General features: G+C 47.0%; 4 protein-coding genes across 6 annotated transcripts; 1 reads left to right on the plus strand and 3 right to left on the minus strand.

Moving 5' to 3' along the window:
* Positions 1-1,223: 1,223 nt before the first annotated feature.
* On the minus strand, positions 1,224-55,812 carry OMA1 (OMA1 zinc metallopeptidase). The gene is made up of 9 exons (XM_069738107.1): positions 55,560-55,812; positions 50,491-50,889; positions 49,317-49,545; positions 41,387-41,563; positions 39,361-39,468; positions 37,030-37,158; positions 35,938-36,012; positions 22,183-22,332; positions 1,224-4,160 (listed from the first exon to the last, which is right to left on the minus strand). The coding sequence occupies exons 2-9, from the start codon at positions 50,883-50,885 to the stop codon at positions 3,975-3,977; spliced, it is 1,449 nt and encodes a 482-aa protein (XP_069594208.1). The 5' UTR covers positions 50,886-50,889; positions 55,560-55,812; the 3' UTR covers positions 1,224-3,974.
* A 173-nt stretch (positions 55,813-55,985) lies between these two features.
* Positions 55,986-83,949, plus strand: MYSM1 (Myb like, SWIRM and MPN domains 1). 2 transcript variants are annotated; one of them, XM_069738109.1, is made up of 20 exons: positions 55,986-56,067; positions 61,235-61,313; positions 62,714-62,784; positions 63,027-63,104; positions 63,851-63,880; positions 64,184-64,262; positions 64,550-64,648; positions 64,755-65,362; positions 65,471-65,601; positions 65,680-65,783; positions 75,044-75,121; positions 75,969-76,051; positions 76,233-76,287; positions 76,621-76,671; positions 76,756-76,830; positions 77,958-78,146; positions 78,335-78,467; positions 80,071-80,176; positions 81,390-81,447; positions 81,785-83,949. In XM_069738109.1, the coding sequence occupies exons 1-20, from the start codon at positions 56,012-56,014 to the stop codon at positions 81,947-81,949; spliced, it is 2,328 nt and encodes a 775-aa protein (XP_069594210.1). In that variant the 5' UTR covers positions 55,986-56,011; the 3' UTR covers positions 81,950-83,949. The 2 variants fall into 2 exon arrangements, with proteins under 2 accessions (XP_069594210.1, XP_069594211.1); XM_069738110.1 differs by having other exon boundaries at positions 81,393-81,447; positions 81,785-82,081.
* Positions 83,950-88,615: 4,666 nt separating this feature from the next.
* Positions 88,616-95,648, minus strand: LOC138648401 (uncharacterized). 2 transcript variants are annotated; one of them, XM_069738112.1, is made up of 5 exons: positions 95,515-95,648; positions 95,394-95,434; positions 90,458-90,532; positions 90,006-90,204; positions 88,616-89,380 (listed from the first exon to the last, which is right to left on the minus strand). In XM_069738112.1, the coding sequence occupies exons 1-5, from the start codon at positions 95,579-95,581 to the stop codon at positions 88,977-88,979; spliced, it is 786 nt and encodes a 261-aa protein (XP_069594213.1). In that variant the 5' UTR covers positions 95,582-95,648; the 3' UTR covers positions 88,616-88,976. The 2 variants fall into 2 exon arrangements, with proteins under 2 accessions (XP_069594213.1, XP_069594212.1); XM_069738111.1 differs by having other exon boundaries at positions 90,000-90,204.
* Positions 95,649-105,637: 9,989 nt separating this feature from the next.
* Positions 105,638-108,676, minus strand: LOC138648402 (CARD- and ANK-domain containing inflammasome adapter protein-like). Its single transcript, XM_069738114.1, has one exon. The coding sequence runs from the start codon at positions 108,538-108,540 to the stop codon at positions 106,225-106,227; it is 2,316 nt and encodes a 771-aa protein (XP_069594215.1). The 5' UTR covers positions 108,541-108,676; the 3' UTR covers positions 105,638-106,224.
* Positions 108,677-144,179: the final 35,503 nt, after the last annotated feature.

Raw genomic sequence — 144,179 nt, forward strand, 5'->3', positions numbered from 1 at the left:
GATCAAATAGAAATCTCTTTTGTAACAGGTGTTTTAAGCTTAAGAGCGGCACAATCATTATTAATGGCTCTCGCGGATGGGCGATACGCAGCGAGGTTTTGCGACGATCAGTCATGTTGTCGGATCAGATGCTCGGCGTTAACGAGTCGCAGTGGGATTACACACAGGGTCTGATTATTCTCAGCGACGGCAGCCGCGTTTCCGGTTTCCCTTTGAACCTCAAAGATGTATAGTGGGGGTTCTCTGTTTTCTTGCACATCTGAAGGATAAATGGCAAGCTGCTGTGCAAATTAGGCTGCATAGTAGATTTGTTTTTTTGGGGGAGGGGTTACTTAATTTTTATTTGACTATTTATTAGGTTGGATCATTACTAAATAATCTGAGGAAATCCTGCATCAGGATCCCAACTATTCAGTGGCATGATCATTTGAATACCATGACTGTGCCTGGAAATAGCTGAAAGACGATGAACACCTTTGGCATGGACAAAAATGATTTTCACATACAGAATCTTAGTGGTTGCCTTTAGTTAGTAAAATTTCTCTAAGTTTTGGTTTGTAATCTTCATTCCATTACTTTTTTTCAGACCCCCTGACATGCAGTCTACAGCCTGATTGAAGTTTCAGATTTTTCAATTGAGAGTGTCCCTGCCAGTAATACAGGTTGGATTCAACCAGCACAGCTTCTATCCTGTGCTTATTTCCTTTTTATGCGATTACCTCCTCTCTGCAGATATTTTCCCCTATATCTACCGGGCCACTGTCTGTAAGGCTAAGGCCACATAACCGATTTCTCTCCATTTGACAAAAACGATCTGATTATGCTAATCAGAGTTTGATCCAATTTTCTCGGAGGTAGAGAAAAAAAAAAAGTTTCCCCACCTCCACTTTCTCCATTATGTCAGTCAGTAAAAATCAGACCCCACTTAGATGTTATCAAAGTGCAGTCCGAATTTTTTTCCTGGACCCATAGACTTGAGTGGGCGAGTGGCATCCGATTCAAGGAGGAAAACTGCGCATGGTGCGATTTTTTTTTTTTTTCTTGAACCATTTGGGATAGGCTGAGTTTTATGTGCAGATTTTCTCCGTACAATTGCATTAGATGCAGAAAATTTGCAGATAAAAAATTAAGTGTGTTTTTTTTTGTTTTTTTCAAACGCATGTAGTTCGCACATTACTGTATCAATAAAGTTTTATCAAAGTTAAATACCAGGAAGCAACAAAAAAACAAAAGCAGCTTTATTTAAAGTGCAGCATCAAAAACACAGTAAAAACATGTAAAAAAAATTAAATTTTCCTAATTTATTTACCGTATTAGGTGCAGAAATTCTGCAACATCAAAAACTCACCAAATAGTCATGGTATGAATGTGTCCTTACACATTTATGGCATATTGTGTACCTCCACTGCAATTCTGCATCAAATCTGACTTGCATTGCAAAGGGCAAACTTTTGCAGTGAAAATCCGCAGCATCAATTACCGTAGCATGCCGCAGATTTTACATTCACATCCCATGGGTTCATTTCTGTTGGGGATGTTTCTGCAGCACGTGGTTAGGATTATCTGTAATCTTATTCACTTTGCTGTTACTTCCATACACTGCGGATTTTCTGCATGCAAATCTAGATAAAAATCCATCATGTGTGAAAGCATCCTACAAGAGAAACAACTTTCTAATTAAAAAAAAATAAAATCAATCTTTTTTTTTTTACATTGTATCTGTTCGTGAAAATCTGGGTGACACATATATAAAGAAAATAAAATAAAGTTAGTGACATCTCCATCACGCTGGAGAACAGGGCACTGAGCATGTGCGGCCTCTGCTCCGCTTCCTGTCTGTAGGAGTGATGGATGCACATGCTCAGTACAGCTGCGCTCACACAAGGGATTTGGGGACTTGTGCGGGTCTCAGGAGACAAGCCATCAGCAAACACACACATTATCCTGAGCACAGGTGATACAACTTATTTATGGGACGGCTTCTTTAGGAAGAAATTCTCTCTGGGTATTTCAGGATGGAATAAATCTCGCATATTTAACACAGCGCGAATAGGAAAAACTGATTTATTTAACTCCTTATACAAATTCTGTTGAATGGCTCAGGTGGGGCCCATGACTGCTACTTTTGGGGGCCACTTACTGAGCCCCTCTCAATCTCTAGTTTAGACATGAAATTACCAGTGTAACAAGTTAATAAAAATGATACAAAAAAAATAGAAAAAGTGCTACAATCATCACTGGGAATCAAAAAAGACATACTCCTCATATATCAGCTATTCTGGGGCTACAAAGCAAAGGCAGGTCAGGAGGCCAAAGATCGCTCTGCTTTTGTTACATCGCAGTGAAAGTGAATGGGAACACATTGCGCCTCTTAGGCTATGTTCACACCTTCTGTTTTTGCAGTGGTTTTTTTTTTGCAGGCAAAAGTTGCTCTCTTGGCAGTAAAGAAGCTGCTTGCAAAAAGCAGATTTTGCTGGGGTTTTTTTGCATCATTTTTATCAGGTGCACATTGATATAGAGCTCTGGCAAAAATTAAGAGACCACCACATCCAATCCCTGTCATGGGCAGCCCAATCTCCAGACCTGAACCCCATTGAAAACCTCTGGAGTGTAATCAGGAGGATGATGGATAGTCACAAGCCATCAAACAAAGAAGAACTGCTTACGTTTTTGCACCAGGAACAGTGTAACAGACTGGTGGAAAGCTGCCAAGACGCATGAAAGCTGTGATTAACAATCATGGTTATTCCACAAAATATTGATTTCTGAACTCTCCCTGAGTTAAAACATTAGTATTGTTCTTTCTAAATGATTATGAACTTGTTTTCTTTGCATTATTGGAGGTCTGAAAGCACTGGGTTATTTTTTTCAATTTTGATCATTTCTCCTTTTTGGAAAAAATACAAAAAATGTATTGCTTGGAACTTCGGAGACATGTTGTCAAAAGTTTTATAGAATAAAAGAACAATTTACATTTTACTCAAAAATATACCTATAAAGAGAAAAATCAGACAAACTGAACATTTTGCAGTGGTCTCTTCATTTTTGCCAGCTGTAAGTTTGGGGCATAAATAGAAAAACATGATGCAACTTCCTGAGGTTTTTGCACCAAAAGACGCAGCAAAACCTGATTCTTCTGTTTTTTGCACTTATTGCTTTCTACGGGTGAAAAAAATACTGAAAGAAGTGACATGCTGCAGTTTTCAAATTCAATCAGAAAAAAAAACAATGTGTGTGTGAGATTTCTGAAATCTTGCAGCTTTTGCTGTAAAACACAGCTTTTAATTTGCATTAAAAAATGCAACAAAAATGCAACGTGCGAACATAGCCTTAGGGTACCACAGCAGAGACAAACAGGTCGCAGATATTCAGCTGTTTCCATCTTGCTGGTCACAAGGTCACCGATTATGCTGCGATGTACCAGCCGCATAGAGCGGTCTTTGGCCGAGTTGCAGTCAAAGTTGCCTGAAGCATTTACTGCGAGATCCGTGCAATAATAAATCTTGTGGAAGTCCTGCAGAGAACAAGGGACGATAAGATGATCGGTTCCATTGTCGGCAGGCGGCCATGTAAAGCCCGTCATTTTAAGCAAGAGGTGGGAATTTCTAGTCTTACTGCAGACATGGCAGAGGGGAGAGGCTCCCGCTGCAGGCAGTTGTCTTACACACTGGAAAGTGAGGAGGAGGAATCAAGGACCTGACTGAGCGCCAGTTCATATTTTTATCAGATTTAATCGCAACATGAGACAAAATGGGATAAAAAAAAAGAGGAAATTATGAGAGGAGGAGATGAGATTTTTTTTTATATATTTTGTACTTTTTGCATTTAGTTCCCTTTAACTCAATGGCTGCACTAGAAAGTGGAGCTTGGCTCCGAACTGAGCTTATGAATGAATCTACCTGCTGTTTTGAACCCTTTTATACACAAATGAGGTAGATTTGCACCTATCCCCTCATCATAGAGCGAGTGCTCCGCTACGCTCCTCTGACCGCAGCGGTGAGCGTCACTCCGCCCTCCACCTGGAGAGGTTGGATGGCGCCGGTTATCACTCGGTTTTCTCCGTATTTCTGGAGTAGTTGCTTCATTGACAGTTCAAAAACTGATCTGGGGTCAACGGAAGGGAGAGCCGGGCAGTTACAGGACTCCCGCTGCTTAATGGCCTGGAAGAGAAAAAAAGAAAATATCGCTTTAAATCAGGAACAATTTAAAAACAAAATTAATCTCTAAAATGCACGGTTTTATTCTCCAGTCACCACCAGAGCTGCAATCACATGTCTAGTGTCACCTAAGAGTGACCCGTAGTCTCAAGGTGGAATGTCTAATGGTGTAAAGAAAAAAAAAATACAGAATCAGGGTCTTCTTTCAAAAACATAGAATTTTCAACACATACAGTGCCTTGCGAAGGTATTTGGCCCCCTGGAACTTTTCAACCTTTTCCCACATATCATGCTTCAGACATAAAGATACCAAATGTAAATTTTTGGTGAAGAATCAACAACAAGTGGAACACAATTGTGAAGTTGAACGAAATTTATTGGTTATTTTACATTTTTGTGGAAATTCAAAAACTGAAAAGTGGGGCGTGCAATATTAATCGGCCCCTTTACTTTCACTGCAGCAGACTCCCTCCAGAAGTTTATTGTGGATCTCTGAATGATCCAATGTTGTCCTAAATGCCTAATGATAATAAATATAATCCACCTGTGTGTAATCAAGTCTCCGTATAAATGCACCTGCTCTGTGATAGTCTCAGGGTTCTGTGTGAAGCACAGAGAGCATCATGACGACCAAGGAACACAACAGGCAGGTCCGTGATACTGTTGTGGAGAAGTTTAAAGCCGGATTTGGATACAAAATGATTTCCAAAACTTTAAACATCCCAAGGAGCACTGTGCAAGCGATCATATTGAAATGGAAGGAGTATCATACCACTGCAAATCTACCAAGACCCGGCCGTCCCTCTGAACTTGCATCTCAAACAAGGAGAAGACTGGTCAGAGATGCAGCCAAGAGGCCCATGATCACTCTGGATGAACTGCAGAGTTCTACAGCTGAGGTGGGACAGTCTGTCCATTGGACAACAATCAGTCGTACACTGCACAAATCTGGCCTTTATGGAAGAGTGGCAAGAAAAAAGCCATTTCTCAAAGATATCCATAAAAAGTGTCATTTAAAGTTTGCAACAAGCCACCTGGGAGACACCAAACATGTGGAAGAAGGTGCTCTGGTCAGATGAAACCAAAATTGAACTTTTTGGCAGCAATGCCAAACAATATGTTTGCTGTAAAGGCAACACAGCTCATCACCCTGAACACACCATCCCCACTGTCAAACATGGTGGTGGCAGCATCATGGTTTGGGCCTGCTTTTCTTCAGCAGGGACAGGGAAGATGGTTAAAATTGATGGGAAGATGGATGGAGCCAAATACAGGACCATTCTTGAAGAAAACCTGTTGGAGTCTGCAAAAGACCTAAGACTGGGACGAAGATTTGTCTTCCAACAAGACAATGATCCCAAACATAAAGCAAAATCTACATTGGAATGGTTCACAAATAAACGTATCCAGGTGTTAGAATGGCCAAGTCAGAGTCCAGACCCCAATCCAATCGAGTATCTGTGGAAAGAGCTGAAAACTGCTGTTCACAAATGATCTCCATCAAACCTCACTGAGCTCGAGCTGTTTGCCAAGGAAGAACGGGCAAGAATTTCAGTCTCTCCATGTACAAAACTGATAGAGACAGAACCCGACCGACTTGTAGTTGCAGCAAAAGTATTAAGTTAAAGGGGCCGAACAATATTGCACGCCCCACTTTTCAGTTTTTGAATTTCCACAAAAATTTAAAATAACCAATAAATTTGGTTCAAATTCATAATTGTGTTCCACTTGTTGATTCTTCACCAAAAATTTACATTTTGTATCTTTTATGTTTGAAGCATGATATGTGGGAAAAGGTTGAAAACTTCCAGGGGGCCGAATACTTTCGCAAGGCACTGTATATGTCTTTAGAAGACGACCCCGACGCTGGATTTTTATTTTTCACAATTTTTAAGAATTTGGCGCAAAAAACATCAATGAATACAACAAGAAAAAAAGTGACTTAACCCCTTCACGATCTCCGCCGTACTATTACTGCGGAGGTCGGATCCCCTGCTTTGATGCGGGCTCCGGCAGTGATCCTGCATCAAAGCCGGGACACGTCAGCTGTTTTGAACAGCTGACATATGCCCGCAATAGCAGAGGGTGAAATCGTGATTCACCCGCCGCTATTAACTAGTTAAATGCCGTTGTCAAATGCTGACAGCGGCATTTAACTACCGCTTCCGGCCATCGGGCCGGAAATGAGCGCATCGCCACCCCATGACATGATCGGGGGTCAGCGATGCGTCGGCATGACAACCTGAGGTCTCCTTGAGACCTCTATGGTTGTTGATGCCGGATTGCAGTGAGCGCCACCCTGTGGACGGCGCTCATGGCAATGCAGTAAATCTACTTCATAGGACCGATCTGACAATCGCTCCTATGTAGCAGAGCCGATCGCGTTGTGCCAGCTTCTAGCCTCCCATGGAAGCTATTGAAGCATGGCAAAAGTAAAAAGAAAAAAAGAGGTTTTGAAGAATATGAAAAAAAAAATAAAAAAAATATAAACATTTAAAATCACCCTCCTTTCGCCCCATTCAAAAAAAAAAAAAACCTCAAACCTACACATATTTGGTATTGCCGTTTTCAGAATCGTCTGATCTATCAATATAAAAAAGGATTAACCTGATCGCTAAATGGCGTAGCGAGAAAAAATTTGAAACGCCAGAATTATGTTTTTTGGTCACCATGACATATCATTAAAATGTAATAACGGGCGATTAAAAGAAAGTATTTGCACCAAAATGGTATCATTAAAAACGACAGCTCGGCACACAAAAAATAAGCCCTCACCTGACCCCAGATCATGGAAAATTGCACATTTCTTGTTTTGTTCTTTTTAGCAAAGTTTGGAATTTTTTTTACCACTTAGATAAAACATAACCTAGACATGTTTGGTGTCTATGAACTCGTACTGAACTGGAGAATCATAATGTCAGGTCAGTTTTAGCATTTAGTGAACCTAGCAAAAAAGCCAAACAAAAAACAAGTTTGGGATTGCACTTTTTTTGCAATTTCATCGCACTTGGAATTTTTTTCCCGGTTTCTAGTACACGACATGGCAAAACCTATGATGTCGTTCAAAAGTACGACTTGTCCCGCAAAAAATAAGCCCTCACATGGCCATATTGATGGAGAAATAAAAAAAGTTATGGCTCTGGGAAGGAGGGGAGCGAAAAAATGAAAAAGGGCAAGGTCTTGAAGGGGTTAAAAGAAAGAAAGCAAAATGATGAATTGGGCCATGAAGGTAAAACATAAAGGTGAAAAACATAAATGCCCTTAATGAATTAGCTAAAAATAATAATAATAATTTGAATACATAGATAGATAGAAAAGAACTACAACTAATAATTAAAACATTTGTTGTTTTCTTCCACAAATTCTGTATTAAATCCAAGGTAAGGTCCTGGACACCACGTTATCTCCTGCGTTACGCCATACCACAGATAGTGCAGAATTCTGAATGCAGCTTTGGATGTGACTGGAGCATAGAACATAATGTAACAAAATCAGAAAATATTTACTTGCATGCTATAGATATAAAAGTGATACATCCTCCGCTCTCCCACTCAAGGTTCCTCTTGGATTAATGGAAGGGTGGAGTCGTTCCAGAAGCCGCGGTCGGAGAGGTTGATTACTTACTATTTTAATAGTTAAAGCTGCTGAATCTAAAATGTAATTTTTTTTCCTCTTTTTTTTTTTAGCGTTGCACTGACAGATGCATCAGCGATGGGAGACTTTCAAGAAGAAATGAACTGTGAAATGATCCCGGTCGTACAAAAAAAAACAAAAAAAAAAAAAAAACACCCAAAATGTCCTTCAACGTTCTGCTGAAGCGAGCGGGATTATTCAGCCGCCTGTTCTAGGATATTAATGCTGCTTAATAAACGTTAATCAGGGAAACATAGAATACGAGTGGTAGAAAATGTCACCAGACGTCCCCGGGATGAGATACAAATGTAATATTCCCAATGTATAATGTATTTACCGCTAAATGCCGGCCAGACGGCGGGGGAGGGGAGGGATGGTTACGGTAATATTGTAACAAAATACGACGCGCTGCATTACACAATATAAACCCGTCACATGGCGCCGGGAATCTGCTCATTCACCCGTCCGGTAAATGTCCTGCTGCATGCTCGGTGGCCAGATACTCTGTCCCTATGACAACTCTGCTGGACTCTGTGTGCAGCCCATACTATATATCTATACACAGCAATTCATGATCCATTACCTTTCCTATTTGCATAAAGTATAAGGATCAGCAAACTTTGACGCTCCATATAGTGTGGAACTACAGCTCCCAGCATTCCCTGAGAGCCACAGGGTGCTAGATGGAGGGATCCCTGTCCTCTGCAGCTATAGATCAATGGTTCTGTTCCCCTATAGATAAGATAAAGAAGAAAGAACTTTCCAAACCAAAACGTGACGGCAAACACCCTGGAGTTCTATGAAAAGCCTAAAATGATTGTCCAGGATGTAAAACATGGCTGTCTGTTTTCAGAAACAGCGCCACACCTGTGCACAGGTAGTACGTGGTATTGCAGCTCAGACCCGTGCCTTTCAAAAGAGAACCTGTGCACAGGGGTGGCACATCTTTTGAAAGAAATCCTTGACTATCCCTTTACTAAAGGGAATTATGTAACAGAAATACAAATGCGCAATTCTGCAACTCTCTGAGACTTTGGCACCCAAGTCACCAAGCAGTTTGCCCCAGAATTGTGGAGTAAAACCGTTTGAACTTTTGCGCAGTTTGTAGCTTTTTTGCTTTGTGACTTTCGGCGTTTTTACACCAACTAAGCTGCCAACTTTTGGAGAAGTTTAGACAAGTTTAGCGGAAGGGGACATGGCCGAACACGGAGGACAATTTTATTATAATTTTATAGCAGTAAAATGGTTACGATGGAAATGTTCTTCAGCTCCTGCTACTTGGCAGAAGAGGCGCCTCTTACTCCAGCGCACCCTTCCATAAAACCGCACTGTTTACAATTCCCACGATATTCAGGATCTCATAGAGAGAAATTATTCCCGGGCTTCTCACCACTGAGTCCAGTTACATTTACCCTTCACCGACTACTTGTGATCAGCACCAATAGGATCTCACACACGGGATCAATTGTAGGAAACCCTCAGCGTAAGAATAGCAGACCCGACTGGGTGAGGGCTCATACTGTACACAGGGGAAATAAGGGGGGGGGGGGGTCATACTGTACACAGGGGAAATAAGGGGGGGGGGTCATACTGTACACAGGGGAAATGTGGGGGGTCATACTATATATAGGGGGCTGTGTGGGGGGTCATACTGTATACAGGGGAAATGTGGGGGGGTCATACTGTATACAGGGGAAATGTGGGGGGGGTCATACTGTATACAGGGGAAATGTGGGGGGTCATACTATATATAGGGGGCTGTGTGGGGGGTCATACTGTATACAGGGGAAATGTGGGGGGGGTCACACTGTATACAGGGGAAATGTGGGGGGGTCACACTGTATACAGGGGAAATGTGGGGGGTCACACTGTATACAGGGGAAATGTGGGGGGGTCATACTGTATACAGGGGAAATGTGGGGGGTCATACTATATATAGGGGGCTGTGTGGGGGGTCATACTGTATACAGGGGAAATGTGGGGGGGTCATACTGTATACAGGGGAAATGTGGGGGGGGGTCATACTGTATACAGGGGAAATGTGGGGGTCATACTGTATACAGGGGAGATGTGGGGGGTCATACTGTATACAGGGGAAATGTGGGGGGTCATACTGTATACAGGGGAAATGTGGGGGGGTCATACTGTATACAGGGGAAATGTGGGGGGGTCATACTGTATACAGGGGAAATGTGGGGGGGTCATACTGTATACAGGGGAAATGTGGGGGGTCATACTGTATACAGGGGAAATGTGGGGGGGTCATACTGTATACAGGGGAAATGTTGGGGGTCATACTGTATACAGGGGAAATGTTGGGGGGTCATACTGTATACAAGGGAAATGTGGGGGGGTCATACTGTATACAGGGGAAATGTGGGGGGGTCATACTGTATACAGGGGAAATGTGGGGGGTGATACTGTATACAGGGGAAATGTGGAGGGTCATACTGTATACAGGGGAAATGTGGGGGGGTCATACTGTATACAGGGGAAATGTTGGGGGTCATACTGTATACAGGGGAAATGTTGGGGGGTCACACTGTATACAAGGGAAATGTGGGGGGGTCACACTGTATACAGGGGAAATGTGGGGGGGGTCATACTGTATACAGGGGAAATGTGGGGGGTCACACTGTATACAGGGGAAATGTGGGGGGGTCACACTGTATACAGGGGAAATGTGGGGGGTCACACTATACAGGGGAAATGTGGGGGGGGTCATACTTTATACAGGGGAAATGTGGGGGGGTCATACTTTATACAGGGGAAATGTGGGGGGGTCATACTGTATACAGGGGAAATGTGGGGGGTCATACTGTATACAGGGGAAATGTGGGGGGTCATACTGTATACAGGGGAAATGTGGGGGGGGTCATACTGTATACAGGGGAAATGTGGGGGGGTCATAATGTATACAGGGGAAATGTGTGTGGGGGGGTCATACTGTATACAGGGGAAATGTGGGGGGTCATACTGTATACAGGGGAAATGTGGGGGGTCATACTGTATACAGGGGAAATGTGGGGGGTCATACTGTATACACGGGAAATGTGGGGGGTCACACTGTATACAGGGGAAATGTGGGGGGGTCACACTGTATACAGGGGAAATGTGGGGGGTCATACTGTATACAGGGGAAATGTGGGGGGGTCATACTGTATACAGGGGAAATGTGGGGGGTGATACTGTATACAGGGGAAATGTAGGGGGTCATACTGTATACAGGGGAAATGTGGGGGTCATACTGTATACAGGGGAAATGTGGGGGGTCATACTGTATACAGGGGAAATGTGGGGGGTCATACTGTATACAGGGGAAATGTGGGGGGTCATACTGTATACAGGGGAAATGTGGGGGGTCATACTGTATACAGGGGAAATGTTGGGGGGGTCATACTGTATACAGGGGAAATGTGGGGGGTCATATGTATACAGGGGAAATGTGGGGGGGTCATACTATATATAGGGGGCTGTGTGGGGTCTCATACTGTATATAGGGGAAGTGTATTTAGGGGCTGTGGGGGGCTCATTGCATATAGGGAAAATGTATTTAGGGGCTCATATTGTATTTAGGGGAACTGTGTATAGAGGGCTGTGGGGGCTCATATTGTATCTAGAAGACTTGGGGGCTCATACTGTATTTAGGGGTGCTGAGTGGGGGCTCACTGTAAATAGGGGGCCGTTAGTGGCCTCATACTGTACATAGGGTGGCTGTGTGGGGGCTCATACTGCATATAGGAGGCATTGTAGGGACTAATACTGTATATAGGGGGCTAAGTGTGGACTTTTACTGTATATATGGGCTGTATGGGAGATGATAGTGTATACAGGAACTGTGCATAGACTCATACCTTATATAGGGAGTGGTGTGTGGACTCATACTGTATATAAGAAGCTGTGTGGGGGCTCATGCTGTATATAAAGGACTAAGTGTGGTCTTATACTGTATATATGGGCTGTGTAGGGGCTGATACTGTATATAGGGGCTGTGTGTGGACTCATACTGTATATAAGAAGCTATGAAAACACACCTACAGAAATAACATGGGTCCCACACACTCTGTGTGCAGTTGTAAAGAGATGTTTAACTATACCCATGTATATACAAGGACAGTAACGTATACTCCGGATAATCATTGATCAAAAGAAAAAAAGGAGTTCTATACGAGATATTTTAAAATCAATGTTTTATTACAAAAAAATATTTTAAAAATGTCAATGTGGTACAAAACGTATATATGTAGGAAAGGGGAGACCCTAGTACAAGAACATCCAAATCACAGGCACATAAATGTGTGACGCGCGTTGACTCTGGATACCCCCTGACGCGCGTTTCGCGTTGCTTCATCAAAGATGAAGCAACGCGAAACGCGCGTCAGGGGGTATCCAGAGTCACAGGCACTGGTCACTTCACTATGGGTAAGAAATTTCTCATTTGATATGCACCACAATTGGTTTCTTTGCTTATTTTTGCATGGAGGACACTTGTCCATATGGAAATTGGTATTATATCCTACCATTGTGTGCTAACATGGATGTTTATTTATACATATATACCATGGTGACTTACACATTTATGTGCCTGTGATTTGGATGTTCTTGTACTAGGGTCTCCCCTTTCCTACATATATACGTTTTGTACCACATTGACATTTTTAAAATATTTTTTTGTAATAAAACATTGATTTTAAAATATCTCGTATAGAACTCCTTTTTTTTCTTTTGATCAATGTATATAAGAAGCTGTGTGGGGGCTCATGCTGTATATAAAGGACTAAGTGTGGTCTTATACTGTATACTAGATGTTGGCCCAATTCAAACGCATCCGGTATTCTAGAATATGTATGTATATATGTTGCGTGTTTAAATCCCGCACTAATATCGTGATTCTAACGCATCGGGTATTCTAGAATATGCATGTCCCCGTAGTATATGGACAATGATGATTCCAGAATTCGCGGCAGACTGTGCCCGTCGCTGATTGGTCGAGGCGAATTCGCGGCAGACTGTGCCCGTCGCTGATTGGTCGAGGCAACCTTTATGACATCATCGTCGCCATGCTGTGCCCGTCACTGGCGGCCTCGACCAATCAGAGACGCGGGATTTCCAGGACAGACAGACAGAAAAACCCTTAGACAATCTATATATATATAATTGTATCTAATTATATAGATATGCACTGTGTAGAGGCTGATATTGTATATAGGGGCTGTGTATGGACTTATACGGCATATAGAGAGGTGTCAGCATGCTTAGTTCTACTCAATATTAAGTGATATAATTATTTTATATTAATTCTATTTAGGTAATATGTGAAGGTTAATATTGAGCAGAAGTAATTTCAGCCTACTGGTTCGGCCTCCACAAGTGTCGTGGTCTCTCATTTGGCGCCTCCGGTAAATGCCCCCCCAGACTGATACATTGTAACACGCAATGGGGAAATAGTAACTCTGCTTGAGGTTGCAACCTTTAGATACAAAGAATGTTTCATTCCATGACAGCAAGCAGAGATTTGGAGAAGTAACTGCGACTTGTTACACTTTAGTCCATCTGATAAGCGCACAGCAGAAAACTTTCCATTTAGATAGGAACAAAATGTGCGCAGGAATACCGCTGTGCGCCGACATTCGGAGAACAGGCTCTGCGCAGCAAAGACGCGGCCTCTAATGTCTTCTCCGAAAACTATTTTAGGAGCTCAGTAGTTGCCAAGAGACGGATCCATGTTTAAATAATGCCGAGAAGAACATAAAAGATGCAGAACGCAGACATGGCATGAAGAAAGGCTTCTTATAATATCAATACATGACCGCAGATTCTGCCGCCAGACGTGATGGATGTGACAGGCGCGGCGGAGGCCGGCGGGGAGCGCTCCCTGCACCGAGGTTACACCAGGTGGAAGGAGGACGGGATGGATGGATGCGGAGAAACAACAGGACTCGGCTAAGAAAGGGCAGCTTTTTAAAGGGAACCTGTAATTTCAGGAGAATTTTTAAGAACATTCTATTGTGTGTACAGGAGGAATGATTCCATTTCTGGCCATTGCATGACTTGAATCCTGCATTAATCACTAGTTTCACCCTCCACAGGCTCTAATTTGCAGTTTTCTCTGAGCCCCTGCCTCTAGTCTTAGTAGCAGATGATCAGAAGATGTGGCACAGAAGATATTGTACCGCAGTACTGAGCAGTGTAACTGTGAATCCAGCACTGAAGTGAGATAAAACACTTATTAGGAAGCAGCACTGCCCTCCAGTTTTACCCCCTCCATAAAGACTGTCACCTGATCCATCAGTGAGTTGTCAGTCCATTTTGTTTTGAGCAGGGCAGATTTTATTTCAGGGTGAATAACTTTAGAAGGCAAAGAGGGGAGAACAGGCGACCAATAAGTGGTAAACGAAGATTCCACTGAACCTTCCACTGATACATTTTCTTTTTTCCTTTTTACTTATCTGTTTTTTATTTTGATTGAAGAAGTTTTATTTTATTTTCTGAACATGATTAAGGGAGCAGTCATACAGCGGAGGAGGTGAGCTGTGACATCACCTATTGTGAATTATGGATCCTGTGTTATCTACTGTATATAGAGGTGTTATCAGTCATTGTACAGGAGGAGGAGGAGGTGAGCTGTGATATCACCTATTGTGAATGGTGGAACCTCTTACCTACTGTATATAGAGGTGATATCAGTCATTGTACAGGAGGAGGAGGTGAGCTGTGATATCACCTAATGTGAATGAAGGATCCTGTGTTATCTGTTATGTTTGCTAATGACAGGTGTTATGAAGGCAATCCAGAAACACAGTGTGCTTAGCGATCCAAGTAAACAATCAGGAATTTATCCAGATACTCACGGAAGATGTCATGCCTAAAAGACTGAAACACAGATGGAGCATTGGCAAGTCCGAACGGCATCACTAGATACTCAAAATGACCCTCGGGCGTATTAAATGCAGTTTTCCATTCATCTCCTTGCCTGATTCTCACCAGATTATACGCACCACGAAGATCTATCTTAGTGAACCAACTAGCCCCCTTAATCCGAGCAAACAAGTCAGATAACAATGGCAAGGGATACTGAAATTTAACAGTGATCTTATTAAGAAGGCGGTAATCAATACACGGTCTCAGCGAACCATCCTTCTTGGCTACAAAGAAGAACCCTGCTCCCAGTGGTGACGACGATGGCCGAATATGTCCCTTCTCCAGGGATTCCTTCACATAACTGCGCATAGCGGTGTGTTCAGGCACGGATAAATTAAATAATCGACCTTTAGGGAATTTACTACCAGGAATCAAATTGATAGCACAATCACAATCCCTATGCGGAGGTAGGGCATCAGACTTGGACTCTTCAAATACATCCTGATAATCAGACAAGAACTCTGGGACCTCAGAAGGGGTGGATGACGAAATCGACAAAAATGGAACATCACCATGTACCCCCTGACAACCCCAGCTGGATACCGACATGGAATTCCAATCCAATACTGGATTATGGGTTTGTAGCCATGGCAACCCCAACACGACCACATCATGCAGATTATGCAACACCAGAAAGCGAATAACCTCCTGATGTGCAGGAGCCATGCACATGGTCAGCTGGGTCCAGTACTGAGGTTTATTCTTGGCCAAAGGTGTAGCATCAATTCCTCTCAATGGAATAGGACACTGCAAGGGCTCCAATAAAAACCCACAACGTTTAGCATAATCCAAATCCATCAGATTCAGGGCAGCGCCCGAATCCACAAACGCCATGACAGAAAACGACGACAAAGAGCATATCAAGGTAATGGACAGAAGGAATTTGGACTGTACAGTACCAATGACGGCAGACCTAGCGGACCGCTTAGTGCGCTTAGGACAATCAGAAATAGCATGAGTGGAATCACCACAGTAGAAACACAGACCATTCAGACGTCTGTATTCCTGCCGTTCAACTCTAGTCATAGTCCTATCGCACTGCATAGGCTCAGGTTTAACCTCAGGCAGTACCGCCAAATGGTGCACAGATTTACGCTCGCGCAAGCGTCGACCGATCTGAATGGCCAAAGACAAAGACTCATTCAAACCAGCGGGCATAGGAAATCCCACCATGACATCCTTAAGAGCCTCAGAGAGACCCTTTCTGAACAAAGCTGCCAGCGCAGATTCATTCCACTGAGAGAGTACTGACCATTTCCTAAATTTCTGACAATATACTTCTATATCATCCTGACCCTGGCACAAAGCCAGCAAATTTTTCTCAGCCTGATCCACTGAATTAGGCTCATCGTACAGCAATCCGAGCGCCAGGAAAAACGCATCGACACTACTCAATGCAGGGTCTCCTGGCGCAAGAGAAAATGCCCAGTCTTGAGGGTCGCCGCGCAAAAAAGAAATAATAATCAAAACCTGTTGAATAGGATTACCAGAAGAATGAGGTTTCAAGGCCAGAAATAGCTTACAATTATTTTTGAAACTTAGAAACTTAGTTCTATCTCCAAAAAACAAATCAGGAATAGGAATTCTTGGTTCTAACATAGATTTCTGATCAATAGTATCTTGAATTTTTTGTACATTTATAACAAGATTATCCATTGAAGAGCACAGACCCTGAATATCCATGTCCACACCTGTGTCCAGAATCACCCAAATGTCTAGGGGAAAAAAAAAAGTGAACACAGAGCAGAAAAAAAAAAAAAAAAAAATGATGTCAGAACTTTTTCTTTCCCTCTATTGAGAATCATTAGTTTGGCTCCTTGTACTGTTATGTTTGCTAATGACAGGTGTTATGAAGGCAATCCAGAAACACAGTGTGCTTAGCGATCAGAGCGCACACAGTGATCTGACAAATACCCAAAAATACAAGAACGAGCTCTGAGACGTGGAAACTCTGTAGACTGCACACCTGATCCTATCCTAAACACAACTAAAAGCGGCTGTGGATTGCGCCTAACAACTACCTAGGCAACTCGGCACAGCCTAAGAAACTAGCTAGCCTGAAGATAGAAAAATAGGCCTGACTTGCCCCAGAGAAATTCCCCAAAGGAAAAGGCAGCCCCCCACATATAATGACTGTGAGTAAGATGAAAAGACAAAACGTAGGGATGAAATAGATTCAGCAAAGTGGGGCCCGATATTCTAGGACAGAGCGAGGACAGTAAAGCGAACTTTGCAGTCTACAAAAAACCCTAAAGCAAAACCACGCAAAGGGGGCAAAAAAAAACCACCGTGCCGAACTAACGGCACGGCGGTACACCCTTTGCGTCTCAGAGCTTCCAGCAAAACAAAAGACAAGCTGGACAGAAAAAAAGCAACAAAAAAGCAAAAAGCACTTAGCTACACAGAGCAGCAGGTCACAGGAACAATCAGGAGAAGCTCAGATCCAACACTGAAACATTGACAAGGAGCAAGGATAGCAGCATCAGGCGGAGTTAAGTAATGAAGCAGTTAACGAGCTCACCAGAACACCTGAGGAAGGAAGCTCAGAAGCTGCAGTACCACTTGTGACCACAGGAGTGAATTCAGCCACAGAATTCACAACAGTTATCTACTGTATAGAGGAGTTATCAGTTTTCGAACAAGGGGAGGAGGTGAGCTGTGATCAACTATTGTGAATGGTGGATCCTATGTTATCTACTGTATATAGAGGTGTTATCAGTCACTGTACAGGAGGAGGTGAGCTGTGACATCACCTATTGTGAATGGTGGATCCTATGTTATCTACTGTATATAGAGGTGTTATCAGTCATTGTGCAGGAGGAGGAGGTGAGCTGTGACATCACCTATTGTGAATGGTGGATTCTGTGTTATATACTGTACATAGAGATGTTATCAGTCATTGTACAGGAGGAGGAGGTGAGCTGTGACATTAACTATTGTGAATGGTGGATCCTGTTATCTACTGTATATAGATGTGTCATCAGTCATTGTACAGGGGGAGGAGGTGAGCTGTGACATCATCTATTGTGAATAGTGGATCCTGTGTTATCTACTGTATATAGAGGTGCTATCAGTCATTGTACAGGAGGAGGTGAGCTGTGACATCACCTAATGTGAATGGAGGATCCTGTGTTATCTACTGTATAGAGGAGTTATCAGTTATCGTACAGGGGAGGAGGTGAGCTGTGACATCATCTATTGCGAATGGTGGATTCTGTGTTATATACTGTATAGAGGAGTTATCAGTTATCGTACAGGGGGAGGAGGTGAGCTGTGAAATCAACTATTGTGAATGGTGGAACCTCTGTTATCTGCTGTATATAGAGGTGTTATCAGTCATTATAATTGTTCCTGTGTCTATAATGATACGACTGCTGAGATGTGATCTATACAGGACAGGACGTATCAGTTATTATGAGACTCACTGGTCAAAGCAAAAGCTGCAATATTTCATTATTAATATAGCGCAGTGACATGGATTTTATAACAAAATCTAAAAACATATCTTTGAATTCAGTTTCTAGGTTATTAAGTAAGTCATCTTGTGCTTACACATTCCCTTTATAGGGGTTGTCCCTACAACAATCTGGGGGTGGTCTTCTTACTGGGGGCACCCATATTAAAGGGAATCTATCACCAAGTTTTTGCTACCCCATCTGAGAGTAGCATGATGTAGGGGCAGAGACCCCGATTCCAGCAATGTGTCACTTACTGGAGGAGAGACGATTACACTACAGAAAGGGATAAAATGATTATAAACTTCAGGTAGACTAGGGGCAAAGTTTGCGTTGAGGGGCCGCGGCCCGGGGGTCAGCCAAGTGGTACTGTGCATTTGACCGACGGCGTTATCGGGCAGCAATAAGTTCCCTCCTTTAAGGATGAATCTTATAATAACCCGTATTAAACATTTCGACTCTGAACCTTTGACTGTAAGTGAAGCATGAAAGTTTCTGTATATTTAGTGTAGCAGAGTGGAAGGAGTGTGACAGTGTGCAGCCGTACAGATTAGCGGCATCTGCGAGGGAAGCGATTACCGCGTGCCCACATCACAAGTGTATGGACGGAGTCAGATCAACTGAAGCGGATCCACATGTACATCCAATTATATCTGTATTCACAGACATTACCCGGCTCAGCCACAAGGAAAACCACTCGGAGCAGCGTTACGCTCCTGGATTTTATTATCAGGCCTGTTTTGCCTGCCGCGCCGAAAGAAAGAACAACTGATTGAGGCCGCGCAAAATGTCTGTTATTACGCACGCTGCCGGCGCGCTGCAGGTTCTCTTATCTGCGACTGAAGCTAGAATATGACAACTCCCGATCCTGCAGGATAAAAACTGCAAAAATAACACGCAAACAGCTGCAATCTCCTGTAGTCAGATGACGGCAAAGTATAAAGAATCGTTCACGGAGTTGATGCACTGTACAATGGCTTCAACAACTTTCTCCCCAAGCTATCTTATTGCAACTTGATTGCTAAAAAAAAAATAAAATCAAGTGTATTTACCCTACAAACATCTCTAACATGACAGGACCCCATTATACTGGCCCCCCTGAATCAGCTTCCTGGACCCTGGCAAATTGTGGGTTATTAGAGGTCACCCTTGTATTTTTAGAGTTGAGGCTTCCAAAGCAAATCTACAAATATTTTCTAAATAAAAAATGTTTTTTTAAAAAATATATAAAAAATTAACAACTAAGCACCGACCCTTTAAAGAAAAAAAAATAAAATGCAAAACTCCATTGTGTTCCCGTACAGCAGAAGAAGAGGGGTGCGTCCTTCTAATATTCGGGAAGGTGGAAAACACTGACACTTGGCCACTGTGCGGAGATGGCCCGGAGCCTCCCGGATGCCGCGTAGATCGGGACCGGCGCTTATTACGTGCTGCCGAGAGTTGCGGGAAGCTCCAGGAACACAGCGTGGCGGCGTCACAATGTGCGAGAGAACAGGAGACGTGTTGTTATGCCGCACGACTGGAAAAAGGGAAGAAAATGTTCGAGCCGCAGCTGGAGGCAGAGATATAAAAGCCCCGTCCATGTGTAATCACCACTATATTAACGCCGCCGCAATATTTAACTCCTTCAGGGTACAATACAATTCTGGGAATTAAAAGGGAAGAGTCACCAGAAAAGGATTTATTGTTTAAATCAGGTTTTTATGTTAAATGTTTTTTTAAACAATAATAACGATGGGTTGTTATGGTATAATTCTGAATTCCATTTCACTATGTCAATATTAAAAAATAAAATCATAAATATTCTGATTTTTACACTGGGTACTAGGCATAACAATAGACTAATGCTACCTTTTCTGCACAGAAGACTTTTCAGAAGTCTCATTATCACCACAGAGATGATTACAATGAAAAATAACACAGGAGTCATTCACAATAGGTGATGTCACAGCTCACCTCCTCCTCCTGTACAATGACGGATAACACCTCTATATACAGTAGATAATACAGGATCCACCATTCACAATAGGTGATGTCACAGCTCACCTCCTCCTGTACAATGACTGATAATACCTCTATATACAGTAGATATCACAGGATCCATCATTCACAATAGGTGATGTCACAGCTCACCTCCTCCTCCTGTACAATGACTGATAACACCTCTATATACAGTAGATAATACAGGATCCACCATTCACAATAGGTGATGTCACAGCTCACCTCCTCCTCCTGTACAATGACTGATAACACCTCTATATACTGTAGATAACACAGGATCCACCATTCACAATAGGTGATGTCACAGCTCACCTCCTCCTCCTGTACCTTGACTGATAACACCTCTATATACAGTAGATAACACAGGATCCACCATTCACAATAGGTGATATCACAGCTCACCTCCTCCTGTACAATGACTGATAACACCTCTATATACTGTAGATAACACAGGATCCACCATTCACAATAGGTGATGTCACAGCTCACCTCCTCCTCCTGTACCTTGACTGATAATACCTCTATATACAGTAGATAACACAGGATCCACCATTCACAATAGGTGATGTCACAGCTCACCTCCTCCTCCTGTACAATGACTGATAACACCTCTATATACAGTAGATAATACAGGATCCACCATTCACAATAGGTGATGTCACAGCTCACCTCCTCCTCCTGTACAATGACTGATAACACCTCTATATACTGTAGATAACACAGGATCCACCATTCACAATAGGTGATGTCACAGCTCACCTCCTCCTGTACAATGACTGATAACACTGGATCCACCATTCTCAATAGGTGACCAGCACTTCTGTCTATACAGAATCTACAGACTGATGAATGCACAGAAGTTTGTGTATTTTTCTGAGCTCCTCTCCGCTGATTTATGGACATAGACCACATCAAAGTTTATTGTGCATGAAAAGAAAGGACCTGTAAAAGCCAAACGGTGCAACATGTGCAATGACACCAAATTGCAAAAATTATTTTTAGCCCAAAATACATGAATTTAAGAAAAAATAAAGAAAAATTACACCCATAGGAGGCCAACCCTTTAGCAAACAAAATCTGAATTAAACAATAAGCCATTTCCTGATGACACATTTACTTCAATAATGTTCAAATGTTTCAAAAAAGTATTATTATTTTCAATAATAATAAACAAAAATAAATATTTGTGTTATTCCTCCGGTCCGTATTTATATTTAGGGGCATTTTCAATCGCTGTTGAATAAATATATGTTTAGCGTTCCTAAATTTTTTTGTACCATTTTTGCGTCTGTGCGAATGGACAAGGCCACGTTTAATTGTAGGATTCGGTTGTGTTCTCTAAAACAGCAAAATCGGAAACCTTTCCGTACCAGAATAATCTGAGTGGAAGCGACCTCATCATAGATGTTTCCCCTAAAGCCCCTTTCACACATCAGTTTTTTGCCGTCAGTCACAATCCGTTGGCTCGATGGATGGGTCGGAGATTGTGAAAAACTGATGCGACGGATCCGTTTTTTGGACGGATCCGACTAGCGGATCTGGCTAATTTGATCTGAACATGCTCAGCTAAAAAAAACGGAATCCGTCGCTGGATTCCGTCATTTGACCGATCCGGCGCCCATAGGCTTCCACTCCGTCGCCGTCCGTTTTTTCGACGTACACAAAAAACGTTACTTTGTCCCTTGTCTCAGGCCGCTGGACGGACAAACAATTTTTGACGGATCCGGCAAACGACGGATAAAACGTGAGGCCATCCGTCGCTAATACAAGTCTATGAGAAAGAAAAAACGGATCCGGCGGCATCAGTCGCCGGATCCGTTTTTTTTTCAAAATTCGACGGATTGCGACCGATAGCAAAAAAACTGATGTGTAAAAGGGGCCTAAAAGAGGGTAAAAAAGGATATGGGATAACGGATAAGGGGGGCGCTGGATTGGACGCTGATCAGAAGTTCTCATTAGCGCCCCCTATCCTGTGCTGATCAGACAGAATCCCTATTCTTTTCCATTGCACAAACCTTGGGGATCAGTCTGTCCAGACGCTGCGCTCGGTTCTCGTGTGACGGGTGGGTGGACAGCCACTCGGGGATGCGGGGCTGCCCCACCAGGGACTCCACGAGTTCCATCTGCTTCCAGAAGACCGAGCTGGCTCTCACGTCAGCGCACGCCTGGGGAGGGGAATACAATCACAGCATTATCACAATGTATCCAGCCACACAGGAAGACAAAAGAAGAGTTCTGCAGATGGTTATTTTTTTTTAATAACTTTGTATTTGTGTTAATAACTTAACTTTTTTTTTAACTTTTTTTTTTATCTTTTGTATCCATATTTGCTCTCAGTGAATTTAAACATTTTTATTTATATGCAGAACCTGAAATCTTGCTCAGACCTAATACTTCTCGCAGCTGGGGGTTTGTTACAATTCTTTGTACCCCAAGAGATATAGCCTCATGTTATCAGGCGCTGGCCTATCACAAGGCTGCGGTAACACTTTGTAATCAATGTAGGATCTCTAAAAAATCTGAAGAATTAATGAGGTTGACAAATTTTTTTTTGCTTAGATGCATGTAGTTTTGGATAAAAATATTTATATTTTTTAAATTGGGTTATATGAAAAATGTTGCACCATTTATCGTCTATAGCCTTTGCGTTGCACTGTAGAAATATTTAAAGGGGTATTCTGATCTCCAAGATTATATCCCAATATGTAGGTGTAATAAGAATAATATTAGCAAATACCTGCAATTAGAAATGTAGGATAGTTCTTCTGATTCGCTATGACACTTACCCTATTATGCAGGGCACTGCAGTAGCTTAAGTATCCATGGTTACGACCACTCATATAGTGACAGTTAGGTATCCATGATTGCGACCCCTAGCAACTAAGCTACTGCAATGCCCTGCACATGGGGTAAACGACATAGCTAATCAGAAGAACTACACTACATTTCTAATTAGAGGTATTAGTCATAATAACAATGTTATTAGCAACTACATACTGGGAGAGGATCTTGGAGATAGGAATACCCCTTGAACTAAGAATCAATAAGTAAGCACATACTGACGGTCTAATGACAGGGTTTTCTAATGCTTTTATCTGTGTTTTTTTTTTTTTTTTTTAAAGGTACTCTTATTTATAACCACATTGAAGGGAAATTGACAGGGAAACAAATATCCTGAAAAAGCAAAAAAGTTGCACCTTTTTGATGAAACTGAATGGCAATAATGAATACTAGAATGATGACATCCCTTTAAATATGACCTCGGGTCGTGACTCTATTAAAACCTTTAAAGCAAAGTATCAAAGGAAAGTATTGTAAGGAGGACGAGGCGGCTGAGGTGCGGAGTGACAGCCGTCACAAGCCGACCTTTCAGAGTCCTTGTGAAATGTGACGAGCGACAAGAAAAATGGTGACGTTTTCAGGAAGCGCGAGCGGACGGCAGCCATGATTTACTGCGACAACCTCGCACATTACACTGATACATGGTCACGAAGTGCCGCACTTACCGCCATTAAAATACAGAACCACATCATACTCCGGAGCCACGGATAAAGCCGCGCACATCAGGAAGACAGAACGGCCGTCAGTCCATTATCAGAGAACGGAGAGATTTAAAGGGACAGTTCCAGAGACGCCGGTGACGATGAGCGCGCGTCTCGTTACACAGGAGCCGGCGACACTGCGGGATAAAACTCTTCTCGTTCTTTCGCTACAACCATCTAGAGAAACTCTGCTGCCCGCATACAGTCATGGCCAAAAGTGTTGGCACCCTTGAAATTGTTCCGGAAAATGAAGTATTTCTACCAGAACATTACTACAATTACGCATGATTTGCTATACACAGGTTTATTTCCTTTGTGTGTATTGGAAAGAGGAAAAAAGGCAATTTTGACATAATTTCACACAAAAACCCCAAAATGGGAAGAACAAAATTGTTGGCACCTTTCCAAAATTGTGGGTTAACAACTTTGTTTCCGCAACTTTATCTGGAAATAGTCCCGCATTCTATGACAATGCGCCCAAAATGGTGTGATGGGCACCTACGGGCCACTCTTGGGGTGGTGGGCACCTACGGGCCACTCTTGGGGTGGTGGGCACCTACGGGCCACTCTTGGGGTGGTGGGCACCTACGGGCCACTCTTGGGGTGGTGGGCACCTACGGGCCACTCTTGGGGTGGTGGGCACCTACGGGCCACTCTTGGGGTGGTGGGCACCTACGGGCCACTCTTGGGGTGGTGGGCACCCACGGGCCACTCTTGGGGTGGTGGGCACCCACGGGCCACTCTTGGGGTGGTGGGCACCCACGGGCCACTCTTGGGGTGGTGGGCACCCACGGGCCACTCTTGGGGTGGTGGGCACCCACGGGCCACTCTTGGGGTGGTGGGCACCCACGGGCCACTCTTGGGGTGGTGGGCACCCACGGGCCACTCTTGGGGTGGTAGGCACCCACGGGCCACTCTTGGGGTGGTAGGCACCCACGGGCCACTCTTGGGGTGGTAGGCACCCACGGGCCACTCTTGGGGTGGTGGGCACCCACGGGCCACTCTTGGGGTGGTGGGCACCCACGGGCCACTCTTGGGGTGGTGGGCACCCACGGGCCACTCTTGGGGTGGTGGGCACCCACGGGCCACTCTTGGGGTGGTAGGCACCCACGGGCCACTCTTGGGGTGGTAGGCACCCACGGGCCACTCTTGGGGTGGTAGGCACCCACGGGCCACTCTTGGGGTGGTAGGCACCCACGGGCCACTCTTGGGGTGGTGGGCACCCACGGGCCACTCTTGGGGTGGTGGGCACCCACGGGCCACTCTTGGGGTCATGGGCACCCACGGGCCACTCTTGGGGTGAGGCATCCTCCCTTTTCTTCTGGAGGATGCCTTCTACATCAGGCACAACGGGCACCTGCCCTGTTCAGACATTGGAAAGTGAACCTCTGCACTGGCAAAATATATTACTGACTCGATGGTGTCTCCTACATCATCTACACATTTGGTGGCAGAAAGGGCTGAGGGGCACGGAGCATGGCCTGGAAAGGCCCACCGGACGCTCAATATCATACAGCGCCAGACGATTTCAAAGGAGAAAGGAAAAAAAAAAATATCTACATTGCTGTTCTTCCTGGGCTTCCTGGTTCATGAACAGAATACCAGGATGACAGTAATGACAAAAAGAAAATAGCAATATTAACATTTCTTTTAGAAAAAGCATTTATCCGGAACCTACTGGTTCATAAAATAAATCCTAAAAGGAAAGTAGCAAAGTTATTCATTAGAACCTTCAAGTAACAAACAAGAAATCAATTATCTAAAATTCTGCAGACGAGCGCCTGGCTCCCCAGAGATTGCTAGAGAGCAGACGAGCACCTCGCTCCCCAGAGATTGCTAGAGAGCAGACGAGCGCCTCACTCCCCAGAGATTGCTAGAGAGCAGACGAGCGCCACGCTCCCCAGAGATTGCTAGAGAGCAGACGAGCGCCTCGCTCCCCAGAGATTGCTAGAAAGCAGACGAGCGCCTCACTCCCCAGAGATTGCTAGAGAGCAGACGAGCGCCTCACTCCCCAGAGATTGCTAGAGAGCAGACGAGCACCTCGCTCCCCAGAGATTGCTAGAAAGCAGACGAGCGCCTGGCTCCCCAGAGATTGCTAGAAAGCAGACGAGCGCCTCGCTCCCCAGAGCTTGCTAGAAAGCAGACGAGCACCTGGCTCCCCAGAGATTGCTAGAGAGCAGACGAGCACCTGGCTCCCCAGAGATTGCTAGAAAGCAGACGAGCGCCTGGCTCCCCAGAGATTGCTAGAAAGCAGACGAGCGCCTCGCTCCCCAGAGATTGCTAGAAAGCAGACGAGCGCCTGGCTCCCCAGAGATTGCTAGAGAGCAGACGAGCGCCTCGCTCCCCAGAGATTGCTAGAAAGCAGACGAGCGCCTCGCTCCCCAGAGCTTGCTAGAAAGCAGACGAGCGCCTCGCTCCCCAGAGCTTGCTAGAAAGCAGACGAGCGCCTCGCTCCCCAGAGCTTGCTAGAAAGCAGACGAGCGCCTGGCTCCCCAGAGATTGCTAGAAAGCAGACGAGCGCCTCGCTCCCCAGAGCTTGCTAGAAAGCAGACGAGCGCCTGGCTCCCCAGAGATTGCTAGAGAGCAGACGAGCACCTGGCTCCCCAGAGATTGCTAGAGAGCAGACGAGCGCCTCGCTCCCCAGAGATTGCTAGAAAGCAGACGAGCACCTGGCTCCCCAGAGATTGCTAGAAAGCAGACGAGCACCTCGCTCCCCAGAGATTGCTAGAAAGCAGACGAGCGCCTCGCTCCCCAGAGATTGCTAGAGAGCAGACGAGCACCTGGCTCCCCAGAGATTGCTAGAGAGCAGACGAGCGCCTCGCTCCCCAGAGATTGCTAGAAAGCAGACGAGCACCTGGCTCCCCAGAGATTGCTAGAAAGCAGACGAGCACCTGGCTCCCCAGAGATTGCTAGAAAGCAGACGAGCGCCTCGTTCCCCAGAGATTGCTAGAAAGCAGACGAGCGCCTCGTTCCCCAGAGATTGCTAGAAAGCAGACGAGCGCCTCGCTCCCCAGAGATTGCTAGAAAGCAGACGAGCGCCTCGCTCCCCAGAGCTTGCTAGAGAGCAGACGAGCGCCTCACTCTCCAGAGATTGCTAGAGAGCAGACGAGCGCCTGGCTCCCCAGAGATTGCTAGAAAGCAGACGAGCGCCTGGCTCCCCAGAGATTGCTAGAAAGCAGACGAGCACCTGGCTCCCCAGAGATTGCTAGAGAGCAGACGAGCGCCTCGCTCCCCAGAGATTGCTAGAGAGCAGACGAGCGCCTCACTCCCCAGAGATTGCTAGAGAGCAGACGAGCGCCTGGCTCCCCAGAGATTGCTAGAAAGCAGACGAGCACCTGGCTCCCCAGAGATTGCTAGAGAGCAGACGAGCGCCTCGCTCCCCAGAGATTGCTAGAGAGCAGACGAGCGCCTCGCTCCTCAGAGATTGCTAGAGAGCAGACGAGCGCCTCGCTCCCCAGAGATTGCTAGAGAGCAGACGAGCGCCTCGCTCCCCAGAGATTGCTAGAGAGCAGACGAGCGCCTCGCTCCCCAGAGACTGCTAGAAAGCAGACGAGCGCCTCGCTCCCCAGAGACTGCTAGAGAGCAGACGAGCGCCTCGCTCCCCAGAGATTGCTAGAGAGCAGACGAGCGCCTCGCTCCACAGAGACTGCTAGAGAGCAGACGAGCGCCTCGCTCCACAGAGACTGCTAGAGAGCAGACGAGCGCCTCACTCTCCAGAGATTGCTAGAGAGCAGACGAGCGCCTCGCTCCTAAGAGATTGCTAGAGAGCAGACGAGCGCCTCACTCTCCAGAGATTGCTAGAGAGCAGACGAGCGCCTCGCTCCCCAGAGATTGCTAGAGAGCAGACGAGCGCCTCACTCTCCAGAGATTGCTAGAGAGCAGACGAGCGCCTGGCTCCTCAGAGATTGCTAGAGAGCAGACGAGCGCCTCGTTCCCCAGAGATTGCTAGAGCAGACGAGCGCCTCGATCCCCAGAGATTGCTAGAGAGCAGACGAGCGCCTCGCTCCCCAGAGATTGCGAGAGCAGACGAGCGCCTCACTCTCCAGAGATTGCTAGAGAGCAGACGAGCGCCTCGCTCCCCAGAGATTGCTAGAGAGCAGACGAGCGCCTCGCTCCCCAAAGATTGCTAAAGTACCTGAGTCCATATTTTGCAATCTGTGTGTATTCTAATGTCACACAAAAGTCAACAGAATATGTATACTGAGAAACCCCTATAAAACAAGCCGTATATTATATATTACCATGTACCAAGAACACCCTAAAAAAAACGCCGTATACTGGGAAACCCCTACAAGACCCGCCATTTACCGGAAACATCCCACAAGACCTGCAGTATACCAGAAATACCCTACAAGACCCGCCATATACCGGGAACCCCCTACAAGACAAGTCGTATATTGGGAATACCATACAAGACCCGCCATATACCAAGAACACCCTAAAAAAACAACCGTATACCAGGAACATCCCACAAGACCTGCTGTATACCGGAAATACCCTACAAGAACTAACGTATAACGGAAACCCTTTACAAGACCAAACATATACCAGTAACAACCCACAAGACTCGCCGTATACCGGTAATACCCTACAAGACCCGCCATATACCGGAAATACCCTACAAGACCCGCCATATACCGGAAATACCCTACAAGACCCGCTGTATACCGGAAATACCCTACAAGACCCGCCATATACCGGTAATACCCTACAAGACCCGCCATATACCGGAAATACCCTACAAGACCCGCCATATACCGGAAATACCCTACAAGACCCGCCATATACCGGAAATACCCTACAAGACCCGCCATATACTGGAAATACCCTACAAGACCGCCATATACCAAGAACACCCTAAAACACCCGCCATATACTGGGACCCTCATACAAAACCTGCTGTACACTGGGAACCCCCTACAAAACCCGCCATATACTGGGAACATCCCACAAGGCCAGCTGTATACCGTAAATACCCTACAAGACCCGGCGTATATCAGGAACAACCCACAAGATCCGTAATATATTTGGAACGCTCTGCAATACCCACCGCATACAGGGAACACTTCCAAACACCTGCTGTATACTGGAAACACCCTACAAAATCTGTTGTATGCTGGATACACCCCACAAGACCCGCCGTATACCGGGAACAGCCTACATAACCACCATATACCAGGAACAACCTATAAGACCCACCATATACCAAAAACACCCCACAAAACCTTACGTACACTGTAAACACTAGGGGAAGCTCACTACATAGATTTATACAGCCAACACTAGAGGGAGCACACTACCTACAGATTTATATAGTGACCACTAGAGGGAGCACACTACCTACAGATTTATATAGTGACCACTAGAGGGAGCACACTACCTACAGATTTATACAGACACCACTAGAGGGAGCTCACTACATACATATTTATACAGTCACCACTAGAGGGAGCTCTCTACATATAGAGTTATACAGTCACCACTAGAGGGAGCTCACTACATACAGATTTATACAGACACCACTAGAGGGAGCTCACTACATACATATTTATACAGTCACCACTAGGGGGAGCTCACTACATACAGATTTATACAGCCACCACTAGAGGGAGCTCACTACATACAGATTTATACAGACACCACTAGAGGGAGCTCACTACATACATATTTATACAGTCACCACTAGGGGGAGCTCACTACATACAGATTTATACAGTCACCACTAGGGGGCTCACTACATACAGATTTATACAGACACCACTAGAGGGAGCTCACTACATACAGATTTATACAGCCACCACTAGAGGGAGCTCACTACATACAGATTTATACAGCCACCACTAGAGGGAGCTCACTACATACAGATTTATACAGACACCACTAGAGGGAGCTCACTACATACAGATTTATACAGCCACCACTAGAGGGAGCACACTACATACAGATTTATACTGTCACCACTAGGGGGCTCACTACATACAGATTTATACAGACACCACTAGAGGGAGCTCACTACATACAGATTTATACAGCCACCACTAGGGGAGCTCACTACATACAGATTTATACAGCCACCACTAGAGGGAGCTCACTACATACAGATTTATACAGACACCACCACTAGAGGGAGCTCACAACAGACAGATATGTACAGTCACCACTAGGGGGAACTCTAGTCAGTGAGCTCCCCTATTTACATGAACTGACACATTGTAGAAAACCATTAGAGCAGTGGAGACATTTTTGATGATGATGAATTTATTAAGTTATAAATTCTTTCACATATATCATTTAATTACAGCCCACTAGATGGCGCCGACTGAAAAGAAATGCAGCAATATTCAGCTGCTAATAATTCTGCGAGGCTCGTATGACGCTCATTGCTTCTCTTTGAGCGAATTGTATCTCGTGGCAGCGATTACATCAAAGCGCCGGCATAAATGTGAATCCTGTACACAGCCACCTCGCGACTTGACATTTCTGAGGCCGACTTCCAAGCATGCAGTGCATGAGATGATAACACGGGGAGGAAGCTCATGGGAATGAAATCTGTTATTCAAAGCGGAGGAGATATTTGCATGTGTACAAGCTTCCAGACAAAGGAGGTTACTCCGCAGCAGTTTGTACATCACCATCCCAGTCAGATGAGCTGTCGAGCGAACAAATTATCATGCAGGCTCTGCCCGTCATGGTGTACAGGCGGCTAATTCACCGCACTGAGACGAGTGCTGACACCCCAATGTCAGGTGTTCCAACTACCGGCACTGCTGGGTGCAGGGCACTGGGGAGTACGTACTGCTATAATACTGCCTCTATGTACAAGAATATAACTACTATAATACTGCCCCCTATGTACAAGAATATAACTACTATAATACTGCCCCTATGTACAAGAATATAACTACTATAATACTGCCTCTATGTACAAGAATATAACTACTATAATACTGTATCCTATGTACAAGAATATAACTACTATAATACTACCCCTATGTACAAGAATATAACTACTATAATACTGCCTCTATGTACAAGAATATAACTACTATAATACTGCCTCTATGTACAAGAATATAACTACTATAATACTGCCCCTATGTACAAGAATATAACTACTATAATACTGCCTCTATGTACAAGAATATAACTACTATAATACTGCCCCTATGTACAAGAATATAACTACTATAATACTGCTCCTATGTACAAGAATATAACTACTATAATACTGCCCCTATGTACAAGAATATAACTACTATAATACTGCTCCTATGTCCAAGAATATACCTACTATAATACTGCCTTCTATGTACAAGAATATAACTACTATAATACTGCTCCTATGTACAAGAATATAACTACTATAATACTGCTCCTATGTACAAGAATATAACTACTATAATACTGCCTCTATGTACAAGAATATAACTACTATAATACTGCCTCTATGTACAAGAATATAACTACTATAATACTGCCTCTATGTACAAGAATATAACTACTATAATACTGCTCCTATGTACAAGAATATAACTACTATAATACTGCCCCTATGTTCTAGAATATAACTACTATAATACTGCCCCCTATGTACAAGAATATAACTACTATAATACTGCCCCTATGTACAAGAATATAACTACTATAATACTGCTCCTATGTACAAGAATATAACTACTATAATACTGCCCCTATGTTCTAGAATATAACTACTATAATACTGCCCCCTATGTACAAGAATATAACTACTATAATACTGCCCCTATGTACAAGAATATAACTACTATAATACTGCTCCTATGTACAAGAATATAACTACTATAATACTGCCCCCTATGTACAAGAATATAACTACTATAATACTGCCCCTATGTACAAGAATATAACTACTATAATACTGCCCCCTATGTACAAGAATATAACTACTATAATACTGCTCCTATGTACAAGAATATAACTATTATAATACTGCTCCTATGTACAAGAATATAACTAATATAATACTGCCCCTATGTACAAGAATAAAACTACTATAATACTGCTCCTATGTACAAGAATACAACTACTATAATACTGCTCCTATGTACAAGAATACAACTACTATAATACTGCTCCTATGTACAAGAATATAACTACTATAATACTGCTCCTATGTACAAGAATATAACTATTATAATACTGCTCCTATGTACAAGAATATAACTAATATAATACTGCCCCTATGTACAAGAATATAACTACTATAATACTGCCCCTATGTACAAGAATATAACTACTATAATACTGCCCCCTATGTACAAGAATATAACTACTATAATACTGCCCCTATGTACAAAAATATAACTACTATAATACTGCCCCTATGTACAAGAATATAACTAATATAATACTGCCCCCTATGTACAAGAATATAACTACTATAATACTGCCCCTATGTACAAGAATAAAACTACTATAATACTGCTCCTATGTACAAGAATACAACTACTATAATACTGCTCCTATGTACAAGAATACAACTACTATAATACTGCTCCTATGTACAAGAATATAACTACTATAATACTGCTCCTATGTACAAGAATATAACTATTATAATACTGCTCCTATGTACAAGAATATAACTAATATAATACTGCCCCTATGTACAAGAATATAACTACTATAATACTGCCCCTATGTACAAGAATATAACTACTATAATACTGCCCCCTATGTACAAGAATATAACTACTATAATACTGCTCCTATGTACAAAAATATAACTACTATAATACTGCCCCTATGTACAAGAATATAACTAATATAATACTGCCCCCTATGTACAAGAATATAACTACTATAATACTGCCCCTATGTACAAGAATATAACTACTATAATACTGCTCTATGTACAGGAATATAACTACTATAATACTGCTCCCTATGTACAAGAATATAACTACTATAATACTGCCCCTATGTACAAGAATATAACTACTATAATACTGCTCTATGTACAGGAATATAACTACGATAATACTGCTCCCTATGTACAAGAATATAACTACTATAATACTGCCCCTATGTACAAGAATATAACTACTATAATACTGCCCCCTATATACAAGAATATAACTACTATAATACTGCCCCCTATGTACAAGAATATAACTACTATAATACTGCCCCTATGTACAAGAATATAACTACTATAATACTGCCCCCTATGTACAAGAATATAACTACTATAATACTGCTCCTATGTACAAGAATATAACTATTATAATACTGCTCCTATGTACAAGAATATAACTAATATAATACTGCCCCTATGTACAAGAATAAAACTACTATAATACTGCTCCTATGTACAAGAATACAACTACTATAATACTGCTCCTATGTACAAGAATACAACTACTATAATACTGCTCCTATGTACAAGAATATAACTACTATAATACTGCTCCTATGTACAAGAATATAACTATTATAATACTGCTCCTATGTACAAGAATATAACTAATATAATACTGCCCCTATGTACAAGAATATAACTACTATAATACTGCCCCTATGTACAAGAATATAACTACTATAATACTGCCCCCTATGTACAAGAATATAACTACTATAATACTGCTCCTATGTACAAAAATATAACTACTATAATACTGCCCCTATGTACAAGAATATAACTAATATAATACTGCCCCCTATGTACAAGAATATAACTACTATAATACTGCCCCTATGTACAAGAATAAAACTACTATAATACTGCTCCTATGTACAAGAATACAACTACTATAATACTGCTCCTATGTACAAGAATACAACTACTATAATACTGCTCCTATGTACAAGAATATAACTACTATAATACTGCTCCTATGTACAAGAATATAACTATTATAATACTGCTCCTATGTACAAGAATATAACTAATATAATACTGCCCCTATGTACAAGAATATAACTACTATAATACTGCCCCTATGTACAAGAATATAACTACTATAATACTGCCCCCTATGTACAAGAATATAACTACTATAATACTGCTCCTATGTACAAAAATATAACTACTATAATACTGCCCCTATGTACAAGAATATAACTAATATAATACTGCCCCCTATGTACAAGAATATAACTACTATAATACTGCCCCTATGTACAAGAATATAACTACTATAATACTGCTCTATGTACAGGAATATAACTACTATAATACTGCTCCCTATGTACAAGAATATAACTACTATAATACTGCCCCTATGTACAAGAATATAACTACTATAATACTGCTCTATGTACAGGAATATAACTACGATAATACTGCTCCCTATGTACAAGAATATAACTACTATAATACTGCCCCTATGTACAAGAATATAACTACTATAATACTGCCCCCTATATACAAGAATATAACTACTATAATACTGCCCCTATGTACAAGAATATAACTACTATAATACTGCCCCCTATGTACAAGAATATAACTACTATAATACTGCCCCCTATGTACAAGAATATAACTACTATAATACTGCCCCCTATGTACAAGAATATAACTACTATAATACTGCCCCCTATGTACAAGAATATAAATACTATAATACTGCTCCTATGTACAAGAATATAACTACTATAATACTGCCCCCTATGTACAAGAATATAACTACTATAATACTGCCCCCTATGTACAAGAATATAACTACTATAATACTGCCCCCTATGTACAAGAATATAAATACTATAATACTGCTCCTATGTACAAGAATATAACTACTATAATACTGCCCACTATGTACAAGAATATACCGTAACCGGATGGATTACCGTATATACTCGAGTATAAGCCGAGATTTTCAGCCCAAATTTTTGGGCTGAAAGTGCCCCTCTCGGCTTATACTCGAGTCACGGTGGGTGGCAGGGTCGGCGGGTGAGGGGAAGAGGGCGCTGAGGCATACTCACCTAGTCCCAGCGCTCCTGACGCTCCCCGCCTGTCCCACGGTCTTCTGTGCTGCAGCTTCTTCCCCTCTTCAGCGGTCACGTGGGACCGCTCATTAGAGAAATGAATATGGACTCCACTCCCATAGGGGTGGAGCCGCATATTCATTCCTCTGAGCGGTGCCAGTGACCGCTGACAGGAAGAGCAGCGGCACCCGAAGACAGTGTGACAGGCAGAGTGAGCGTCAGGAGCGCTGGGACTAGGTGAGTATTTTATATTCACCTGTCCCCGTTCCACCCGCCGGGCGCCGCTCCATCTTCCCGGCGTCTCTCCGCACTGACTGTTCAGGTCAGAGGGCGCGATGACGCATATAGTGTGCGCCGCCCTCTGCCTGAACAGTCAGTGCGGAGAGACACCGGGACGGGACGCTGAGGAGCTGCAACCAAGAGAGGTGAGTATGGCATTTTTTTTTTTATTATTGCAGCAGCAGCAATGGCACAGCTTTATACGGAGCATCTATGGGACAATAATGAACGGTGCAGAGCACTATATGGCAGAGCTATGGGGCAATAATGAACGGTGCAGAGCACTATATGGCACAGCTATGGGGCAAGAATGAACGGTGCAGAGCACTATATGGCACAGCTATGGGGCAAGAATGAACGGTGCAGAGCACTATATGGCAGAGCTCTGGGGCAAGAATGAACGGTGCAGAGCACAATATGGCAGAGCTCTGGGGCAATAATGAACGGTGCAGAGCACTATATGGCACAGCTATGGGACAATAATGAACGGTGCAGAGCACTATATGGCACAGCTATGGGGCAATAATGAGCGGTGCAGAGCACTATATGGCAGAGCTATGGGGCAATAATGAACGGTGCAGAGCACTATATGGCACAGCTATGGGACAATAATGAACGGTGCAGAGCACTATATGGCACAGCTATGGGGCAATAATGAGCGGTGCAGAGCACTATATGGCAGAGCTATGGGGCAATAATGAACGGTGCAGAGCACTATATGGCACAGTTATGGGACAATAATGAACGGTGCAGAGCACTATATGGCACAGCTATGGGGCAATAATGAACGGTGCAGAGCACTATATGGCACAGCTATGGGGCCATAATGAACGGTATGGAGCATCTATTTTTATTTTTGAAATTCACCGGTAGCTGGTGCATTTTCCACCTTAGGCTTATACTCCAGTCAATAAGTTTTCCCAGTTTTTTGTGGCAAAATTAGGGGGGTCGGCTTATACTCGAGTATATATGGTACTTTACCTTTGCAACAAGTTCAAGCCCAACTTTATCCGCTTCTGCCTCCAGTGTTCGGCTATACGGCCGCAGGAACAAATACTGCAATAGAGGAGTTGTAGAATTTGTGTTTTTTGGTTTTTATATCATGAACTTCTGTAACTTTGTAGGACTTTAGAGAAGATTTATAAAAAAAAATTTAAGTTTTTTTCATTTTTCAAATAGTCACTGACTTTGAAATCCCCTCCAGGTAGCACACTTCCCACCACAGCTGAGAGTTTACTACAATCGTCTATGAGCTAAAAACATCGGAAGCACGAATCTCTCTCCTTGGCTGACAGTTTGTTACAATGTATCAGTGCAGGCTGTAAATCCCATAGACAAACTACAATGGCAGAATAGAGATTTGTGTTGACTATTTGCTTTACAACCTGCACTGATACATTGTAGCATCACAAATCTGTGTTCTGGCTTTATACTTTGTAACAATGTATCAGTGCAGGTTATGAAGCTCACGAGCAATTTTTTTACACTGAAGTTGTGAGAATTTGGTGAGGATGGATTTTAAGCTTCTATGACAATAAGCAAAGATCTTGAAGATGAGAGGGGCCATGTAAGGGCCGAAACACTGCTGCAATGTTTGCAGCCAATGGCACTTAATTCTATGTGCTGAATGAAAGGGCAAAAGGATTATATAATTCATGTAACTTAAAACTTATCTAATTCTTTACAATTAAGCGGAAAAAAAAATAATGATCCCAAGAACCCATTAAACGATCCTTTATAGTAAGCAGCAGCCAATCCCTCCATTAGCGGCTGATGTGCAGGATGCGCTGACCACTCACAGACAAGCTGCTCCCTCTAGTGGCCATGAGGCATCACTACTACTGCACCTTAGAGCATCTTCCCACACAAATTTAGGCTTGTTATATTTTTCAGATTAAAAGCTAAAAGAATTAAAACATATTAAAAAAAGATGAGAACATTTCTGATTTGAGGAGATCTGCCTCCTCCTAAAGTAATCGCAACACCAAAGCGAGACGTAAGTCAATGGCTGCACGTGACTCATATTTCCAAGGCACCCACATATAGTGCGAGCTCCTAACGTTTTACCCTCACCTCTCGTAGCCTGGACTGAACCCACTGACCCACAATGGCAATGCTGTCCATGGGGCAGATAGCCCAAATCATGACTAAGGACAGGAGGAAGAGGAAGTCCAGGAAATGGCTGATGCTGGCCTTCTCCGCCTGCAAGAATCAAGACATGTTAGTGATCGCAGAATGAAGAATGTAGAGTATGAGGAACAGCTGATCTGTAGAATATATGTGCAGGGTACATACAGCACAAAAACATCTACATATAAATATAATCTACATAGAAATTCAGAAAATGTAATGTACTCCAGAGCTGCACTCACTATTCTGCTGGTGCAGTCACTGTGTACAGACATTACTGATCCTGAGTTACATCCTGTATTATACCCCAGAGCTGCACTCACTATTCTGCTGGTGCAGTCACTGTGTACATACATTACATTACTGATCCTGAGTTACATCCTGTATTATACCCCAGAGCTGCACTCACTATTCTGCTGGTGCAGTCACTGTGTACAGACATTACATTACTGATCCTGAGTTACATCCTGTATTATACTCCAGAGCTGCACTCACTATTCTGCTGGTGCAGTCACTGTGTACAGACATTACTGATCCTGAGTTACCTCCTGTATTATACCCCAGAGCTGCACTCACTATTCTGCTGGTGCAGTCACTGTGTACAGACATTACTGATCCTGAGTTACATCCTGTATTATACCCCAGAGCTGCACTCACTATTCTGCTGGTGCAGTCACTGTGTACATTCATTACATTACTGATCCTGAGTTACCTCCTGTATTATACCCCAGAGCTGCACTCACTATTCTGCTGGTGCAGTCACTGTGTACATACATTACATTACTGATCCTGAGTTACATCCTGTATTATACCCTAGAGCTGCACTCACTATTCTGCTGGAGGAGCTTAAAACTGTGCTTCTTTTATTCTCCTTTCCAATAGCTACAGTAACTCAGCTTTCCCAGGGTCCTGGATGGCATATGGGAGTGGATTTCAATAACTATGGGCATTAAAATATCCAGTGATCCACAGCACCCTAATACTCCTTCCACCTTGAGGCAGAAACACACCCAGAAATTCACAGAACCAGCTCAGCTTTTCAATTCTAACTGAGGATCTCGCAAGTATTGATCTGCAGAAGCTTCATAATTCAGCACTTGCCTAAGCCAGGCAGCGAGAAAATATATCATTACTATAAAATGATCCAATTACGGTTTTATAGTCACTGCCGAAGTAAGAAGTCCAGGGCTAGAAAAATGCAGCAAACTGCAGCCAATACCATCCCCCTCCCCCAGCGACTCCATCCACATGAAAGAACAAGAAATGAGCTGGAAGGAATAAAGATAATTAAGAAACTCTTTTTTCTGGATACATCAATAATGGTTTATTTTGTTTTGTTTTTTTTTGCAGTTAATTTTACCGTCAATGTAAAAATAGTTGATATAGTTTTCTATTATAAGTGGCAGTATAATAGTCACATTATAGTAGAGAGCAGTATTATCGTAGCTATATTTTTGTACATAGGGGCAGTATTATAGCAGTTATATTCTTGTATATAGGGGCAGTATTATAGTAGTTATATTCTTGTACATAGGAACAGTATTATAGTAGTTATATTCTTGTACATAGGAGCAGTATTATAGTAGTTATATTCTTGTACATAGGGGCAGTATTATAGTAGTTATATTCTTGTACATAGGGGCAGTATTATAGTAGTTATATTCTTGTACATAGGAGCAGTATTATAGTAGTTATATTCTTGTACATAGGAGCAGTATTATAGTAGTTATATTCTTGTACATAGGGGGAAGTATTATAGTAGTTATGTTCTTGTACATAGGGGCAGTATTATAGTAGTTATATTCTTGTACATAGGGGCAGTATTATAGTAGTTATATTCTTGTACATAGGGGCAGTATTATAGTAGTTATAGTCTTGTACATAGGGGCAGTATTATAGTAGTTATATTCTTGTACATAGGGGCAGTATTATAGTAGTTATATTCTTGTACATAGGGGCAGTATTATAGTAGTTATATTCTTGTACATAGGGGGCAGTATTATAGTAGTTATATTCTTGTACATAGGAGCAGTATTATAGTAGTTATATTCTTGTACATAGGGGCAGTATTATAGTAGTTATATTCTTGTACATAGGGGGCAGTATTTTAGTAGTTATAATACTGTCCCCTGGGTACAAGAATATAGCAGTTATATTTTTGTACCTAGGTGACAGTATTATGTTGCTGTTCATAAGCTAAGTAGAAGCCTCCAGTTTTACGTTGGGAGATTAATATTACTTAGATAATTGCCACTTTTACAATGATGTACTTACTGTATGTTCAAGAATGGCGTGTGCGAGCTCATGACCCAAAATGAAGGAGAGCTGGTCGACGTCCGCCACTGCCTGCAGCATTCCTGTGAATACAAACACCTGACCATTCTGGAAGACAAATCAGAAGCCGTCACAGCTCTGATTAATATGATGGAGACATATTATGTACAACATACAGCAGCATGGGATACAGACTTTCCAGCCTCCATTGATACATTTTGGGACTATTTAAAGAATGCAGAATTCTAGATTGATGCTCTTTAGGGCATGACCTGCACAAGGAATCTGTGCCTGGGGAAGTGGAACATCTCAGAAGTAACCTGGCTGTGCAGAAAAACTAATTACACCCTCTTACCCCTCTGCTGATTTGAGAATTAAGTGATTCCCTCTTTGCTTCAGTGACCGCGGTCTTGGATCAAGGATGAAGACGCTAACCTCATCCATCCTCAGTTTTTTTTGGATATGCAATAAAGTTTTAAAGAAAATAACAAATAAAAGTTTATCATTTAATAAAAAATACATTTGCTTGGCTTTAATTACAGGGGTTAGTCGGTGGGGAAAATTCCTATTTGACAGACAAGAGGTGTGCAAAGAGCTGAGGGGTCTCCAACACTATGGGGAAAAAAAAGTTACCGTCAGTCACCAAAAGTTCAGACATGCCTCAAAAAAAGAGCAGCGCTGTTGGACGGACGGGGAATTTAACAAATCAGTATTTTTTTTTTTATTTTACGTCAAGTCGTGGTGTTACATAAAATATCTTTAAATCGTAAGGCCTCTTTCACACTTCCGTCGTTTGGCCAACGTCGCAATGCGTCGTTTTGGAGAAAAAAACGCATCCTGCAAAGTTGCCCGCAGGATGCGTTTTTTTCTCCAAAGACTTGCATTAGCAACGCATTGCGAGGTATGGCCACACGTCGCATCCGTCGTGCAACGGATGCGTCGTGATTTTGCGGCCCATCGTGACGAAAAAAAAACGTTCAATGAAACGTTTTTTCATCCGTCGGAACTGCCACTTCCGACCGCGCATGCGCGGCCGAAACTCCGCCCCCCTCCTCCCCGGAACTCATAATGGGCAGCGGATGCGTCTGAAAACTGCATCCGCTGCCCACGTTGTGCACTATTTGCACAGCGTCCGTCGTGCCCACGGTTTGCGACGGCCCCATTCCGACGGAAATGTGAAAGAGGCCTAAGACAGGTTGCAGGTATATAGAGCAGGCCCCAGCCTTTAACAGTCACGACCAGAGCAAGCTCCGATTGCTGCTGTTTAACTATTGAAATGCCACCAACAATATCTCGCAGTGGCAGTTAAGTGGTGTGTAGCCGCTGGGGCGCCTGCTCTGGCACTAATCGCGCCCCCCGGGTTGCGATCGCAGGTTGCTGATGGTTTGCAATGGCTGCAGCGGGCGTACTAGGGGCCTGTCGCTGCCGTGTTCGAGCTCCCATGTAGACCCATATAGTTTTGCAGTAAATAGTACAAGAAATAAGACGATGGAGGATTCAAGTCCATAGGAAAAAGTAGTATAAACACAGTTGGAAAAAAAAAAATACATAAAATTAATTTAGATTTTAAAAATAAACAAATTTGGTATTGTTCTAACTGTAAAAGTCCGGTTCATGAAAACATACATTTTTTTTTGCACTAAAATATGTTTATAAAAAAAAACAAAAAAAACTATACATATTTATTATCGGCAAAATCGTAATGACCTGGACAATCATCAGCACGTCATTTTTACCCTATAATAAAAGGCTGTAAAAATTAAACTGAAAAAAAAAGTGTAATTGAGAGTTTTTGTAATTTCACACGACTTTCACAATTATTTCTTGTTTTTCAGTACAGTATATGTTAAAGTGAATGGTGTCATTCACAACTACAACTCATCCTGCAAAAAAAAAAAAAAGACCTCATAAAGCTACGCCGACATAAGAAGAAAAACGTATCACTGCTGCAAAAAGGGAAGGATGAAATAAGAGGACATGCTGGGATTTGTAGTTGTGTTTTGGGGGGGGTAGATCCATATCTCACCGGTAGCACATAGGCATTGATGACCTCTGGCTTGTCCACTATGTGCACGGTCCACTGCATCTTCGACACCTCGGGCAGGTCGCGGTTGCAGGCGATAAGGTAGTCGACAATTTTCTGCACCAGCTGATAACGGCCGTCCTCTGCGGGGAGCAAGACATCCTTAAACTCCTCCATCAGCTGCAAGAAAGGAACGCAAGAAAATCCGTCACCTCTTTAAGGCGACAACTCAGCACATTTTGAGCTTTAATCTCCCTTCTATTAGAAAAGTCCCATCAGTTCGGCAGCGGGGGGGACGATGGGAGTCGCTTACGTCCATGAACCTGGGTAGACCCCCTGAAAGGCGAATCCATACAGGGCTGCTAAAATCGTTTTATCTTCCACAAGAAATTAAAAAGGGAGGACGGCAGGTTTGCTGCGCTTGGAGAAATCCGCTGTATTCTGTCGTAGCGACAGAAAAAAAAAAGGAAATAATTGGTTTTATTGTTGGACATAGGAGATAATCCGCGGTATTCTGCAGAGAGACGGCACAATGAGGCGGCCATCACGGAAGAACACAAAACTCCTCTAACAATGAAGGACCGTTTTACACTAAAAGAAGGAAAAATTAACAACTTTCTCATCATCCTGAATGGCCTCGATGTGCAGCAATAGGGGAAGCGGGTTTCTCATTGTGTGAAAATTCACCATGTAGAAATTTGGGGGACACGCTTTGGTCTGCAATGGTTACCCAAAAAATGATCCCAGATGGCAGAATATGTCCAAATCTGCAGAGATATATTCCCCCGCTCCCATATTACTACATGGACGGCGGGTATTACTGCTCCCATCGGGCACCAATATGCAGACAAATGTGTATGTACAGGACTCTAGGGAACATGGCCGACAGTTACAGCATGGTACTGGTTACCGCCTAATTTTCAGAACCGCGGTTTAACCTCTCAGACGTTGCCGAGAAACCCACCAGGGCATTAAAGGGATTGGAAAAGGGGGAAGGTTTCCCTTCTGGCTTCCATTGGCCTCCTAGTGACATGACTTGGTGGTGATGATGGCGTTGTCATGGCGGCAGGCTGAGGCCTAGTGCAGGCTCCAGTGTCAGCCATGTGTGTACTTGTGTGAAGCCTTCCCCGGCCTCATCAGCGATCAGTGCAGTTACAATAAACAGTAATATTAAAGCACTAGATGGTGGCCCGATTCTAACGCATCGGGTATTCTAGAATATGCATGTCCACGTAGTATATTGCCCAGCGACGTAGTATATTGCCCAGCCACGTAGTATATTGTCCAGCGACGTAGTATATTGCCCAGCCACGTAGTATATTGCCCAGCCACGTAGTATATTGCCCAGCCACGTAGTATATTGCCCAGCCACGTAGTATATTGCCCAGCCACGTAGTATATTGCCCAGTCACGTAGTATATTGCCCAGCCACGTAGTATATTGCCCAGCCACGTAGTATATAGCCCAGTCACGTAGTATATAGCCCAGTCACGTAGTATATTGCCCAGCTATGTAGTATATTGCCCAGCCACGTAGTATATTGCCCAGTGACATAGTATATTGCCCAGTCACGTAGTACGGTATATTGCTCAGTCACGTAGTATATTGCCCAGCCACGTAGTATATTGCCCAGTGACGTAGTATATTGCCCAGACACGTAGTATATTGCCCAGACACGTAGTATATTGTTCAGCTACGTAGTATATTGCCCAGCCACGTAGTATATTGCCCAGCCACGTAGTATATTGCCCAGCCACGTAGTATATTGCCCAGCCACGTAGTATATTGCCCAGCAACGTAGTATATTGCCCAGCCACGTAGTATATTGCCCAGCAACGTAGTATATTGCCCAGCAACGTAGTATATTGCCCAGCAACGTAGTATACAGCACAGAGCCACGTAGTATATTGCCCAGCCACGTAGTATACAGCACAGAGCCACGTAGTATATTGCCCAGCCAAGAAGTATATAGCCCAGCCACGTAGTATATTGTCCAGCCACGTAGTATATTGCCCAGTGGCGTAGTATACAGCACAGAGCCACGTAGTATATTGCACAGCGACGTAGTATATTGCCCAGCGACGTAGTATATTGCCCAGACACGTAGTATATTGCCCAGCAACGTAGTATTTTGTCCAGCCACGTAGTATATTGCCCAGTGACGTAGTATACAGCACAGAGCCACGTAGTATATTGCACAGCGACGTAGTATATTGCCCAGTCACGTAGTATATTGCCCAGTTACGTAGTATACAGCACAGAGCCACGTAGTATATTGCCCAGCCACGTAGTATATTGCCCAGTCACGTAGTATATTGCACAGCGACGTAGTATATTGCCCAGTCACGTAGTATACAGCACAGTCACGTAGTATACAGCACAGCCACGTAGTATATTGCACAGCGACGTAGTTTATTGCCCAGTGACGTAGTATACAGCACAGTCACGTAGTATACAGCACAGCCACGTAGTACATTGCACAGCGACGTAGTATATTGCCCAGTGACGTAGTATATTGCCCAGTCACGTAGTATATTGCCCAGTCACGTAGTATACAGCACAGAGCCACGTAGTATATTGCCCAGTGACGTAGTATATTGCCCAGTCACGTATGTCACAGGTTAATAAATAAAAAATAAACACACTCACCTAACGATCCGAGGGGCCTTTGTAGTTCTAACATACTCACCATTCTGGTCGCTGCTCCTCAGCGTCCTGTCTCTCCGCCTCCTGGGATCCAACGGCGCTGTGCCGATGGGCGCACGGCTGTCGCCATCTTGCGTTCCCAGGATGCATCACGAAATTACCCAGATGACTTAGCGGTCTCGCGAGACCGCTAGGTATTCTGGGTAATTTTGCAATGCATCGCTGGGAAAGGAAGATGGCGGCAGGTGCGAGCGCCTCAGCGGACAACGGAGGGTGAGTATAGCAGGTTTTTTGTTTTTTTACTATTTTTAACATTACTTTTTTTTTACTATTGATGCCGCATAGGCAGCATCAATAGTAAAAGGTTGGGGACACACAGGGTTAATAGCGGCGGTAATGGAGTGCGTTACCCGCGGCATAACGCGGTCCGTTACCGCCGGCATTAACCCTGTGTTAGCAGTGACCGAAAAACACATAGAAGCTAAAGCACATGGAAGACACGGAGGAAAAATCGAAAGAGAAGAGAAGAGGGGTCTGCGTGACCCTGGAGCCGGTCCTGGATATACTAAACCAAGGCTTCTCAAACTTTCTACTGGGACCTCACCAAGCAGGTCCTCAAATAAAACCAGTAAATGCCCAGTGCTACCAGAATTGGAGCCACAAGACTGGTGAAACAAGTAACATTTCTCCCTGAATCTTCCTCATCACCGGTGAGTGATATTATTGAGAAGGGGAAGGACTCACAGCCACTCAGCCATGAAGAGGAGACCCCATAATGTTATAGAGCAGGGGGCCGAGAGCTGAGGGACACAGGAAAGAAAAATCAAGACCACTCACCATAACTTCAGAGTCCAGACCCCTCCCCTGGTATTAATATCAGCACAAACACTGCGCCCCCGCCGGAAGCTTCCTGGATGAGTAGTTGCATGCAGCCGTACATCACCAAGCACAATGCCGAGCGTCGGATGGAGTGGTGTAAAGCCGCCATCACTGGACTCTGGAGGAGACGTGTTCTGTGCAGTGATGGATCGCACTTCTCTAGCTGCATCTGATGGACAAGTCTGGGTTTGGTGAAAGAGAGGAGAACATTCCCCCTAACTGCACTGTGCCCGCTGTACAATTTGAAGGATGACGCTATGGGCTCGTTATAGGGGGGTCAGTGTTGGGAAAATGGAAAAACAGCACTTACGTCCTGGCTTTCCAAGACTGTGCATGTCAGATCTTCTCAGTAATGTGATGATATTTCCCCTGCAGCCATCTTCCCCATACCTAGACTTGCCCAGCACGGAGGACTGTGGGACAGCGTGGTGATATCTGCAGGTGTACGGCTTCCTAGAACGCACCCTCTGCACCGCACACATGAATTATGACCCTTAGAACCATTCATTCTTTGCACTCTCCGGTAACATTAACGAATATGAGTGGATTTTGATGCAATCGCTCATGACGATATTACAAAGAAACCTCAAGCGTCTTTATTATCGTATTACCATCCTGCTGCGATTTACTAGATTGGCCTTGAAAAATGTTTTTTTTTTCCTTTTCCTTATTCTGAAGTCGTTCTTTTAAAATTCATTAGCCTTTCTTCAAGGGGAATTGTTCACAGCTGGTACTTAACTGTGCAAATAACATATCCGATCTGTGTTGCTTAAGTAGACGGCGGAGTCATTCATAAGAAAAATGTGAGACTGGAAGATGCTCATTGCAACGGATGAGGATGCCCTATGCAACGGATGAGGATGCCCTATGCAACGGATGAGGATGCCCTATGCAACGGATGAGGATGCCCTATGCAACGGATGAGGATGCCCTGTGCATGCAACTTACAATCCCCGCTACTATGGATGCACCATGGTCACTGCATAGAAGGGCACCCACCTACTCCAAATATATAGAGCGGATATATCCTGCCATCAGCCTCCACTGGGGACTTCATAATAGTGAAACCAGGTCTAATTATGTCCCAGACCATCCATGAACATTTTAGAGTTTCTATATGAAAATTAGAAGAAAAGGCGTAGTCCTATATCATATACTCATGGTATACAGCGATTCTGAATTCCAACCACCTTTCCACTGACAGTGGCACACCGCAGGTCCTTGTACATGCCATACATGCGAGAGCTAGAGTTACACATTTAATATACACTGCTCAAAAAAATAAAGGGAAGACTAAAATCCCACATCCTAGATATCACTGATTGAAATATTCCAGTTGTAAATCTTTACTCATTATATAGTGGAATGCGTTGAGAACAGTAAAACTTAAAAATGATCAACGTAAATCACAATATCCCACGAAGGTCTGGAGTTGGAATGACGCTCAAAATCAAAGCAGAAAAATAAAAATTGCAGGGTGATCCAACATCAGTGGAAATGCCTCAAAACAAGGAAATGATGCTCAGTAGTGTGTGTGGCCTCCAGGTGCCTGTATGACCTCACTACAATGCCTGGGCATGCTCCTGATGAGGCGGCAGATGGTCTCCTGAGGGATCTCCTCCCAGACCAGGAGTAAAGCATCCACCAACTCCTGGACAGTCTGTGGTGCAATGTGACGTTGGTGGATGGTGCGAGACACGATGTCCCAGATGTGTTCAATCGGATTCAGGTCTTGGGAACGGGCGGGCCAGTCCATAGCTTCAATGCCTTCATCATGCAGGAACTGCTGACACACTCCAGCCACATGAGCTCTGGCATTGTCCTGCATTAGGAGGAACCCAGGGCCAACCGCACCAGAATATGGTCTCACAAGGGGTCTGAGGATCTCATCTCGGTATCTAATGGCAGTCAGGCTACTTCTGATGAGCACATGGAGGGCAGTGCAGCCTCCAGAGAAATGCCACCCCACACCATTACTGACCCACTGCCAAACCGGTCATGCTGAAGGATGTTGCAGACAGCAGATCGCTCTCCACGGCGTCTCCAGACTCTGTCACGTCTGTCACATATGCTCAGTGTGAACCTGCTTTCATCTGTGAAGAGCACAGGGCGCCAGTGGCGAATTTGCCAATCCTGGTGTTCTGTACGGTGTTGCTCTGGCAAGCACATGGAGGGCTGTGCGGCCCTCCAAAGAAATGCCACCCCACACCATTACTGATCCACTGTCAAACCGGTCATGCTGAAGGGTGTTGCAGGCAGCAGATCACTCTCCACGGCGTCTCCAGACTCTGTCACGTCTGTCACATGTGCTCAGTGTGAACCTTTCTTCTGTGAATTTGCCAATCCTGGTGTTCTGTGGCAAATGCCAAGAGTCCTGCACGGTGTTGGGCTGTGAGCGTCCCATCTATGGACGTCGGGCACTCACGGCCATCCTCATGGAGTCGGTTTCTAACCGTTTGTGCAGACACATGCACATTTGTGGCCTGCTGGAGGTCATTTTGCAGGGCTCTGGCAGTGCTCCTCCCGTTCCTCCTTGCACAAAGGCTGAGGTAGCGGTCCTGCTGCTGAGTTGTTGCCGTCCTACGGCCCCCTCCATGTCTTCCGGTGTACTGGCCTGTTTCCTTGTAGCGTCTCCAGCCTCTGGACACTACGCTGACAGACACAGCAAACATTCTTGCCAAAGCTCGCATTGATGTGCCATCCTGGATGAGCTGCAGTACCTGAGCCACTTGTGTGGGTTGTAGAGTCTGTCTCATGCTACCACAAGTGTGAAAGCACAACTAACATTCAAAGGTGACAAAACATCAGCCAGAAAGCATTGGTACCGAGATGTGGTCTGTGGTCCCCACTTGCAGAACCACTCCTTTATTGAAGCTGTCTTGATAATTGCCAATAATTTCCATCTGTTGTCTGTTCCATTTGCACAACACCATGTGAAATTGATTGTCAGTCAGTGTTGCTTCCTAAGTGGACAGTTTGATTTCACAGAAGTTTGATTTACTTGGAGTTAGATTCTATTGTTTAAGTGTTCCCTCTATTTTTTTGAGCAGTGTATATGCCTGATTTATCCTGTATTGATCCTAAGTTACATCCTGTATTATACCCCAGAGCTGCGCTCACTATTCTGCTGATGCAGTCACTGTGTACATACATTACATTACTGATCCTGAGTTACATCCTGTATTATACTCCAGAGCTGCACTCACTATTCTGCTGGTGCAGTCACTGTGTACATACATTACATTACTGATCCCGGGTTACATCCTGTATTATACCCCAGAGCTGCACTCACTATTCTACTGGTGCAGTCACTGTGTACATACATTACTGATCCTGAGTTACATCCTGTATTATACTCCAGAGCTGCACTCACTATTCTGCTGGTGCAGTCACTGTGTACATACATTACATTACTGATCCCGGGTTACATCCTGTATTATACCCCAGAGCTGCACTCACTATTCTGCTGGTGCAGTCGCTGTGTACATACATTACTGATCCTGAGTTACATCCTGTATTATACTCCAGAGCTGCACTCACTATTCTGCTGGTGCAGTCACTGTATACATACATTACTGATCCTGAGTTCCATCCTGTGTTATACCCCAGAGCTGCGCTCACTATTCTGCTGATGCAGTCACTGTGTACATACATTACATTACTGATCCTGAGTTACATCCTGTATTATACTCCAGAGCTGCACTCACTATTCTGCTGGTGCAGTCACTGTGTTATATACATTACTGATCCTGAGTTACATCCTGTATTATACTCCAGAGCTGCACTCACTATTCTGCTGGTGCAGTCACTGTATACATACATTACTGATCCTGAGTTCCATCCTGTGTTATACCCCAGAGCTGCGCTCACTATTCTGCTGGTGCAGTCACTGTGTACATACATTACATTACTGATCCTGGGTTACATCCTGTATTATACCCCAGAGCTGCACTCACTATTCTGCTGGTGCAGTCGCTGTGTACATACATTACTGATCCTGAGTTACATCCTGTATTATACTCCAGAGCTGCACTCACTATTCTGCTGGTGCAGTCACTGTGTACATACATTACTGATCCTGAGTTACATCCTGTATTATACTCCAGAGCTGCACTCACTATTCTGCTGGTGGAGTCACTGTGTACATACATTACATTACTGATCCTGAGTTACATCATGTATTATACTCCAGAGCTGCACTCACTATTCTGCTGGTGCAGTCACTGTGTACATACATTACATTACTGATCCGGAGTTACATCCTGTATTATACTCCAGAGCTGCACTCACTATTCTGCTGGTGCAGTCACTGTGTACATACATTACATTACTGATCCTGGGTTACATCCTGTATTATACCCCAGAGCTGCACTCACTTTGTGTACAGCGGTTTCGGGGTGATACTCACGTTCTCATACTCCATGCTGGTGAGCAGGTTGTAGTCCTCCTTCCTGAACACTAGGAGGCGGCTGCGCCCCGTTATTGGCGTCTCCTCCAGGTTGGTGAAGTAGAACAGAATAATGACGCACCCCAGGGCTCCAGCACCGAGGGAAAGCTTCCATTTATTTCGCCGAACACTCTCTTTGAACAGCTGTCGCTTGTTTGCTGGAAGAGCTTTCCACCATCTCCTCACACTCCTAGCAAAGCAAGAGAAAGGTGAGATGAAGACATCCTGTCCCATCACACCACAATATGATTGGGGGGGACATAGGCAAGTGGGGGTGACAATGAGTTTCATACTGGATACAGTAGTGTCTTAGCAGCACAGAGTATTTCAGGAGAGAAGTTGATGATCTTTTAGGGCACATTTCACTCATGTGATGGGGATAGTGAGGACAGTGCCATGCTGTGCAAACACTATGGGGACAAGTGCAGGATTCACAGCAGCACAGAGTATTACAGCATGGAAGCACGCTGACCTGTCCAGTCGTCATAATGTTGTGCTAGCACAGGGTGACATGTGACACGGGCAACGTCGTCATGTGGAGGAGAAAAGGCTGCAGCCTGAATGGTGCAAATATAAGGGAGCAGCGAACACCAGCAGCACAGAGTATTACAGGATAGAAAGACAATGATATTCTGTGCTTGATATTGCTAAGACAAAAAGAGGGACAGAAGGGGGGCTACCTCTTGGGGGTTACATTATGATAAGGTAAGGGCTGAATGCAGCACAGAGTATTTTAGGAGAAAGGAATGCAGGTCCGTGGACCCCATCTATTTTACACCAAGACAAAGACAGTATTATCATGTGAGAATGTGAATGGAGGCAAACAGGAGGTCACAATCTGAGTCCTGGATAGTGAATGGAGGGTCATCCAGCAGCACAGAGTATTTCAGGGTGGGCTAATGTTATTATGATGTTGGTGACAAGGACAATATTGTGCTGTGACAAAAAGGATGGAGAAAAGTGAAAAATCACAGAATGGGAGTAACACAGTGGAAGGAACATCGATTCTAGCAGCACAGAGTATTTCAGGAGGGGGCTGAGGTTGTGGGGCCAAGTGATAATGAGCAGGACTGCCGACAGCACAGAGTATTTCAGGAGTGCAATAAAGAAAGAAAAGTCACTGCTTATACCTGACCTGCCAAGGATTATAGCAAGCAGCTTTTGTAGCGGTTTGATAAGAAGCCAGATGTGCGGAGGCAGGAGGACATTGAGGCGGCGGGTGGTGTGGATGGACCTGATGCCCCAGGGGTTGTTCTGTGGCAGCCGGGAGGAGACCCCCGAGCTCTGTATATAACTGGTATGCACTACTTGGCTGTGCCCCCCACAGACCGCACTCTTGGCTATGGGGGATACGGAGGGTGATGGCCAGGAGGGCCGATATTGTCCAGTCCTTGGGAAGTGCTCCGTTCTTCTCGTATTTGATGGATTTAAAAAGTTACTATGAAGGGTTAATCTAGAAGAGACGAGTCTGTGCAGGGAGCAGATTCTCTGTCTGCAGATGCACAGGATCCGGGCGGCCTCCATCCTCATCCTCCTGGAGAGACACAAGGTTTACAATGTTTCAGACGTTGGCTGCAATGTATCATCAGGGAATTGTCTTATAAGCAATTCTCTACTATGTATCTTCAGTAACTACAGGCTCGCAGAGTGAGGAGAAACCATTCCCATCAATCACCATTCACTGACAGCAAGCAGAGGTAAGAAAGAACAGAGGCCTCACTTAGGGCTCCTTTTCACTTTCGAGAAACACAGTTGTGGCCAAATGTATTGACACCCCTGCAATTCTGTCAGATAATACTCAGTTTTTTCCTGAAACTGGTAATAATACCAAAGAATTTGTGATTGCAATCTTCATTTAATTTGTCTTAAAATGAAAAAACACAAAAGAGAATGAAGCAAAAAGCAAAACATTGATCATTTCACACAAAACTCCAAAAATGGGCCAGACAAAAGTATTGGCACCCTCAGCCTAATACTTGGTTGCACAACCTTTAGCCAAAATAACTGCGACCAACCGCTTCCGGTAACCATCAATGAGTTTCTTACAAAGCTCTGCTGGAATTTTAGACCATTCTTCTTTGGCAAACTGCTCCAGGTCCCTGATATTTGAAGGGTGCCTTCTCCAAACTGCCATTTTTAGATCTCTCCACAGGTGTTTTATGGGATTCAGGTCTGGACTCATTGCTGGCCACCTTAGAAGTCTCCAGTGCTTTCTCTCAAACCATTTTCTAGTCCTTTTTGAAGTGTGTTTTGGGTCATTGTCCAGCTGGAAGACCCATGACCTCTGAGGGAGACCCAGCTTTCTCACACTGGGCCCTACATTATGCTGCAAAATTTGTTGGTAGTCTTCAGACTTCATAATGCCATGCACACGGTCAAGCAGTCCAGTGCCAGAGGCAGCAAAGCAACCCCAAAACATCAGGGAACCTCCGCCATGTTTGACTGTAGGGACCGTGTTCTTTTCTTTGAATGCCTCTTTTTTTCTCCTGTAAACTCTATGTTGATGCCTTTGCCCAAAAAGCTCTACTTTTGTCTCATCTGACAAGAGAACATTCTTCCAAAACGTTTTAGGCTTTTTCAGGTAAGTTTTGGCAAACTCCAGCCTGGCTTTTTTATGTCTCGGGGTAAGAAGTGGGGTCTTCCTGGGTCTCCTACCATACAGTCCCTTTTCATTCAGATGCCGACAGATAGTACGGGTTGACACTGTTGTACCCTCAGACTGCAGGGCAGCTTGAACTTGTTTAGATGTTAGTCGAGGTTCTTTATCCAACATCCGCACAATCTTGCGTTGAAATCTCTTGTCAATTCTTCTTTTCCGTCCACATCTAGGGAGGTTAGCCACAGTGCCATGGGCTTTACACTTCTTGATGACACTGCGCACGGTAGACACAGGAACATTCAGGTCTTTGGAGATGGACTTGTAGCCTTGAGATTGCTCATGCTTCCTCACAATTTGGTTTCCCAAGTCCTGAGACAGTTCTTTGGTCTTCTTTCTTTTCTCCATGCTCAATGTGGTTCACACAAGGACACAGGACAGAGGTTGAGTCAACTTTACTCCATGTCAACTGGCTGCAAGTGTGATTTAGTTATTGCCAACACCTGTTAGGGTGTGTGTCCACGTTCAGAATTGCTTCAGGATTTGGTCAGGATTTTATGCAGGTAAAATCCTGGCCAAATCTGCACCTGAGGTCGCTGGCAGGTCACCTGCGGTGTTATTGCGTGTTTTGCTCATTGTAACGACATGCTGCGTTCTGAAAAGACACGCGCATGTGCGTTTTCGTGACTATGCCGCATGCGTTTTTTACTGCATAGTGGAGACAGGATTTCATTAAATCCCCTCCACTATGCAGTAACATCTGGACGCTGCGTTTTTGACGCTGCGGCTCAACGCAGCGTCAAAAACGCAGCGTTTCCTGAATGTGGAAACATACCCTTAGGTGCCACAGGTAAGTTACAGGTGCCGTTAATTACACAAATTAGAGGAGCATCACATGATTTTTCGAACAGTGCCAATACTTTTGTCCACCCCACTTTTTTATATTTGGTGTGGAATTATATCCAATTTGGCTTTAGGACAATTCTTTTTGTGTTTTTTCATATAAGACAAATTAAATGAAGATAATAATAGCAAAGAATTTGGGTTTGCAATCATTTTCAGGAAGAAACTGAGTATTATCTGACAGAATTGCAGGGGTGTCAATACTTTTGGCCACAACTGTACGTCCAAGTCTCGCATGTTAAAGAAAGCTCTGGCGCCGGCCCTTGGGAGAGGAGCGTGCAACTCCATGTGTTGCTATGCGGCTGCACGCTCCGTTCTGGAGTGCCGGCACCAGAGCTTGGTTTTAACATGCGAGACGTATTTCTCGCAAGTGAAAAGGAGCCCTAAAGCAGCAAATGATGGTGCATGCTAAATTTGAGCAAGAATTTGACTTTTAGGGGAGGTGTGTAATGGATTATCCATCATTTACACCAGAAATTGGGGTAAATTATAGCGAAAATCTGCAGCAGATGATATTCTGGAACATGGACGCAAAAGATGAGATAAATATACATTGGTCTTATAGAAGTGAATGAAGCAGAACTCGAGCATGGACCACTCTGCAAAGGACTTTGAGACCCTCCCCATTCTCAAAAACGGTGGGTTTACAGCAAGTGGACCCCCAACAAGCATACATTTATCACAATGCAAGGAGATATATTAACCCCTCCTTGCTCAATGACACACATACATATCTATCCATCATGGGATCAGAAGAAAAAAAAGGAAGGCAGAACTCCAATTATTTCAGGTGGAAAAAAGTGAAAAAAAAATTAGTCTGCCCCACTCATCCTGGGCAAGCTTGACAAAGGCTCAGGAGGAGCCGAAACGTTGGCCAGGATGAGCGGAGCAGAATAAAGTTTTTTCACTTTTTTCCACCTGAAATAATTGGAGTGCTGCCTTCATTTTTTTTCTTCTGTTTAGTTTGGCAAGTATAAGGGTATGTGCACACGATGCAGATTTAGTGCAGAATTAGTGCAGTTCTGCAGCAGATTTTTCTGCTGTAAAAACACTACAGATCTGCACTGTGATGTACAGTACAATGTAAATCAATATGAAAAAAAAAGCTGTGCAGAAAAATCCGCGCAGAAACGCTGCAGATTTCAAAGAAGTGCATGTCACTTCTTTTGTGCGTTTCTGCACCCCTCCATTAATAAAAATCTGCAGTGGTAAAAACTGCACAAAAAAAACGCACTAAAACCGCATCAAAAATGCACCTGCGGATTCTGCCAGGAGATGCAGATTTAGTGCAGAAAATTCTGCACCACATTTCCTACGTGTGCACATAGCCGAAGGCTACGTCTTGTGCACACGTAGGAAAAGAGGTGCAGAATTTTCTGCACTAAATCCGCAGCTCCTGGCAGAATCCGTAGCCGCGGTTTTTATGCGGAATTGTTGCGGATTTTGTGTGGATTTTCTGCGGTTTTTGCCACTGCGGATTTTTAACATGGAGGGGTGCAGAAACGCTGCAGATCCGCACAAAAGAAGTGACATGCATTTCTTTGAAATCCGCAGCAATTCCGCACAGCTTTTTTTTCCCCATTGACTAACATTGTACTGTACATCACAGTGCGGATCTGCAGCGTTTCTGCGAGGAAGGATCCACTGCGGATCCGCACATAGCCTTAGGCCGGCATCACACATGCAAGAAACACGTCCGTGTCTCGCATGTGAAATCCAAGTTCTGGCGCCGGCACTCCAGAGCGGAGTGTGCGGCCACATAGTAACACATGGAGCCGCACGCTCCGCTCCGGAGTGCCGGCGCCAGAGTTTGGATTTCACATGCGAGACACGGACGTGTTTCTCGCATGTGTGATCCCGGCCATAGACTGTTTGCCTGGAGGCCTGGCACCCGCTGTGATCTACTGTGCTGTTCCTTTTTTACTATACATCATGGGATCAGGAGATGAGCTCGCTGCTGTCCTGGCAAGTGCCACCTGTGTTATACAGCCAGCACCTGCCTTCCAACAGCAGCGAGCAGAGCTAGCGCCGATCACTGCTGTTTAGACAGCAATCAGTCACAGGATCAAGGAAACTAGAACTGAAAAATAGAGTGAAAAGTTTACAAAAGTTTTTTTTTTAATTAAGAATGTAAATTTGTCCCTTTTCCACATCCCCCAAAAATAAAAAATGCAGGTATATTGAAAATTCTCATCTACCAAAATAGAAAAATTAGGAAAAACAGAGAAGAAAAAAAACAAAACAGGAAACAAGAGAATTGTGGTTTTCAGCGGCTGCGGCTCTAAACTGCAATAAAAAGTGATCAAAACGTATTTATCACAAAATGGAACCAACAGGAACAAAGTTCGACGCGGAAAATGAGACCTCGCACGGGTCCATAGAGGGACTGAAAAAAAAACTAACCTTTTTTTAAAATTGTTTTTACATAGTTCACAATTTTTTTTTTAAATCGTTAAAATAATATAATAATAATAATAATAAAAACTGTCCAGGGTCGGAATCTCCGCACAGATCCGGAGACTCAGGTACATTACACGCTGATCACAATAAGGGGACAGACGGTGTGACCCCAACTCTCCCACACACCAGGCATGGTTCGGACTTGCAGGGCACGCTGAGGTTTGTAGTTCCACAACTTCCTACACTCCACAGCTGTCACAGAAGCCCCTCCCCCATCACAATGTCCCTGACCCCTCCACACTCACCACAGTCTCAGGGTCACGGCCAGTCACAGCCAAATCCTCCCATTTACTGCCCGTCCACCTCTACGCCGACCAAGGACGGGTGAGACGTGTGACAGACTCCTCACAACCCGGAGGAGCAGCCACTGTCACGTGGGTGTCACTTCGCCGCCATCTTGGTGCACCCACATCAACCACGGGGATTCTGTCTAGGCCACGTTTTCAAATATTATTCCAAGTATATAGAGGAGAAATAAGAAATAATCACCCGAAAAGAAGTCCGGTGTTGAAAAAAAAAATCTTGTGGGTTTACCAACAACATGGTCGCTTTCTCTTCGCCGTTCTGACGCAAACGAATGAGAGGAGGAATATGGCGCCTGGAGGGAATCGGTGAGGGAGTACCAATGTGGCTCCCGGGGAAGCCTATTGGCTGCCGCCCTATGACGTCAACAGAGGCCGTTGGAGGAGCAGACAAGATGGCGGAGGAGGCGGATGTGGACATAGAGGGAGATGTGACTGATCCGTGCAGGGGGTGAGGAGATGTGATGGTGTGGGGGTCACGGTGTGGGGGTCACGGTGTGGGCGGCGGAGCTGGCTCTCTACGGCACCCGTGTTTTTTCACAGCACTCCTATATCCGAGTACTGGCGGAAGAGCCGACAATCAGATCAATAGCTGAAATCCGCATCATTGCTACAGTGCGATTTCTATTACTCGTTTTCACGACCAATGCTTTCTGTCAGTGAATGAGCACGTGATTGTTTCCATTTATAAGCTAAACGCCACTACTGGCACAGCCTTGTCACAGCTGGAGGTTTGTTACTATGTGTCAGTATATAGACAATCCTCTGTGAGCTGCACACAGCCTCCCCCTGTCCTGATAGTCTGTTACTATGTGTCAGTATATAGACAATCCTCTGTGAGCTGCACACAGCCTCCCCTGTCCTGATAGTCTGTTACAATGTGTCAGTATATAGACAATCCTCTATGAGCTGCACACAGCCCCCCCCCCCCCCGTCCTGATAGTCTGTTACAATGTGTCAGTATATAGACAATCCTCTGTGAGCTGCACACAGCCCCCCCTGTCCTGATAGTCTGTTACTATGTGTCAGTATATAGACAATCCTCTGTGAGCTGCACACAGCCCCCCCCCTGTCCTGATAGTCTGTTACTATGTGCCAGTATATAGACAATCCTCTGTGAGCTGCACACAGCCCCCCCCCCTGTCCTGATAGTCTGTTACTATGTGCCAGTATATAGACAATCCTCTATGAGCTGCACACAGCCCCCCCCCCCCCGTCCTGATAGTCTGTTACAATGTGTCAGTATATAGACAATCCTCTGTGAGCTGCACACAGCCCCCCCTGTCCTGATAGTCTGTTACTATGTGTCAGTATATAGACAATCCTCTGTGAGCTGCACACAGCCCCCCCCCCGTCCTGATAGTCTGTTACAATGTGTCAGTATATAGACAATCCTCTGTGAGCTGCACACAGCCCCCCCTGTCCTGATAGTCTGTTACTATGTGTCAGTATATAGACAATCCTCTGTGAGCTGCACACAGCCCCCCTGTCCTGATAGTCTGTTACAATGTGCCAGTATATAGACAATCCTCTGTGAGCTGCACACAGCCCCCCTGTCCTGATAGTCTGTTACAATGTGTCAGTATATAGACAATCCTCTGTGAGCTGCACACAGCCCCCCTGTCCTGATAGTCTGTTACTATGTGTCAGTATATAGACAATCCTCTGTGAGCTGCACACAGCCTCCCCCTGTCCTGATAGTCTGTTACAATGTGTCAGTATATAGACAATCCTCTGTGAGCTGCACACAGCCCCCCTGTCCTGATAGTCTGTTACTATGTGTCAGTATATAGACAATCCTCTATGAGCTGCACACAGCCCCCCCCCGTCCTGATAGTCTGTTACTATGTGTCAGTATATAGACAATCCTCTGTGAGCTGCACACAGCCTCCCCCTGTCCTGATAGTCTGTTACTATGTGTCAGTATATAGACAATCCTCTGTGAGCTGCACACAGCCCCCCCGTCCTGATAGTCTGTTACAATGTGTCAGTATATAGACAATCCTCTGTGAGCTGCACACAGCCCCCCTGTCCTGATAGTCTGTTACTATGTGCCAGTATATAGACAATCCTCTGTGAGCTGCACACAGCCCCCCCGTCCTGATAGTCTGTTACAATGTGTCAGTATATAGACAATCCTCTGTGAGCTGCACACAGCCTCCCCCTGTCCTGATAGTCTGTTACTATGTGTCAGTATATAGACAATCCTCTGTGAGCTGCACACAGCCCCCCCTGTCCTGATAGTCTGTTACAATGTGTCAGTATATAGACAATCCTCTGTGAGCTGCACACAGCCTCCCCCTGTCCTGATAGTCTGTTACTATGTGTCAGTATATAGACAATCCTCTGTGAGCTGCACACAGCCTCCCCCTGTCCTGATAGTCTGTTACTATGTGTCAGTATATAGACAATCCTCTGTGAGCTGCACACAGCCCCCCTGTCCTGATAGTCTGTTACTATGTGTCAGTATATAGACAATCCTCTGTGAGCTGCAAACAGCCCCCCCCGTCCTGATAGTCTGTTACAATGTGTCAGTATATAGACAATCCTCTGTGAGCTGCACACAGCCTCCCCCTGTCCTGATGATAGTCTGTTACAATGTGTCAGTATATAGACAGTCTGTTACAATGTGTCAGTATATAGACAATCCTCTGTGAGCTGCACACAGCCTCCCGTCCTGATAGTCTGTTACTATGTGTCAGTATATAGACAATCCTCTGTGAGCTGCAAACAGCCCCCCCCCCCGTCCTGATAGTCTGTTACAATGTGTCAGTATATAGACAATCCTCTGTGAGCTGCACACAGCCCCCCCCCCCCCGTCCTGATAGTCTGTTACTATGTGTCAGTATATAGACAATCCTCTGTGAGCTGCACACAGCCTCCCCTGTCCTGATAGTCTGTTACAATGTGCCAGTATATAGACAATCCTCTGTGAGCTGCACATAGCCCCCCCCCGTCCTGATAGTCTGTTACAATGTGCCAGTATATAGACAATCCTCTGTGAGCTGCACACAGCCCCCCCGTCCAGATAGTCTGTTACTATGTGCCAGTATATAGACAATCCTCTGTGAGCTGCACACAGCCTCCCCTGTCCTGATAGTCTGTTACAATGTGCCAGTATATAGACAATCCTCTGTGAGCTGCACATAGCCCCCCCCCGTCCTGATAGTCTGTTACAATGTGCCAGTATATAGACAATCCTCTGTGAGCTGCACACAGCCCCCCCGTCCAGATAGTCTGTTACTATGTGCCAGTATATAGACAATCCTCTGTGAGCTGCACACAGCCCCCCTGTCCTGATAGTCTGTTACAATGTGCCAGTATATAGACAATCCTCTGTGAGCTGCACACAGCCCCCCTGTCCTGATAGTCTGTTACAATGTGTCAGTATATAGACAATCCTCTGTGAGCTGCACACAGCCCCCCCGTCCAGATAGTCTGTTACTATGTGCCAGTATATAGACAATCCTCTGTGAGCTGCACACAGCCCCCCTGTCCTCAGTCTGTTACTATGTGTCAGTATATAGACAATCCTCTGAGAACTGCACACAGCCCCCCTGTCCTGATAGTCTGTTACAATGTGTCAGTATATAGACAATCCTCTGTGAGCTGCACACAGCCTCCCCTGTCCTGATAGTCTGTTACAATGTGCCAGTATATAGACAATCCTCTGTGAGCTGCACATAGCCCCCCCCCGTCCTGATAGTCTGTTACAATGTGCCAGTATATAGACATTCCTCTGTGAGCTGCACACAGCCCCCCCTGTCCTGATAGTCTGGTACAATGTGCCAGTATATAGACAATCCTCTGTGAGCTGCACACAGCCCCCCTGTCCTGATAGTCTGTTACAATGTGCCAGTATATAGACAATCCTCTGTGAGCTGCACACAGCCCCCCCTGTCCTGATAGTCTGTTACTATGTGTCAGTATATAGACAATCCTCTGTGAGCTGCACACAGCCCCCCCCCCCGTCCTGATAGTCTGTTACAATGTGCCAGTATATAGACAATCCTCTGTGAGCTGCACACAGCCCCCCCTGTCCTGATAGTCTGTTACTATGTGTCAGTATATAGACAATCCTCTGTGAGCTGCACACAGCCCCCCCCCCCGTCCTGATAGTCTGTTACAATGTGCCAGTATATAGACATTCCTCTGTGAGCTGCACACAGCCCCCCCTGTCCTGATAGTCTGGTACAATGTGCCAGTATATAGACAATCCTCTGTGAGCTGCACACAGCCCCCCTGTCCTGATAGTCTGTTACAATGTGCCAGTATATAGACAATCCTCTGTGAGCTGCACGCAGCACCCCCTGTCCTGATAGTCTGTTACAATGTGTCAGTATATAGACAATCCTCTGTGAGCTGCACAACCCCCCCCCCCCCCCCCCGTCCTGATAGTCTGTTACTATGTGTCAGTATATAGACAATCCTCTGTGAGCTGCACACAGCCTCCCCCTGTCCTGATAGTTTGTTACAATGTGTCAGTATATAAACAATCCTCTATGAGCTGCACACAGCCCCCCCTGTCCTGATAGTCTGTTACTATATGTCAGTATATAGACAATCCTCTGTGAGCTGTACACAGCCCCCCCTGTCCTGATAGTCTGTTACAATGTGCCAGTATATAGACAATCCTCTGTGAGCTGCACACAGCCTCCCCTGTCCTGATAGTCTGTTACTATGTGTCAGTATATAAACAATCCTCTGTGAGCTGCACAAACCCCCCCCCCCCGTCCTGATAGTCTGTTACTATGTGTCAGTATATAGACAATCCTCTATGAGCTGCACACAGCCCCCCCTGTCCTGATAGTCTGTTACTATGTGTCAGTATATCTCTGTGAGCTGCACACAGCCCCCCCGTCCTGATAGTCTGTTACTATGTGTCAGTATATAGACAATCCTCTGTGAGCTGCACACAGCCCCCCCCCCCCCGTCCTGATAGTCTGTTACAATGTGCCAGTATATAGACAATCCTCTGTGAGCTGCACACAGCCTCCCCCGTCCTGATAGTCTGTTACTATGTGTCAGTATATAGACAATCCTCTGTGAGCTGCACACAGCCTCCCCCTGTCCTGATAGTCTGTTACAATGTGTCAGTATATAAACAATCCTCTATGAGCTGCACACAGCCCCCCCCTGTCCTGATAGTCTGTTACAATGTGCCAGTATATAGACAATCCTCTGTGAGCTACACACAGCCCCCCTGTCCTGATAGTCTGTTACAATGTGTCAGTATATAGACAATCCTCTATGAGCTGCACACAGCCCCCCCTGTCCTGATAGTCTGTTACAATGTGTCAGTATATAGACAATCCTCTGTGAGCTACACACAGCCCCCCCTGTCCTGATAGTTTGTTACAATGTGTCAGTATATAGACAATCCTCTGTGAGCTACACACAGCCCCCCCTGTCCTGATAGTCTGTTACAATGTGCCAGTATATAGACAATCCTCTGTGAGCTACACACAGCCCCCCCCCTGTCCTGATAGTTTGTTACAATGTGTCAGTATATAGACAATCCTCTGTGAGGGGGAGACATCAGTCATCGTGAAACCCGCCAGGGGTATTAGAGATTGTCATATTTAGAGTCCGCGTCACTGATCCTGTGTCTCCTGCAGAAACCACGAAAGTCTGAGCTCAGCGATCACCTCAGATCCCGACCCAGACCCCGCATGGAGGCGAGAAGACCTCCTGACTGTGAGTATTCGGCTGCCCCTCGCCAATCTCATGGCTACATGTATATGTGTCACACATCTGCGCCACCATTTGCCGTCTTTGCTTTTTTGACCCCACAAACCTGAAAATAAAAATTAAACCGCAACCGTAAGACTCATTCTATCACCAGGTGTCATTGTAATCAGTATAACGGCGCCAACCTATCACTATCTGTAGGCTACTGTGCACAATCCTGCTGACAGGTTCCCTTTAAGTCCTCCCCCCAAGGGTACAATGCTTATGTAGCCTTAAAGGGGTTGCCTGTCCTTGGGGTACAAGTGTGCAGTCATTCTGCGCGGCAGTCACTCTGCGCGGCAGTCACTCTGCGCGGCAGTCACTCTGCGCGGCAGTCACTGTGTGCAGTCCCTCTGTGCCGCAGTCCCTCTGCGTGGCAGTCACTGTGTGCAGTCACTCTCCGCGGCAGTCACTCTCCGCGGCAGTCACTCTCCGCGGCAGTCCCTCTGCGCGGCAGTCCCTCTGCGCGGCAGTCCCTCTGCGCGGCAGTCCCTCTGCGCGGCAGTCCCTCTGCGCGGCAGTCCCTCTGCGCGGCAGTCCCTCTGCGCGGCAGTCCCTCTGCGCGGCAGTCCCTCTGTGCGGCAGTCCCTCTGTGCGGCAGTCCCTCTGTGCGGCAGTCCCTCTGCGGCAGTCACTCTGCGCGGCAGTAACTCTGCGCAGCGTCTTTCTGCGTGACAGTCCCTCTGTGTGGCAGTCACTGTGCGCGGCAGTCCCTCTGCGCGCAGTCACTGTGTGCAGTCACTCTGCGCGGCAGTCACTGTGCGGCAGTCACTCTGCGCGGCAGTCACTGTGTGCAGTCCCTCTCCGCGGCAGTCACTCTCCGCGGCAGTCACTCTCCGCGGCAGTCACTCTCCGCGGCAGTCACTCTCCGCGGCAGTCACTCTCCGCGGCAGTCACTCTCCGCGGCAGTCACTCTCCGCGGCAGTCACTCTCCGCGGCAGTCACTCTCCGCGGCAGTCACTGTGTGCAGTCCCTCTGCGTGGCAGTCCCTCTCCGCGGCAGTCACTCTGTGCAGTCCCTCTGCGTGGCAGTCCCTCTCCGCGGCAGTCACTCTCCGCGGCAGTCTCTCTGCGCGGCAGTCCCTCTGCGCGGCAGTCCCTCTGTGCGGCAGTCCCTCTGCGCGGCGTCCCTCTGCGTGGCAGTCCCTCTGCGTGGCAGTCCCTCTGCGTGGCAGTCCCTCTGCGCGGCAGTCCCTCTGCGCGGCAGTCACTCTGTGACTGCAGACTTTTAAATCCTCACATCAAGCGTTCTATAGACTTGTATGCTAAGACCGGACAAGCCCTTTAAAGGGTAAATCTGTAGTAATCGGAGCTCTTTTTTTACCTTTTTAGTAGTAAATTGATCCTTGATCTTTCTTCCTTTTCCAGCCGTGGACCCTGGACAGCACAATCAGCGCTGAGAACCGTGCCGTCATAGAGAAGATGCTGCTGGAAGAGGAGTATCCTTTATCTGTTGCTCCTGAGCAATTCTGGATTATTGGACGGATATAGCAAACTAGAAAAGCGACTCATAAGACTTCAAATGTTTGCAGAAAATCTGCTTTTGTTGGTGATTTTCCGTCCGGCCGGCCACTTCTCCTGTGTGCGTTCTGTGCCGGATTATCAGGTTCAGATGATTGGATTCTGGATTGCCGGCACTGCGCTGTCGTATTGGATTTCTATTTTCCTTAGCTTCTCCCAGATATTATTTCCCTACTAAGCCGTCTGCAGCCAAGTTCTGGTCTGAAGCTAAAGATGGAGACAAACCCTGCATCAAAAGGTGGAGTGTGGATTTCACATGTTTTACAATCATTAACGTGGCCGTGAACCTTAAAGGGTTTGTCCACTGCTTAAATATTGATGTATAGGTCATCGATACCAGATTGGCGGGGGTCCGAGACCCTGTAGGTCAGCTGCTTCAGCTCCAGCAGCGACGCGTATACACTGTACGGAGCTGGAACAGCACAGCACCATGTAGTGGCCACTGCCTGGTAATGCAGTTCAGCTCCTATTGAAGTGAATGTGATCTGAGCTGCAGTACCTGAGAGTGACCACTACATGATGTATGGGGCTGCACTTTCCCTTCTCTGTACACTGTTCACATTCGGCTGGAGCTGGTAACCGCTCATCCCGGGTGCCGGGGTCTGGTCCCAACGATCAGACATTGATGACCTGAGTAGTGGACATCCCCTTTAAATGGAAATTCCCATTTTGAACATTTATTTCATATCCTCCCCTAATGTGTCTCTGTCCATTGACTTTTATATGGACCCCCTATCCCAGGGTCCTGTCTCCCCGATCTCGGAGGCAGATGGGGTGTAAGGTTATGGGTGATCGGAGGAATCTGGAACACGCTCAGTAATATCTCCCAAGAGTTCCATGTTCACCCTATAACCCGTGGTAATATCTGACATTACTGCTCACACCAGTCGGACCCCCACTCGTGGGACAATGATGCTGGCTCCTGGTGACTTGCCCCCGATATCTGGTGCATAGGTATAACATACAATGTCTTCTTTCCTACAGGAGTCCGCAGAAGAAAGTGGCGCGAGTTCCGTAAGTAGTGATAGTGCGTTTGGCTCTTGTAATGGGTGATATGTGGAAGTGACAATTAAAGGGCTGCTGCAGTCTTCTGCAAATGAAGCTTAAAGGGGATGTTCATGCGTGTTTACATGTGCTCATTAGTGCATCCGTGGCATTTAGTTCTTACCTCTGAAGTACGTGGCACCTCTGTCCTGGACATGGCCGCCACTGATTTACCAGACATCCTTCAGCAGCCTCTACTAAAAGTACTGTGGTTAGGAAAACGAGGCCTGCGCAGTGTTTTTCACGCAGACCTTTCTTGCGGTTCCTTTCTAGGGCCAGATCCCCATCTAAGTCCGGCAGCAGCTCCGTGAAGTGGAGCGCGGAGGAAAAGGATCTGTTCGAGCAAGGACTGGTGAGCGCTATGGCGATGTTTTGTACCTGTAATCGGTGGCTTATTGCATGTCTGTCCTCGACCTGTGGTGGCCACCCAGACATGGATGGGGCACATCTGATGAGGGCAGGTTGGGGAAGGGGCGGCCTGTCTAATGAAGGTGGGTCAGGATGGTTGTAGTAGTCTACCTACTCTTTGCAGTTTTGGTCCAATGGTCTAAAGAAAAATGGAAACTGTCCCCCACCACCAACCTCTTGTCATTCACAAGCCCCTTAAGAATTTCTATTGTTTCTCCATCTTTTCTCTAGGTCAAGTTTGGCAGACGTTGGACCAGCATTGCCAGACTGATCGGGAGCCGCACCGTGCTACAAGTGAAGAGCTACGCCAGGCAGTACTACAAGAATAAGGTCCGTGCCCGCTCCGTAGTATGGCGGCGGTCGTCTTACAGGGGCTGTGCCTCTTTTTGCACATCTATTACCATGGCTGACGGTGACGCTTGTTGTATTTGCGCAGTGTAAGGTGGAAGATGGAAAGAAAGATTCTCCTGTTCTTAATCTTCTCGGTCTGGAGGATCCCGGAGGGGATGAGCTGTCCGCGTTTCGAGGCCGAGCCGACCCCAATCTCAATGCTGTAAAGATCGAGACGTTGTCGGATGATGAAGAAATCGATATAACGGACGAGCTGCAGGAGGGGCCGGCTGCAGTTGGGGACCCTCACTACCCACGAGAGACTCCAACAGAGGACGTGGAGCATAAAGCCACTGAGCAGGGAGAGGGGCCAAGGACTGACGGCTTGTGTCAGGCGACAGGCCACAATGGCGGCTCTCCCCGTGTGTCTGCGACCCACCGCGACACTCCGGTTCACAGTCCCCAGCAGGAGGCACCGAATCCTGAGGCTCCACTTGCCCCAGACCAGAACGACTGTCCTCCCTCATTACCTTCTCCTGAGCAGGAACAGCAGGAGGAAGAGGACGAGCTGAGACCTCCAGAGCAAGAAGTGGAAATCGAGCGGGAGTTTATATCCGAGGAGGAAAAGCAGGCCATCTCTGAGTTCTTCGAGGGCCGGCAAGCGAAAACTCCGGAGCGATATCTTCGGATCCGTAATTACATCTTGGAGCAATGGTAACGTATGAGTAATGGGGCCGCACCACAGTTCTCTGTAGAATGTCCTTAAAATGCAACATGTCCGCTTACAATGGCCAGCTGCACTATTTATTTTTTCAACCACAGGAAAAATTGTAAACCAAATTATCTAAACAAAACGTCGGTGCGTCCGGGGCTGAAGAACTGCGGCGATGTGAACTGCATCGGGCGCATCCACACCTACCTGGAATTAATTGGCGCCATTAACTTCGGCTCCGGTAAGTCACCAGACGTCGCCTTTGTATTTGGCAATTCAACGTGATCTCCAGTTTGCTGAGCTTTCTGTAAATTTCCAGAGCAAGCCGTCTACAACCGGCCGCGACCCGTGGACAGAAGCAAGTGTAAAATGGGCAAGGACGCGCTGGAAGCCTACGAGTTGGCTCATAGCCTGCAGTCTATGGTACCATGACTATCCTGTATTTTAGCTGGGCGGGCATTGACAATGCAGCTCTGGTTGTGACTGGAGCACAATCTGTTATATTATGGTGCAGTGCTGATAACCTCAACAAAAACCATTAACAGTTAGCAGATTCGAACAGCCGCCAATTTGGATCTATTGTGTGATGGATCCATTATAGCGTTTTATATGGAAGCCATGGCACCACGCGAGCTTAACCTTACTCAAATTGCAGATAAATTGCTTGCAAGTGTATGGCAAGCGAGCAGGAACACTAATGCTAGGACTATAGCAAACGAGCAGGAACAGTAATGCTAGGACTATAGCAAGCGAGCAGGAACAGTAATGCTAGGACTATAGGAAGCGAGCAGGAACACTAATGCTAGGACTATAGGTAGCGAGCAGGAACAGTAATGCTAGGACTATAGGGAGCGAGCAGGAACCGTAATGCTAGGACTATAGGGAGTGAGCAGGAACAGTAATGCTAGGACTATAGGGAGCGAGCAGGAACAGTAATGCTAGGACTATAGGGAGCGAGCAGGAACACTAATGCTAGGACTATAGGTAGCGAGCAGGAACAGTAATGCTAGGACTATAGGGAGCGAGCAGGAACAGTAATGCTAGGACTATAGGGAGCGAGCAGGAACAGTAATGCTAGGACTATAGGGAGCGAGCAGGAACAGTAATGCTAGGACTATAGGGAGCGAGCAGGAACAGTAATGCTAGGACTATAGGGAGCGAGCAGGAACAGTAATGCTAGGACTATAGGGAGCGAGCAGGAACAGTAATGCTAGGACTATAGGGAGCGAGCAGGAACAGTAATGCTAGGATTATAGGGAGCGAGCAGGAACAGTAATGCTAGGACTATAGGGAGCGAGCAGGAACAGTAATGCTAGGACTATAGGGAGCGAGCAGGAACAGTAATGCTAGGACTATAGGGAGCGAGCAGGAACAGTAATGCTAGGACTATAGGGAGCGAGCAGGAACAGTAATGCTAGGACTATAGCAAGCGAGCAGGAACAGTAATGCTAGGACTATAGGGAGCGAGCAGGAACAGTAATGCTAGGACTATAGGGAGCGAGCAGGAACAGTAATGCTAGGACTATAGGGAGCGAGCAGGAACAGTAATGCTAGGACTATAGGGAGCGAGCAGGAACAGTAATGCTAGGACTATAGGAAGTGAGCAGGAACACTAATGCTAGGACTATAGGGAGCGAGCAGGAACAGTAATGCTAGGACTATAGGGAGCGAGCAGGAACAGTAATGCTAGGACTATAGGGAGTGAGCAGGAACAGTAATGCTAGGACTATAGGGAGCGAGCAGGAACAGTATTGCAAGGACTATTGGGGGGTTTGGGCCAACGATCGCAATGTGTCCTCACTGCATCGCACCACAGTACAAGTAAATGGGGTCCGCCAAGGGGGCTGTCAAAATAGTTGGACCCAGTTTCTCGTTGCAATGTGACCCCATTCTCTTGTATTGTTGCGATGTGGTGGTCTTTGGTTGCACGGCCCACCTCGCAGCCGAAGTTGCCGTGACACATCACGACTCTGGTCACAGTATGACACCATAGGAAATCGCTAGGCTGCAATCCCAGTGTCACGCGACACATCGCTGCATTGCCCAATCCTTAATGCAGCTTTGGAAGTGAGTGGAGAAGAAGAGATGATTGCAGATCCTTAATCCTCAGATTTGACGCTTTCTCTTCCACCTGCCCCTTTGGATATTTTCCGTATTGCGAGTAGAGAAGAGCTGAATTCTGGCGACTTTCTTCCCAGCAGCGCAGTTTTCTTTATTGCTTTTTATTCAGTCGCCATGACAGCACAACGAGAGAGGGGATCCGCCCTTCAGGGACAGGAAACCTCAGACATAAAAGGGCGGCACCTCACTCACCCGCCAGTTGGTTTCCTGTCCCTGACAGTGGAACCTCTTCAGACAGGCCCCGAGAAGAGGGTCGAAGAAAGAATTTATCCCACGCCTGACAGACCGATGCAGGTAGCGGGGTCCCCCTACCTCGGCCTGGTCAGGTAGATGGAAGCACCACACGGCAGGGGTACTGTTGGTGTAGGTGTCGGCAGGAGGAAGCGGCCCGAGGCATTAAGGGCCTTGCTTCTACGACAGCTGCTTTTTACCTGGGGGTCTCCAGGGTGCCGCTTCTGCTGGGGCCTCCGGGGTCGGTCCGCCGCTTGCGCCGGGGTCTGCGGTGGCTAGGGAGAGCTGCCGTCCTTGTCCGGCGCGTCCGCTCTCAGCGCCGCAGCGGCGTCCGGAAGAGGCGTGTCCGGATGACGTCGCGAGCGGCGCGGGGCGATGACGCGGCCGCGCATGCGCGGTAGCGACTTCTTTTGGCTAATGGCGGCGCCCGGCGTCTGAGGAGGGATTTTCTGGCCACGAGGGGTCCAGCGCTTTAAGCGGACGCCTAGCGGTCACGACCCTACCAGCGCAGTACCGGTCGTCGGCAAGTGATTTCCCTGCTGGCCCCCATCTGGGGGTGGTACCCAGGGGGAGGAATTTAAACGGCGTACTGAAGCCACAGCTTGTTCCTGTCCACCATTTCCAATATGGAGTCTCTGGAAGGAACACCGCAGCTGGGCGGTGATCAGCAGCAGCAACCTGAACAGCCTTTGAGCAGCTCCCAGCGGCGTTCTAGTGGCAGTAGTCGCGCTGGTAGAGCTAAAGAGGCTCAGAAACCAACTATGTCCTCAGGCCGTAAGAGATCTCCGGCTAAGAAGGACCCCCCGATCACGGTACCTTTCGCTGCAGGGATGGGTAAGTGAGCTTCGTGAAAGTACGTTTCTGATAGCTGTCCCTCCTTGTATTCCCTCTCTCCTTATTAGGGGAGGAAATCTGTGTCCAAATCCAAACATAGGGAGTGTGCCATCTGTACGGAGCCACTTCCAGATGGACATGAAAAGAAATTGTGTAGCATCTGCATTCAACGGTTAATTGAGGACGAGGCCCCTGACCTTACGTCTACTCTTAGGGATCTGGTTAGACAGGAGGTCAGATATTCCATGAGGTCTCAGAAGTCAGTTTCAAAAAAGAGGAAGGAGATATTATCCCCAGCCTCAGATGTGGATTCAGACACGGGTGGTGTAAGCTCGGATTCTCATCCGTCATCATCATCAGAGGACATGGAATCTAGTCGAGCCTGTCTATCACTTGATAGGATTAACCGCTTGGTCAAAGCTGTCAACAACACCATGGGCATTGAGGAGACCCAGGCGGAATGTTCCATTCAGGACATAATGTTTAAAGGCATAGATCGCAAATCCAAAAGAGTATTTCCGGTAGTTGATAAAGTTAAATCACTGATTACGAGAGAATGGAAGAAACCCGAAAGGAAGGGGTCACTCCCACCAGCATTCAAAAGAAGATATCCCTTTGAGGAAGAGGCTTCTTCCTCCTGGGACAAGGTCCCGAAGCTGGATGCGGCGGTGGCCAAAGCTTGTAAAAAAACGTCTCTCCCATTTGAGGATCTGGGAAACCTAAAGGACCCGCTTGATAGGAAAGCTGAGGTATTCCTTAAAGGAGCTTGGGAAACATCAGCAGGTTCCCTGAGACCGGCGATTGCGGCCACCTGCACTGCCCGGTCGTTGATGGTATGGTTGGGTAATCTAGAAGACCAGCTCAAGGATAAGGTTCCTAGGTGCGAGATCCTATCATCTATGTCTGTGATTCAGGATGCAGCAGCCTTCCTTTCGGATGCGTCAGCCGATTCCGTTAGGCTAGCTGCAAGGTCATCAGCACTGTCTAATGCGGCCCGTAGAGCTCTTTGGATAAAATGCTGGCCAGGAGACTTACAGGCCAGATCGAAACTATGTGGCATCCCCTGTGAGGGGGTTCATTTGTTTGGCCCAGTCCTGGATGAGCTTCTAGAAAAAGCAGGTGACAATAAAAAGCGATTCCCTCTTCTAACAAGACCCTTCTATAGACGAGACTACAACAGAGGAGGGCTGTATCGCCGAAGATCGGACAGAGATTCAAATAGAGATTCGACCAGATATAACTCTTATAGAAGAAGAGGTAGAGGTTATATGTTTAACTCCTCTAGAGACTCTAAAAAGCCTCAATGACTGGCGGACCAGGTGGGCGGTAGGCTGTTGGCCTTCTACCCAGCCTGGTTGAAAATCACCAATAGTCCATGGATACTCAGTATCATTAAAGAGGGGTTAAAGTTCCAATTCCACCATACCCCCCAGGACAAATTTAAATTAACCCCTATCCGTTCTTCTCCCGCAGAACAATTGGCGTTGGAGTCAGAAGTTCGAGATCTCCAAAGAAAGGGGGTTCTCGTTAAAGTACCTACGAAGGAACAAGGTACGGGGTTTTACTCCCCTTTATTCCTGATAAAGAAGCCAGATGGATCATATCGTACCATCATCAATCTAAAGGGCCTGAATGTATTCCTGCGGGTCCCATCCTTTAAAATGGAATCTGTGAAGTCGGCAATAAAGCTTCTTTTTCACAATTGCTTCATGGTTGTCTTAGATCTGAAAGACGCCTATTACCATGTCCCGATACATGCAACTCATCAGCGCTTTCTCAGGGTGGCGGTTTCTCTTGCCGGCACAGTGGAGCACTTTCAATATCGGGCACTCCCCTTTGGTGTTGCAGTCGCACCTCGAGTTTTCACTAAGATTATGGTAGAGGTTATGGCACACCTTCATGAGCAAAACATACTAATAATTCCCTACCTGGATGATTTATTGATTGTTGGGCGTTCAGAGTCACACTGTAAAGAGCAGTTGGAGAAAGTGATAGCAGCATTACACAACTTAGGATGGATTATCAATCTCAAAAAGTCGCGTCTTCAGCCCTCAACGTCACAGCAGTTTTTGGGTCTTACGGTGGATTCGGGTCAGCAGGAATGTCGCCTGCCAGACTCAAAAGTCGATTCTATTCGTCGGCTGGCCTCCAGAGCAATTAATAATCCCGTAGTCTCCTTAAGAAATGCTATGTCACTCTTAGGTTCACTTACTTCTTGTTTTCCGGCGGTGATGTGGGCACAGTTTCACTCCAGGTCTCTGCAATGGGATGTTCTGCATAATTTTCGGCGGCTGGGCGCTAACCTTGATAAAAATTTTTCCCTATCTGTAGACGCCACGGGTTCCCTAAGTTGGTGGACGCACATCCCTAATCTTCGTAGAGGTGTACCTTGGACAAATCAGATAACACGGGTGATAACAACTGATGCTAGCCCCACGGGTTGGGGGGCACACTGGGAAGACCATTACATTCAGGGTCTGTGGTCCCAATCGGAGCGAGACACATCCTCCAATTTGAAGGAATTGATGGCGGTGGAACGCGCCTTAGATAGGTTCCTTATACCTCTGCAGGGTAGACATGTTAGACTACTCTCTGACAACCAGGTGACCGTTGCTTATGTGAACCACCAAGGAGGTACACGGTCTAGGTCATTAATGAACGTTACAAATCATATTTTTCAGATGGCCGAAAATCACCTGCTCTCCCTTACGGCCCTTCATATAAAGGGAAATCTAAATACCATGGCCGATTACTTAAGCCGCAACGAGCTCAAACAAGGGGACTGGTCTCTAAAACCGGCTGTCTTCAATCAGATCGTACGGTTGTGGGGATGTCCAGAGATAGATCTGTTTGCCAGTCGAGGAAACAAGAAACTCCATCAATTCTGTTCCCTAGACCCAAGGGACAACCCGTACGCAGTCGACGCTCTTCTGATCCCCTGGAATTTCAGTCTCGCCTACGCTTTCCCTCCTCTGAATCTCATTCCTATAGTTCTGAGGAAAATTCGGGAAGACGGAGCCCGAGTGATTTTAATAGCCCCGTTCTGGCCCAGAAGGTCATGGTTCCCATGGTTGAGAAGCATGTCCATTTCCCAGCCATGGATCCTCCCAGAAATACCGGACCTCCTTTCCCAGGGTCCAGTCTTGCATCCACGAGTAACCAACTTGCACCTGACAGCATGGAACTTGAGAGGTCACTTCTGAAAGGAAAGGGATTCTCCCAAAATCTTGTAAATACTCTACTTAAAAGTAGGAAAGCCTCCACGACTAGCATTTATGTTAGGGTATGGAGGAAGTTCCTATCAAGTTCAGGAGCACAAATCAATCAAAAACCTGATATTGCTCAAATCCTAGAATTTTTACAGAAGGGCCTAGAGTTAGGCTTAGCCACCAGCACCCTTAGAGTTCAGGTTTCAGCTCTAGGGGCACTATATAATTCCAACATAGCCAGTAATCACTGGATAACAAGGTTTTTCAAAGCGGTCACCAGATCCAGGCCGGTTGTTAAACAAAAGATAGTGCCATGGGATCTAAATCTTGTGCTCTCGGCTCTAACACAAGCTCCGTTCGAGCCTATTGACTCTGTTCCAATCAAGATCCTGTCTGTCAAAACAGCCCTCTTAGTTGCCCTTACATCGGCAAGAAGGGTTAGTGATCTTCAGGCATTATCCAGGCAACGTCCATATATGCAATTTTTGGAAGATAGAGTGGTGATGAGGCCTGACCCTCTTTATCTTCCAAAGGTTGCCTCAAAATTTCATAGATCCCAGGAGGTGATCCTACCTTCATTTTGTCCTAATCCCTCTAACAATAAGGAGCAGAGATTTCATTGTTTGGACGTACGTAGGTGCCTTCTCAAATACATTTCGGTAACAGACACCTGGAAAAAAGACCACGCTTTATTTTTATCCTACCAGGGGGTTAGGAAGGGACTTAGAGTATCAAAAAATACCCTAGCCAGATGGATTAGGGAGGCGATATCTCTTGCTTATACCGCAGGTGGCGTGGAAATTCCAGAAGGTATAAAGGCTCACTCCACTCGTGCGGTAGCCACATCCTGGGCTGAGAGGGCAGAAGTATCGATTGAGGACATCTGTAAGGCGGCCACATGGTCTTCTCCATCCACCTTTCTTAGACACTATAGATTAGATCTAGGTGGCTCCTCCGACCTCACGTTTGGGAGAAGGGTGCTGGAAGCTATTATCCCCCCCCTAGTCACTTTTTCACTTCTCTGAAAGTCTCTCGTTGTGCTGTCATGGCGACTGAATAAATACGTACGCTACTCACCTGGTAGCAGTGTTTTTTCAGGAGCCATGACAGCACCCTTATATTCCCTACCTTCTTTGTTTATGGGTTCAACACTTCCTTTAGAAAAATTCCTAAGTTTATTCACTGGGTGAATTGTACCATATATTAATATTGTTTATGTGCTACTAACCTAGAAGGTCCTTTCATACTCTGTAAACCAACTGGCGGGTGAGTGAGGTGCCGCCCTTTTATGTCTGAGGTTTCCTGTCCCTGAAGGGCGGATCCCCTCTCTCGTTGTGCTGTCATGGCTCCTGAAAAAACACTGCTACCAGGTGAGTAGCGTACGTATTTCAGTGTTAATTCTCCCAGCGCCGCCGGGTGATGTTTATGTGCCGGGTGTCACTGCTGCTCTGTCTCGCGGCTTTGGAGAGAAAATGAAGCCAGTTTCATGCAATTTACACAAAATCAATGGAGATTAAAGGATGTTTTACAGTTTTTCCTCGGGAACAAACACATTTCTTATTTATATGGGCGGTGACGGAGCCAGAGCGCCTTTTATGTGGACCCTGAGTTTTCAGCCAGAGTCACCGCCGCAGCCAGGAATTACTGCGATATTGCAGCAGGGAGCGGGTAATAAAGCTGCGAGAGCTGAAATACTGCGCGGCGGCGGCGTGCTCCCGTAGGCGCTCCGCGTGCTCTGCTCACAGGCTCTGCGGACTTAACCCCTTATGGAAGCTGCGCGTCTGCCCAGCACTGCAATGGGAGACTTCCATACGTGCTTTACATGACCGAAGGGATTCTTGCTTTTAGTTGTAGTGTTCGATATCACCATTTCGGGTACATAAACCTTTGTGCTCACACATCCCCTCTGCTTTCCGATAACTTGTTCTCATTTGATAGAAAATGTGGTAAAAAGACAATCTGCAAATCCCTAAATACATAAATCATGTTTTTATCCCCTAAAATCACTCCAGTAGTCGTCTCCCTTTTGTGCACTGCGCTGCCTGGGGCAAGATTAATCCGTCTCCAGCCAAAGAAATTCTACAAAGGGGTACATGGACTGAGGGGGCGGGGCTTTGTCGCTCTGAGGGGGCGGGGCTTTGTCGCTCTGAGGGGGCGGGGCTTTGTCGCTCTGAGGGGGCGGGGCTTTGTTGCTTTATAAGGGTGGGAGTTATTCTTTTTTGCTCTACGTGGGGTGGAGCTTGGACTAAGAACGGGGCTTTGTCTAGTAAGTGGGGGCGGGGCTTTGTCTCTACAGTAAGTGGGGGCGGGGCTTTGTCTCTACAGTGAGTGGGGGAGGGGCTTTGTCTTTACAGTGACTGGGGGCGGGGCCTTGTCTTTACATTGAGTGGGGGCGGGGCTTTTTCTTTACATTGAGTGGGGGCGGGGCTTTGTCTTTACAGTGAGTGGGGGCAGGGCTTTGTCTTTACAGTGAGTGGGGGCAGGGCTTTGTCTTTACAGTGAGTGGGGGCGGGGCTTTGTCTTTACAGTGAGTGGGGGCGGGGCTTTGTCCCTCTGCTCCTGTTTTCTTGCTCATCAATCTGCATTCAGGCAGGACAGAGAGGCAGACATTTTATTTTCTTTTAGTTTACAGTAAACAGTTTTGTACAGTGGTAGGTGCAATGGATGCTGTGAAATGAAGGGAAGTTCCTGCACTTATAGTACTGGCAGAATCCTAATAATGAGAAACCATCCACTATAAAACAGTGGATGGAAATTTATAAGACATGAGAACTGGGACAGATCTTGGACATATTACACCAAAATTTGCACCAAACGTTGTTGTTTCACTTGTGGGGAATGAGGGCAACAATTCCAGACCTTTCTACATATTTTATCTAACAGGACAGAGACACTATTTTTTTAAAAAAATTACATTTTAGGGGGTTAATGCAAAAAAAAATAAACCGTAACATGTAACTGGGTAAATGGCTAAGTTGGGAGATCGGATCTCGGCACAGGGGGCCATCACTGTGCCAGCCGTCCATGACGCCCGTTCTTGGGAGTCATAAATACTTGTGGTGCCAACAGGTTTAGGGAATTTATACTTCTTGTGATGTTTTACTAAATTCAGGAGACATTTTTGTCTGGCCGTCACTACAGTACGGTGCGGCCCGGACGTCACCGTGGTCTCAGCTCTGGTTTTCTGCTCGCTGATGGATCCCCGGTATAAAGCCTTTGAGATCCCCGGCCACAACTTCAGGGCTTCTTACTCCTCAATAACAAATGTCTTTCTTCCTTTTGTACCAGCGCACCAGAAGAAGACGCGTCCGAGACCCCTGGGGAAACTGGTGTGACGCCAGAGACCTGGAAGGACAGACATTTGAGGTCGGTGGGTGCGAGGTTTTCACATTGATCTCGGCTGATTGATTTAATGCCACATCCTTATAGATGGTCAGTTACGCTTTACCGATACAAAGCTCCAAACCCTCTGCATAGACGTTTGCGGTAAAGTTGTTGTCCCTTGTCCATTAATATTTAATTGCAAAGTGCTCTTTAAAAGCAAGCAACTTTCCTCTTATTGAAAGTCCTCTGGACCAGAGGGATTTTTAATGCTTTAGTTTACAACTCGTTGCCCTAGTTACCGGCTACCTCTGCTGTCCATCATAAGTGGTCGGTCTCTTAAGAAAGTAGCGCGCGTTTGCAAGCTGTGTGCTATGGAGCTGGGAGGCTCGGCCATAAAGTTGGCGCAGATCACTGGATCCAGCCAGATTCAGTCCCCCCCGTGCTCCTCCAAAGCCGCAGGATCAGCGAGGGCACAGATCCGACCAGCAGCGCAACCGTGTCCCTGGTCAGAGCTGTGAACCTTCAAGAGCGCATCCCCCGACAGCGAGAAGCCTGTAGGCAGAGGGATGGTGCAGTGCTGAAGAATGAAGCCACCACTAGGGGGAGCTCTGTGTGTGCTGCGTATACATAGACCTCATTAATAGCACAATATACGGTAATAAAGCCGGTAACACCTCGGTCATCACATCCAATCCCTGTAATCGGGGCCGGAGCCTGACAAACTAGCATTATAGGGTTAATTTATTATGTCAGAGGGCTGTGGTGCAACTTAGCAGGAGGCTCCCAGTCCACTTTCTGCCCCTGGGCCTGGATGCGAGTGTACCCACTGTAGTTACGCCCCTGCCAGTGCTGAGTCCACACCGTAATAAGCCGTGTTTTCATCTGTCAGCATCTCTCGGCAGAGGAGCTAGCAATCAGACGGGAGAAGATGAAACAGTCAAAGTGCCACAAAGGATCAAGACCATCCAAGAGGTGTGGAAGCATTCAGATCTTTATCCAAGAGGGCTTGTTTAACCCTTTTTATGGCGCACGTGTTTGGGGTATTAATGACTCCCACTCTCCAGCACACACAAGTCTGCACAAGTTACTGCTTTAGTCTTTACAGAGCGTTATATGAACGACTTGCTTTTAACAATGATGCCTCCTTTCTCAGCTCCTTCGACCCTTTCCAGCTGATTCCCTGCTCGGACTTCACAGAGGAGAAACAGGTATGAAGATTTTGTATTGGAGTCATGTCAGGTAGTTGTTGTCTACAGCCGCCACTAGGGGGAGCTCACTGCAGACAGCTTTATTACTGAGCCTACCAGGGGCTGTTTAGGTCTCATTGCAGAGAGCTCCATCTAGTGATGACTGCAGGCATGGCGGTGTGAATGGGCGCAAAGGAATTAGTGAAATTATCGGATCTGAGCTCCTTATAGAGACACGGTAATTAGTCAGGCTGGAATTTTAGCCTTGTTTTGATTTTCAGAAATTATTAATCTAAAATTTTCCAAAACCACAGATCTATTTGGTCTTTTTTTTTTCTTCACTTATGTTTGTAGGCGCCATTTCACGTTAAAGTATCAGCGGAGGCCATGTTGATTTTAGATTTGGTAAGCGATATATGAAAATTAAGGTAAATGCTGCAGCTGTATGGGACTGAAAGACTGATCTATATGGACTCCTCTGTCTTGCAGCACGCTCACGTGTCCATGGCGGAAGTCATCGGCCTGTTAGGTGGGAGATATTCAGAAGCCGAGCGTATTGTAGAAGTAAGACCTATATATGTGTGTTTTTAGATTCTGATCTTTCATCGTTCAGCCTCCACACGCATCCAGAGCTGCATTCAAATTCTTGGACTTCATCCCTTCTCGCTGTTGCCCCCTGCTGCTTACGTCTGGCACTGCAGTGTAGGAGACCGTTGCTGTCCTGCGTGCTTCGCCGTCACTCTGATTTTCGAGCAGAGGACTGCAGAATTATAAATGCAGCTTTGGTTGTTACTGGAGGATAAGACCTAATTAAACTTCATGAGTACATGACCATTAACCCCTTCCTGACGCAGGATGGACCCGAGCCTATTGCATGCATGACGGGTGCCGGCTGCACTATGCAGCCATCACCTTTCGCTAGCCGCAGCGACCAGAGCTGAGCTCCCCTGTTCTCTGCTGTATACATGATTGACAGCTTCATTTAAATGGTTCCGATCATATTTACTGAAGTATTGCAATATATATTACAAGCAAATTCAAGTCTCCTAATGGGAATGAAAAAAAATGAATGCAAGGAAAAGTTTAAAAAAAAAAAAAATCACAAAAATACATTTTTTTTTTAAAATTAGAATATTTGGTATCGCAATATTCATAAACATTCGACACCTGCAATTAATTTGTACAGTAAATGTAAAGAGCAGCAAAAATCCGATCTCCAGAAGTGGCGTAATTAGCTGATCGGACTCTAATACATACAAATTTAGTATCATCATAATCACTCCGGCCTGGAGAATCGCGTAATAACCAGAATACCATAAAGACAAAAACGAAAAATCAATGTCAGAATTACTTTTTTTTTTTTTCACCATTCTTTTGGATTAGTTTTCCTCTTTTTCAGTACATTATATGGTAAAGTGAATGGTGTCATTCAAAACTGCAACTCGTCCTGCCTCAATAAAAAAAAGTACAGCAACATAGGGGAAAAAAAAAGTTATAGCGATTGGAAGACAAGAGGGTAAAAACGAAGATGCAAAAGGGACAATTTGCCCGGTCTTGAAGGGGTTAATCTACAGCAAATCTAGAGGTGTTACAGTATAAATCCTGGCACCCACTATTGAGAATTCTGAGGTTTTTTTTGGCCCTGGCATGCCCCCGTAGTTCTCTGCAGCGTGCGCTCCTTGTGTTCTCAGATCTGCGCCGCGGAGCCGTGTAACAGTCTCAGCACCGGACTTCAGTGTGAGATGGATCCCGTGTCCCAGACCCTGGCGTCCGAGGCCCTGCACCTGCGCGGCTACAGCGTCATCGGGTGGTACCACTCCCACCCGGCGTTTGACCCCAACCCTTCACTCCGAGATATCGATACTCAGGCCAAGTACCAGGTGAGAGGAGATTTACTCCTGTATGTAATGCACTAAAAACTGCAGGAGAAAGTGTGTCTGCATGTACAGTATAAAAACCTCCATGCTTTACACTGCAGGCACATTCCGAGGAATAAGCAGAAAAAGATTGATATGAATTTATTTTTTTTCTCGTCTTTTGAATGCTTTTTATTTTATTGCACATTCAGAGTTATTTTTCTCGGGGTGGAGCAAAGTTTTTGGGGATGATTATAAGTCCGTATAATCGCAGTAATCCCCTGCCGCAGTCCCAGCTCTCCTGCCTGGTGATAAGTGACGATCTCAGCGACGATGGAGCATACAGTAAGTGTTACCGGACCATCGCCTGAACCTACTGCGCATGTAAACTTCAAACGTGATGGGTTAAAAAAAAAAAGTTTTTCACGTAGAATAAATCTTTTTTTTTGCAACTTTCTAATTTTTTTTTCGTTTCAAGTTTTCACCATTTCAAGATCTCTGCTGACTGTCGGTGAATGAGGGCATTCTCGTTTACTTCCAGAAGCCGACAAGCAGTGCAGTCCTAAAAGATCTCACAGCTGAGGGTTCGTTACAATTGTATACAGTACTACTGACCTTCCGAACTTTATACTGATACACTGTGACGAACCGTCAGGTCAGGAATATGATTTGGTGCTGTTGATGGGATTACTTCACAAAGGATTGAAACAATTGTAACAAACTCTCAGCTGTGAGCAGTAGGAGGTCTGACAAGGTTTCAGCCTCTGGAAATTGTTTCCATTCACTGCCATTAAGCAGAGCACCTGAAAATAGGATGATGTGTAGCTCTCCCTGTAGGTGATGCCAGAGGAGAGAGGGATCATAAATCCCAGGAGATAAGCCAGAGGCACCTGACAGCAGCTTACTACATTTTTGCACATGCAGCATGATCGGCTGAACTGAGCGTGTATGGGGAGGTCAGATGAGAGAGCTGTCAGCCATAATCCTGCTTGCTGTCATTGAATGGGACCAGAACCCATATGTTACCAATGAGTAGGGCTGTAAAAAACAAAACACAGAATAGGCCATACAAATGGGGATCACCAAAACGCAAAGATTGGACCAGCAGACACAGCTTTATTACAATGTAACACAGGACATAAACATTTAAAACATTAAGTACACAAAGCCTATAATGAGGCGAGCACCTGTGCCAGAATCATGGGGAAGGTAATTAGATATTTTGCGCTTCTATATGGACAGCATATTCATAATGTGCAAAAAATAGCACATTATTTTGTGTCCTGCTCCGTGGACATTTTGCGGTCTACAAATGTGGGTGCATGGATTATTATTTTTCTCTTGTGCTATTTAGCACCATAATGGGATGACTCGATACAGTCGTCCCAACTCTACACTACCTTACTGTTTTTTTAGGAACCTAGTTGCTGTATTAAAGGTTACGAGGTTATCTGTTTACAGAGTCTGTTGGACATATTCAGTTTACATCTGTTCTTTTTACTAGTACCTGCATCTACATGTACTTGTGGTTATATTTGCAAGGTTCATATGTACATGATATTTTGCTATTTTTTGCACATTATGAATATGCTGTCCATATAGAAGCGCAAAATATCTAATTACCTTCCCCATGATTCTGGCACAGGTGCTCGCCTCATTATAGGCTTTGTGTACTTAATGTTTTAAATGTTTATGTCCTGTGTTACATTGTAATAAAGCTGTGTCTCCTGGTCCAATCTTTGCGTTTTGGTGATCACCATTTGTATGGCCTATTCTGTGTTTTGTTTTTTACTGCTCATGCGTTTCTTAGGTCAAGGTTAGGATCCCAGTACATTGTTTTCTGTGGTGCCCCCACAAATTCTTAGTTTAGCAATGAGTAGGGCTGGTTGTAATATTTTATATTTTGGTGCTTCTTTCACCGCTGATCACATCTCCTCCGTTTTTGTAGGAATACCGTACAGGTTTGATGTAGAGCATTTACCCGGGAAACCTCGCTGGGAAATCGTGTTTGAGAAGACAAGGTGGATCATTGAGAAGTATCGACATTCCCACAGGTAAGAGACGCCGCGCTATGCCCGCTGATGGGGAGGTCAGTGGGTATTAGGCGTGACACTGGTGGGGATATAGGGCGCCTTATTAGGTGACCATATAGCTGTCATTGTAGAGGTAATACCCCCCGTGTCCTGCAGAGGCGCTGTTCAGACTAGTGCTTCTTCCACAGGAACAATACAATGCTCAGTACCTGGTGCAGGGAACTGCATTCAAGTAGATGCAGCTCCCTGTAGAGCAGACGGTCCGGCCACTAACAAGGGCTGCAGCGCCACAACAGAGGAGAATAACCCTATAATGTCTGGGCATTAAGCAGATCAGACACCCCCAATATGGCTGACTTACAGGGGACAAATACCTTTGTAGGACGCCTAAACTTCTGAAGGCCACGCACAAAGGACCTTTATTCCCAATTTCTTCTGTATTTGGAGCAGACACATTTGCCCCCATTGTAGGGGTAGACATAAAATTTTGCCGAGCTTGATAAGTGCCAGCGAAGACCCCGCAGGTACTGTAATTACCCAATGATCACGTCATCAGCTGGACGGGAGCAGGGAGCGTGGTGGCCACTTCCTAAACTGCTTAGATGGCGCTGATATACAGCAGTCAGGAAGGCAGACATGGTCAGCTAACTGCTTAGAGACCCCTGCAGACTAGTCAGATGTTTAAGACATTAGGTGGTCCGCAAGAGACAGGATGAGGCCCAGAGGAAAGGGGCCAATGGCGGAAGTAGTGTTCTGTCTCCAGTATGCAAACCCCCTCACTGCAGTTGATAAGCCCCCTGGCAACTGGCTCCTATAGTACCGCATATGCAGCGCTAATATGAGGGGCACCGATTAAGGAAACTCTCCCCCAATAGTTAATTTTCCTAAGTCTTTCAGCTACAGCACAAGCGATGTCTTCTGATCCCATTTCCTTGCATAGAACACTCTCAGCCGCCACTTTTCTCTTTTTTTTTCACGCTCCCTTAATTTGCAGGCGGTTAATGGATCCTAATTCAATTTGTGGGTTAATTATTTTTCCTTTTACCGCGTCGTCAGGTGAGAACAGGACATTGATCGCGGGGCGCAGACTTAATGGGATATTGGATTAGTGGTTGTATCTCACTTGTTGTGATCGAGCTCGGATCCGCACAGGTGATCGCTGATGGATTGTGTTCCCCGGACTCGGCGACAAGACGCATTTATGAATTATTTTCTTTTTCCCCTTAATATGCAGCAGCGTTCCGATGACTAGACGCTTTCGCCAAGACTGCGACCTGACGTGCTTACAGAAGGTGGGTGTTATGCAGTTCTGCCACCCTGGGATCTCCCAATCTTATATTCCAGTCACAGCCAGAGCTCCATCCGTAAAAGCTTCTGGCCAGCTGTAACGACTCCAATAACATCCAGAGCTGCATTCAGCAGTGTGTTGGCTTCTTCTTCATCTTTTCGCACTTCCCTGTAGCTTTGAAGCCATTTTTCCAGAATGCAATCCAAATGAGTATAGTCTATCCACCTGACAAGTGCAGCTTTGGCTGTGATTAGAGAATTAGACCTGACGCTGGAATAATTGTACTTTGGTCTTCCATGATGTGCATGTTCCTAGATTAACCGTCTCCTCTCCGTTTTCAGCTCCTGTCGTGTCTGAGGAGGACGCTGGTCCATTCGGCGTGCACGCTGTTCGCGGATGAATTCCTGAACAGGATCGAGGATTATTTCCTCAACAGCTATATAAATATGGCCGATGAGAAGGAGCCGGGGGAAGTGCTGCCCCCCGAGGACACTGGAGGGGAGTGAACCGCGTGGTTCATGGATTATGAACATTCAGACTTTAGATTAACCCTTTATGAACAGTTCAATGACTGGAGACCTGGTCCCGAGGTCATTCCCCTGGACCTTGGCTACGAGTTCTCAGTAGGGGGCTTCCCCCCTGTCTATCTCAAGATCTCCCTATATTGTATCCTACAAGGGGGTTCTCTGAAATGCACTTTCACTAAGCGCGTGACGTTCCAGCCGAGACCTATCCAGTCTTATATATACAACCGCTTGTTATGTCGGCTCCCCCAAAATAAGAGACACCCATGTGCCATCTTTCTTAGTGTTGCGAATAGGAGATAAAACAAACGGAAGTGTGCCGGAGGGGAACAGATTCAAGTGTGTGTATATATACACCGCTCAAAAAAGTAAAGGGAACACTAAAATCCCACATCATAGATATCACTGAATGAAATATTCCAGTTGTAAATCTTTATTCATTGCATAGTGGAATGTGCTCAGAACAATAAAACCTAAAAATTATCAACGTAAATCACAACTAATATCCCACGGAGGTCTGGAGTTGGAATGATGCTCAAAATCAAAGTGGAAAATGAAGTTACAGGCTGATCCAACTTCAGTGGAAATGCCTAAAGACAAGGAAATGATGCTCAGTAGTGTGTGTGGCCTCCATGTGCCTGTATGACCTCCCTACTGTACAACGCCTGGGCATGCTCCTAATGAGGTGGCGGACTCCTGGACAGTCTGTGGTGCAACGTGACGTCGGTGGATGGAGCGAGACATGATGTCCCAGATCTGTTCAATCGGATTCAGGTCTGGGGAACGGGCGGGCCAGTCCATAGCTTCAATGCCTTCATCTTGCAGGAACTGCTGACACACTCCAGCCACATGAGCTCTGGCATTGTCCTGCATTAGGAGGAACCTAGGGCCAATCGCACCAGCATATGGTCTCATAAGAGGTCTGAGGATCACATCTCGGTACCTAATGGCAGTCAGGCTACCTCTAGCGAGCACATGGAGGACTGTGCGGCCCTCCAAAGAAATGCCACCCCACACCATTACTGACCCACTGCCAAACCGGTCATGCTGAAGGATGTTGCAGGCAGCAGATCGCTCTCCACGGCATCTCCAGACTCTGTCTCGTCTGTCACATGTGCTCAGTGTGAACCTGCTTTCATCTGTGAAGAGCACAGGGCGTCAGTGGTGATTCTGCCAATCCTGGCGTTCTGTGGCAAATGCCAAGTGTCCTGCACAATGTTGGGCTGTGAGCACAACCCCCATCTGTGGACGTCGGGCACTCAGGACATCCTCATGGAGTCTGTTTCTAACCGTTTGTGCAGACACATGCACATTTGTGGCCTGCTGGAGGTCATTTTGCAGGGCTCTGGCAGTGCTCCTCCTGTTCCTCCTTGCACAAAGGCAGAGGTAGCGGTCCTGCTGCTGGGTTGTTGCCCTCCTACGGCCCCCTCCATGTCTCCTGGTGTACTGGCCTGTCTCCTGGTAGCACCTCCAGCCCCTGGACACTACGCTGATAGACACAGCAAACCTTCTTGCCACAGCTCGCATTGATGTGCCATCCTGGATGAGCTGCATTACCTGAGCCACTTGTGTGGGTTTTAGAGTCCGTCTCATGCTACCACGAGTGTGAAAGCACAACCAACATTCAAAAGTGACCAGAACATCAGCCAGAAAGCATTGGTACTGAGATGTGGCCTGTGGTCCCCCCCACCTGCAGAACCACTCCTTTATTGAGGGTGTCTTCATAATTACCAATAATTTCCATCTGTTGTCTATTCCATTTGCACAACAGCATGTGAAATTGATTGTCAATCAGTGCTGCTTCCTAAGTGGACAGTTTGGTTTCACAGAAGTTTGATTCACTTGGAGTTAGATTCTATTGTTTAAGTGTTCCCTCTATTTTTTTTGAGCCGTGTATATACCATATATTTTGACGTGTCTATTACAGTGGTTTTCTCTTGATGAAGTTCGAATCATGTTGACCAATAAACCGCAGAAACTGATTTTTTTCAACATCTTTTGATCACAGCACATCCCATTTTGTTTGCGGGGCTTTTGATTCCTCCCCCGTGGGTCTGCAGCAGCCTAAGACTATTTAAGGGGTTGTGTGCACACCAATCAGGTGAGCACGATTGTATGTACTATTTCCCAAAACATCTCCCCCGATAAGACCCTATTGTGCTTTTTCTCCTACCTTGTAAGTATTACGAGATTAATTTGATAAATGAACATACTGTAAATAGTGATTAGCGAACATGCTCGGGTGACCTCCGAGTATTTCTTAGTGCTCGGAAATGTAGTTTTTATTGCCGCAGCTGAATGATTTACATCTTTTATCGAGCATACATGTAAGTACATGTGGGGATTCCCTAGCAACCAGGCAACCCCCACATGTACTTATGCTAACAGATGTAAATCATTCAGCTGCGGCAAGAAAAACTAAATTTCCGAGCACTAAAAAATACTTGTCTGACACCAGAGCGTGCTCGAGAAATCTCGAGTAACGAGTATATTCGCTCATTACTAATTGTAAAGTGAATGAACAAATGAGAAATCCAAATCCCCTCAGTGGCTGTTGATCATTACTTTAGCAGGAGGTTGTTCCCAACATCTTTGAGAACTGACCCCAGATCTCCCGTGTATGAGGCTTGTGCGGATCCTTCTGTCTCTTCATGTGATCCCCGACGGACTGGATGATGTGAGATCAGGGGTGTGAGGCCGGATCATCACCCCCAGGAAATCTTGTTCTTAATGACAGTGGCTGGATGTTTGGGGTCGTTATTTGGAGCCGATCAGACGCCTCCTGATGGAATTACATGATGGATAAGCATCTGTATTTGTCAGCACTGAGGACACCATTAATCCTGACCAAATCCCCAACTCCAGTTGTTGAGAGGCGCTCATTATTTTACGGCTATCCAACACGTCTCAATCTGCTTCCATTACAGCCATATATTTCACATTGCGACTCATCAGTCCAGAGTGGCTGCTGCCATTTTTTCTGCTCCCCAGTTCCTATGTTTTGGTGCATAGTTGAGTCTCTTGGCCTTGTTTCCATGTGAAAGGTCTGGGTTTTCCAGCTGCAATTATTCCATGAAGACCAATTTTTCTCCAAACAGTCATAGTTGGGTCCCTCTGGTCGATGCCAGTTCTGAGCTGATGGCACTGCTGGGCGTTTGCAGATATGAAGGGAAGTGATTATTGCGTCCTCCATCTCCACCAATGTTGACCGTTTTGTGGTGTTTCTACAAAAGACAATGTTAGCACAAAACCCTATGTAGGGAGAGATGTTACCCCAATCTTGATATAGAAGGAGTGCTAGCCTATTGGGACCCTTCCACAAACCACAGGCTGGTACCAAGATTTGGTACTACAAATAGTACATGGCAGCACCCGAGGACGACGGTTTTGTTGTTTTTATGCATTTTATAATATTGGTCTTTGTTAAAACTTAACTTTTAATGAATATATTTAAATCGTTTTATGTCCCAGTAGTTTCTACAAAACAGCGTGAACAGCACATCATGACACCCAGTCTGCTATGAAATCTCTTTAGAGACCTCGCTGCTGCAGTATAACTGCCTTGTGTCTTGTTGCTGTTCAGTCATGCCATTGTGATATGGAACCGTCTTCCACAACCTCACCTTTTTACCAGAGTGTGGCCATTTCAAGCCAGTTTATGCCTCCAACACAGCTGTTTCTGTTACCGTAATTCATGTGTTTCAACCTACTAATAATCCTGCTGCTCATTATTACCCAAGCAAAACCACAAAAGCAAATAAAATCCGGGAAAAAAATGGAGTGTATATATCACAATTTGAAGTAGACATTTGGAAATCATGAGAAAAACAGTACTTTAATATGAAATTAACAAATGGATGCCTTGTGTCAAACAGTGGGAAAAAAAAATGATTAACATCAATTCATATGAAAGTTTACTCAGGATAATCATATGCATACGTATTTCAGTCACCCCAACTATAACACAACCTGTCACACAATATGGCCATGAACTTGTATTGAACACATTTGGAAACCTGCAAGGTAAATGCAATGGAATCCCAATAAAAAAAAGCAATATAAAAATGAATAAATAAATAAGAATAATGAAGGGAAAAAAATATATAAATGAAAAAAATATTTGGTCACTTTTTCTATCATAAGATTCAGTCCCTCGGGGGCCAAAGTGCCGAGCTTAAATATCCAAAAGCTTTCTTTATTAGGCTACTAAAACGGTCTGACACAGTGTCGGGTATGTGGTCAATGATTGTTAGTTTCAGAGATTTTATATTTGTTTGGTGCATCATTAAAAAAAAATGCTTGGAGAGGCTATGCACAAGAAAGCCGTTTCTAATGTCCTGGCGATGTTTATTCAGCCTGGCGTGCACGGTTTGTATGGTGTGACCCACATATTGCAGACCGCAACCACATTCAATCAAGTATATCACATCGGTGGATTGGCAGTTAACATGTGAATTAATTCCAAAAATGGGGCCTGTTGTGTTAGATTTAAATTCCCGTGCCCCGTTCACAATAGAGGTACAACAGAGACACTTGACATTTCCACATGCGAAGCAGCCAGAGTTCAAGGGTATCTGGGGGCCTGGGTGAACCGGGCCTAGTACTAGGTGCAATATAGTTACGTAACATACGGTTCCTACAAAATATCGTTCTAGGGTGAGGAGGTATAGGTCTCGAAAGTACTGGGTCTCCTTTAACCCTGCTGTTCTGTTCGGTCTGGGGAGACCTATTTTGAACTTTGGTATTTTTTGGGGTGTTCAAGATGCGGTTCTGAAACTTGTGGTTGATTGACTTAAATGAGGATGGATGGTCGGCCACGGGTTTCAGAGCCGCATCTTGAATATTTTAAAGAATATTGAAGTTCCAAGTCGGTCATTTTTGACCAACAGAACAGCAGGGTTAAGGATAAGCCAGTACTTAGAGAAGCTTCTTAATCATTCCATGAGCTTGTTTGAAGGTAGTGATGAAACTCCACCTACCAAATGTGGAATAAATAAATGTCCACCTGATGAAGACTGTACTTCCAACGCGTTGCGGCTTAACCCCATTCTGGCGTCAGAGCTTCCTTTCGACGCTCCTTTGACAGAGTTTCACCCTTTTCCTGTTTCTGTCCGGAGGGGTTCGGCTGGAGCTGCGGGGGGGACTGTGCGCCCTCACTAGGGCTACCTATCCAGCGCTCCTAAAGAATCCGCCTTTTACTGACTTTATTGTAAAATGTTAGGCTCGGTGCTTTATACTGCAATGGTTGGGAAAATTTCACAAACCACAGGATCATGGATAGCAAAAGCTGCATCTATACAGGTGCTTCTCACTAAATTAGAATACCATCAAAAAGTTAATTTCAGTTCTTCAATACAAAAAGTGAATCTCATATATTCTATAGAGTCATTACACAGAGTGATCTATTTCATGTCTTTATTTCTGTTAATGATTATGGCTTACAACCAATGAAAACCCAAAAGTCATTATCTCCGTAAATTAGAATACTTTATAACACCAGCTTGAAAATGATTTTAAAATCCGAAATGTCCTACTGCAATGTACGTTCAGTAAATGAACTCAATGCTTGGTCGCGGCTCCTTTTGCATCAATTACATCAATTTTAACTTTCTACTTTAAAGCCCTTTTGAATAATGAAGATACAATTAGTCTCTAAAGATATGCACTGAGGCACTTTATTGTAGTATTTCAGTTTTAAGTGCTGGTCCACACATATATGTGACTTTTGCAATCCATGATCTTGTGGTTTGTGATATTTTCCCAACCTTTGCAGTATAATGCACTGAGCCTAACATTTTACAACAATAGTTGACGTGACAGAAATACTTCTGCATGATTATCCTGAGTATACTTTCATATGAATTGATGTCAATCATTTTTTCCCGCTGCATCTCCGCTGTTTGACACAAGACATCCATTTTTTTATTTTATATTAAAGTACTGTTTTTGTCATGATTTCAAAATAAATATGTGTCTACTTCAAATTGTGAGATATACTCCATTCTTTCCGGATTTTATCTGGTCTTGCACATGTTTTTCACGGAGTGTGATTTTTTTTTTTCGTGATAAGGTTTATATGGACTAGCATATTTTCTCATTATTCGGCTACTTTCACACTAGCGTTTTTTGCAATACGTCGCAATGCCTCGTTTATGGGAAAAAAGGCATCCTGCAAAGTTGTTTGCAGGATGCGTTTTTGCCCCATAGATTAACATTAGCGACGCTTTTCCACATGTCGCAACCGTCGTGCGACAGTTGCGCCGTGTTGTGGCGGACCGCCGGGAGCAAAAAACGTTAAATGTAACGTTTTTTGCTCCCGACGGACCGCTTTTTTCCGACCGCGCATGCGCGGCCGGAACTCCGCCCCCACCTCCCCGCACCTCACAATGGGGCAGCGGATGCACCGGAGAAATGCATCCGCTGCCTCCGTTGTGCAGCACAACAAACGCTAGCGTCGGAATCTCGGCCCGACGCATTGCGACGGGGAGATTCGGACGCTAGTGTGAAAGCAGCCTTACCTGTCTGTAGCATTGGGAGACTATATATTTGACTTTGTGCAATTATACCTACAAGAATTGATGCTGTTTTGAAGGAAAAGACCGGTCACCAAATATAATTTACTTTTCACTTTGAATTGATAAAAATTAATTTTTCTGTTGAAATCGTTTTTATTTTGTAGCATGTAGTGTTTTTTTAAACGCCTGCCTAAAACTTTTGCACAGTACTGTACATAGGAGAAAAAATAGTTGAGAATTCCATTACTTCTGTATTATACTCCAGAGCTGCGCTCACTAATGTCACGTTCTGCTGGGGACATTGAGTGGAGTCACAACCTCTCTGGATTGTACAATGGCAGCTATAACACAGAAGCAAAACGCTGCGGGCAGTGTGTATACATTCACACTATAAAATAGTCTGTCCTCAATTTCTGCTTTCTGACACTTATTTCACAGGTTTTCTTTTCTTTTTTTTGTGTGCCCTAAATGCCAGAGTCCAGACAATGTTACCGTCACTCATCGTCCTCAGAAGAGGAGTAACAACTTAATCCCAGGATCCCTTTGCTATCCCCTCCCCCAGCAGCTTGGTCCTCAGTTCTGTTCACCATGCTCTTCCCTGCAGTACTGTTTCCCTTTGGTTCCGTCTGCTTTGACAGTAGAATATCTTTCAGTTTATTGGCAGCGTCACCCCCTGTATTATAGGACGACCTCAGCCAGACGTCTTTGGGGTGAGAATTCGCATTGCTGAACTGTAAAGGCTTATCCTGACCTTGAGGATTAATATTAGTGAGATCCAGCACAGCGGCCTTGCATTCTTTGGTGCTACTCCCATCATCCTCCTCCTCAGGGTTACTGAGCTCTTCATTAATGTTATCGCATAGGACAGTTGAGAGCAGCGCGTCCCCGGGGCGTTCACCTATCAAAGAAAACATAGGTTATCAGCAGAAGTTTGAGACTTCAGTCCTGTGGGCAAAAAAAGGATTTTCTTTTATTTTGGACATTTTGTTTGCACTTTATTAAAAAAAAAAAAAAATTACTATTGGGGAAAGGGTTAAACAGTTTACGGAAGTTAAGCGCTCAGGGCATAAGCAATAATCTGAAAATCGTCACAAATTTCAAATTAAATATTGAGAATAACACAATAATGATTAACAGCTATCCCCCATTTCCAGGATCAGTAGGGGTCCGACCACTGGGACTTCCACCAATCCCCAGTGCTGCTCTATCTGTTCTCTACAGGACTCCTGGAGATGGCGGAGCAGAATGTTTGGCTTATCCAGCAGTTCCATAGACAATGAGGAACAGAGGTTCACATTTGCACCAACCACCCTATTCCAATGGGGAAGTGATCCGGAGCAGGGGGCTCTAATATGCCCCAACAGGGGCTACCACAGTTTTTCAACAATTGAAAGTAGAAAGTCTGGTTACTGATGCAGGAGCAGGAAGAGATGACTGCATGCATCAGCGCATTGTGGCAGAGCTGAAGGACGCCCCCGTATTATCGCTCATCTAAACCACCCCTGATACATTAGTACCTGCACCTGATTTCACCCATGAGGGCACCTTCCCGTCGACCGTCCTCTTCCTCGTGTATCCCCGCAGTTTCCATGGATGCTCCTTGCACGATGGATCCAGACGGCGTAACTTCCACAGATGGCTCTGATACTCTTTCTTCAGCACTTCGAGCTTCTCCTGGAATTCTGCAATCTTTCTGTCTGAATAGTGAATAAGCTGAGATTGCTGAAACAGAGGGGACAGTAATTTTGACGGTTTTAATTTCTTTTTTTTACTACGATTAATTTAATATTTTGTTAGATCAGATATTATGAATGAGACCAAATATGTGAGGTGGGGCGATTCAAATTTTTAAAACCCTTTTTCCCCCCCACAGTCTTCCAAGGGGACTTTAACCTACAATCGTCTGCACTCTATACTGCAATGCCATGGCACGCAACCCCCCCGCACTCCTTACACCCCACGTCCAGTGCCTCACCTCCAGGTAATACTCCATGTCACTCTTGATACTGGGGATCCACCGCCTGATGTCAGCCGCCGTGTGTAGCGCAGCCTGCAAAGGGGGAGAGTGGGTCAGAACACGGGAGAGAGGGAGGGGGCGAGGACCCAGAACACGGGAAGGGGGGGGGAGAGGGGGTCAGGACCTAGAACAGAGGGGGGTGAGGGAAGAGGGGGGTCAGGACCCAGAACAGAGGGGGAAGAGTGCGTGAGGACCCAGAACAGAGGGGGAAGAGTGCCTGAGGACCCAGAACAGAGGGGGAAGAGTGCGTGAGGACCCGGAACAGAGGGGGAAGAGTGCGTGAGGACCCAGAACAGAGGGAGGAGAGAGGGTGAGGACCCAGAACAGAGGGGGAAGAGTGCCTGAGGACCCAGAACAGAGGGGGAAGAGTGCGTGAGGACCCAGAACAGAGGGGGAAGAGTGCGTGAGGACCCAGAACAGAGGGGGAAGAGTGCGTGAGGACCCAGAACAGAGGGGGAAGAGTGCGTGAGGACCCAGAACAGAGGGGGAAGAGTGCCTGAGGACCCAGAACAGAGGGGGAAGAGTGCCTGAGGACCCAGAACAGAGGGGGAAGAGTGCGTGAGGACCCAGAACAGAGGGGGAAGAGTGCCTGAGGACCCAGAACAGAGGGGGAAGAGTGCGTGAGGACCCAGAACAGAGGGGGAAGAGTGCGTGAGGACCCAGAACAGAGGGGGAAGAGTGCGTGAGGACCCAGAACAGAGGGGGAAGAGTGCGTGAGGACCCAGAACAGAGGGGGAAGAGTGCGTGAGGACCCAGAACAGAGGGGGAAGAGTGCCTGAGGACCCAGAACAGAGGGGGAAGAGTGCGTGAGGACCCAGAACAGAGGGGGAAGAGTGCGTGAGGACCCAGAACAGAGGGGGAAGAGTGCGTGAGGACCCAGAACAGAGGGGGAAGAGTGCGTGAGGACCCAGGACAGAGGGGGAAGAGTGCGTGAGGACCCAGAACAGAGGGGGAAGAGTGCGTGAGGACCCAGAACAGAGGGGGAAGAGTGCGTGAGGACCCAGAACAGAGGGAGGAGAGAGGGTGAGGACCCAGAACAGAGGGAGGAGAGAGGGTGAGGACCCAGAACAGAGGGGGAAGAGTGCCTGAGGACCCAGAACAGAGGGGGAAGAGTGCCTGAGGACCCAGAACAGAGGGGGAAGAGTGCGTGAGGACCCAGAACAGAGGGGGAAGAGTGCGTGAGGACCCAGAACAGAGGGGGAAGAGTGCGTGAGGACCCAGGACAGAGGGGGAAGAGTGCGTGAGGACCCAGAACAGAGGGAGGAGAGAGGGTGAGGACCCAGAACAGAGGGGGAAGAGTGCGTGAGGACCCAGAACAGAGGGGGAAGAGTGCGTGAGGACCCAGAACAGAGGGGGAAGAGTGCGTGAGGACCCAGGACAGAGGGGGAAGAGTGCGTGAGGACCCAGAACAGAGGGAGGAGAGAGGGTGAGGACCCAGAACAGAGGGGGAAGAGTGCGTGAGGACCCAGAACAGAGGGGGAAGAGTGCGTGAGGACCCAGAACAGAGGGGGAAGAGTGCGTGAGGACCCAGAACAGAGGGGGAAGAGTGCGTGAGGACCCAGAACAGAGGGGGAAGAGTGCGTGAGGACCCAGAACAGAGGGGGAAGAGTGCGTGAGGACCCAGAACAGAGGGGGAAGAGTGCCTGAGGACCCAGAACAGAGGGGGAAGAGTGCCTGAGGACCCAGAACAGAGGGGGAAGAGTGCCTGAGGACCCAGAACAGAGGGGGAAGAGTGCGTGAGGACCCAGAACAGAGGGGGAAGAGTGCCTGAGGACCCAGAACAGAGGGGGAAGAGTGCCTGAGGACCCAGAACAGAGGGGGAAGAGTGCCTGAGGACCCAGAACAGAGGGGGAAGAGTGCCTGAGGACCCAGAACAGAGGGGGAAGAGTGCGTGAGGACCCAGAACAGAGGGGGAAGAGTGCGTGAGGACCCAGGACAGAGGGGGAAGAGTGCGTGAGGACCCAGAACAGAGGGAGGAGAGAGGGTGAGGACCCAGAACAGAGGGGGAAGAGTGCGTGAGGACCCAGAACAGAGGGGGAAGAGTGCGTGAGGACCCAGAACAGAGGGGGAAGAGTGCGTGAGGACCCAGGACAGAGGGGGAAGAGTGCGTGAGGACCCAGAACAGAGGGGGAAGAGTGCGTGAGGACCCAGAACAGAGGGGGAAGAGTGCGTGAGGACCCAGAACAGAGGGGGAAGAGTGCGTGAGGACCCAGAACAGAAGGGGAAGAGTGCGTGAGGACCCAGAACAGAGGGAGGAGAGAGGGTGAGGACCCAGAACAGAGGGAGGAGAGAGGGTGAGGACCCAGAACAGAGGGGGAAGAGTGCCTGAGGACCCAGAACAGAGGGGGAAGAGTGCGTGAGGACCCAGAACAGGGAGGAGAGAGGGTGAGGACCCAGAACAGAGGGGGAAGAGTGCGTGAGGACCCAGAACAGAGGGGGAAGAGTGCGTGAGGACCCAGAACAGAGGGGGAAGAGTGCGTGAGGACCCAGGACAGAGGGGGAAGAGTGCCTGAGGACCCAGAACAGAGGGGGAAGAGTGCCTGAGGACCCAGAACAGAGGGGGAAGAGTGCCTGAGGACCCAGAACAGAGGGGGAAGAGTGCGTGAGGACCCAGAACAGAGGGGGAAGAGTGCGTGAGGACCCAGGACAGAGGGGGAAGAGTGCGTGAGGACCCAGGACAGAGGGGGAAGAGTGCGTGAGGACCCAGAACAGAGGGAGGAGAGAGGGTGAGGACCCAGAACAGAGGGGGAAGAGTGCGTGAGGACCCAGAACAGAGGGGGAAGAGTGCGTGAGGACCCAGAACAGAGGGGGAAGAGTGCGTGAGGACCCAGGACAGAGGGGGAAGAGTGCGTGAGGACCCAGAACAGAGGGAGGAGAGAGGGTGAGGACCCAGAACAGAGGGGGAAGAGTGCGTGAGGACCCAGAACAGAGGGGGAAGAGTGCGTGAGGACCCAGAACAGAGGGGGAAGAGTGCGTGAGGACCCAGAACAGAGGGGGAAGAGTGCGTGAGGACCCAGAACAGAGGGGGAAGAGTGCGTGAGGACCCAGAACAGAGGGGGAAGAGTGCGTGAGGACCCAGAACAGAGGGGGAAGAGTGCGTGAGGACCCAGAACAGAGGGGGAAGAGTGCGTGAGGACCCAGAACAGAGGGAGGAGAGAGGGTGAGGACCCAGAACAGAGGGGGAAGAGTGCCTGAGGACCCAGAACAGAGGGGGAAGAGTGCGTGAGGACCCAGAACAGGGAGGAGAGAGGGTGAGGACCCAGAACAGAGGGGGAAGAGTGGGTGAGGACCCAGAACACGGGGGGAAAGAGGGGTCGGGAGCCTGAACACGGGGGTGGGGAGAGGGGGTCAGGACCCAGAACACGGGGGGGGGGGAGGGGGGTCAAGACCCAGAACAAGGGGGGGGAGGGGAAGAGGAGGCCAGGACCCAGAACACGGGGGGGGGAAGAGAGGGGGTTAGGACCTAGAACACGGGGAGGGGAGAGGGGGGGTGGAGGACCAAGAACACGGGGGGGAGAGGGGTGGAGGACCCAGAACAGAGGGGGGTGGGGAAGAGGGGGTCAGGACCCAGAACAGGGGGTGGGGGAAGAGGGGGTCAGGACCCAGAACACGGGAAGGGGGGGGGGGGAAGAGGGTCAGGACCCAGAACACGGGGGGGGAGGGGGGGAAAGGGGGGGTCAGGACCCAGAACACGGGGGGGGAAAGGGGGGCCAGGACCCAGAACACGGGGGGGAAAAGGGGGGCCAGGACCCAGAACACGGGGGGGAAAAGGGGGGCCAGGACCCAGAACACGGGGGGGAAAAGGGGGGCCAGGACCCAGAACACGGGGGGGAAAAGGGGGGCCAGGACCCAGAACACGGGGGGAGAGGGTCAGGACCCAGAACACGGGGGGGGGGTGGGTTTGGGGGGGGTGAAGAGGGGGTGAGGACCCAGAACACGGGGGGAGAGGGTCAGGACCCAGAACACGGGGGGGGGGGGGTGAAGAGGGGGTGAGGACCCAGAACACGGGGGGAGTGGGTCAGGACCCAGAACACGGGGGGGGGGGGGGGGGGACCCAGAACACGGGGGGAGAGGGTCAGGACCCAGAACACGGGGGGGGGAAGAGGGGGTGAGGACCCAGAACACGGGGGGAGAGGGTCAGGACCCAGAACACGGGGGGGGGGGGGGAAGAGGGGGTGAGGACCCAGAACACGGGGGGAGAGGGTCAGGACCCAGAACACGGGGGGAGAGGGTCAGGACCCAGAACACGGGGGGAGAGGGTCAGGACCCAGAACACGGGGGGAGAGGGTCAGGACCCAGAACACGGGGGGAGAGGGTCAGGACCCAGAACACGGGGGGAGAGGGTCAGGACCCAGAACACGGGGGGAGAGGGTCAGGACCCAGAACACGGGGGGAGAGGGTCAGGACCCAGAACACGGGGGGAGAGGGTCAGGACCCAGAACACGGGGGGAGAGGGTCAGGACCCAGAACACGGGGGGAGAGGGTCAGGACCCAGAACACGGGGGGAGAGAATCAGGACCCAGAACACGGGGGGAGGGGGGGTGGAAGAGGGTCAGGACCCAGAACACGGGGGGAGGGGGGGTGGAAGAGGGTCAGGACCCAGAACACGGGGGGGGGGGGGGGAGAGGGTCAGTACCCAGAACACGGGGGGGGGGGGAGAGGGTCAGGACCCAGAACACGGGGGGAGGGGGGGGGAAGAGGGGGTCAGGACCCAGAACACGGGGGGGGGGGGGGGAGAGGGTCAGGACCCAGAACACGGGGGGGGGGGGGAGAGGGTCAGGACCCAGAACACGGGGGGGGGGGGGGGGGGGGGTTGAAGGGCTCAGGACCCAGAACACGGGGGGGGGGGGGGGGCTCCTGGGAGATCACCGCCCTCCTCCCCGGCTGCACTCACCAGACGTGGCCGCTTCCCTGTCACATCCCGCACACGTCCCTCTGCAGAGAAAAAAAAAACAGGAGATGAAAGCGGTGACACCGGGGAGGGCGCACACATGGCGGCGGCCGCCTCCTCTCACCTGCCTTCTCCCTCTGCAGCCACAGGCGGTTCAGCCTCCCCTGCTGCTTCTCCTCGTTTCTCGCCATGTTTACATTTACTTCCGGTCAGCTGACACTACGGTCACGTGATGTGAGATGGGCGGATAGATAGTTGTCATACCGACAGAAAGCTTCTCTAGTCTCTCCACCAATAAGCAGTGAGGGGGTGGAGCTAAGTGTAAATCATGCGCATAAGGGGAGAGCGGTCACCTGATCAACTGGGAGGTGACAGTGTGCTGACTGCTAATGTATCATCATGGAGACGGACTTATCACCTCATACAGGACCACTACCCCCATCAGCTCATGTGTCCCCTCATCCAGGACCACTACCCCCATCAGCTCATGTGTCCCCTCATCCAGGACCACTACCCCCATCAGCTCATGTGTCCCCTCATACAGGACTACTACCCCATCAGCTCATGTGTCCCCTCATCCAGGACCACTACCCCATCAGCTCATGTGTCCCCTCATACAGGACCACTACCCCCATCAGCTCATGTGTCCCCTCATACAGGACCACTACCCCCATCAGCTCATGGATCCCCTCATACAGGACCACTACCCCCATCAGCTCATGTGTCCCCTCATACAGGACCACTACAAGACTCGCTACACTCATTAGGAGGGCGTTAAACTAGAAGAAGAGGGGACGGGAAGAAAAACATTAGACTCGAACAAAGACGACCCAGGAAAACATACTCAGAAGGGAGGTAAGAACATTTCTAAAACAATCCACAGCGAGGAGATTGGAACAAAACAAAATCCTCTAAACTGCATGCTCGCAAACGCCAGAAGCCTGACAAACAAGATGGAAGAACTAGAAGCATAAATATCTACAGGTAACTTTGACATAGTGGGAATAACCGAGACATGGTTAGATGAAAGCTATGACTGGGCAGTTAACTTACAGGGTTACAGTCTGTTTAGAAAGGATCGTAAAAATCGGAGAGGAGGAGGGGTTTGTCTCTATGTAAAGTCTTGTCTAAAGTCCACTTTAAGGGAGGATATTAGCGAAGGGAATGAGGATGTCGAGTCCATATGGGTCGAAATTCATGGAGGGAAAAATGGTAACAAAATTCTCATTGGGGTCTGTTACAAACCCCCAAATATAACAGAAACCATGGAAAGTCTACTTCTAAAGCAGATAGATGAATCTGCAACCCATAATGAGGTCCTGGTTATGGGGGACTTTAACTACCCGGATATTAACTGGGAAACAGAAACCTGTGAAACCCATAAAGGCAACAGGTTTCTGCTAATAACCAAGAAAAATTATCTTTCACAATTGGTGCAGAATCCAACCAGAGGAGCAGCACTTTTAGACCTAATACTATCTAATAGACCTGACAGAATAACAAATCTGCAGGTGGTCGGGCATCTAGGAAATAGCGACCACAATATTGTGCAGTTTCACCTGTCTTTCACTAGGGGGACTTGTCAGGGAGTCACAAAAACATTGAACTTTAGGAAGGCAAAGTTTGACCAGCTTAGAGATGCCCTTAATCTGGTAGACTGGGACAATATCCTCAGAAATGAGAATACAGATAATAAATGGGAAATGTTTAAGAACATCCTAAATAGGCAGTGTAAGCGGTTTATACCTTGTGGGAATAAAAGGACTAGAAATAGAAAAAACCCAATGTGGCTAAACAAAGAAGTAAGACAGGCAATTAACAGTAAAAAGAAAGCATTTGCACTACTAAAGCAGGATGGCACCATTGAAGCTCTAAAAAACTATAGGGAGAAAAATACTTTATCTAAAAAACTAATTAAAGCTGCCAAAAAGGAAACAGAGAAGCACATTGCTAAGGAGAGTAAAACTAATCCCAAACTGTTCTTCAACTATATTAATAGTAAAAGAATAAAAACTGAAAATGTAGGCCCCTTAAAAAATAGAGAGGAAAGAATGGTTGTAGATGACGAGGAAAAAGCTAACATATTAAACACCTTCTTCTCCACGGTATTCACGGTGGAAAATGAAATGCTAGGTGAAATCCCAAGAAACAATGAAAACCCTATATTAAGGGTCACCAATCTAACCCAAGAAGAGGTGCGAAACCGGCTAAATAAGATTAAAATAGATAAATCTCCGGGTCCGGATGGCATACACCCACGAGTACTAAGAGAACTAAGTAATGTAATAGATAAACCATTATTTCTTATTTTTAGGGACTCTATAGCGACAGGGTCTGTTCCGCAGGATTGGCGCATAGCAAATGTGGTGCCAATATTCAAAAAGGGCTCTAAAAGTGAACCTGGAAATTATAGGCCAGTAAGTCTAACCTCTATTGTTGGTAAAATATTTGAAGGGTTTCTGAGGGATGTTATTCTGGATTATCTCAATGAGAATAACTGTTTAACTCCATATCAGCATGGGTTTATGAGAAATCGCTCCTGTCAAACCAATCTAATCAGTTTTTATGAAGAGGTAAGCTATAGGCTGGACCACGGTGAGTCATTGGACGTGGTATATCTCGATTTTTCCAAAGCGTTTGATACCATGCCGCACAAGAGGTTGGTACACAAAATGAGAATGCTTGGTCTGGGGGAAAATGTGTGTAAATGGGTTAGTAACTGGCTTAGTGATAGAAAGCAGAGGGTGGTTATAAATGGTATAGTCTCTAACTGGGTCGCTGTGACCAGCGGGGTACCGCAGGGGTCAGTATTGGGACCTGTTCTCTTCAACATATTCATTAATGATCTGGTAGAAGGTTTACACAGTAAAATATCGATATTTGCAGATGATACAAAACTATGTAAAGCAGTTAATACAAGAGAAGATAGTATTCTGCTACAGATGGATCTGGATAAGTTGGAAACTTGGGCTGAAAGGTGGCAGATGAGGTTTAATAATGATAAATGTAAGGTTATACACATGGGAAGAGGGAATCAATATCACCATTACACACTGAACGGGAAACCACTGGGTAAATCTGACAGGGAGAAGGACTTGGGGATCCTAGTTAATGATAAACTTACCTGGAGCAGCCAGTGCCAGGCAGCAGCTGCCAAGGCAAACAGGATCATGGGGTGCATTAAAAGAGGTCTGGATACACATGATGAGAGCATTATACTGCCTCTGTACAAATCCCTAGTTAGACCGCACATGGAGTACTGTGTCCAGTTTTGGGCACCGGTGCTCAGGAAGGATATAATGGAACTAGAGAGAGTACAAAGGAGGGCAACAAAATTAATAAAGGGGATGGGAGAACTACAATACCCAGATAGATTAGCGAAATTAGGATTATTTAGTCTAGAAAAAAGACGACTGAGGGGCGATCTAATAACCATGTATAAGTATATAAGGGGACAATACAAATATCTCGCTGAGGATCTGTTTATACCAAGGAAGGTGACGGGCACAAGGGGGCATTCTTTGCGTCTGGAGGAGAGAAGGTTTTTCCACCAACATAGAAGAGGATTCTTTACTGTTAGGGCAGTGAGAATCTGGAATTGCTTGCCTGAGGAGGTGGTGATGGCGAACTCAGTCGAGGGGTTCAAGAGAGGCCTGGATGTCTTCCTGGAGCAGAACAATATTGTATCATACAATTATTAGGTTCTGTAGAAGGACGTAGATCTGGGGATTTATTATGATGGAATATAGGCTGAACTGGATGGACAAATGTCTTTTTTCGGCCTTAATAACTATGTTACTATGTTACTATGTTACCCCATCAGCTCATGTGTCCCCTCATACAGGATCACTACCCCCATCAGCTCATGTGTCCCCACATACAGGACCACTACCCTCATCAGCTCATGTGTCCCCTCATACAGGACCACTACCCCCATCAGCTCATGTGTCCCCTCATCCAGGACCACTACCCCCATCAGCTCATGTGTCCCCTCATCCAGGACCACTACCCCCATCAGCTCATGTGTCCCCTCATCCAGGACCACTACCCCCATCAGCTCATGTGTCCCCTCATCCAGGACCACTACCCCCATCAGCTCATGTGTCCCCTCATCCAGGACCACTACCCCCATCAGCTCATGTGTCCCCTCATCCAGGACCACTACCCCCATCAGCTCATGTGTCCCCTCATCCAGGACCACTACACCCATCAGCTCATGTGTCCCCTCATACAGGACCACTACCCCCATCAGCTCATGTGTCCCCTCATCCAGGACCACTACACCCATCAGCTCATGTGTCCCCTCATACAGGACCACTACCCCCATCAGCTCATGTGTCCCCTCATACAGGACCACTACCCCCATCAGCTCATGTGTCCCCTCATCCAGGACCACTACCCCCATCAGCTCATGTGTCCCCTCATACAGGACCACTACCCCCATCAGCTCATGTGTCCCCTCATACAGGACCACTACCCCCATCAGCTCATGTGTCCCCTCATACAGGACCACTACCCCCATCAGCTCATGTGTCCCCTCATACAGGACCACTACCCCCATCAGCTCATGTGTCCCCTCATACAGGACCACTACCCCCATCAGCTCATGTGTCCCCTCATACAGGACCACTACCCCCATCAGCTCATGTGTCCCCTCATACAGGACCACTACCCCCATCAGCTCATGTGTCCCCTCATCCAGGACCACTACACCCATCAGCTCATGTGTCCCCTCATACAGGACCACTACCCCCATCAGCTCATGTGTCCCCTCATACAGGACCACTACCCCCAACAGCTCATGTGTCCCCTCATCCAGGACCACTACCCCCATCAGCTCATGTGTTCCCTCATACAGGACCACTACCCCCATCAGCTCATGTGTCCCCTCATACAGGACCACTACCCCCATCAGCTCATGTGTCCCCTCATCCAGGACCACTACCCCCATCAGCTCATGTGTCCCCTCATACAGGACCACTACCCCCATCAGCTCATGTGTCCCCTCATACAGGACCACTACCCCCATCAGCTCATGTGTCCCCTCATCCAGGACCACTACACCCATCAGCTCATGTGTCCCCTCATACAGGACCACTACCCCCATCAGCTCATGTGTCCCCTCATACAGGACCACTACCCCCATCAGCTCATGTGTCCCCTCATACAGGACCACTACACCCATCAGCTCATGTGTTCCCTCATACAGGACCACTACCCCCATCAGCTCATGTGTCCCCTCATACAGGACCACTACACCCATCAGCTCATGTGTCCCCTCATACAGGACCACTACCCCCATCAGCTCATGTGTCCCCTCATACAGGACCACTACCCCATCAGCTCATGTGTCCCCTCATACAGGACCACTACCCCCATCAGCTCATGTGTTCCCTCATACAGGACCACTACCCCCATCAGCTCATGTGTCCCCTCATACAGGACCACTACACCCATCAGCTCATGTGTCCCCTCATACAGGACCACTACCCCCATCAGCTCATGTGTCCCCTCATACAGGACCACTACACCCATCAGCTCATGTGTTCCCTCATACAGGACCACTACCCCCATCAGCTCATGTGTCCCCTCATCCAGGACCACTACCCCCATCAGCTCATGTGTCCCCTCATACAGGACCACTACCCCATCAGCTCATGTGTCCCCTCATACAGGACCACTACCCCCATCAGCTCATGTGTCCCCTCATACAGGACTACTATCCCATCAGCTCATGTGTCCCCTCATCCAGGACCACTACCCCCATCAGCTCATGTGTCCCCTCATCCAGGACCACTACCCCATCAGCTCATGTGTCCCCTCATACAGGACCACTACACCCATCAGCTCATGTGTCCCCTCATACAGGACCACTACCCCCATCAGCTCATGTGTTCCCTCATACAGGACCACTACCCCCATCAGCTCATGTGTCCCCTCATACAGGACCACTACACCCATCAGCTCATGTGTTCCCTCATACAGGACCACTACCCCCATCAGCTCATGTGTCCCCTCATACAGGACCACTACACCCATCAGCTCATGTGTCCCCTCATACAGGACCACTACCCCATCAGCTCATGTGTCCCCTCATACAGGACCACTACCCCCATCAGCTCATGTGTTCCCTCATACAGGACCACTACCCCCATCAGCTCATGTGTCCCCTCATACAGGACCACTACCCCCATCAGCTCATGTGTCCCCACATACAGGACCACTACCCCCATCAGCTCATGTGTACCCTCATACAGGACCACTACCCCCATCAGCTCATGTGTCCCCTCATACAGGACCACTACCCCATCAGCTCATGTGTCCCCTCATCCAGGACCACTACACCCATCAGCTCATGTGTCCCCTCATACAGGAGACACGAACAGACGGTCGGACATTCTTCTTCATGATTTTTTGCTAGACAGCAGAATTCATGGTTCAATTTATCTCAGCAAATATTCCAGGTCCTGAAGCAGCAAAACAGCCCAGACCATCACACTACTACCACCATATTTTACTGTTGGTATGATGTTCCTTTTCTGAAATGCTGTGTTATCTCCACGCCAGATGTAATTGGATAATCTCTTTCCACACTTTAGGCCGGAGTCACACTATAGCGAGAGATGGCCGAGTCTCGAAGGTTAGAACCAAGCTCTGGCACCGGTACTCCGGAGCGGAGCGTGCGGCTCCATGTATTGCTGTGCGGCTGCACGCTCCGCTCCGGAGTACTGGTGCCAGAGCTTGGTTCTAACCTGCGAGACTCGGCTGTATCTCGCTGTGTGTGACTCCGGCCATACTGCTCGGGTTTGCCCATCTCTAGTCCTGGGATAAAAATCCCACCAAGGACAACATCTGCAATGAGTTTTTGCTGGGTTTCCTCTCCAGTTTCCTCTCACACTCCAAAGACTTACTGATAGGGAATGTAGATTGTGAGCCCCAATGGGGACAGAGATGACAATGTCTGTATAGCGCTGTGGAATTAATGGCGCTATATAAATAAGTGAGTAAAATAGTAATAAATTACCTCTCTGCTGAAGGTAATAAAGTAGAATGTCCGTGTAACCCAAACAGAGGCATCATGAAATAATAACCTCCAGCCTCTAACACAGTGACGTCAAACCCCTGGAATAGAGGCCCCCACAGCCTCCAGTACAGAGTCATCATGGCCATTGGGGGCACTGGCAGAAGAGACCCCTGTGCAGGAACAGTATATGGGCCTTTTACAGACCAATAGCTCCTGATAATGCACAATCCCTCCTGCTTTGGAGGTGGTAGTGGCCCCTGTGCGGCCCCTGATCATGGCCCCCAGCTCCACTTGTACTAGCCTGCCTGTTTTTTCTTTCCTCCGGACCCTGCAGATGTCTCTGCTCTCATAGGACGAGGTCGGTCGTTCCTCTCCCATAGTTTCCCTACAGAAATCTGAGGCTTTATCCCTGCACCGCAGATTCACACAAGTGCCCCCCATCGTCATTTGTTGGGGGCTCGTCTTTAGCAGAAATATCATCACAGCAGATTTTCTTTTCACCACACGGCCATAAATCTGCATGGAAACTTTTTCAGGGGATGTGGATTTCATTGGGTTTTAGGGACCAAATCGGTAAGAAATGTGACATGGAAGGGGATCGTTCTGCCCCCAGCCTGAAATCCGAACATTCCGAGAGTTTGTTCCAATTGTATCCGGTCAGGACAATCATAGATGAGCGGCATCAATGCACGATGCCATAGCAGTGCCGGTGTCCACTATGCTGCCACTTCCTGCAGCTCTCACCTTTATCTGTCATCCTACTTGATCTCATCATTCATCCACTGTCTTCCGCTACTCGAATATCCTTCTATGTATAGGGATCCAAGAAGTATCGCTTCTCCTTGCCGAGAGTGACATGTTCAGCCTGTCTAGGTGAGGAGACTTAAAGCCGCATTCTCCGCAAGGAGAAACGATACTTCTTGGATCCCGGTCAGACGCCTCTCACACAGCCAAACCAGATCTCACACTTTGCACTGACGAGGGGCAGCCCCAAAACACAGTGTCTGCAAATTAAGATTCTGGTTTGGCTTTTATCCTAAGTCTTGTGACAAGGCTCGTTAAAGGGTCGACATTGACTGTTAAGATTGCTACTCCCAATAGGTGGCACTAGAGTTCTCTTCCTCTCTGAAGAGACAACATCTATGTATAGCTAAGTGAGCACTGTACAATATATAAATTATATATATATATATATATATATATGCTAAACTACACATATAGGCAACATAAGAAATCAATTACACAATGTTTACAATAATAGAACTTTAATATACTGTACATATAATAATCGCTGTAAACACATCTGCCCTACACCAGCACATGTAATAACTTGTCCTGACCTGCAGGTGTCACTATCACCATTGTATTATAGTGAACAATGTAGGAAATGCCAATAGCAACAGTGACCCCTGCTGGCCGTAGACAGGTACTGATCATTGTATAAAGAAGCCATAAATAAAAGTGTAAGCTTTTTTTTAGTTATTTTATCAGTTTCTTAGTGACTTTTTTGCTCAGCGTGGAATATTCTGGAAGCAGACATTTTAACAAAATACTGTGGATAAATAAACAGTCAGCACTCCAAGAGTCGCTTCCACCACTCCAGTATTGTAATTCGAGAAAATACTGATGTAATTATGGTTCTTTTATATCTTAAGGTTTTGGTTTTTTAATGTTAAAAATAAAGCTATATATTTTTGCTTTTCATTTTTTATTACATTTTTTGTTACAATCTTATTACCCTAGCTCTGTCTGTAACCTTAGCCATGACTCTATCCCTAGCTTGAACGCGATCCCAAGTCCTAAACCAAACGCTAACCTGATCCGTGATCCTTGTTAGGCCGCCGTCACACGATCAGTATTTGGTCAGTATTTTACATCAGTATTTGTAGCCAAAACCAGGAGTGGAACAATTAGAGGAAAAGTATAATAGAAACATATGCACCACTTCTGCATTTATCACCCACTCCTGGTTTTGGCTACAAATACTGATGTAAAATACTGACCAAATACTGATAGTGTGACGGCAGCCTTAGGGTTAGAAAAAGCCTAAAAATATAAAAACAGCTCTTAGTAAAGGATGAAGAAATGAATGAATCATGCGCGCTGCACAGAAATTAATACTAATTTCACCCATTATCTGCTCCGCTTCTTGTGTAGTACGCTGTAAACTAGATGAGTTTCTTACAGGCTGCTGTGCTCTGCATAGGCAGCAACTGAGAAGGCAAATCTCAATTCACTGTACTCTGTCATTTTAAGTCATTGGGTCCATGCAGAGCGCAGAAGATGATGACAAAGACATCTCACCTGCTGAGCTCTGCTGAAGCAGCGTTGGGTGCGCACTTACTGTGGCGCTCAAAGAAGAAGCGCCACTTGCAAGCAGTGATCATTTGATAATGTGGCCAGAAATATTATTGGTGGAACCTGTGCAGCCACAAGGGTCAGTATTTTACATCAGTATTTGTAGCCAAAACCAGGAGTGGGTGATAAATGCAGAAGTGGTGCATATGTTTCTATTATGGGCAGCACGGTGGCGCAGCGGTTAGCACTACAGCCTTGCAGCGCTGGGGTCCTGGGTTCTAATCCCACCCAGGACAACATCTGCAAAGAGTTTGTATGTTCTCTCCGTGTTTGCGTGGGTTTCCTCCGGGTTCTCCGGTTTCCTCCCACACTCCAAAGACATACTGATAGGAATTCTAGATTGTGAGCCCCATCGGGGACAGTGATGACAATGTGTGCAAACTGTAAAGCGCTGCAGAATATGTTAGCGCTATATAAAGATTATTATTATTATACTTTTCCTCTAATTGTTCCACTCCTGGTTTGGCTAAAAATACTGATGTAAAATACTGACCAAATACTGCTAGTGTGAACGTGGCCTAATTCTGGTACACAGTGATTTTGGTGCCAATGATGTCTGAGCGGTTTTATATTAAGTTTATTGCGCTGATTAGGAATATGACTTCGGTTTTGTCAGATTGGCTCTAGTTTCTGAGATATTTATTAGTTAATAATTACAGAAGAATTCTGGCTTCAAAAAGTGGCTTTTCTAGCATTGTAAGCCTAAAAAACTGAAATACAAAATATTTATATGGGATATTTCATTATCATTACCTAAGACACTGATAACGAGTCAAAAGACCCAAAGCTGGTGCATTTATCACACACAAGTGGCACTAGGGGAAAGCATTATTCTCATTGATGAATTCTCTCAAAAACTAGAACCAATTCAGCAAATGTAATGGGATTTTTTAATTCAGCAGCCTCAAGATACACTAATTACATAAAAAAAAAAACCAGGGCTGCTGTACGGCTGCATTCCCCTGCAGAGCTGCGCTCCGGCCTCCTACTGTGCAGGGAGCTGCATTGACTTGAATGTAGTTTTGCTGTAGTTCTGCTGCGCGGCGCGCGGTCACAGCACCATCATGCATGGAAAATAAAACCACTAAGAGGAATAAACTATCAAACCAATCTATTGTCCTGTTAGTTTGCTACAATGTATCAGTGCAGGTAAAATGTATTTGTCCACAGCTATAAACTCACAGGTGTTTTCTACGATTCTTTCAAGTCTATGCAAGTGAATTATTAGGTCCCTATAGGTTTTCATCTTGTAAATGTCACTCACTGACACCAAGCGATGACCTGGAATACATCGAACAACTGAAACAAAGCACATGAGAAAGTTGGGGTGATTTTTATGATTACGTATTATTTGCAGAGGACAATAAGGTCCCTTTAAATGTCCCTTTAAATGTAGCAGCCGGAGTCCCCGCGTCCTCACTTCTTCACTTGTGATAATTAAAAAAAAAAATTCTATTTAATTATCAACATTTTCTTTTTCAGGAGTGTCGCCACCTGCTGGTGACTGTCGGTAGTTCCAGCTTCTGCCACCTGTAGTGGGGTCTTCTTCAGACTGTTGGTGGCCTGTAAATTGGCTTTTTGGCCTTGGCTCCAGCCCACAAGGGTCTGCACAGAGCTCAGGTGCCCGGATTTGCAAGCACAGTGCAGCGGGGTGTCACGGTTATTATCCAGGGGGTCTATGGCCGCCCCATTGGTTAACAGCAACTGGATGATGTCGCTATGTCCGTGTTCGGCCGCGAGGTGCAGGGGCGTTTTTCTCCAGACATTTTTATCTTCTAGGTTTTTATTTTTTCCAGCTTTCAGCAAAGATTTGACAATGTCCATGTTGCCGGAGATGGTGGCATAGTGGATTGGGGTGCAGCCGTCCATGTCCTTCGGGCCGTACCGGGCCTGGCTATTGAGCAAGGCGGCCACAACCTCAGCGCTTCCTCCAGCTGCAGCAATGTGAAGTGGGCTCTTCTTTTCCTTATCTGAGATATTGGGGTCTGCCTTATTATTGAGGAGTAACTGCACCAGAGCAAGCCCCCCCACTTCTGCCGCCATATGTAACGGTGTCCTCGCCTGCTTGTCTTTGGCGTTTACGTTGGCTTTGTGTTCTATGAGATTCTGGGCAACGTCCACATTGTTCCTCTGGCTGGCAAGATGCAATGGAGTCACTGCTTCCTTGGTGACGGCGTTCACATTGGCACTGGCTGAAAGTAAAATGTCACACAGGTCCGGTCTGTTATGGTAGGCCGCCACGTGAAGAGGAGTTTGGTCTCCGGGACCCGTAATATTAACATTAATCCCCTTCCGGAGCAACAGTTTCATGGTGGAAACATCTCCCCCTTGAACAGACAGATGCAAAGCCGTGCTCAGATTTGGCGTCCGATCCTCTATGTGCGCCCCTTTCTCGATAAGCGCCTGTGCCGCCTCCGGTTTACCCAGCTCAGCCGCCAGCAGTAGAGGCGTATACTGGATATCATTCCTTGCGTTCACGTCCGTGCCTTTGTCAATCAAAGCTTTGATTATTCCAAAAAGGTTCAGCTTGACGGCTTTAAACATAGCAGAGATCATGGTGTCGGGGGAGAGCCCCTTGGAATATTGTAGGAGGAGGCCAAAAATGTATTCGTTATTGGTACTGAAGGCCACATCGATAATGCTGGGGTCAATAGTGGCGCCAGCCTCCAGTAACACTTTGACGGTAGCTTGGTGCCCGCCGGACACTGCATGGTATAGGGCGGTTTGCTTCTTCTCATCCGTACTATCCACATTGGCGCCGTTCTTCAGAAGAATCTCCACCAGACGACTATTATCCTTGGCGGCCTCCAGGTGTAAAAAGTTGGACCTATTTTTGTAGAGTTTTTCTTCTTCCTGAAGGAAGAGTTTTACCAGATGGTGGTGGTTGTTCTGAGCTGCTAAGTGTAGAGGAGAATGAGAGTCATTATCCAGGGAGTATATGTTAGCCCCAGCTCGAAGTAAAACCCTTGCAGCCTCCACGTGGCCATTCTCAGCTGCTCGGTGCAGCGGCGTCCTCCGTTTTTTATCCTTGGCGTCTACTTTAGCTCCTTTCGAAAGCAAGAATTCGATGACGGGGACATGTCCATTAGAAGCAGCTACATGTAACAGAGTTTCTCCTGAGGAATTTACAACATTCACATCAGAATTCTTGAGAATTGACTCCAACAAGGAGAGGTCACCTTTCATGACCGCATCAAAGACGCCATCAGATGACTGAACCACCTTCTGTCTTGGAGTCTCCGGTTTAGGTCTCTTCTTCTCCTTGACTTGGACACTCGTTTTTTGAGTTTCCTTTTTAACCTTCTTCGGCAAATTCTCCTTACGGGGAATTTTTTCTGGTGGTTCAAGGATGGGAGCTTGATTGTCCTCCTTATCCCTCTCCAACAAATATCCCACCAGTTGCCTTCTCCCATCTTTAACCGAGTTATTGACATGATTGACGTAACTTCTAACACTGTTGTATAAGCTGGGCTCCATCTGCTTGAGACAGGGGTAGAAGAAGAGGCGACAGGCTCTCTCACCTTTAGACAACAAGATGTCCACCAGCCGGGAATTCTTCTCCGTCCTTGTCCTGTAGTAAGACATCACCATTTTCTTATCCGTAGAGAAGATCCCATGTTCTACCAGAAGGTTAATGAGCTCTTCTGGATTTTTGATGCCTTCTATGAGTTCACCTTTCATGGTCTTGAGCACATCTATAGCATATGGGTTCATAAACTGTCCTTGGGGAGTAATAGGTGGGAACAGCACAGAACTTGCCGCACTCATGGTTCCGAGGTTCCAGAATCCTCAGGATTTGGTTATAGGACCTGGAGCAGCGTCATGGTTCAAGGCGCCATCGTAGTAAATCCCAGCTCCTTGTAAGAAGCAGCAGATCCTCAGCAATCATATCACACACACTGCCCCGGAGTCCTATGTCGGACAAGTCGCCTTCTGTTTGCGCTGGGTAGGAAGTAAAGCAGTTTGTCCGGATTAACAAACAAGTCAATAATAGCTTAGCGACTGTTGCTGCGAATACAACAACTGAAAAAGTACAATGCAAATGGGTGATCTGTGTACAAAAGTGACGGGGACCAAAGCCGCTGATGAAATATATGGGAACGAGGAAGACAATGCACTTGGTAAAGAGAGAGTCAAGTGACAGAGCAAAGACGGGTGTAATGGAACAAGCCACAGGAATGAGGATAATGCAAAAATCAACAACAGGAAAAACGGCCATAAAATTACACTTTTCTATATTGAGCAGCACTGGATACTTTTCTATATTGAGCAGCACTGGATACTTTTCTATATTCAGCAGCACTGGATACTTTTCTATATTGAGCAGCACTGGATACTTTTCTATATTGAGCAGCACTGGATACTTTTCTATATTGAGCAGCACTGGATACTTTTCTATATTGAGCAGCACTGGATACTTTTCTATATTCAGCAGCACTGGATACTTTTCTATATTGAGCAGCACTGGATACTTTTCTATATTCAGCAGCACTGGATACTTTTATATATTCAGCAGCACCGGATACTTTTCTATATTCAGCAGCACCGGATACTTTTATATATTCAGCAGCACTGGATACTTTTCTATATTCAGCAGCACTGGATACTTTTCTATATTCAGCAGCACCGGATACTTTTATATATTCAGCAGCACCGGATACTTTTATATATTCAGCAGCACCGGATACTTTTATATATTCAGCAGCACCGGATACTTTTCTATATTGAGCAGCACTGGATACTTTTCTATAATGAGCAGCACTGGATACTTTTCTATAATGAGCAGCACTGGATACTTTTCTATATTCAGCAGCACTGGATACTTTTCTATATTGAGCAGCACTGGATACTTTTCTATATTCAGCAGCACTGGATACTTTTCTATATTCAGCAGCACTGGATACTTTTCTATATTGAGCAGCACTGGATACTTTTCTATATTCAGCAGCACTGGATACTTTTCTATATTGAGCAGCACTGGATACTTTTCTATAATGAGCAGCACTGGATACTTTTATATATTGAGCAGCACTGGATACTTTTCTATATTGAGCAGCACTGGATACTTTTCAATATTCAGCAGCACTGGATACTTTTCTATATTGAGCAGCACTGGATACTTTTCTATAATGAGCAGCACTGGATACTTTTATATATTGAGCAGCACTGGATACTTTTATATATTGAGCAGCACTGGATACTTTTCTATATTCAGCAGCACTGGATACTTTTCTATATTCAGCAGCACTGGATACTTTTCTATATTGAGCAGCACTGGATACTTTTCTATAATGAGCAGCACTGGATACTTTTATATATTGAGCAGCACTGGATACTTTTCTATATTGAGCAGCACTGGATACTTTTCAATATTCAGCAGCACTGGATACTTTTATATATTCAGCAGCACTGGATACTTTTCTAGATTGAGCAGCACTGGATACTTTTCTATATTGAGCAGCACTGGATACTTTTCTATATTGAGCAGCACTGGATACTTTTCTATAATGAGCAGCACTGGATACTTTTCTATATTCAGCAGCACTGGATACTTTTCTATATTGAGCAGCACTGGATACTTTTCTATAATGAGCAGCACTGGATACTTTTCTATATTCAGCAGCACTGGATACTTTTCTATATTCAGCAGCACTGGATACTTTTCTATATTCAGCAGCACTGGATACTTTTCTATATTCAGCAGCACTGGATACTTTTCTATATTGAGCAGCACTGGATACTTTTCTATATTGAGCAGCACTGGATACTTTTCTATAATGAGCAGCACTGGATACTTTTATATATTGAGCAGCACTGGATACTTTTCTATATTGAGCAGCACTGGATACTTTTCAATATTCAGCAGCACTGGATACTTTTATATATTCAGCAGCACTGGATACTTTTATATATTCAGCAGCACTGGATACTTTTCTATATTGAGCAGCACTGGATACTTTTATATATTCAGCAGCACCGGATACTTTTATATATTGAGCAGCTCCGGATACTTTTCAATATTGAGCAGCTCCGGATACTTTTCTATATTGAGCAGCACTGGATACTTTTCTATATTCAGCAGCACTGGATACTTTTCTATATTCAGCAGCACTGGATACTTTTCTATATTCAGCAGCACTGGATACTTTTCTATATTCAGCAGCACTGGATACTTTTCTATATTCAGCAGCACTGGATACTTTTATATATTGAGCAGCACTGGATACTTTTATATATTCAGCAGCACTGGATACTTTTATATATTCAGCAGCACTGGATACTTTTATATATTCAGCAGCACTGGATACTTTTATATATTCAGCAGCACTGGATACTTTTATATATTCAGCAGCACTGGATACTTTTATATATTCAGCAGCACTGGATACTTTTATATATTCAGCAGCACTGGATACTTTTATATATTGAGCAGCTCCGGATACTTTTCTATATTGAGCAGCACTGGATACTTTTATATATTGAGCAGCACTGGATACTTTTATATATTGAGCAGCACTGGATGTCAGTGTTCGTGGGAACGCACGGATTACACGGACCCATTAAAGTCAATGGGTCCGTGTAAAACACGTACCGCACACGGACACTGTCCGTGTGCAGTCCGTGTGCCGTGCAGGAGACAGCGCTACAGTAAGCGCTGTCCCCCCCACGTGGTGCTGAAGCCGCCATTCATATCTTCTGTCCAGCAGCGTTTGCTGGAGAGAAGATATGAAAAATCCTTTTTTTTTTTTTCGTGTTTAAAATAAAGATCCCTGTCCTCACCCCCCTCCCACCCCTTGTGCGCCCGCCCGCTGGTAATAAAATACTCACCCGGCTCCCTCGCAGCGTCCTGTCCTCGCGCCGCACCTTCTCCTGTATGAGCGGTCACGTAGGGCCGCTGATTACAGTCATGAATATGTGGCTCCACCTCCCATAGGGGTTGAGCCGCATATTCATGACTGTAATGGGCGGCACCACGTGACCGCTCATACAGGAGAAGGTGCGGCGCGGAGAGGAAGCAGCGCCAGCCAGCGAGGGAGCTGGGTGAGTATTTTATTACCAGCGGGAGGGTGCACAGGGGGTGGGAGGGGACAGGGATCTTTATTTTAGACATGAAAAAAAAAAAAAAAGGATTTTTCATATCTTCTCTCCAGCAAACGCTGCTGGACAGAAGATATGAATGGCGGCTTCAGCACCAGATGCAGGGGACAGCGCTTATCTCTAGCGCTGTCTCCTGCACGGTCCGTGTGGTACCCAGTCGGCACACGGATGGCCTACGTGAGCTCACAGACACACGGACACGGATAATTCCGGTACCGATTTTTCCGGTACCGGAATTATCTGGACGTGTGAGACTGGCCTTACTAGATGATCATAAAAATAAAAACTCACCTTAAGTTTTAAAACCTTCAAGGTAGAAAGGTCCATACAGGAAAAGTGAAATCATTGGAAGCCATAAACAGGTGTGACACGCCGAGTAATACATGTAACACATGTCCTATTGTGCAAACTTTGTCGCTTTGTTTCTGAAGATGCGGGGGAAGAATTAGTGTGAAAAGTGCTGGCGCATCACAATTTACTCCTACATGCCAAAATTACAGCTTTAAAGGGGTCGTCCACATTTGAAGTCAATTTTTTCCCTTTCTTAAATCCATGTCTTTTTTTTGTTGAAAAAGTCATTTTTAATAATAATAATAATAATAAATAATAATAATAATCTTTATTTTTGTATAGCGCCAACATATTCCGCAGCTTTACAGTTTTGCACACATTATCATCACTGTCCCCGATGGGGCTCACAATCTAAATTCCCTATCAGTATATTTTTGTTACTGAGATTCATTAAAGCTTTTGCTCTGTTTTTCTTCCACAGTCTCTGTCTGACATTCGTGTGCATCGCTCCCTGCAGAATGAGTTAAAGGGGTATCGAAGGTTATTACATTTTTTCACTATGGGCCTAATAAATAACAGGCAGGTTGTTAATCATCTGCCTCTTGTGCCTGGCACCAATCTCGGCAGACACATTGTGGTCACAGATGGCTCCTGCCGGCGATACTGCGGCTTCCAGTGATACCACGTCGACAGAGCACAGTCTTCTCTTCTGCTCCGCACTGTTGATGGGGTTGTAACTGCCGACGTCATGCTGATTGACAACTGGCTCCCCAATGCCTAACTGCAGGAATCCGGCCATCAATCAGCATGACGCTCGCATTCACGCCCTAGCAACAGAGCAGCCCGGAAGAAGAAGAGCCGCTCTGTTGATGTTGAGATGCTGAATCACTTGCAGGAGCGGTCCGTGATTGCGCTGAGTTGGCGCCGGGTACAACAGGTAGCTGCTTCTGTTAGCATCAACCTGCCTGTTAATTTTTTAGGTGCATATTAAAAAAATAAAATGGTCCTGGACAATTCCTTTTACTCTGAGTCAGACAGTGAGCTCGTTGCTTGTTGTAACGCTTTTATCTTTCTTTTCTCTCGCAGCTGATGTATGACCACAGACCACATCAATGCAAATCAATGCTGAATGTGTAGAGAAACAAAAAGCCTGTGAAAGCTAAACTATAATAAAACTGAATGGCAAAAGACTATTTTTAGCCCCAATTCGATGCATTCAAGTAAACAGTTCTTACCCATAATGCATTGATCAGGAGGTTCTCTCAGTGCTTGTCACAGTCCTGATGCACGTTTCGCATGTCTGCTTCCTCAGGGGTGTAAAGAGGACTGTCCTGATGTCTTTTTAATAGTGTAAGTATAAGTAGTAGTCAATTTTCACCCGGTGTTGTAAGGCTACTGTGTGACGCTGCCTCGCTTACAGCCGTCAGGTGAGACTACACATGCACAGCGACGACACATTATGATGCTGTGGATGTCCATGTCCATATCCAGGACAGACTGGGACCACAGCCGACATGCGAGCTGAACGGCAAGTATATAACTCTAATGATGACACATCGATTCCTCTCCCTAATCTGTGTATGGAAGCATAACAAAACCGCAAATATTTACTGCAAGATGTAAATAAGCCGCATCATTCATAACAGATCATATACAAAGTGCAGAATTGTGTGATCACAATAAATACCGTATATAAATATGATACATGTGTTACAAATGTAATTATAGACAAAAACCATGATCTCAATAAATCCATAAAAAGATCTCAATAAATCCATAAAACAAAAGAAGGGAAGAAGCCGTTTTCTTCATAGTAATCGATGGATCATTGTCCAAAGCTCGAAAGTCAAAGAAGAAGAAGGGAACAGATAACATGAAGACCAGGGAATCAACTGACTGTACGTGACTGTATGTGACACGCTGGATTGAGGGACTCTCATTACTGCGACCTTACATTATAGAAATGGAATGAAACTCAGTTTTTCTTTTACAGTGGGGACGGAAAGTATTCAGACCCCTTTACATTTTTGTTTCATTGCAGCCATTTGGTAAATTCAAAAAAGTTCATTTTTTCTCATTAATGTTCACTCTGCACCCCAGCTTGACTGAATAAAACAAAAATGTAGAAATGTTTGCAAGTTTATTAAAAAAGAAAAACTGAAATATCCCATGGTCATAAGTCTTCAGCCCCTTTGCTCAGTGTTGAGGAGAAGCACCTTCTGAGCTCGTACAGCCATGAGTCTTCTTGGGAATGATCCAACAAGTTTTTCACCCCTGGATTTGGGGATCCTCGGCCATTCTTCCTTGCAGATCCTCTCCAGTTCTGTCAGGTTGGATGGTGATCGTTGGTGGACGCCATTTTCAGGTCTCTCCAGAGAAGCTCAGTTGGGTTTAGGTCAGGGCTTGGCTGGGCCAGTCAACAATGGTCGCAGAGTTGTTCTGAGGCCGCTCCTTTATTATTTTAGCTGTGTGCTTAGGGTCATTGTCTTGTTGGAAGGTGAACCTTCGGCCAAGTCTGAGGTCCTGGAAGAGGTTTTCATCCAGGATATCTCTGTACTTGGCCACATTCATGTTTCCTTCAATGACAACCAGTCATCCTGTCCCTGCACCTGAAAAACACCCCCATAGCATGATGCTGCCTCCACCATGTTTCACTGTAGGGATTGTATTGGACAGGTGATGAGCAGTGCCTGGTTTTCTCCACACACACCGCTTAGAATTATCACCAAAAAGGTCTATCTTCATCTCGTCAGACCAGAGAATCTTATTTCTCATAGTCTGGGAGTCCTTCATGTGTTTTTTAGCAAACTCTGTGCAGGCTTTCATATGTCTTGCACTGAGGAGAGGCTTCCATCAGGCCACTCTGCCATAAAGGCCTGACTGGTGGAGGCTGCAGTGATAGTTGACTTTGTGGAACTTTCTCCCATCTCCCTCCTGCATCTCTGGAGCTCAGCCACAGTGATCTTGGGGTTCTTCTTTACCTCTCTCACCAAGGCTCTTCTCCCACGATTGCTCACTTTGGCTGGATGGCCAGGTCTAGGAAGACTTCTGGTGGTCCCAAACTTCTTCCATTTAAGGATTATGGAGGCCACTGTGCTCTTAGGAACCTTGAGTACTGCAGAAATTCTGTTGTAACCTTGGCCAGATCTGTGCCTTGCCACCATTCTGTCTCTGAGCTCCTTGGCCAGTTCCTTTAACCTCATGATTCTCATTCGGTCTGACATGCGCTGTGATCTGTGAGGTCTTATATAGACAGGTGTGCGCCGCTCCAAATCAAGTCCTATCAGTTTAATTAAACACAGCTGGACTCCTATGAAGGAGGAGAACCATCTCAAGGAGGATCACAAGGAAATAGTCAGCATGTGACTTATATATGAGCGTCTGAGCAAAGGGTCTGAATACTTATGGCCATGTGATATTTCAGTTTTTCTTGTTTAATAAATTTGCAACAATTTCTACATTTCTGTTTTTTTTCAGTCAAGTTGGGGTGCAGAGTGCACATTAATGAGGAATAAAATGAACTGTTTTGAATTTACCAAATGGCTGCAATGAAACAAAGAGTGAAAGATTATAGGGGTCTGAACACTTTCCGTACCCACTGTACAAAACACAATAATAAAGTGAAATAATATAATAAAATTAAGTCAAAGGAATCCATATTAGGAAGAGGAGAGGATGGCATTTATTTGTTGTTGTTTTTTTTGTTTATTTATTGATGTCAACTAATATTATTGGCCCTAGCACTATGCTCCCTCTTGATTCCCTCTTGAAACAACAGCTGACTGAGTGAGGGTCCCATAAGTAACACTTTCATGATAAGACTGCTACTGAATAACCTGTTTTTTCCAAGTCAGACGACTTCTAAAATAATGATAGTAAAATAAAAATATTTTTATGATCCTCAAGCCACAGTGTTTGGTGGCTACCACCAGAGGGCAGCATTGTCACACACTGCACAGATTTAATAAGGTTCCCTGCAGCTGTAGGAACGTGCAGGGCGCGGCCGCAAGAAACGGGAGTGTTTATTGTTATTACCCAGCAGAAGATTAACGGATCCAGGAATTCACTCTTCCTTCACAGAACCTCACCACAATAAAAAGACAACTATCCAATTTTCTTTCTCTTTCTTCTGTTCTTTCTTTTTTTTGTTTCTTTTTCTTTTTTTCCCTTTCCTTTTTCAATCATCTGTCTATTAATCCATCTATCTAATCTTTCCACCAGTGAGATTAAAGAATAAAATAGTGAATGCAGCTCTGGAGTATAATACAGGATGTAACTCAGGATCAGTAATGTAATGTATGTACACAGTGACTGCACCAGCAGAATAGTGAGTGCAGCTCTGGGGTATAATACAGGAGGTAACTCAGGATCAGTAATGTAATGTATGTACACAGTGACTGCACCAGCAGAATAGTGAGTGCAGCTCTGGAGTATAATACAGGATGTAACTCAGGATCAGTAATGTAATGTATGTACACAGTGACTGCACCAGCAGAATAGTGAGTGCAGCTCTGGAGTATAATACTAGATGTAACTCAGGATCAGTAATGTAATGTATGTACACAGTGACTGCACCAGCAGAATAGTGAGTGCAGCTCTGGAGTATAATACAGGATGTAACTCAGGATCAGTAATGTAATGTATGTACATAGTGACTGCACCAGCAGAATAGTGAGTGCAGCTCTGGAGTATAATACTAGATGTAACTCAGGATCAGTAATGTAATGTATGTACATAGTGACTGCACCAGCAGAATAGTGAGTGCTAGTGTTGAGCATTCCGATACCGCAAGTATCGGGTATCGGCCGATATTTGCGGTATCGGAATTCCGATACCGAATTCCGATACTTCCCGCGTATCGGATACCGGAATCGGAAGTTCCCAGAATTCAAATTGAACGCAGCAGCCAATGAGGAATGATTGGAAGTGTGGGCACATCCTGTTTAGCATGGTGGGCATGTAAGTACTGGCAAGGCTGGGATTGGCTGCTGAAATGATGTCACTCTGCACTATAAAAAATGCTGCCGCCATTTTGCGCTCACTCTGCTGTGATTTCAGTTAGGGACAGGACGCTGTGTTCTAACTGAGGGCCAGTCGAGCTAGCTAATTGCTTTATTTTCCTTTCCAAAGGCTAATTTAGCAAAACGCTGTGTGTTCTTCACTGTTCACCTTGCTCTTGCCTTGCAGCGCTGTTTTAACAGCGTTCTGCAAGGTCTCTGTGTGTGTGTGTGTGTGTGCAGCTCACTCTGTAGTCTGTGTGCAGCCATATACCCGGTTGTATTCAGCTCAGGGGGGGTTCACACTGCCTCACACAGTTGTCCTTTTTTGCTCTTAGTGCAGCCTGCTGCACATTTTTTCTCAAATTTCCTATTAGTGTTTTTCCACCAGTCTCCAGCTCTATTGTGGAAAAACACTACATAGGATGACCTAGAGGGGGGTTTTTGGGCCTTGCAGCGCCGTTTACGGCTGTCTGCACGGTCTCCGTGTGAGCCCAGCTCGCCCTGTAGTCTGTGTGCAGCCATAGCCGGTTGGATTCAGCTCAGGGTGCGTTACTGCCTCATACCTTGAGAAAAATTTTACTTTTTTTCAAATAGTGCAGCCTGTTTAAAATTTGAAAAAAAAAAATTGCTATTAGTGTCTTTCCACTCGTATCCAGCTAAATAGTGGAAAAACACTATATAGGATAACCTAGAGGAGGTTTTTTTGGCCTTGCAGCGCCGTTTACGGCTGTCTGCACGGTCTCCGTGTGAGCCCAGCTCGCCCTGTAGTCTGTGTGCAGCTATAGCCGGTTGGATTCAGCTCAGGGTTCGTTACTGGCTCATACCTAGAGAAAAATTTTACTTTTTTTCAAATAGTGCAGCCTGTTTAAAAATTTTTAAAAAAATTCCCTATTAGTGTTTTTCCACCCGTCTCCAGCTAAATAGTGGAAAAACACTACATAGGATAACCTAGAGGGGGTTTATTGGGCCTTGCAGCGCCGTTTACGGCTGTCTGCACGGTCTCTGTGTGAGCGCAGCTCGCCCTGTAGTCTGTGTGCAGCCATAGCCGGTTGGATTCAGCTCAGGGTGCGTTACTGCCTCATACCTTGAAAAACAATTTCCTTTTTTTCAAATAGTGCAGCCTGTTTAAAATTTGAAAAAAAAAAATTCCTATTAGTGTCTTTCCACTCGTATCCAGCTAAATAGTGGAAAAACACTATATAGGATAACCTAGAGGAGGGTTTTTTGGCCTTGCAGCGCCGTTTACGGCTGTCTGCACGGTCTCCGTGTGATTTAAACTAGCTCTGTAGCCCGATCTGCACCAAAAAAAAAAGTTAAGTTCACCAAACACAACTTAACACTTGTGTAGGCCACATTTGAAAAATAATAAAGTTTAGTCCACACTTTACAACATTAGTGTTTCTTACACCTGTTAGGAGGAGCATTTCAGGAATAAGCACACTAAGGCCTTAGTACTTTTCTGCTTATCTTTATCTGTCAACCAAGATGAAGAGGGCAGGGAGTAAGGCACGTGGGCGTGGGCGCGGAGCAGGGAGAGGAGCAGGGAGAGGACGTGGTGATTCTGTGCCTGCTGCGGGCGCCGGTGACTCGTCGTCACTCAGTTTCAGCAGGGAACAGTCCTTCATGCGCAGCTTTGTCGGAGAGCGCCGTGCACCGCTGCTACGTGAAGACCAAATTGAAGCCGTTGTCGGGTGGATGGCAGCTAACGCCTCGGCATCGACTTCAGTTAGTGCCACATCCTCTCAGGCACAGAGCACTGGAGAGCAGCCATCTGTCTCTTCACCACCTGCCAAATTGGCCAGGCAGTCAGAGAGCCCAGGACAGGAGCCGTCTCTACTTCTGTTCTCTGAATCTCTTGGCTTGGAAACAGGGGGCCAGCCAAGCTGCATTGGAGAAATGGAAGAAGAGGCAGTGTGCAGTGATGCCCAACACCTTTTTCTCTCTGACTCTGAAGAGGCAGGTGGACCAGTGCCTCCGGTGACCACAGCGCAGTACGCATCTGATGATGAAACTCAGGTGCCGCTTTCTCGTGCGTACTGTGCTGCTGAGACTACCCAGGAGGAGCAGTTGGTGGCAGAGGGTAGTGGAGATGATGAGGTCGTTGACCCATCATGGCGTGAGGAACAGGAAGGTGGTGGGAGCAGCTCAGAGGAAGAGCTTCCTCTTACGGGCCAAAGAGGGAGAGGGAGGGGGAAGACTGCGGAGCCTGTAGCCTCCACTTTGGCACCCGTTAGGAGCCTGTCTCTTTCCAAAGCCAAAAAGGGCGCTCCCAAGACTTGCAGTGCCTGGTCCTTTTTTGACACAGTTGCAGATGACATTTGTTTTGTCAAATGCAAGCTGTGTCATCAGAAAGTAAAAAGAGGTAAAAGTGTCAGCAACCTCAATACCACAAATATGTGGAAACATGTGCGGAACAGGCACGCGGTGGAGTTACAGAAACACAGTGAAGACGTAGGCCAACCAACAGCGGCAGCTACCACCTCTTCATCTCGTGTTGCCTCTTCCTCCACTGTTGTCCAGAGACCTAGTGTAATTCCACCCACAGCACCACCTTCCCAGTCATCCTCACACTCCCAGTCTACTCTACAGCCATCGGTAGTCCAGGCATGGGAGAAAAGGCGGGCATTCTCGGCCAACCACCCCCGAGCACAGGCTCTGAATGCAGGCATTGCCAAACTGTTGTCCCTGGAAATGCTCTCGTTCAGGCTGGTGGAGACTGACAGCTTCCGTGACTTGATGGCATTGGCAGTCCCACAGTACAAGGTGCCCAGCTGCTTTTACTTCAGCAGGCAGGCTGTCCCTGCCCTGCACAGGCATGTTGAGGCAAACATAAAACATGCGCTACTGAACGCCGTCAGTAGCAAGGTCCACCTCACCACCGATGCGTGGACCAGTCAGCATGGACAGGGGCGATATGTTTCCCTCACTGCCCATTGGGTTAATGTTGTTGAGCCAGGTACAGATCGTGCGAGTGGCGCAGGACGTGTCCTGCCCACTCCAAGGATTGCAGGAATCCAGTCTGTACGCATCGACTCCTCCTCTTACACCAGTTCCTCTGATTCCTCTCTGCAGGATCCGTCACAGTCCACCTCCACATGGACCCGTGAACGTTTACCTATGACCGACATGAGCACAGCCGTGGCCAAACGTCAGCAGGCCGTCTTGAAACTAGTTTCATTGGGGCATCGAAGCCACACAGCGCAGGAGCTCTGGAATGCCATCAAGCAGGAGAGCGATGTGTGGTTACTGCCAGCGAATCTCCAGCCAGGCATGGTAGTGTGTGACAATGGCCGAAATCTGGTGGCAGCTTTGGCCCTTGGCAACCTCACTCACATCCCATGTCTGGCACATGTGCTCAATTTGGTTGTGCAGAGTTTTCTGAGGGACTATCCGGATCTTGATGCCCTGCTGCACAAGGTCCGCATAGAGTGTGCTCACTTGCGGCGTTCCAGCTTGGCCAGATCCCGCATTGCTGCTCTGCAGCGCCGATTCCGCCTTCCGGAACACCGCATCATATGTGACCTACCTACCCGGTGGAATTCCACGTTACATATGTTGGAGCGGTTGTGTGAGCAGCAGCAAGCAGTTATGGAGTACCAGCTGCATCAGGCGCAAAGAAGTCGCAGTCAGCGCCGATCAGACTTCACAACCACAGAGTGGGCCACTATGAAGGACGTCTGCCAGGTTTTGCGTCCTTTTGATTATTCCACGCGGATGGCAAGTGCAGATGATGCACTAGTCAGCATGACTGTCCCCCTTATCTGCCTGCTTCAGCAAACTTTGCAAGGGTTAAGGGATGATGTGGTGGAAGAGGTGGAGGATGAGGAGTCACCTTTTCCATCAGCTTCTGGAGAGTCAGCGCCACGTGGTTCCTCACAAAGGGGTACGCAGGGGCCAATTTGTGAGGAGGATGAGGAGGAGTCAATGGAGGAGGAAGAGCTCCGTCCAGAGGAGGGAGCGACACAATTGTCCAGTGGTCAGTGTGTACAGCGAGGGTGGGGTGATGACGAGCGGGCAGAGATCATGTCTCAAGCAGGGGACAGCGTTTCTGGGCCAGTTGGCACTCTGCAGCACATGGTGGATTTCATGCTGCAGTGCCTGAGAAACGACCGCCGCATCGACCACATTCTCAACATGCCTGATTATTGGGTGTTCACCCTCCTCGATCCTCGCTACCGGGACAACGTCCAAAACCTCATCCCTGCATTGACCCGGGAGCGTAAATTGCGGGAGTACCACGACACACTGGTGAATTCCATCATCTTCTCCTGTCCAACTGAGAGGAGTGCTGCTAGTGCTTTACAAAGCAGCTCAGTGCGTCGAGGCAGTGGGGGAGGCTCTGCCCAAAGAGGGAGCAGAAGCAGTGCCTCTGCCCAAGGCAAGCCCAGTATGGCACAACTCTGGCACACTTTTGTGTGCCCGCCCCAAATGTCTACACCATCACCGGCGGCTCCAGTCAGCAGGAGGCAACGGTTCCGTCAGATGGTGACAGACTACATGGCTTGCCCTCTTACTGTACTCCCAGACGGCTCTTCCCCGTTCAAGTTTTGGGTCTCTAAGCTGGATACATGGCCAGAGCTAAGCCAGTATGCATTGGAGGTGCTGGCTTGCCCTGCGGCTAGTGTCTTATCGGAACGTGTCTTTAGTGCCGCAGGTGGTATACTAACAGACCGTCGCATGCGACTATCCTCTGATAACGTTGACCGGCTTACTTTCCTGAAAATGAACCAGGCCTGGATCTCGCAGGAATTTGCCACTCCTCTGCCTGATTAAGTAATTGGGTGTCATCCAGGTCTCCTGCTGTGTTCATCTTTCTACCACCTGAACTGCTATTCCTGGGCTCCAACACCGCCAGTTGCGGCTCAGAAGTGCAGGCTGCACAGTAAAAACATACGACCCAGTGTTATTGGGTTTCAGTAACGTCAGCTGATCCCCAGCTGTGTAGCCGGCAATGTGTCCTGCGACCGCCACGCTGGCACAACAACCTAAATGTAAGGGAACCTGTAACCCCCCCCCCCCCCCCCCCCCCCCGTCGTTTGTTACTGAAAGAGCCATCTTGTGCAGCAGTAATGCTGCACAAGGAAAAGGTAGCTCTTTTTTTTTAGCTCTTTGCACACGCAGAACTTAACACTTATGAAAAATTTGTTCACTGATACCGTTATACCGTCCCGGAGCTGGGACTTTCCTTCGTAATGTGACGCAGCACAGCCGTCATTCCTACCCCCTTGGTGCCATGCGCTGCCTCCTCAGCGTTGTTTTAAGCTGTCACGGAGCCTGCGCTGTTCTGTTATCCCTTGGGCATGCCCTATTTGCGCTGCCTGTCTTCTGACATAATTTGGTGTCAGGCTGGCTGCGCCTGTGCGGCCGCGCTGCCCGAGATCCCGCCTCGCAGTGTCTTCTGATTGAGTCACACTGCGGGCCTGGGATCCATGGGCATGCGCAGTGCATATCTTCCCCTCGGGCTCTCGCTCATTTCCCTCCGCCTTCTTTAGACTGTGCGCCGTCAGCTGATCCCTAGCATGCCACGGCCGTGACACCGCACAGTCTGAAGAAGAGGGAAGGAGGGGAGTGAGAGTCGAGGTTATGCACTGTGCATGCCCATGGTTCCAAGGCCCGCAGTGGGATTACGTTAGACGAGACTGCGAGGTGGGATCTGGAGCAGCGTGGACGCACAGGCACTGACAGCCTGACACCAAATTATGTCAGAAGACAGGCAGCGCTAATTGGGCATGGCCAAGGGCTAACAGAACAGCGCAGGCTCCGTGACAGCTTAACCCCTTTCTGCCAGCTGACGGAATAGTACGTCAGCTGGCAGATCCCCTGCTTTGAGGTGGGCTCCGGCGGTGAGCCCACCTCAAAGCCGCGACATGTCAGCTGTTTTGTACAGCTGACATGTGCGCGCAATGAGCGCGAGCGGAATCGCGATCCGCCCGCGCTCATTAACTAGTTAAATGCCGCCGTCAAGCGCTGACAGCGGCATTTAACTAGCGCTCCCGGCCGCGCGGCCGGAAGTGCTCGCTCTGCTGACCCCCGTCACATGATCGGGGGTCAGCAGTGCATCGCCATAACAACCAGAGGTCTCCTTGAGACCTCTATGGTTGTTGATGGCCGATTGCTTTGAGCGCCACCCTGTGGTCGGCGTTCAAAGCAACCCTGCATTTCTGCTACATAGAGGTGATCTGTACTTCACCTCTATGTAGCAGAGCCGATCGAGTTATGCATGCTTCTAGCCTCCCATGGAGGCTATTGAAGCATGCTAAAATTAAAAAAAAAAAGTGATTAAAAATATAAAAAAAATAAAAAATATATAAAAGTTCAAATCACCCCCCTTTCGCCCCAATCAAAATAAAACAATAAAAAAAAATCAAACATACACATATTTGGTATCGCCGCGTTCAGAATCGCTCGATCTATCAATAAAAACAAAGGATTAACCTGACCGCTATATGACGTAGCGAGAAAAAAAATCAAAACGCCAAAATTACGTTTTTTTGGTCGCCGTGACATTGCATTAAAATGCAATAACGGGCGATCAAAAGAACGTATCTACACCAAAATGGTATCATTAAAAACGCCAGCTCGGCACGCAAAAAATAAGCCCTCACCTGACCCCAGATCGCGAAAATTGGAGACGCTACGGGTATCGGAAAATCGCGCAATTTTTTTTTTTTTTTTTTTTTTAGCAAAATTTGGAAAAATTTTTCACCACTTAGATAAAAAATAACCTAGACATGTTTGGTGTCTATGAACTCGTAATGACCTGGAGAATCATAATGGCAGGTTAGTTTTAGCATTTAGTGAACCTAGCAAAAAAGCCAAACAAAAAACAAGTGTGAGATTGCACTTTTTTTGCAATTTCATCACACTTGGAATTTTTTTCCCGTTTTCTGTTACATGGCATGGTAAAATCAATGGTATCGTTCAAAAGTACATCTCGTCCCGCAAAAAATAAGCCCTCACATGGCCATATTGAAGGAAAAATAAAAAAGTTATGGCAGGAGGGGAGCAAAAAACGAAAATGAAAAAGCGGAAAAAGCTCCGGGGGTGAAGGGGTTAAAACAACGCTGAGGAGGCAGCGCATGGCATCAAGGGGATAGGAATGACAGATGTGCTGTGTCCCATTACGAAGGAAATTCCCACCTCCAGGACGGTTTAACGGGACACATTTTTAGTGTTTACTTCGGTGTTTGCAAGGAGCATAATTAAAAGAGCAACCTTTTCCTTTTGCATCCTTAGTGCTGCACAAGATGGCTCTTTCAGCTACAAACGTCTTGGGGGGGGGGGGTTAAAGGTTCCCTTTCAACTTGCTCCAATCAGGCTTCGGCCTACACGCTGTTCCTCTGCTCCTCCTGCTGTCCCTGGGCTCTAACACCGCCAGTTGGTGCCTGGAAGTGCTGTGTGCACAGTCAACAGTCGCTCCTCTGTTATTGGGGTTCAGTAACGTCAGCTGATCCCCAGCTGTGTGTGCGGCAATACCTCCAATCTGCTCCTCCTGCTGTCCCTGGGCTCTAACACCGCCAGTTGGTGCCTGGAAGTGCTGTGTGCACAGTCAACAGTCGCTCCTCTGTTATTGGGGTTCAGTAACGTCAGCTGATCCCCAGCTGTGTGTGCGGCAATACCTCCAATCTGCTCCTCCTGCTGTCCCTGGGCTCTAACACCGCCAGTTGGTGCCTGGAAGTGCTGTGTGCACAGTCAACAGTCGCTCCTCTGTTATTGGGGTTCAGTAACGTCAGCTGATCCCCAGCTGTGTGTGCGGCAATACCTCCAATCTGCTCCTCCTGCTGTCCCTGGGCTCTAACACCGCCAGTTGGTGCCTGGAAGTGCTGTGTGCACAGTCAACAGTCGCTCCTCTGTTATTGGGGTTCAGTAACGTCAGCTGATCCCCAGCTGTGTGTGCGGCAATACCTCCAATCTGCTCCTCCTGCTGTCCCTGGGCTCTAACACCGCCAGTTGGTGCCTGGAAGTGCTGTGTGCACAGTCAACAGTCGCTCCTCTGTTATTGGGGTTCAGTAACGTCAGCTGATCCCCAGCTGTGTGTGCGGCAATACCTACAATCTGCTCCTCCTGCTGTCCCTGGGCTCTAACACCGCCAGTTGGTGCCTGGAAGTGCTGTGTGCACAGTCAACAGTCGCTCCTCTGTTATTGGGGTTCAGTAACGTCAGCTGATCCCCAGCTGTGTATCCGGCAACGTGTCATGCGACCGCCACGCTGGCACAACTAAAATGTAAGGGGACCTGTCCCCCCCCCCCCCTAGGCGTTTGTTACTGAAAGAGCCACCATGTGCAGCACTAATACTGCACAAGGGAAAGGTCGCTCTTGAAATTATGCTCCTTGCAAACGCTGAACTACACACTCATGTAATGTGTCCCCTCACACCGTCCAACCGTCCCGGAGGTGGGACTTTCCTTTGTAATGTGACGCAGCACAGCCGTCATTGCTACCCCCTTGGCACCGTGCGCTGCCTCCTTAGCGTTGTTTGATTCCGTCATGGACCCTACGCTGTTATGTTATCCCTTGGCCATGCACAGTTTGCGCTGCCCGTCCTCTGACATCATTTGTTGTCGTCCTGGCTGCGCCTGTGCGTCCACGCTGCCCGAAATCACACCTCGCAGTGTCGTCTAATGTGATCCCACAGTGGGCCTGGTATCCATGGCCATGCGCAGTGCATATACTAGCCTCTCACTCCCCTTCTTCACGCTTCTTCAGACTAGGCGGCGTCAGCTGATCCCTAATAGCATGCCACGGCCGTGACGCCGCACAGTCTGAAGAAGCAGGAAGGAGGTGAGTGAGAGGCGATGATATGCACTGCGCATGCCCATGGATCCCTGGCCCGCAGTGGGATTACATTAGATGACACTGCGAGGTTGGATCTCGGGCAGCTTGGACGCACAGGCACTGCCAGCCTGACACCTACATGATGTCAGAAGACGGGCACCGCTAACTGTGCATGGCCAAGGGATAACATTACAGCGCGGGCTCCGTGACAGAACCAAACAACGTTGAGGAGGTGGCGCCCGGCACCAAGGGGGTTGGAATGACGGCTGTGCTGTGTCACATTACAAAGGAAAGTCCCACTTCCGGGATGGTTTGACGTTGTGAGGGGACACATTATATGAGTGTGTACTTCAGCGTTTGCAAGGAGCATAATTTTCGGAGCCACCATTTTCCATGTGCAGTATTACTGGTGTACAAGATGGCTCTTTCAGCAACAAATGCCTGGGGGGGGGGGTTAAAGGTTCCCTTTCAACTTGCTCCACTGCAGGCTTCGGCCTACACTCTGCTCCTCTTTGATTCCCTGGGTTTCAACACTGTCAGTTGCCACCTGGAAGTGTTGTCTACACAGAAAAAACACTAGGTGATGTGTCAGTGGGGTTCAGCACCGCCAGCTGTTCCCCTGCTGTGTAGTCGGCAACGTGTCCAGCACAAGCCACGCTGGCACAACAGAACAAAAGCTGCCACCAGTGCAGGCTTCGGCCTACACTCTGCTCCTCTCCTCCTCCTGCTGACCCTGGGCTCAAACACCGCTAGTTTTTGCCCGGAAGTGCTAGCTGCACAGAGAAAAACACCAGTCAATGTGTTAGTGGGGTTCAGCAACGCCAGCTGTTCCCCTGCTGTGTAGCCGGCAACGTGACCTGCAAACGCCACGCAGGCACATGAACTGAAATTAAAGGGAACCTGGCCCCACCCCCCCCAGGTGTTTCTATGTATAACAGCCACCTAGTACAGCAGTACTGCTGCATTTGTACAAGGTGGCTGACTTTTTCTCCTTGCCCACGTGGAACTCAACACGTACAAAATGTGTCTCATTGAGACCATTCCACTGTCCCTGAGGTGTGACTTTCCTTTCTAATGATACGCAGCACCCCCCTTGGTAGCGTTTCCCGTCTTTTGTCATCATGGTTAGCTGGCTGCGCCTGTGCATCCGCCCTGCTAGAAACAACGCCCCTCGTTGTCATATTTATTTTGTCAGCGAGGGTGTGGTTTATGGGCACGAGCAGTGCATATGTTCGCCTGTCTTAACTCATCTCCTTCCGCCTTCTTCAGACTGTGCGGCCTCCTGGCCGTGGTAGGCGATAAGGGATCAGCTGAGGCCGCCCAGTCTGGAGCAGGTGTAAGGACATGTGTGAGCAGCAAACCTATTTACTGCACAAGGCCACAAATCCCAGGCACGCAGTGTGATTTTTTGAAAACACACTGTGGGTCTGGGATTCATGTCCATCGCTAACCGCAACGGCCGACATGAAATGAAGTCAGAAGACAGGAAGCGCTCACAGCGCATGGCCAAGGGATCACAATAGCGCAAACTCCTGTATAGCAAATAACAACGCTCAGGAATCTGCGCCCAGTACCTAGGTGCAAATTTTGACACCTGTGCTGCGTCTCCTTAAAAAGACAAGTCACGCCTCCACAACTGTTTGACAGTATAATGGGCTAAATAGTGTACGTGTTTTATTCAGCGTGTGCAAGGAGCAAACCAAATAGAGCAACCTTTTACTTGTGCAGCATTAATGCTGCACAAGGTGTGGCTCTTGTACCTTGCAACACCTGAGGGGGGTTAAAGGTAACCCTTGAAATTGGTTCAACTAGGCTTCGGCCTACACTCTGCTCCTCTCCTGCTGACCCTGGGCTCAAACACCGCTAGTTTTTGCCCGGAACTGCTAGCTGCACAGAGAAAAACACCAGTCAATGTGTTAGTGGGGTTCAGCACCGCCAGCTGTTCCCCTGCTGTGTAGTCGGCATCGTGTCCAGCACAAGCCACGCTGGCACAACTGACCAAAAGCTGCCACCAGTGCAGGCTTCGGCCTACACTCTGCTCCTCTCCTCCTCCTGCTGACCCTGGGCTCAAACACCGCCAGTTTCTGCCCGGAAGTGCTAGCTGAACAGAGAAAAACACCAGCCAATGTGTTAGTGGGGTTCAGCACCGCCAGCTGTTCCCCCGCTGTGTAGCCGGCATCGTGTCCAGCACAAGCCACGCTGGCACAACTGACCAAAAGCTGCCACCAGTGCAGGCTTCGGCCTACACATTGCTCCTCTCCTCCTCCTGCTGACCCTGGGCTCTAACACCGCCAGTTTTTGCCCGGACATGCGAGCTGCACAGAGAAAAACACCAGTCAATGTGTCAGTGGGGTTCAGCAACGCCAGCTGTTCCCCTGCTGTGTAGCTTGCAACGTGACCTGCAAACGCCACGCAGGCACATGAACTGAAATTGAAGGGAGCCTGCCCCCCACCCCCAGGTGTTTCTATGTAAAACAGCCACCTTGTACAGCAGTACTGCTGCATTTGTACAAGGTGGCTGACTTTTTCTCCTTGCCCACGTGGAACTCAACACGTACAAAATGTGTCTCATTGAGACCATTCCACTGTCCCTGAGGTGTGACTTTCCTTTCTAATGATACGCAGCACCACCCTTGTTAGCGCTGCCCGTCTTTTGACATCATTGGTTAGCTGGCTGCGCCTGTGCGTCTGCCCTGCTCGAAACAACGCCCCTCGGTGTCTTATTTTTTTGAACAGCGAGGGTGTGATTGATGGGCATGTGCAGTGCATATGTTTGCCTGTGTTCACTCATCTCCTTCCGCCTTCTTCAGACTGGGTGTCCTCATGGCCGCGGCAGGCGATAAGGGATCAGATGAGGCCGCCCAGTCTGAAGCAGGTGTAAGGACGTGTGAGCGTCAAACATATTTACTGAACAAGGCCACGAATCCCAGCCACGCAGTGTGATTTTTTGAAAACACACTGTGGGTCTGGGATTCATGTCCATCGCTAACCGTAACGGCCGACATTAAATGAGGTCAGAAGACAGGAAGCGCTCACAGCGCATGGCCAAGGGATCACAATAGCGCAGACTCCTGTACAGCAAATAACAACGCTCAGGAATCTGCGCACAGCAGCTAGGTGTAAATTTTGACACCTGTGCTGCATCTCCTTAAAAAGACAAGTCACGCCTCCACTACTGTTTGACAGTATAATGGGCTAAATAGTGTACGTGTTTTATTCAGCGTGTGCAAGGAGCAAAATTAAATAGAGCAACCTTTGACTTGTGCATCATTAATGCTGTTCAAGGTGTGGCTCTTGTACCTTGCAACACCTGGGGGGGGGGTTAAAGGTAACCTTTGAAATTGGTTCAACTAGGCTTCGGCCTACACTCTGCTCCTCTCCTCCTCCTGCTGACCCTGGACTCAAACACCGCTAGTTTTTGCCCGGAACTGCTAGCTGCACAGAGAAAAACACCAGTCAATGTGTTAGTGGGGTTCAGCAACGCCAGCTGTTCCCCTGCTGTGTAGTCGGCAACGTGTCCAGCACAAGCCACGCTGGCACAACAGAACAAAAGCTGCCACCAGTGCAGGCTTCGGCCTACACTTTGCTCCTCTCCTCCTCCTGCTGACCCTGGGCTCAAACAACGCCAGTTTCTGCCCGGACATGCTAGCTGCACAGAGAAAAACACCAGCCAATGTGTTAGTGGGGTTCAGCACCGCCAGCTGTTCCCCTGCTGTGTAGCTGGCAACGTGACCTGCAAACGCCACGCAGGCACATGAACTGAAATTGAAGGGAGCCTGCCCCCCACCCCCCCAGGTGTTTCTATGTATAACAGCCACCTTGCACAGCAGTACTGCTGCATTTGTACAAGGTGGCTGACTTTTTCTCCTTGCACACGTGGAACTCAACAAGTACAAAATGTGTCTCATTACAGACCATTACAATGTCCCTGAGGTGTGACTTTCCTTTTTAATGACACGCAGCACCCCCATTGTTAGCGCTGCCCGTCTCCTGACATCATTGGTTGGCTGGCTGTGCCTGTGCGTCCCCCCTGCCCGACACAACGCCCCCCGTTGTCTCATATATTTTGACTGCGAGGGTGTGATTGATGGGCACGAGCAGTGCATATGTTCCCCTGTCTTCACTCCCCTCCTTCCGCCTTCTTCTGACTGTGCGGCCTCATGGCCGCGGCATGCGATAAGGGATCAGCTGAGGCCGCCCAGTCTGAAGCAGGTGTAAGGACATGTGTGAGCGGCGAACATATTTACTGAACAAGGCCACGAATCCCAGCACCGCAGTGTGACTTTAGGAAAAGCCACTGTGGGTCTGGGATTTATGGCCATCGTTAACCGCACCGGCTAACATGAAATGAGGTCATGAGACGGCCTGCACTAACAGGGTATTGCCAAGGGATAACACAAGAGCGCAGTTTCCTGTACTGCAAATAACAACGGTAAGGAATCTGCGCCCAGCACCTAGGTGTAAATTTGTACACCTGTGCTGCGTCTCCTTAAAAAGACTAGTAGTCACGCCTCCACTACTGTTTGACAGTATAATGGGCTAAATAGTGTACGTGTTTAATTCAGCGTGTGCAAGGAGCAAAATTAAATAGAGCAACCTTTGACTTGTGCATCATTAATGCTGTTCAAGGTGTGGCTCTTGTACCTTGCAACACCTGAGGGGGGGGTTAAAGGTAACCTTTGAAATTGGTTCAACTAGGCTTCGGCCTACACTCTGCTCCTCTCCTCCTCCTGCTGACCCTGGGCTCAAACACCGCTAGTTTTTGCCCGGAACTGCTAGCTGCACAGAGAAAAACACCAGTCAATGTGTTAGTGGGGTTCAGCAACGCCAGCTGTTCCCCTGCTGTGTAGTCGGCAACGTGTCCAGCACAAGCCACGCTGGCACAACAGAACAAAAGCTGCCACCAGTGCAGGCTTCGGCCTACACTTTGCTCCTCTCCTCCTCCTGCTGACCCTGGGCTCAAACAACGCCTGTTTCTGCCCGGACATGCTAGCTGCACAGAGAAAAACACCAGCCAATGTGTTAGTGGGGTTCAGCACCGCCAGCTGTTCCCCTGCTGTGTAGTCGGCAACGTGTCCAGCACAAGCCACGCTGGCACAACCTACCAAAAGCTGCCACCAGTGCAGGCTTCGGCCTACACTTTGCTCCTCTCCTCCTCCTGCTGACCCTGGGCTCAAACAACGCCAGTTTCTGCCCGGACATGCTAGCTGCACAGAGAAAAACACCAGCCAATGTGTTAGTGGGGTTCAGCACCGCCAGCTGTTCCCCTGCTGTGTAGCTGGCAACGTGTCCTGCAAACGCCACGCAGGCACATGAACTGAAATTGAAGGGAGCCTGCCCCCCACCCCCAGGTGTTTCTATGTATAACAGCCACCTTGTACAGCAGTACTGCTGCATTTGTACAAGGTGGCTGACTTTTTGTCCTTGCCCACGTGGAACTCAAAACGTACAAAATGTGTCTCATTGAGACCATTCCACTGTCCCTGAGGTGTGACTTTCCTTTCTAATGATACGCAGCACCCCCCTTGGTAGCGCTTCCCGTCTTCTGACATCATTGGTTGGCTTGTTGCGCCTGTGCGTCCGCCCTGCCTGAAACAATGCTCCTCGTTGTCTTATTTTGACTGCGAGGGTGTGATTGATGGGCACGAGCAGTGCATATCTTCACCTGTCTTAACTCATCTCCTTCCGCCTTCTTCAGACTGTGCAGCCTCATGGCCGCGGCATGCGAGAAGGGATCAGCAGAGGCCGCCCAGTCTGAAGCAGGTGTAAGGACGTGTGTGAGCGGCCAAAATATTTACTGCTCAAGGCCACGAATCACAGCACCGCAGTGTGACTTTATGAAAAGGCACTGTGGGTCTGGGATTTATGGCCATCGTTAACCGCACCGGCCAACATGAAATTAGGTCATAAGACGGGCAGCTCTAACAGGGCATTGCCAAGGGATAACACAAGAGCGCAGACTCCTGTACAGCAAATAACAACACTCAGGAAGCTGCGCCAAGCACCAAGGCGTTATTTGGGACACCTGTGCTGCGTCTCCTTAAAAAGCCAAGTCACGCATCCACTACAGTTTGACTGTAGAATGGGCTAAATTGTGTACGTCTTTCATTCAGCGTGTGCAAGTAGACAAATTAATAGAGCAACCTTTCACTTGTGCAGCATTAATACTGCACAAGGTGTGTCTCTTGTACTTTGTAACACCTGAGGGGGGGTTAAAGGTTTCCTTTGAAATTGGTTCAAATAGGCTTCGGCCTACACTCTGCTCCTCTCCTCCTCCTCCTGCTTCAACACGGGCTCTAACATCGATAGTTTTTGACCGCAAGTGCTAGCTGCACAGAGAAAAACACACGCCATTGTGTTAGTGGGGTTCAGCAACGCCAGCTGTTCCCCCACTGTGTAGCCGGCAAAGTGTCCTGCAAACGCAACGCAGATACAAAGCTGCCTCCAGTGCAGGCTTCGGCCTACACTCTGCTCCCCCTGCTTACCCTTAGCTCCAACACCGCTAGTTGGGGCTCTAGGAAGACAATCTTTAATAGGCAACGCATCTGGGTTCCAGCACCGCCAGCTGGTTCTCGGCAGTGTTCTTGTCACAGGTACTCCCTCGTGCCAAGCCTGGTTTCAGCACCGTCAGCTGTTTCCGGGTTGTGTCAAGCTCACTGAGACGCCTATGCTTGCCCCGTCGTGGTGCGGTCGGGTTAGCCAACTCCAGGGTGCCTCCAGTTTAGGAGCTTCCTATGTGGGCTGCGTGAACTGGTAGTCAAGGCTGGTTCTGTAGTGCCAGTAGGCCCAGCTCCCCCTGTAGGACTGTTGGGGTTCGGTAACTGCGGCTGCCTCGCGGCCTAGCTGTTCTCTCCTCTCCTGTGGGCCTTGGGGTCCACTACCTGGTTCCAGCACCGTCAGCTGGTTCCAGGCCGAGCCTTTGGCTTAGGTGCCTCCTCCTGGGTATCCGAGTTCCGCCAACGTCAGGCGGTCCTTGGTAGTGCTTTTAAGCGCGGGCACCTACAGCTTAGTAACCGGGTTCCAGCACCGCCAGCTGGTCCTCGGTCGTGCCATTGGCTCTTGCACACTGGGGCAACGCATCTGGGTTCCAGCACCGCCAGCTGGTTCTCGGCAGTGTTCTTGTCACAGGTACTCCCTCGTGCCAAGCCTGGTTTCAGCAACGTCAGCTGTTTCCGGGTTGTGTCAAGCTCACTGAGACGCCTATGCTTGCCCCGTCGTGGTGCGGTCGGGTTAGCCAACTCCAGGGTGCCTCCAGTTTAGGAGCTTCCTATGTGGGCTGCGTGAACTGGTAGTCAAGGCTGGTTCTGTAGTGCCAGTAGGCCCAGCTCCCCCTGTAGGACTGTTGGGGTTCGGTAACTGCGGCTGCCTCGCGGCATAGCTGTTCTCTCCTCTCCTGTGGGCCTTGGGGTCCACCACCTGGTTCCAGCACCGTCAGCTGGTTCCGGGCCGAGCCTTTGGCTTAGGTGCCTCCTCCTGGGTATCCGAGTTCCGCCAACGTCAGGCGGTCCTTGGTAGTGCTTTTAAGCGCGGGCACCTACAGCTTAGTAACCGGGTTCCAGCACCGTCAGCTGGTCCTCGGTCGTGCCATTGGCTCTTGCACACTGGGGCAACGCATCTGGGTTCCAGCACCGCCAGCTGGTTCTCGGCAGTGTTTTTGTCACAGGTACTCCCTCGTGCCAAACCTGGTTTCAGCACCGTCAGCTGTTTCCGGGGTGTGTCAAACTCGCTGAGACGCCTATGTTTGCCCCGTCGTGTTGCAGTCGGGTTAGCCAACTCCAGGGTGCCTCCAGTTTAGGAGCTTCCTATGTGGGCTGCGTGAACTGGTAGTCAAGGCTGGTTCTGTAGCGCCAGTAGGCCCAGCTCCCCCTGTAGGACTGTTGGGGTTCGGTAACTGCGGCTGCCTCGCGGCCTAGCTGTTCTCTCCTCTCCTGTGGGCCTTCGGGTCCACCACCTGGTTCCAGCACCGTCAGCTGGTTCTCGGCAGTGTCTTTTGCTCTTGTACCTTCTGCTCCCCATCCTGGTTCCAGTACCGTCAGCTGGTTCCGGGCAGAGCCTTTGGCTTAGGTGCCTCCTTCTGGGTATCCAAGTTCCACCAACGTCAGGTGGTCCTTGGTAGTGCTTTCAGGCACGGGTACCTCCTGCTTAGTAACCGGGTTCCAGTAACGTCAGCGGGTCCTCGGTAGTTCCATTGGCTCTTGGACCTTCGGCTACCCATCCGGGTTCCAGTACCGTCAGCTGGTTCTCGGCAGTGTCTTTTGCTCTTGTACCTTCTGCTCCCCATCCTGGTTCCAGTAACGTCAGCTGGTTCCGGGCAGAGCCTTTGGCTTAGGTGCCTCCTTCTGGGTATCCGAGTTCCGCCAACGCCAGGCGGTCCTTGGTAGTGCTTTTTAGCACGGGTACCTCCTGCTTAGTAACCGGGTTCCATTAACGTCAGCTGGTCCTCGGTAGTTCCATAGACTCTTGAACCTTCGGGTAGCCATCCGAGTTCCAGTTCCATCAGCTGGTTCTTGGCATTTTCTCAGCCTTCTTGTACCTTCTGCTACATTTCCAAGTTTAAGACCCTAAAGTCGACGACCCGGAAGACCACCCCGATGACGACGACCCGGAAGACCACCCCGATGACGACGACGACGACCCGGAAGACCACCCCGATGACGACGGCGGAGACGACGACGGCGGAGACGACGACGGCTGAGACGACGACGGCGGAGACGACGACGGCGGAGACGACGACACTGGAGACGACGACCCTGGAGACGACGACATGGAAGACCGAGAAGCAGAAGAACAAGAGGCTGCAGAACAAAGAGCAGAAGAACATTAAGCATAAGACTTAATATCAGAGCAAAAGATATTATCTAAATTATATGCAGAAGAAGACTAAGCAGTGTATGGGGGTGAGTCCGTTCCTCCTCGTGGTGCCCCTGGATAAAGCCTGATGCTGCAGGCCAAACTGAACGCGGACAAATGTAACTTTTGTGACTGGCAGAACGGAAGGTGTAATCTTCCAACTTTTATAGATAACAACTACGGGAATGCCTGTCACAAATGAGAATATGATGAAGAAGTAGAATAGGAAGAATAATAACAGTGGAATAAAAAGAATATGTAGAATAGGAAGAATAATAATAGTTGAATAAAATGAATATGAAGAATGTAATAAAAAAAAAAAATAGGTAGAAGATGAAGAAGAAGATGAATAAGGTGAAGAAGAAGTTGATGTCAAAGATGCTGATGATGATGAAGATGAAAGTGTGGGAAAAGTAAAAAAAAAAAAGAAAAAAAAGAAGGGGAAGGGCGTGGAATAGTGAAACATCAATATCTGACAAAATAAAAAAAAATTTACATACTCAATATCTTTTTCACTCCGAACGTCTTTAAAAAAAAAAACATGCTATTCTATTTGATTGGGCTAAACCTCATTGCCTTTAATGTCTCCGCCACCTCCCACAATACATCCTACATTATTCTTAGTTGTTTTCCTTCATGTAGAATGAACCTACAAGGAAAGAAAGGGTTTATTTTAATTCCGATATTTTGGTCCCATTGACTTGCATTGGGATCGGGTATCGGTATCGGCGATATCCGATATTTTTTGAACACAGTGACTGCACCAGCAGAATAGTGAGTGCAGCTCTGGAGTATAATACAGGGTGTAACTCAGGATCAGTAATGTAATGTATGTACACAGTGACTGCACCAGCAGAATAGTGAGTGCAGCTCTGGAGTATAATACAGGATGTATTATACTGGATGTCATACACTGAGGATGAGGGGCTGGATATTACACACTGAGGGGTAACATGGCTGAATTAGGTGGCAGAATTCAATTACTAAGCCATGTGTCCTATACATCTCTCCATGTGCTCATGCACTATGGTTATGACTAGATATATACAGGATTATGATGATGATGATGATGATGATGATGATGAAGCCTCTGGCACAGGCTCTTTGTAGCAGAGCTGTCGGTGGTTAGCACCATAGTTCCTGGGAAACGCCACCTTGTTGGGTTCTAAGTAACTTTGACCACCTAACTGGTGACCACCACAGTCACATAGAGAAGCCTGAGAAACGGGGGTCTCTTCTTATAATTCAAGGTGCGGTGGAGAAATGAAAGCCACAGAACACTGGGGGTGTCAGTGACTAAGAAGCAATGAATGTCCGGTCGATGCGGCTTCTTCTTGGGAGTCTTCTCTCATCTTTCCTTCTAATACAGAGACACTACAATTGTATCTATTATCTCTGTTATCAGCCACTCTATGGTTCCTTTTCTTCTGGATTGTTGCAGACTGTAGAACGGGTGAATGAAGTCAAATGTTCCCTGTTCCCTGCAAGTTGGAAGAAGCTTTAGTTCTTATGCTTCACAGAACGACTCAGAGGAACTTCAGAGAACCTTCTGCTCCTATTTGTAGGGTTTCTGGCCCTTTAAGCCCCACATAGACATACAGGATCCGGTATCTGCACAGCTCCAGGTCTGTGTGGTTTCTTCTTAAAGGAACATCGCCTCTGAGACCGTGCGACTCTGCTGATGATCAGTGAGAGGAGTTTTCTTGGCTCCATATGAAACGAGATAAAAGATGCAGGAAAGAAAAAGGGGGGAAGCTGCCGCTCCGCTGCCAAATCCTCAATGCCAAATTAGTAACTTGGGCCGGAGATCAAAGAGAAAACATGAAGCCAATATTGTGTAGATGTGCCGGCGGCGCGGAGGGCAGCGCTGGCAGCTGAAGTGAAGATGATTTACGAAGTGGCGGATTCTGACGCGGCTTCATGTACATTTAACAGTTTTACATTCATGTTCGCCTCCTCCTAACTCTCCAGAAAGTCAAAAAAATCACCTGTAACATCCAACATGGAGATTAGTAGTGAGAGCGCCTGATGTGTACCAGGTAGTAGGAGAGGTAGGAGAGGTAGTACCGTAGGGGCGGAGGGTGCAGTCACCTTGGGGCTCCGGCTTAGAGGGCTCCACCCTGTTAACTATATCGGAGTATGCATGGCTTGTCTACTACTAGGACGGCCACTTCTTGATCTAAATATTTGGCCCCCATAAAATAACAAAGCCTATACTCACCTTCCTTGCCGGCGCAGTTCCCGCGGCGTCGGCACTTGCAGTCCGTGGGCTCCCAGGCGGTGTTGTGACATGTGACGCTGGCACCCAATCAGCGCTGGCGTCACTGGCCCCGCCTTATGACAAATCGAACATGAACAGGAAGTCCGGGCTGCTGCTGATCTCAGACTTCCTCTTCCTGCTCAATTCGACAGGAGGCGGGGCCAGTGACGCCAGCGCTGATTGGGCGCCAGAGTCACGTGTCCCGGGAGTCCTGGGAGTTGGATTGCCGACACCGTGGGAACGGCACCGACACGGGAGGGGAGTATAGGTTTTATTATTTTATGGGGGCCAAGCGAGGGGCATGAGAAGCTGTCTGAGCAGTGCACAATTCTTTAAGCTCTGGGGTAGTGCGGGACACAATCTCCCTGTACTACTGCTCAGCTTTCTGTAGACCGTAGGTCACATTAAGCCTGTGGTCTACAGAACTGGCCGAGATGTCGGCACAGCACATCCCGTACATACACCGGCAAAAGGACAGCACATTGGTCCACCTGCGCTTTGCCGGAGCACTCGTCAGGAACCTGGATTAGGTGAGTATAAGATGCTTTTCATTTTGTTCAAAACTTGTGGTGCAACTGTGGGGCCATCATAAAATACGGGGGCCCCTCACACATTGTAGGGACTATGGTAGAGGCCCCTTATAAATTGTGGGGGCAATCATACAGCGTGCAAGCTCATGTTAGGACCATTATACAAAGTAATACAGGGGCCATTATACAGTGTAGGGGATAATGTACGGCCATTATGCAGCTTTGGAGATAATCTGCTGCAATTATAGAGAGTAGGAGCTAATTTGGGGTCATTATATAGCATGGGGACTACTGTGGTAACCATTATACTGTGTTTTGATCGAGCAGTGGAAGCATCATACTGTGTATAGGGGAGCTGTGGACCCATCATACTGTGTACAGGGGAGCTGTGGACCCATCATACCGTGTGTAGGGGAGCTGTGGACCCATCATACCGTGTACAGGGAGCTGTGGGCCCATCATACTGTGTATAGGGGAGCTGTGGGCACATCATACTGTGTATAGGGGAGCTGTGGGCCCATCCTACTGTGTATACGGGAGCTGCTGGCCAATCATACTATATAAGGGAGCTGCGGGCCCATCATACTGTGTACAGGGAGCTATGGGCCCATCATACTGTGTATAGGAGAGCTGTGGACCCAACATACCGTGTGTAGGGGAGCTGTGGACCCATCATACTGTGTACAGGGAGCTGTGGGCCCATCATACTGTGTATAGGGGAGCTGTGGGCCCATCATACTGTGTATAGGGGAGCTGTGGGCACATCATACTGTGTATAGGAGAGCTGTGGACCCATCATACTGTGTATAGGAGAGCTGTGGGCCCATCATACTGTGTATAGGGGAGCTGTGGACACATCATACTGTGTACAGGGAGCTATGGGCCCATCATACTGTGTATAGGGGAGCTGTGGGCCCATCATACTGTGTATAGGAGAGCTGTGGACCCATCATACTGTGTACAGGGAGCTATGGGCCCATCATACTGTGTATAGGGGAGCTGTGGGCCAATCATACTGTGTATAAGGGAGCTGTGGGCCCATCATACTGTGTATAGGGGAGCTGTGGGCCAATCATACTGTGCATAGGAGAGCTGTGGGCCCATCATACTGTGTATAGGGGAGCTGTGGGCCCATCATACTGTGTATAGGGGAGATGTTGGCCAATCATACTGTGCATAGGAGAGCTGTGGGCCCATCATACTGTGTACAGGGAGCTATGGGCCAATCATACTGTGTATAGGGGAGTTGTGGGCCCATCATACTGTGTATAGGGGAGCTGTGGGTCCATCATACTGTGTACAGGGAGCTATGGGCCAATCATACTGTGTATAGGGGAGTTGTGGGCCCATCATACTGTGTATAGGGGAGCTGTGGGCCAATCATACTGTGCATAGGAGAGCTATGGGCCCATCATACTGTGTATCGAGGAGCTGTGGCCCCATCATACTGTGTATAGGGGAGATGTTGGCCAATCATACTGTGTATAGGGAAGCTGTGGGCCCATTGTACTGTGTATAGAGGAGCTGTGGGCCCATCATGCTGTGTATAGGGGAGCTGTAAGCCCATCATACTGTGTATAGGGGAGCTGTGGGCGCACCATACTGTGTATAGGGGAGCTGTAAGCCCATCATACTGTGTATAGGGGAGCTGTGGGCGCACCATACTGTGTATAGGGGAGCTGTAAGCCCATCATAATGTGTATAGGGGAGCTGTAAGCCCATCATACTATGTATAAGGGAGCTGTGGGCCCATCATACTGTGTGTAGGGGAGCTGTGGGTCCACCATACTGTGTATAGGGGAGTTGTGGGCCCACCATACTGAGTATAGGAGAGCTCTGGGCCCATCATACTGTGTATAGGAGTGCTGTGGGCCCATCATACTGTGTATAGGAGAGCTGTGGGCCTATCAAACTGTGTATAAGGGAGCTGTGGGCACACCATACTGTGTATAGGGGAGCTGTGGGCCCATCATATTGTGTATAGGGGAGCTGTGGGCCCATCATACTGTGTATAGGGGAGCTGTGGGCCCACCATACTGAGTATAGGAGAGCTCTGGGCCCATCATACTGTGTATAGGAGAGCTGTGGGCCCATCATACTGTGTATAGGAGAGCTGTGGGCCTATCAAACTGTGTATAAGGGAGCTGTGGGCACACCATACTGTGTATATGGGAGCTGTGGGCCCATCATACTGTGTACAGGGAGCTGTGGGCCCATCATACTGTATATAGGGGAGCTGTGGGTATACCATCCTGTGTATAGGAGAGCTGTGGGCCCATCAAGCTGTGTATAGGGGAGCTGTGGGTACACCATCCTGTGTATAGGGGAGCTGTGGGCCCATCATACTGTGTATAGGGGAGCTGTGGGCCCATCATACTGTGTATAGGGGAGCTGTGGGCCCATCATACTGTGTATAGGGGAGCTGTGGGCCCATCATACTGTGTATAGGAGAGTTGTGGGCCAACCATACTGTATATAGGGGAGTTGTAAGCCCATCATACTATGTATAGGTGAGCTGTCGGCCCATCATACTGTGTGTAGGGGAGCTGCGGGGCCCATCATATTATGTATAGGGGAGCTGTGGGCCCATCATACTATGTATATGGGAGCTGTGGGCCCATCATACTGTGTGTAGGGGAGCTGCGGGGCCCATCATACTATGTATAGGGGAGCTGTGGGCCCATCATACTGTGTATAGGGGAGCTGTGGGTCCATCATACTGTGTATAGGAGAGTTGTGGGACCACCATACTGTGTATAAGGGAGCTGTGGGCCCATCATACTGTGTACAGGGGAGCTGCGGGGCCATCATACTGTGTATAGGGGAGCTGTGGGCCCATCATACTGTGTATAGGGGAGCTGTGGGCCAATCATACTGTGCATAGGAGAGCTATGGGCCCATCATACTGTGTATCGAGGAGCTGTGGCCCCATCATACTGTGTATAGGGGAGCTGTAAGCCCATCATACTGTGTATAGGGGAGCTGTGGGCGCACCATACTGTGTATAGGGGAGCTGTAAGCCCATCATACTGTGTATAGGGGAGCTGTGGGCGCACCATACTGTGTATAGGGGAGCTGTAAGCCCATCATACTGTGTATAGGGGAGCTGTGGGCGCACCATACTGTGTATAGGGGAGCTGTAAGCCCATCATAATGTGTATAGGGGAGCTGTAAGCCCATCATACTTTGTATAAGGGAGCTGTGGGCCCATCATACTGTGTGTAGGGGAGCTGTGGGTCCACCATACTGTGTATAGGGGAGTTGTGGGCCCACCATACTGAGTATAGGAGAGCTCTGGGCCCATCATACTGTGTATAGGAGAGCTGTGGGCCCATCATACTGTGTATAGGAGAGCTGTGGGCCTATCAAACTGTATAAGGGAGCTGTGGGCACACCATACTGTGTATAGGGGAGCTGTGGGCCCATCATATTGTGTATAGGGGAGCTGTGGGCCCATCATACTGTGTGTAGGGGAGCTGTGGGCCCACCATACTGAGTATAGGAGAGCTCTGGGCCCATCATACGGTGTATAGGAGAGCTGTGGGCCCATCATACTGTGTATAGGAGAGCTGTGGGCCTATCAAACTGTGTATAAGGGAGCTGTGGGCACACCATACTGTGTATATGGGAGCTGTGGGCCCATCATACTGTGTACAGGGAGCTGTGGGCCCATCATACTGTATATAGGGGAGCTGTGGGTATACCATCCTGTATATAGGGGAGCTGTGGGCCCATCAAGCTGTGTATAGGGGAGCTGTGGGTACACCATCCTGTGTATAGGAGAGCTGTGGGCCCATCAAGCTGTGTATAGGGGAGCTGTGGGTACACCATCCTGTGTATAGGGGAGCGGTGGGCCCATCATACTGTGTATAGGGGAGCTGTGGGCCCATCATACTGTGTATAGGGGAGCTGTGGGCCCATCATACTGTGTATAGGGGAGCTGTGGGCCCATCATACTGTGTATAGGAGAGTTGTGGGCCAACCATACTGTATATAGGGGAGTTGTAAGCCCATCATACTATGTATAGGTGAGCTGTGGGCCCATCATACTGTGTGTAGGGGAGCTGCGGGGCCCATCATATTATGTATAGGGGAGCTGTGGGCCCATCATACTATGTATAGGGGAGCTGTGGGCCCATCATACTGTGTGTAGGGGAGCTGCGGGGCCCATCATACTATGTATAGGGGAGCTGTGGGCCCATCATACTGTGTATAGGGGAGCTGTGGGTCCATCATACTGTGTATAGGAGAGTTGTGGGACCACCATACTGTGTATAAGGGAGCTGTGGGCCCATCATACTGTGTACAGGGGAGCTGCGGGGCCATCATACTGTGTATAGGGGAGCTGTGGGCCCATCATACTGTGTATAGGGGAGCTGTGGGACCACCATACTGTGTATAAGGGAGCTGTGGGCCCATCATACTGTGTGTAGGGGAGCTGCGGGGCCCATCATACCATGTATAGGGGAGCTGTGGGCCCATCATACTGTGTAGCTCAAGAGAGTTATGTACAGTAGAAAAGGGACCCATCAGAGAAGTGTCATCTTGCCGTGGTTTATGGGTACACCTGAATTGGCCAATTTATGTGCTAAGAACCTTAATTTTTGCAAGTACATCTTGCTGAGTAATAACACAGTTTAGATTCAATGTTTTCAGTGTTTGCATATATCTTGGCTTATATAGAGTGCTGCTGTGTTTTCTTTTTCTAGATAGATGTATAATAGATAGATAGATGGATGGATGGATGGATGGATAGATAGATAGATAGATAGATAGATAGATAGATAGATAGATAGATAGATAGATAGATAGATAGATAGATAGATAGATAGATACAAAAGACAGATAGCAGCACAAACTTGAGCAGATTTTGGGTGCAATACTTCCTGAATAATGCGGTTGTCCAACCCAAAATATAAATAACAAAAAATTCAGGCAGCACTCCAGCTCAAGAAAAATTGTGGACTTTAATCCAGCACCAAGTGGTGCACGGTCTTTGTGCTTGACGAAGACCGTGTTGTGAGGTCGAAACGTTGCACCACTTGGTGCTGGATTGAAGTCCACAATTTTTCTTGAGCTGGATTGCTGCCTGATTTTTTCTATAGATAGATAGAGAATACGTAGATAGAAACCAAAGAATCCCATTGCTCTCTGTACTCGCTCAGATGTGCAAACATTGAATACATGACATGGGTGCTGCATTCCTGTTATATAGATTATACTTACATAATGAAGGTACTTGACTCTGAGCCACCAGCCACAAACTGATAGACATGGAATGAACTGTGACCTGCAGACCGTCTCCCCTATGTATAATGTGTTATCTGTAAATATTTGATGCAGTGTTATTATGTAGCGATATTGATCATAAAGTATTACACAAATCGTGACATTGTTCTTTTGCTACATTCATTTTCTCGCCATAATACCAACAGGTTTTTTACATATTGGACAGCTTACTGCAGCAGAAACCTCCCCCCACTGCTGTTCTTAAACCAAGTAATTCCATGCCCTCTCCGTTAGCCAAACCACATCCCTTCTTATTATGTCAGCTCCTTACTTTTCTGACAGATTTCATTTAAACTAGCGGAAAGTTTTACAGTCTGTCACATATCTCCATGTATTGTGCGTTTGATACTTTGTATCACTGGAGCCACAGGTCTGACTGCAGTAAGGTTTGTATCGTCACCACCAAGGACATACAAGGGTTAATAGTCCACAGTGTGTGGGTGAGATATGGAGATTAGATTGTGAGCTCTGCTGGTGACAGGGGCTAATAGGTGCATCTGCACAGCCCTTTGTAAATACCAGATATAATCCAATTGTACATTTCTGGGATATTCTTCCTGGATTGTGCGCTGACCGTAGGATTGCAACATATATGTGGATATATTTTTTTAAAAAAGTGACTTTCCCTTTAAATGTGGCATTTCTCAACATCTCTCATCCTACCATTATAGGGTGAGAGCTCCATGTTGTCATTTTATCAAAATTTAAGCAAGCAGCCCGGTAAGTGATACATCGCCGGAATCAGGGTCTCTGATGTGACAACAAATTGGGCCACCATAGTAGTATTTCTAGAATACGTCACCTGAAGGGCTTCCAGACTTATAGGGTTTGTCAAGGAGTAGAAAAACTTCCAAAAACAGCAGGTTATGTCTGGTATTGCAGCTCAATTCCATTAAAGGGGTTGTTTCATTTTCTTAAATGGGTAAAATTGCAAAGTATTTATAAAAACAAGCAACTTTGCATTGTACCAGTTATTAAAACTCCTCTCCATTCACCATTCTCAGAGGGATTTTTAAAGGGACTCTGTCACCTGAATTTGGAGGGAACAATCTTCAGCCATAGGGGCGGGGTTTTCGGGTGTTTGATTCACCCTTTCCTTACCCGCTGGCTGCAATATTGGATTGAAGTTCATTCTTGCCTTGCGCAGGCGTGTACAATGGAGGACAGAGAATGAACTTCAATCCAATATTGCAGCCAGCATGCAGCCAGCGGGTAAGGAAAGAGTGAATCAAACAACTGAAAACCCCGCCCCTATGGCTGAAGATTGTTCCCTCCAAATTCAGGTGACAGAGTCCCTTTAATGTTATAGTTTTC

The sequence above is a fragment of the Ranitomeya imitator genome, chromosome 8 (assembly GCF_032444005.1).
Source record: "Ranitomeya imitator isolate aRanImi1 chromosome 8, aRanImi1.pri, whole genome shotgun sequence".
NCBI lineage: Eukaryota > Metazoa > Chordata > Amphibia > Anura > Dendrobatidae > Ranitomeya > Ranitomeya imitator.

What these genes read in the sequence shown, in the direction of transcription:
- OMA1 (XM_069738107.1), bottom strand. Translation starts at nt 50,885, where the DNA reads ATGAGGATGGAGGCCGCCCGGATCCTGTGCATCTGCAGACAGAGAATC. An exon ending in CTTGCTATAATCCTTGGCAG is followed by an intron (nt 49,546 to 50,490) that starts GTCAGGTATAAG and finishes TTGCTTTGCTAG; the next exon opens with GAGTGTGAGGAGATGGTGGA. An exon ending in GGCTTGAACTTGTTGCAAAG is followed by an intron (nt 22,333 to 35,937) that starts GTAAAGTACCAT and finishes TCCCCTCCCCAG; the next exon opens with GCGTGCGCTGACGTGAGAGC.
- MYSM1 (XM_069738109.1), top strand. Translation starts at nt 56,012, where the DNA reads ATGGCGGAGGAGGCGGATGTGGACATAGAGGGAGATGTGACTGATCCG. An exon ending in AATTACATCTTGGAGCAATG is followed by an intron (nt 65,363 to 65,470) that starts GTAACGTATGAG and finishes TTTCAACCACAG; the next exon opens with GAAAAATTGTAAACCAAATT. An exon ending in ACTTCACAGAGGAGAAACAG is followed by an intron (nt 76,288 to 76,620) that starts GTATGAAGATTT and finishes TTATGTTTGTAG; the next exon opens with GCGCCATTTCACGTTAAAGT.
- LOC138648401 (XM_069738111.1), bottom strand. Translation starts at nt 95,581, where the DNA reads ATGGCGAGAAACGAGGAGAAGCAGCAGGGGAGGCTGAACCGCCTGTGG. An exon ending in CAGGGAAGCGGCCACGTCTG is followed by an intron (nt 90,533 to 95,393) that starts GTGAGTGCAGCC and finishes CCCCCTTTGCAG; the next exon opens with GCTGCGCTACACACGGCGGC. An exon ending in ATGGGTGAAATCAGGTGCAG is followed by an intron (nt 89,381 to 89,999) that starts GTACTAATGTAT and finishes TTTCTTTGATAG; the next exon opens with GTGAACGCCCCGGGGACGCG.
- LOC138648402 (XM_069738114.1), bottom strand. Translation starts at nt 108,540, where the DNA reads ATGAGTGCGGCAAGTTCTGTGCTGTTCCCACCTATTACTCCCCAAGGA.